The 101147-nt window shown below is 39.6% G+C and overlaps 4 protein-coding genes across 7 annotated transcripts; 2 read left to right on the forward strand and 2 right to left on the reverse strand.

The window, feature by feature from the left end:
• Positions 1–379: 379 nt before the first annotated feature.
• fbxw8 (F-box and WD repeat domain containing 8) lies at positions 380–19497 on the forward strand. The gene is made up of 11 exons (XM_010736848.3): positions 380–957; positions 1038–1142; positions 2038–2202; positions 2527–2615; positions 5090–5247; positions 5458–5654; positions 6251–6469; positions 13884–14011; positions 18018–18191; positions 18547–18663; positions 19155–19497. The coding sequence occupies exons 1-11, from the start codon at positions 523–525 to the stop codon at positions 19318–19320; spliced, it is 1953 nt and encodes a 650-aa protein (XP_010735150.2). The 5' UTR covers positions 380–522; the 3' UTR covers positions 19321–19497.
• A 212-nt stretch (positions 19498–19709) lies between these two features.
• Positions 19710–27504, reverse strand: tesca (tescalcin a). Its single transcript, XM_027276848.1, has 8 exons — positions 27255–27504; positions 25701–25770; positions 25149–25229; positions 24415–24554; positions 22098–22159; positions 20966–21073; positions 20824–20871; positions 19710–20507 (listed from the first exon to the last, which is right to left on the reverse strand). Exons 1-8 carry the CDS (start codon positions 27307–27309, stop codon positions 20415–20417), a joined length of 657 nt encoding a protein of 218 aa, XP_027132649.1. The 5' UTR covers positions 27310–27504; the 3' UTR covers positions 19710–20414.
• An 89-nt stretch (positions 27505–27593) lies between these two features.
• On the reverse strand, positions 27594–33731 carry fbxo21 (F-box protein 21). Of its 2 annotated transcripts, none has more exons than XM_019272002.2 (12): positions 33481–33731; positions 32771–32906; positions 32439–32533; positions 32125–32246; positions 31744–31890; positions 31394–31530; positions 31151–31287; positions 30471–30650; positions 30228–30360; positions 29940–30130; positions 29688–29845; positions 27594–28817 (listed from the first exon to the last, which is right to left on the reverse strand). In XM_019272002.2, exons 1-12 carry the CDS (start codon positions 33702–33704, stop codon positions 28576–28578), a joined length of 1902 nt encoding a protein of 633 aa, XP_019127547.1. In that variant the 5' UTR covers positions 33705–33731; the 3' UTR covers positions 27594–28575. The 2 variants fall into 2 exon arrangements, with proteins under 2 accessions (XP_019127547.1, XP_019127546.1); XM_019272001.2 differs by having other exon boundaries at positions 32439–32548.
• A 1067-nt stretch (positions 33732–34798) lies between these two features.
• Positions 34799–73788, forward strand: nf2a (NF2, moesin-ezrin-radixin like (MERLIN) tumor suppressor a). 3 transcript variants are annotated; one of them, XM_027277933.1, is made up of 17 exons: positions 34799–35484; positions 36506–36631; positions 36751–36873; positions 39730–39813; positions 45701–45769; positions 45918–46000; positions 48145–48220; positions 48839–48973; positions 49201–49275; positions 49418–49531; positions 50075–50197; positions 50581–50798; positions 52215–52320; positions 53702–53820; positions 55203–55362; positions 59945–60012; positions 73628–73788. In XM_027277933.1, the coding sequence occupies exons 1-16, from the start codon at positions 35371–35373 to the stop codon at positions 59993–59995; spliced, it is 1776 nt and encodes a 591-aa protein (XP_027133734.1). In that variant the 5' UTR covers positions 34799–35370; the 3' UTR covers positions 59996–60012; positions 73628–73788. The 3 variants fall into 3 exon arrangements, with proteins under 3 accessions (XP_027133734.1, XP_027133735.1, XP_010735149.1); XM_027277934.1 differs by lacking the exon at positions 73628–73788 and adding an exon at positions 66307–66325; XM_010736847.3 differs by lacking the exon at positions 73628–73788 and having other exon boundaries at positions 59945–61472.
• Positions 73789–101147: the final 27359 nt, after the last annotated feature.

The following is a 101147-nucleotide window of genomic DNA, read 5'->3' on the forward strand; positions in this document are numbered from 1 at the left end:
GCCTTAACTGTGTTTGCGTCCCCCCCTCCTTTCTCCCCCCTCTCTCTCTCTACTGTATTATTCATTACAATGTCACATGGTGTGGGGGTTTACATCATCTTTTCCCAAAAGAGACATGCAATGGTTAACTCTTGAATCTCTCCTGTCTGGTCTGATCTGGAGAGTCTTTTGTTACAGGTAGCTCTGGGACATTATGTTCTCCTGTCTGATGAGAAAGAAGATAGGATGCATTTTGTGTGTTCTTTTTTTTTTAAATACAACCATCCGGCTCATACATGAATTCATTCAGATCAACAAAGGCATATATCATCCCCCTTCTATAATAATAATGCGGAATTAAAAAACTGTCGGAACTCTTGTGCAGCAGCGTCTGTCCCTCTTCGGACTGTTTATAGAGGAGGACATGAGCTGATTTGCATGTCTTCCTTTTTCTGCTCTGCAAAACTAAAACATCCACAAGACAAACTTTTCTAACAGTGTGAAGGTGCAGAGTTATATTTTTGTCAACGATGATTGTGAAATATGGCCGAGGACGAACTTGATGCGTTCAGGAAGCGTTGGAAACAAGAGTTAACGAGTAAACAAGAGGAGCAGTGTTGTGTTTCATCCCCTTCCTGTGATTTCCCTGCTCGTTCAGGTCAGAAAGACTTTAAAAACAGGTATTTTGAAGACCCAAAACAAAATGTCAACAAGGCCAGTAGTGTCTCAAACCCAAAAGAGGATGCAGGAGGAGGGAAAGCTGCAGCAGAGTCAGAGGATCAGCCCCAGTATGTGTCCATTGCACGTAGTTTGTTGGATGGGAGGACCAGTCCTCTGCTGGACAGGATCCAGGAGGAGAGGACCAGGAGAAAGAGGCAGTATCATGACAGGAACAATGTGTGCAGTGCATCCCTGCAGCAGCCTCACAGGAAGGTCAAGAAAAATGAAGAGCTGCTGGATCAACTCATTCAGGATCTGGTATGAGGATGATGGTTGACGATGAGGATGAACAGAATCAGCTCAGTGTATAACATCTGTTGTGATTCTTTGTTTTGCAGAATGAAGTCAACGACATTCCCTTTTTTGATATCGAGTTGCCGTACGAGTTGGCCTTGAAGATTTTCCAATACCTCAACTGTACGGAGTTAGGCCGATGTGCACAGGTAAGCTGCTGGGGGTTAAAGAACATTGCATTATAAAATAAGACTTAAAGGCATGAGCCTCGTGTCAAATGAACAACCAAATATTTGCTTTATTTTGTGTGTAATGGCATCTTGATGTGAAAGGGTTGGACAAAAACAACAACCTGCCGACGTACAGAGTCCCCACCACAACATGTTAAACACAAATGAAATAGCTGAGGTGTAAAGATAAATATGAAGGCTGGAAATATGATAGACAATGTAGGAAAAACAAAACAAATAAACAATCCCCCAACATAGTGTAATTCACTAGTAAGATTCATTTTTTGATTCAACTAAAATTTTCGTTTTTTTTTTTTTGACAAGTTGGACAGTTTCGTCTCTTCAGTCCTCAAACAATTATTTCTGCAAAATTTGAGAAGACAAAATTCCAGTTTAATTTAATAGCTTACGGCTAATAGACTTGTACAAACTTTGAGAAAAGGTCTGAGCGGAGGGAAAGTTTCAGACTGCTCAAGTTAGTTCTAGTTAACAATCTGGGAAGAGACCAAGGTTGCAGTCTGGAGGTCAGAAACTAACAAGAAATCTTCTTCTGCAGATGAAATGACGATTTAAAATTCCTAAAAAGCAGCAAACTGACACTGTTACTATCTAACTCTTGTTCTTTTATATAAAGTGAAGAACCTTCCATGTCCCCTAACATGCAGAATTGCTTAGGGCAGCTTAAATATACCTTACGTGACTTAAATTGGTATAGATTAGTAAATTACATTTTGTGAGGCTGACCTACAGCACGTGGCGCACAGAGTCCATCTGGCAGTGAGCCGGCCTCATTAAGCACTAATAAACCAAGTGATGCAAGCCTGGTAATGTATGCTGACTCAATCCACCATCACACTATCCAATCTCCTCCCAGGTGAGCAGGGCATGGAGAGTCCTTGCAGAGGACGGCGTTCTGTGGTTCAAGATGTGCACGAGAGAGGGTTATCATCAGGATGCCAGCGTGTCTGACTCCCCCTGCTGGAAGAGCACACTGCGAGACTGCAGGAATTCAGCCAAAACTGTGTGCTCCAACTGGAAGGTTGGTTCGGGCTGTTCCGCAGTGGTGAATCTGATGCACCCAAATTCAACACTTCCACTGGAGCTCGTCTGGTGAAACTGGTGTGAACACGAGTGTAGAATCTGCAGTACAGCATGGAGTATATGTCAGTCATGTCCAGTTTTATTATTTTTTTAAATGTGTATTACAATACACACCATTTCAAAATGTGATTTTAATATGATGGCAGCAAACGTCTCCTGGTTTTAATTCTGCAGCCAAATTAGCCTTTTCCTTGCCAGTTGTAACATAATGTATTTGTATTATGGATGTATTATCTTCAGCCAAGAAATATTTTGTCTCTAGAACCGAGTGGGGTCCATCAGCCAGCTGCAGTACGAGCTGGGGAAAGTGCTGTGTGATGTCAGCTCCTGTGACAACTTTGTCTTGGCTGGGTGAGTCTCTCCCAACATGCAGGTCGCTTCTGACTTCTAATGTGTGTTAACATTAGCTCTAATTTCTCTGTCACTCTTTATCCCCTCATGTAAATCTCGGTATGACACAAATCTAGGTTATAAATCTTCTGATTCACGACTGGGTGTTTAATTAAAAACATGTCACATTTAGACACAAGACATTAAGTATAACTCACTGATTTGCAATCAAAACATTGTAACCAGTCTGCTGCTGTCAGCTACTGAGCAGTTAGGCGTTCACAGCATTGCCTAATGTCTGGGGTTGTGATGATACAGTGAGATCATGGCTTTTTATGATGCATTACAGCATTCAGTTTTACATACACAACAAAGATGGAAATGTCCTTTTTACATTTGTTCCTGCTGAGGCATAAAATATACAAAACCTTCAACATTCCTCTTTTTAAAATGACTTTTTCTTATTGAGTTTTGTGCAAATCGTAAGAAAAAATGTCTTAAATAAAAAGTGATGTTTGTTTTTCAAGTAGATTTTTATTTACGTATAAGCAAAGAGAAGAATAAGATCATCGGGCAAGGACAGAACAACATTTGTGAACGTGGTCAAAGTAACAATTTAATTCAATAATTTACTCGGGTGCAAACATTCACATTTTTGCATATTTCTATACTCCCACTAATGGCTCTACTAATGGGCAGTATCTGGTGAGAGAGGGCGATGTGAATTTCAGCTGAGCTAAACCAAAACTGCCCTGAAACAACTGGGCTGAGACAGTGATAGATTGTGAGGGGCCCACAGGAGCCTGATAGACTGCCCACGAGGAGATGTGCAGCGTCTCCAGGGACTGATGTGATTAGATTCTCTTCGGTCCTGCTGTGCCTCATTGGAGAATACGGTGTGTTTGTTTCTTTTCAGGTTCGCAGATGTAGGGCACGCAGTACAAAAAACAGTCTAGACGTGAAATAAAGCACTTAACAAAATGTGAACCTACACTCAAATCCTTCTTTATATAGCATTACTATCAACAAATTCACATCAATACTTTTGCCATTATTGGTACTTAAAGAGCAATTTAGCTAAGTGAAAGTACTTGAATTTGTTGAACTAAAGAATCAATAATATTTAGGCGTAATCAGGAATGATTCAATTGCATCCACGGAATCTTATTAGAAAACCAGTGAAATGAGATTTGGCACTGGAAAGGCAACAGGAGATTAACCCAACAACTCCTGGAGTCACACAGTGACATAAAGGCAAAGTCTGTTGAGGCTTCCTCGCATGAAGATTTCAATACTCTGCGTACAAAGTTTCCTGCGTATAGAAGTTTTGACTTGGATTAGATTCAACCTCATCATCCTGTTGACAGTTGGCATTGAGGTGACGTACCAATTAAGCGAAAGTGTGTATTCCTATTGTTCCTGCCAAAACCCTGCGATGCCAGTCGCGCGCACACACACACACACACACACATACGGACGCACACATGTACACCCTCTGTCACACTTGCTATCACTGTGTCACACACTCTGGCTGCGAGGCGGATACTTGCTCAGACATGATGGTATCCGTGGAGGTGGTAACGCTGGCAGTTTGGCGTCTCCCACGGTGAGAGCTCATTGACTTGGGTGAAGAGTGAAGGGAACAAGGAAACGGAACAGAAGCCTGTTGAGTGCGAGGTGGGGGGGGGGCTTTGTTGTAACTAGAGGATGGGGCATCAAGGCAGCGCTTTATCACTAAAGGGAATAAAAACACAGGTTAAGGTGAGATTGTAGAAAGTGAATCTGTTAAAAATGTAAAGTTTCCTACATGTAATATTTTAATATCCATAAATCATTAGCACAACAAGTTACAAGACATTTGTGTAATTCATGCTGTTAACCTCCACACTGCATACTGTGTGAGGCAGCTGATTTGCCTTCAGGCACAGAAAGGACCCTCTCTCTGGCACAGTGCTGTAAACAGTACTACCTTTACAAATGAAAATTAAGCAAAATATTTTAGTTTCTTGAAGAGTAAAAGTTAAAGGCCAGCGGAAGAATCGCCGTTTTATCTTTATTTTGAAGAGAGAAGTCTTGGGATGCAACTAATTATTATTTGATTGCTTTTATTCTTTGCAGACATATTTCTCCATTCATTGATTCATTATTTAACATACCAATAAACTCATGTAAATGCCTCACACAGTAGCTTTGTAAGGGAGTGAATATGGTCATACATTCAAAGTTTTCTAACTGTGCAGGAGTTCTTAATACCCAGAGACTTGTAGGACTTGCAAGTTCATGGGTGGGAAGATTGTGATGCAAAAAAGATTTTAGGGAACAAAATAACAAGTCAGAGTGAGTAAAGTGTGAGAGGGAAAATGATTCAGCGATGAAAGGGTGACGTCAGGTATTGTCAACTTGTCAGCCTGTGAGGAAACTGGGCAATAATTCTGCGTCAGCCTTTTTGTAGTTGTGTATATCGTGTAGCTTTATGTGCTTGTTTTGTATCTCAGGTACACGTCTGGTGATGTGAGGCTGTGGGATACGCTGCACTGGGACTCGACATCCTCTTACCTGAAAGCTAACAGCCTGTCAGTTAACTCTGACCCCAGACCTTACGCTAGTCATGTCCAGGTCAACAGCACAGTGGCTGCCGCTGCTTATGAAGATGGTGAGAGAGTGTGTGTTTGTGTGTGTGTGCATGTGTGTGTTTATGTGGTTTTATCCTGTGGTAAACTACAAGGAACTCTTGGTGATAGTCAGACTTTACAAACAGAAATATATTCATTATATCTTCAGGCAAGTCTAATGAGCAAGCTGGTTAAATGTCTTCTGCACTGCTGCAGTTACTAAGTCACCATGTTTCACTATCTCGGTAAAGGCTGCGTGGACATTTGGAGCACAGAGACAGGTGGAGAGCCGATCCATCACTTCCAGAACCCAGGGAGGATCCAGGTGCTGACCCTTAGCCCTGATAGCCCTGTCCTGGCCTCAGCTGCCGGGCCTGACATTCGCCTGGACCGTGCTGATGATCGAGGCTACTGGAGGACCCTCTGCCGTTCTCAGCTACCCAAGATTGTAAGTCAGGCAGTCTGTTTCCTCACGCTCCACACTGATGTGTTATTGTGTTAATTAATAGTTTGTGCTTCTCACATTTTCCTCTTGTGACTTTCATTTCAACATATAATTTTTTTTAAAAATGTGTCATGATCGTGGAAACACTTAACACTCTTGACATTTCGGTTTCTGACAAGAAATTTCATTAGTACTGAAATTATTAGTTGATTAATCAGTCAGCTGATCAGTTTTGAGAGCTGTTTAGTTGCTTAATTTAATTTTTTTTTTAATGAATTTATCAAGGAAAAATCTACATCTCACATATGATGATTTTCTGCTTTTCTCACGGTAATGCTCATTTTTGCAAATTAAAATGTTTTTATACATTTTATAAATGATAAAATTCATTAACATCATAATTTTCAGCTGCAACTGTATATTGTATAACATATGGCTTTAAAAGGAACTGAAAACATGTTTATAGAAGAATGAAAATAACAATAATGACATGTGACATTATTTACTTCTTAAGTAACTGCTGCATGTAATTAATTTGGAATTGTACATATTTACAACCGAATGAGTAAAGTGAGACTCTTATCTCATCTGTACGGCAGGTAGAAAACCTGGTTTTGGTGCCTGGCAGGGCGGAGCTGTGCCCACTGGCGGCTCTGACAGCTGGAGAGAGCGTGTACCTGTTGGACCCTCGGGAAGAGGAGCCACAGACGCTCCACTCAGTCTACGGTCATCCTGTGACCTGCCTCGATGCCTCTGACTCCCAAGTTGCACTTGGAGTGAAGAGCACGGGCTGGGCCATGCACGGTGGAGGAAACAAGGTGGGTTCAGTGCCTCTGCACATTTTCTGTTAAATATTAACATTGAACTGCAGACGATATTGAGACTGGTCCACATATTGCTAAAATTAACCTTTTCAGCCTTTCACCATATGTTTTGACTTACCTAGAAGAAGTGACTACTAAATATTTCACACCTCAGCATTAGTCTTAATAAAATTAATACTACTAGTATTAATAAATTGGATTTTAAGCACCATTTATGTAACCCAAGAACACAAAAATATGTTATTGAGTCTATTCTATGTATTCTGCTCTCCATGTTACTTCATTTGCACTTCGGGGTTGATAAACTCTGAATGTATCCAGTAGAAACCTTAAAAAATTGTATTCACCTTCTTGTTTTGAGCAGAGAGATCTTGACATTTTGAACTTTCATTGTGTTTTGCTTAGGAGGACACAGCCATGGTAAAACCGTAGCTTCACAAAGTCACCAACACGAGAAGCAGGTCCACATGCTAGATCACAAGTTAATGTTAACGCTGGACTAGTTCAGGAGACTGGTTCAAAGCAAAGCAAGAAAAGAAAAAAAAAGAAATATTGTTGAAGTAAAATGATCAGTTTTAATAATTCCAGTGTAACGTGTTAATGTGAAACACTGATATGTTTCTTTTGCAAAACAAAACAAAAAAAACTAGCACACACTTGCGGTGTTATTTGAATGTTAATTAGGCCATATATGCTGCCACCAATTATTGAGTAGTCTATTGTAAACAGCCATCTAGTGTGTATGATAATAATCTAGCGTTTGTATGTTAATGGGTTTGATGGAACTCTGTCAAGTCCTCTGTTTGTGCTTTCAAAAATTGAAAAGTCTCTAAAAAAAAAAAGCTAAACCTAAACACAATCTTTCAGAAATTTCTTATAAAAATACCAAAAAAGAGAAGAAAGGTTTTCCAATAGGGTTAACAAGGTCACTTGTGCTCTCAACAGGTGAAAAATAAAAAGGAATGGGGAAATTGTACAAGGTGAATAGTTTGGTTTGCTCAAGTCGAATGACGTACACTTTCTTTTAGGAACACAATTCATCAAGAGGAGTGCAGTGAGGTGACGTTTTGGCATTAGGCCATTATCAGCTGAATTAACCATCTTCCTGGCTCTTCCAGCTTAATTAAACTCTGCTTGCCTCATAAATGTGGCGCACACTTTATATTTTTTACATAAAGTCTGAATCACACTTTTAGCTGATTTGCATTTCAGATGCATTGCAAACAAAGTCTGTTCTCTAAATCCAGCTCATCTCTATCTGTGTAATGTTAACTGGGTCTCTTGACAGTGTGATCATTATTATGCTGTGTCCCTTTAGACCCCTTGAATGCCCTTTAAAAAAATGTAATGTACCTGTAGGGGATTTGTTTATAGTAGAAATAGCAAGCTTAAATAGCAACAAGCCCTCCTCGGGCCTTGCTCCTAATTACTCCAGCCTTTAAGGGTACTTTGATAAACTACTGTTCCCCATGCTGCATCTGTTTGCTTCTAATAATACTGTGTTTCTAAGGACCCCATGCCATCTAATTGACTCTTAAGTCTTTACTTAGAAGGTACAATGAACCATGAGACAGACTATTCTGTTGGGATCAGGGGGTAGTCATCATGCTTCTCTCCATCTTTATTATTATTATTATTATTTGTCAATTTGAATGCATGAAACAAATGCATCTTTTCATCATGCAAAGATCAGAAAAGGAGCTGAGGACAAGTGGCAGCTTTAAAACAGCAAGTACCGCCTGAGTACATTGCGTTTGTGTTTGTGTAGCAATCTGTGACTGACATGTTTTTGGCAAAGCTTCTCCACTGACATCACCCCGTGTTAGAAAAGCACAGCTGATATCCTGTAACAGTGATTCAGTTGCGGCACTAAAGCACCACATAGTGGACCAAGGAGAGAACAGCCTTACATTATCATCAAACAAAGCAAATAACCACAAACTGTTGAATATTTTTTTTGTTAACCAGTTTAATTTACCGTGTAATTAGGAAGAAACACAGAGTCGAGATGAAACAGGCTCTGGTTCAGGTTCATAGTTAGAAGTAAAAATACATGTAGCATGTGGAAAATTAGTGAAGTTTTCTCTTAATATACAAACAACATGTATCTATTTTGATAATCAATTAATTTGCTGTGAAATATGAATCATTCTCTGATTCTGTCTTCTCCTGTAAAAGATTTTTTTACTCTCTTTTATGTCATTTTGGGGTTTTGGACTGTTGGTCAAGAACAAAACATTTGAGACCTTGGACTCTGGAATAACTAGGATGGGCTTTTTTCTCTATTTACTGATATTTTATAAACAAAATGATAAATCAGTTCAATTGGGAAATATAACTACAGAACAATCAGTAATGAGAATACTCATTCATTGCCACACTAATTAAAGTTTTATCTCAAGGATCCCATTATTATAGTTTGTTTTTCTACTAAGCGTTGTGGTAATTTCATTAGTTTTTTTCCTACTTACGGTTGCTGTTAGACGCCCAGCTGTCAAAGGATAGTTTGTGTTTTTCTGCATCTGCTCAGAAAACTTGAGATGGCGTGGTAATTGTTGCTAATGCAACTCAGTAAAACTAAATGAAACAGATGTTAATTATTTTGTTATCATTTATGTAAATACATTTGTTTTGATTTGAGTTTATAAAGCCCACAGCTCATCTCCGACTCCTAATCCAACTGAAAATTCAGGAGTAAAATTTGCAGAGTTGAGGATTAAAAGCGGCACTTCCTTTCCTAGTAAGATTTGCATTTCAGATTTGTTTCATTTGCAGTACAAAAGCACAGAAAGTCTTTCAAACTTTCTTGTTTCCATAGTGAGCTTAGCCCAAACTTCCATGTAAATTATGCCAAATCATGATTAGCATACCTCTCTTACTAATTAAAGTATTTCACAAATTTAATTAACCTGTCTGTCACTCTTGTCACCATTCTAAGAGCGATTTCATACTGTGAAGAAGACAAAGCTTGAATCAGCTGCAACGGTTAATGATGCCAGACATTTTTAATCCTTTAGCAAGAAAACATATGCTTCATTAAAATCTGTCAAAATGCATGGTGGTGGTATCCAAGAAAGTCATCTCACACCTTTTTGCCTCGTAGGAGAGTGAAACATTTTCATTTACAGCATTTTGACTCGGATGAACTCAACCGCATTGTCATGTTTTTGTTGTCTTGATTCTGGCTCAGTGGTGATCATTGGGTTTGTGCAGTTTAGTTTTAAAATCTGCTTAAAGCACAAAAGCTGCTTTGTGTCGACGGTATAGAAGATTCTTTATCATATTTTGGCATGCGTTGTCCTTTTAGCTTGTGGCTTTGTCTTCTAGCCTTCCCCATCTCTGTTGGTGTTGTCGGTGGGCGTGTATAAGTGTGTGTGGTCGGAGCCAGTCTCCAGATCCTCATTACTACTGGCTACCTCCTTGCCAGTGGACTGGGGGCACCCAGGCATCCACCCAGCTCATGGCTGGGCATTCAACACAAGCTGGCATCTCCACTGGCAAAATATCCATCCACTGCAGTGAATCTACCACTGAGCACGGAGCACAAGTGCTGTCAGAAAACCTGTCATCCTCTCATTGCCTCAAGTTCAGAGTGCTTGGTTGGGTGCATGGAAAGCTGAACAATGGTTTGATATACACAGGATTTATAGATGTATGGATAGACATGTGTTGAATTGTTAGAAATATTGTCACCCATCATCATTACTGGGTGAATGTGAGGTTGTTGAGAATGGTACAGCTGCAGCACCAAGTTGTTGCTGTTACAACAGAGTTTCAGATCACCAGTGTGATAGCAGCATATCAGATATCAGGATGTCCGCTTCAGTACACTGCCTTATTGCTAAGTGTGAGTTCAATGTACTGAGAATACACATGTCGCATAGGTGCCAGGAATCAAAACAGTAGTCCTTGGGGTCTTGAGGTCTGATGTAAATGAACTTTTTTTCTGGGTTTTACTCAGCAGTGTTGTCCACAACTTCTTTTTGGCTGTCGCAGTGAGCAGAGTCTTGATGTGTGAGGGTAACAGCATGTTTAAGGTCACTGCCTGAACTATCTTGCAGGCTTTTCAACCACATTGGATTGCACTTAAGGTTGCTACGTTGCAACTGTGTCAGGAACATGACATCATGAGGGAATATTCTATCTGGAGAGGACCTTCAGTGTGAGGCTAAGGATTCAGCCACTATGGGACTATTCCCCTGTTAGGCACCTGAGGCCATCAGAGTAATACATATATACATATATACACTGCTCAAAAAAATTAAAAGAGCACTTTGAAAACACATCAGATCTCAGTGGGAAAAGAAATCATGCTGGATATCTTTCCTGATATGGACTTGGTAATGTGTTAGGAACGAAAGGATGCCACATCATTAATGGAAATGAAAATGATCAACCTACAGAGGGCTGAATTCAAAGACATCCCCAAAATCAAAGCAAAAAAAATAAAAAATGCAGCAGGCTTGAACGTGGCAATGTCGGGGCATGTTCCTAGTGAAATGAATGATGGTATCCTGGTGGATCTCCTCCTAGATCTGGACCAGGGCATCACTGAGCTCCTGGACAGTCTGAGGTGCAACCTGGCGGCGTCGGATGGACCAAAACATAATGAGCAAGAGGTGTTCTCTTGGATTTAGGTCAGTCGAGCGCAGGGGCCAGTCAGTGGTATCAATTCCTTTATCCTCCAGGAGCTGCCTGCATACTCTCGCCACATGAGGCCGGGCATTGTTGTGCACCAGGAGGAACCAAGGACCCACTGTACCAGCGTAGGGTCTGACAATGGGTCTAAGGATTTCATTCTGATACCTAATAGCAGTCAGGGTGCCGTTGTCTAACCTGTAGAGGTCTGTGCGTCCTTCCAGGGATATGCCTCCACAGACCATCACTGACCCACCACCAAACCGGTCATGCTGAATGATGTTGCAGGCAGCATAACGTTCTCCACAGCGTCTCCAGACCCGTTCAGGTTGAGCCTGCTCTCATCTGTGAAATCACAGGGCACCAGTGGCAGACCTGCCAATTCTGGTGTTCTGTGGCAAATGCCAGTCGAGCTCTAATCACAAACCACAAAGCACTAATGAGCTAAGAGTCATAATTAAATCAATGTTTGTGACTGTGATTTTTTTGGCTTTAAGTTTTCTTGTTTCTTTGTTACTAGCTTCTTGCATGTCCTGAGAGAAATCAAATTCAAGTGCACACAGGCGTCACTGCAAAACACCAAGATTGTATACTTACAAAAAAAACATGCAGGTATCCAAATGTAGCATCTGAAATTTGAATAAATAAGTTTGTTTGAGCCTCTGCTCCCAAATGACATCAAACCACAAACCTGTTATGATTGTGCAACTGGTCCAATGTGCTAATCTCTGTTTGTCCACATGGTGTCTAAACCAAATGTAGCTTTGAATCCATATTTGTTTCAGATGTGGCTGTTTGTGTAAGACAAAGCCAACAGTCTAGGGATTTTATTCAAATGTTTCACCTCAGCTGGTGATTTCACTACTTTTAGTCTGAGTGAAAACCTGCAGACAGTTCTCCCTTCATGCCACGTCCTGGTCTATGATGTTCCAGATTAAGATTAATTTAAAATCGTCCAAATGTGTTCAACAAAGGGTTTTCTCAAAGGTGCAGCCATAATTGTCAAATTTTTCAATGTTCAATTTCATTTATTTCTAAAAAGCAGAGAGAGTAATTTCATTAACGTCCCAGCACAAGCCACCATTAGAGTGTCCTTTGTCTGCAAGCCTCACAGCGGCTCCAGCGAGTGCATTAACCTAACAGCTCCTTTATAGTCGTGCTCATGATTATTCTTCCTCAAGACATACTGCTGCAGTCTCTGAACAGCCCCCAGTATTATCACAAAACAGCTCCTTTGCCTCCCTCAGCAACACTTCTTCATTTTTGTGGGCGGATATTTAATAAAAAAAAATCTTCCCGAAGCTTTAATGATTCATCGAGAACAGCAGGCTGAACCTCATTTCTGTGCCGCCGCCCCCCCTCTCTCCCTCTTTCTCAACTCATCCCCCTCTCCTCCGCTGTCCAAATCCTATCAAGCTGTCATTTCAAAGTCCGGTGTGATTTGGGCTTTGCCCTGGGGTGGTGCACAATTAAAGCTCTGCTTGGCCCAAATAAGGGACACAAAAAAAACTGCTGGCACCTCCTTAAGGCTTACATCATGCCCTCCCTTCCTTCAAACTTCTTTATCTTTGTCGCTGTCCCTCCATCCCTCTCTCTCTCTTCCTTTTCTGTCTCTCCTACCTTCTGTCTCTGTCTCTCTAGCCCACCCTCCCTCCCTCGGTTTAATTTCTTTATCGTTTTAATTATTCAAAGTCAATTTTGCCTGGCGGTTATCCTGTTTGTACTGTCTCATTTGGATGAGAAAACACCAGCCGCTAATTGACCAATTAGGCCAGCTCCAGATGACATCATTGCAACTTGTATTAAAAAAAAAAAAGTTTACTGCTGTCGTCGAGACAGAGGCAATGGTGTGCATCTCTGTCCATAATTGAAGTATGCCCCGAGGCAGATTTTCTTCTAATATCCCCCAGATTTAATACTTAAGTGCTGCTTTGCCTCTAATTAACTGGCAAAGCATCACTTCACTTAGCTGTGTGTGTCTTTTGTATGATATACTGTATATCATGTCCACATATCATCACTTATCTCAGTGTCACTGTGCATCTGTCTTGTCCACTGATGTGTTTTTATGTATCCTCACTTTGTGTATGTATGTAGGACTGTTTATTTATTGCTGCTTATTTAGGGAAATTAAGATAAAAATAAAATGTATTGAAAATATGACACTTTTTTTTTTAATGAACAAAAACATAAGTTAACATTTTATTTATTTACTTTTAATTTACTAGTTGTTATAAAACAAGTGTTCAAATCAAAATCAATCAATTAAAATGTTAGGATGACGATTTACTTGCTATTTTGCAGTTTTTTAAATAAGAACTTTAAGTATGTGTTTATTTTTTTTTATATAGTCACCCAATTTTAGATACAGAAAGTAATTTGACCATCGCTCGTGATGTTGGTTGCAAACCTTTTGCAATGACTGCAAGCCATACACATCAGCAGACACAGGCCTGTACTGCAGCCAACTTTGCCTTCAGTCTGGTCTTCAGCACACATGATAAATGATAAATTGGATTGAGTTCAGGCTGATGTGGCCAGTCTGTTTGGCATTGGTTGCGTTGGCTGTATATTTAAGATATTTGTCCTGCTGCGTTGTCTTAAAGTGAGTACTATGTATAAAAGGGGCTACACAGCTCAACAAAATATTAAGTAAACGTCCTCAAAAGCTCAGAGTTAGGTCCGTGCTTATACATTTAGATTGTGCATTTTGTGTTCGACTGAATTTAATATTTCAGATGAATTGATTATGTGTGTTATTTCTTTATAGATCCACGTCTACAGCCTACAGACGGGCAAACCTGTGGTTTGTGTCGGCAACTCGCCAGGAGATTTCACTTGCATCAACCTGAGAGACAGCCCTCCTCATCTGCTGGTGTGTGGAAACAAAGACAGGAGGTAGGACACAAAAATGCACACTTTGACACTGATGGAGATGGAGATCACGCACAAGGACAGTACCACCCAATACTCAAAGCCAACCGAACTGAAGCTGAAAAGAGTGATTGTTCAATAGTTTTCCCACAGTGACACCGGATGAAGGAGGAGGCTGAGGCTACAGTACATTGAAGAACAGGTGTTAGGAAAGTGTGTGTGAGAAGACAAGCCTCTATTCAATTTGTGCATTATTGACACTTCTCTGTTGCCTTGAAATACAAGGAATTTATTTTTTTTTAAAAGGCAGAGGCATTGAAATGCTTGGATGTGCAATGTTTTGTTCTTTTTGTTGAATACAGATGTCTGTCTGTCTCCTCCATTACCTGAGATACTATACAAAAAAAAAATAATTTGGCCGCCTTGATCCATGCATGGGTACACATTTGCCACATCGCTAACCTGGCTCTCCAGATGAAGAAAAGACGCATAAAAGAGCCATTCTCATCCATTCTGCACTTGTTAGTGGGTGCTGCGGTGCATGAGCTGGCAGGAAAACAAAAATCCCTGGCGCGTCTTGGTCCAAAGCTGCCCCCGCTGTTTCTATTCAGCACCAAATCCATCTGGCTGTTAAGTAGTTGGCTTAAAGCAAAAGACAGACCATATCATATTGTTTAGGTTCTGTGTTTTTTTGATTTTTTTCCCCCCTGTTCACAACAGTAGAACGAAATGCTCCGTTAAAGATGTTTTACCAAGCGGCAAAAGAAAATTGCATTGCATTGTTTTGAGTGAAACGGTTGTTTAATCCAATTCCTTTCTTTACTTTTGGTTGTTGTTTAGTTAGTTTTGTTCAGAGAGATTCACACACAAGCTTGGCTGTTCCACTCTGGCCCCAGCTGATGCAGTGCTTAGTGGAAGACAAATGAAAACGGTGGTGACTGAGGGACAGTCGGCGATCTTGGCCCTCTGACAGGGTGGCTGAAAGCCAAAGCCTAATGCATCCTTTCTTTTTGTCCAAATGATTTTTGTCCCTCTGTTTTTTTTTTTTTTTGCAAGATCAAGGGAGCAAATGAGAGGTTCTCATAAGGGCTATTTGGAAGATAGCCACATCTGTGCAGATGGGAGCGATGTGGGCAAAGAGCAAAACTGGATACAGTAAGAGAGGGAAGAAGTAGTGCGTGTCATACCTGTGGCTATTGGCTTATTATTATGCAGGACTGCACGTTATAGTCCAGACCACTTTGCTGAGGACTTGGGCTAGACTTAACCGAAGCCTGCCAATTTAAAAAATTTTAATTTCTTCAACATTATTATTGGTTATACCAGCAATATTCCCCCAGGGATGGAATCAAATCTATCAAAAACTATGGCATGTGCATTGCAGTGAAGTTTTGTATAGGCATTAGTGATCCTTAGAGGATGAGTCATGTTTTCTTCAGTTTCTTCAGGTCAAGAGATTATTAGATGGTTTAGCGTACAGACATTTTACCAGAAGATGATTTCTAAGGTTATTTGTGATTTTAGAAAACATCTTAGCATCTATTTTGTACAGAGAATCATGTCGCCCTAAGGATGAATTATACTTCCTTTACTTTTTACTTTACTTTACTGTAGCATCATCATTTCAAAATTTTAATTTGTCCAAAACCACCTGAGAAAAACAAATGACATTCCCATTAGCCTCAGCTGTATGCTATAATAATGAGCAAACTAAGATGATAAACATCATAAAGATTACACCTGCTAAACATCAACATGTTCACATTGTTGTATGTTAACATACTGATGTTCGCATTCAGCTCAAAGATGCAGACAAAGGGGCTGCAGACTCTTTTCAATATTTGGTTTTTAGCCATAAAAATATATAATATGTACAGTATGTAATGCACATATTTTATGTATTGTAAATCTTTTAGCACCAACATATTTGGTGCTAAAGGATGGAGTACAAACTTTTTCTGGTTTTGGTGTCGAAACGAATACAGGTGGTGTTAACTCACAGGTTGCAAGATCGGTAGAGCATGAAACCAGCAACAAAGTTTGTCATTAGCACAATTGTGCACTGTAACAATCAAAATGTGTTATAATCCTGAAGGTATCCATTCATATGAAATATTAAACAAGACCACCTGGGATCACCAAATCACAGGTTTTCATCGAACACAACCCTCGGTGTGTAATGATTAATGTCGCGTGTAGCTGTAGGAAACCAAACTGGAGTTATCCCAGCCTCTCCCACACTCCTCATATTAGGCAGATATTCTCCTGATTAATGAAGAGGAATCTGGCCACTGACAGCTCACTGAAGACAGAGCTGCCTCCAGCATTAGATTTATGGTTCCCTGCGGTCTGCCAGTAATGTTCAGTCCTCATTGTTTAAACGTGTGCTCCCATCACGTAATGCCACTAAGCAGGCAAAGCTAACTGCAGACAACAAGTCCACGGTGCCCATTTAACCATTTAACTCTGATTCTTTTACAAACATTTTGAAAGCGGAAATGAAATCTGCCTGAGTCCCCAGAGTGAATTTGATTATGGTAATGAAGTCTTGGAAGAAGGGTGAGTCTGGATGGAGTCATGTCCTGGATGCTTTCAGCTGCAATGAAGCCACAGTGACAACAGATGGAGCTGAAGGTCCCCTGGGCTTGTGTTTGTTCATGAAACAAAATCCTCTTCTTACCGTCAGTTATCCAAAATAGTAAAACAAATATTAGCACTTTAATAATAATAATAATGATAATAGTAATTATAATGTAATAAAAAAGCATGTAACATGTATCTTAAAGCAGAACCTATGAAGTGCTTAAGGATTGAAGAACAAATATCCAAATCAAAATAAATAAATCTAACAAAAAAGCTCAATACAAAAGGAATGAAAAAAAAGACAGAATAACATTTAAAGGAATAAATAATCCAGTCTAATGTATTCATAAAACACATTTTAAATACAACAACAGTTGACCAAGATGCGGTATAATCAAAAAGTACTGAAAGCCATAAAACAACACAATAAAAACAGTTTAAAAGGCAAAAGAAGAATAACATAATAAAAGGAAGACCAGAAGAAAGAGTGTAATGAGTTAAAAGCCGAGGAATACAGACGCGTTTTAAGGATTTAAGGATACAGAGGAAACTCGTGGCAGAGTTTGGGGGCAAAGGTGCGATCTCCTGTAAGAGTTGGGTGAAGTCAAAAGATTCTTTAGAGTAACATAACATAACCATAAATAGCATCATAAATAAAAGATACTAACTATACTAAACACACTGACCTGTGAACCCTCTAAATCAGACATCATAAACACTTGTTTGAACCTATTGTCATGCTTTCTTTTAACAACTTGCTTGTCTGGAGGAGTCATTGTTTATTCTCTGGTGTTTAGATGTCCATGTTAAATGATCTGCTCTTACCTAAAATCTCTTATATTTTTTTGCCTTTTCCTCTGATCTAATATCAGCTTCATGTTCATTTGGTTTGGTCTGTATGTCACACTTCCTTAATACCCTCTCTGTTTTTAAGTTACTGGTGTCATATTCAGTGAAAGTGGTGTTGAATGGCACAAGATTAAGTAATGTAATATTTGGACTAAGCCCCAGGAAAATAAGACTGGAACTCACACTAGCACATGTGCTTCAGTTTGTATTTGTCTTTGGTCACTTGACTGGATGATGAAAAGTTCCTTTAAAAGAGAGAATAGCGTCCTTTTGTCTGTAAATGAATGCACTCTTTCACAAACTGTGCTCTCTCTTGTTCAAGTCTTGGAGTCCTCCGCCTCTGTTAACAGGAAGTCAAATCCAAAATGACCATGCTTCTCTGGAAGCGACTGATACTATTGTACTCACTTTACTCACTAGTATTAGACAAATACCCAAAAAGACTTTCCTAGTGTCACATTACTATAGCATCAAAAATCAAAACAAATCATCAACTTCTGCCCTATGAACACATTATGCATCATGTTTTTCAACAGATATGGCAACACATTTCTCCGTAAAATAACAGCAGCATTTATTCATCTGTGCTGTCATGCAGGGTGAGGGTGTTTGACCTAAGAGCCGGCTCTTCTGTGGCATCCTTATACGCCCACCACCTGGGTGTCACCTCAGTGCAGGCGAATGACTGGAAGATTGTGAGCGGCGGAGAAGAAGGACTGGTGTGCGTGTGGGAGATGAGGATGGGAGCGAAGCTGTGGGAGATGCACAACAGGTGGGGTTTCTCTTTCCTCCGAGCCTCTGAGAGATGGACACGTGCGGTTAAACAGTTTTCAAAGATGTGACATCTGTTTTCAGAAATGAGCTTCTCTCTTTGTTTCTAACACATTACTGTTGTGTACAGTAGTATGCCTTTGAGATTAGAGTTAATTAAGACAAGAACCCAGGCAAAATGATTACAGCTTTTCCACTGTTCACTTGTTAGAAAATGTTGTCAAATATAAAGGATAAGGACAATTTAGTTCCAGATATCTTTTACATTTGCTTTGTACAAAAAGACAAGAAGAAATGTGTAAGAAATAATGTATATATTTCATACTGAATGTGTTGTTTTTCTGTCTTGGCTGCAGGCATCCTGTAAGGCATGTACGCTTCAACACCAGCACACTAGTAACAGCCAACATCCCTGATGACAAGTCACCGCGGGGGGCCTGCATCACAGACGATGACCTTACAGCTCACCGCAGGTCACTCATCACCATCCCACATTCTTCTACTTCTTTTTTTAAAAACTTTTACCTGTGATCTTGTCTCTAAATCCGGCTCCCCTTTCCTACAAGCTTACAGAGCCTCTGAGTCAGAAACACCCGTGTGACTGCAGGCTATATCTTCACATCAACTATACAGACGTTAAAGTGGAATTGATTTTTTTTTTCTTTTTTTTTTTCACCTCGCTCTTGACAAGATAACAAAAGTGTACTTCTCAAAATCGTAAACTAAATGATAATATATCACTGTTATTGTCAAAGTCATCACAATGCATTGATATTACAAATGGGATAGTGGTTAAGATGGCCGTTGTCATGCTCATGTCATGTCATGCGCCCCTCTGTTAAAAACAAATCTCCAACATATGAAGTATGTTACTCTTCAACAGATATGTTTGAACTAAACGATGATCTCATTTCTGTGAAATAAGTAATACCTGTTACTGACATAATCTGTTTTTATCCTTTAGACACCGGGGAGTGATCTGCCATTATGACTTCTCTGAGGACGCGTTGTCACAGGATCACATCCTGCCCATCTGCAGGTCCGACTACACCGAGTCATATGGCTACAACTACAACATTGGCCTGGCGGTGCCTTACGACAGGCTGTCTGGCTCCCATCCATCCCACTGATATGCAGTTCTCCAAACTACAGCTGGGATTAATGTGTAACTGAATGCACAATAGAATCAATTTAATTCTCCAAACTGTATTCTTTTATTGTATTATTTGCCTTTTATCATCCCAGTCAAATCATACTTTTTAATGTATATATGTGTAACTGTGTTGCATAGGTATGTGATGTACAATGTTGAATACAGCTTCAAAAGATAACAGCCTTGTAAACTGCTGTAAAATTAATGTATTTTTTAAGTGATGTCCCCTTAAATTCGATCTTGCCATGCTGTGAAGCATCACAGCAATAAAATCTCATATTTCTACCTCATTTATTAAATAAGAGTTTTCTTTTTACATTTGTTATAAATTTGTCTAAAAAAAAAAAAGAACATCTTGCACATGCATTTTATCATAATGTCTGAAATTTATTTTACAATTCAATGCAAAGTCTGTAATAATTCAAATTAGGGAAAGTGTTGGTGTTCACCAGCACCAGCTGTAGTTGGTTACACAACGTCTCGGAGAAACAGAAAGCTGTGACTATTCTGGAGCTGCAGAGGAATGGTATGTGATCCGATGATAGCCATAACATACCCATGAATGCCAGAGCAGCCACTGAGCATGACCGACTTCATCTGAATTGTGAAGTCAAAAGGACTTGAGTAAGATTACATCATGTTACTGTACATGCTGGTTACATGAAGATTTATAAAACAGCAGGAGAATGCAGAAGAGGTAGTGTGTTAGTTTAAAAGCTGATTAAATTAAATTAACAGGAGTTAGAATAGAACTAAATCTCTTTGAAATATGCGACACTTGCAACTTGTTCGATCACAATGCCTTCATATTAAACTGACTTTCCGAAACTGAATTCTTCAGGTTTAAAAAGTGAACAGTAGAAGTAAATGATAACCTTTTTCTGCATGAGCGGCAGGCAGACATTACAAATGTTATAAAAATGTACAATTACAGTGTTTCGTAGGTCTATAATCATTCCCCTCCATCTGAAAATATTTTAGTGCATATCTGAAGTGTTTGGCTTCATTCCATTTAAGGACAAGTTCTGCTAAAAACAGCAGCAACATAAACATTTCTTCACAGGAACTCCTTCAAGAGGTCGATTTCCCACAACGCATTGTTGTTGTGTCTACATCCAAAAAGCGAATGTGCATCCTGGACTCCATTTCAAGCCCTTTAAGAATCTGTGGGCAGAAAACAAAATGACACAAGTCAGTGACAAAAAAAGTGTCATATATGTTTTGATAAGGTGTCAGATATTGATGATAATCGTGACATTTAAATGTTAAATATTGATATTGTGTTAACACACATTTGATAATCCAGCACCTCTTAAATCATTTCCATTTCATTCACTTCCTGATTTGTGGTTAACAATCCAACATAGCAGGTGGCAGTAATGCACCTTAGATATTCTTGTCATGAATTCTTTCGCCCTCTATAATTGTGTAGTCAAGATCTGATATTGTGATAGCCCCGGGTGGAACATGAAGTACAGACCTGTTCAAAATGCTCAAACGTAATTCCTTCGTAGAAATCATCTGGCGCCTGAGATGACAAAGACACACACGTAGTTACTTTGCTGCAGATATTCAACTGTGACAATTCATTGTAACACTTTAGTTCTGCTAAGTTTCATTACCATGTGGGGCACATTTGTGCTTGCCACTTCCAACATGGCAGCATCTGCTATCGCCTTGGCAGCTTCCTGCCCGATGGCGCCGCTTTTTGACAGAAGCTCCTCTACAACCTTGGATGAGAAGAATGTTGTTAGTCCTTAAAACCTCACTGGGGTTTGAACAGTCATCAGTCTTCAAGTCACATGGGATAACTTCAGAGGCTGACAGCTCAACTCAACTGATTTTGATTACTTAGTTCTTCACTAGCATGATCATCAGTATAACCAATAAAATACATTTTTTTGATCTATCCCTTCACCTCTTCCATCTGAAAACTGAAATGCTGTCACTTTTGAATCATCCATAACTAAACTGTGCTCGATTGCAAAATTATCTTTAACCGGAAAAAACAAAACAAAAAAACAGATGCTCTTTCTTAACCAAGGCACTCCAAAATGCAACCTCATCAGAACTTTGAAGACTGAATCTCATGTTGAACCCTCACTTATTTTGTTTTGACTGTCTGGGTGTGTGCAGACTGCTTGATTCACCCTTGTGATACATAGCTTTGTCCGCACCTGTTAGGGTCGGTCTTGAACCTAGCAGTAATACATAGAGTTTTACATCATTACATCATGTAATTGCCAGAGAAGCTCAACCATATGTCATGCTGAGCTATATAATCAGAAAAACTGTAAATGAACAGGTGTACAAGGTGTTTTGCTACACCACACAGAGCATGTTATTGTTTTTAAAAATGATTTTAACAAAAACAATGTCTATCAAAAATAGAAGTGAATTCAATTTGCTTAATTCAACAAAACTTCCTGACTCGAGGTAGCTTATCAGCTTTTAACAGAGGAATTTAAGGGGTGATGAAAACCATAGGGTGTGGTTGCACTTCCTTAGACGTGCTTTAATTTGTTTATTTAAAATCTGCATACATTTTGAGCTGTCATTTTGTCTTCAGAACTGCACTAGACTGCCAAGGTTTATTTAAGCATAAAATACTATTGAAATATAAATTGAAAGCAGGGGATAGAACGCTCTTTATTATTGACTTTATAATTAACTTTGTTAATTTGTTAAGATAACTAAAAGAACATCACAGTGTAAAAAGGCACATAATAACAGAGGCTGGTTGTCTTTTCTTACCTTCCTGTACTCCTCTAGAGTGATGACGCCATCGTTGTCTGTGTCATGCATGTTAAACAGAACTAGAAAGACAGAACGGAAGATTTTAGTGGCTGGTCTGATTTCTAAGGAACCTCCCATCATCACAATTAAAGAAAACAGGATCTTACTGATTGGCTAATTGTTTTGAAGATGCAGAGATACGAGAGCAGAATAACTAAGCATGCCACCTTTAGGCCACATCAGACTCACCACTGCTGAATGTAAAGAATCACCCTAAGGTGATGCACCTCATTTTAAATGCTACTACTTTCATTTACAGTGACATTTACTAGATTCATTCCTATGGCAATACTTAATGGTTACCAGTCCTGTGGCACTAACAAGGAAAAATGTCCTTAGGCAATGTCCAACCACATTCTGACCGTGTTGCTGATGTTATTTATGTTTATTCGATAGAAGATGAGTTTTAACGTCAACTTGGCTCATCTTTTTTCATTATTGTTGTTTCATAAAGTTCTGTGGTAGAAATGCATCATTGTGACAGCAGCAGAACAGGATGGCTGTGGTGATTTATGTCATCCAGAAAAAAAAAGGATCTAATCAGAACACGACAGGTGACAATGGAGAAACACAATTCAGATAAATGTGTGAAGCCAAACAGGTCTAGCCATGATCAGTCTTCAGATGGTGTAGGAGACAAACACAGTTTGTATTGTCATCAGGTAATTATGAACCCCTGTGCTTTGGGGTTTTCTGACACAATATTTTGTTTTTCTCAGAAAAGAAAAATGTCTGTGCTGGCAGTGAGGTCTCCTTGCATTCAAACTCCTTGCAGTGATTATAGAAGTACTCACATCCTTTACTTACAGGAGGAGGTGGAGTGATTATAGAAGTACTCACATCCTTTACTTACAGGAGGAGGTGGAGCTTGTTTTAACTACTTGAAATTCTGTGAAATTAGTCCCCTCCAGTGGGTCATGAGCACTGGTCATGAGGTGAGATGATTAATGTGGGAAAACAATTACTACTAACTTGTATTCATTGTTTTGGACTTTTCTATCACAACCCAAAACGTTTGGAAACCACTGCTTTAACCTTTGACAATGCATTGTATTTTATATGATTTTTTCACATTAAATTTTAGAGTGACTAGTAAATATAGCCAACAAATAAATGTAGTGAAGTAAACAAGTGAAGTAACATATTTCCCTCTGAACAGTACAGTAGTGAAATAGAAGCATGAGGAAGCATAAAAGGAAACATTCGGGTTAAGAACAAGTTCCTCAAAAATGTATTTAGTAGTGCATGAGTGGAAGTGCTTTTCCTAACTGTTGTTTAGACATTTCAAATGTCTGCATAACAAATAATCCTTAAATCCAAAAAAATACAGAGGTTTGAATTTCTTGATATTTTCCATCTATATTTTTTGGTCTCATGCATTACTGACTGTACTGAAAAGTTTAAATGAAGTGATTTAAAAGTGATTTCATTCTCTGGTCTCATATCAATGAATTGCTTTTGTAATCGTGGGTGCTCGGTTCCAGAGGGTTAAAACATTAGCAGTAAATGGCAGGTTTGGTGACAGCCTATTTGTGACACGGCTACAATTAGAGACACACCCCAACTGCATAAACATGGAGCAACTTGAACTTGAATAGCACCTAAAGCCTTTTATAGACCAAGGGTCAGGTGAGGACATATTTAAATGATATCTTACTGAGAACAATAGAAAGAATGGTCTCATGCTGTGTCAATAAATTTGCTTAAATTTGAGTAAATACAAATGCGTTTAGGAATGCATGCAATATTAGGTTGGTATGGAGCCAAAAGGAAGCCCTTAAGCTTTTGACACGTAGCCTCTCTGCAAAAAAAATAATGCAGAGATCACTTTTTTAGGGGCCACAAAACAACTGACACTTTCTCTGGAGATTTTTTAAACTTATTCTTGGAAATGTAGGAAGTCATATATAAGCCAAAGCGGTTTGAGCGTAAGAAGATGCACCAAAAATGTAAATTACAACACTTCACCATGAAAAAAACTGAAACAGATCACTATAACAAACAGATTATTATCTAATTGCATAATAATATCTGAGGCTGAATTTGGGTCCCGACTCAGAGGCTACAAATAATTCTGTTCTACTTGCGACACTTAAGCTGCTGTTCTCTGGAATCTTGGTGGTGGTCAAAATGGGATACTCACATCATCGATTTATTATATACACTGGGTATTGCACTTTTTTGGTATTTTGTAATTGAGATGCAAGAGAGAAAGCTTCAGTCCTAAACCTAAATTGGTTTTCTTATTAAAAAATAATTAAGTGCAATGTCTTACACCGAAGCTTCTCTTTTCTCAAAGCCTCCTTCTCCTCCTCCGTCGTCTTCAAGGTTGGAGGTCGGAAGTGGGACATGACCATGAGGAACTGCTCGAAGCCGATCTCCTCAAAGGAGCCCACCTCTTCCTGATGCTGGTTCCTGGGTCACAGATGGAAAAAAAAAACAAAAAACAAAGTTTATGCATTATGAATAAAAAATGTAACCAATGTGGCTAGTAAAAAAAAAGTCCAAACCAAAAGGAAAAGTTGACTTTTTCTTGAATGAAGACTGAAAGTCCACATTATCAGCCATCTCAACGCTATAGACATTAACTAGTTAGACTGTCAGTCAAGTTCTGCTAACCTGCTGCTGTCGGTAGCTTCCTGCGTAATGTGCAGACATGAGGTTTGAATACATTTTCTTATGTAACCCTAGACAAGAAAGCAAATGAGAGTATATATTTCAATGTGTCAAACTATTTGCTTAAATTAATTCCAGTGTAATGTAAGAAACATAATTCAATACAATCATAGTAAAATTCATAGCTGCTGCTACAGCTTGTGTTCATGCAGCTATGGACAGGAAGAAACCTCTATCACGTCAACAACAGCAGATAAAGCAGATATATTTAACATTTACCACACATGCTTGAGAAATATATTCCTTAGACAAACTGACCTTTGATCAGTATAAATGTTAGAAGACTTTTACTTTTATAATAGGGATTTTGAATGGGTGGACAGATTTACTCACCTTTTATCAAAGAATGCATCAATAATTTGCTTTCTGATTGGATTATTGGCAAGGGCTGGTATGCTGTCCAAGTTTTCTTTACTGCAGTGCGACAAGAGAAAGTCCATTAGGATAAAACAGATACGACAGTACCAGCACATTTCAATAACACTACATGTTATCTATGGGAACTAACATTAGCAGTAACGCCATCTGAAGGTTAACTGTCAGAAGATATACCTGCTATGTGCAACATTTGTTCCCTGTTTCTTTTTAAAGGGAAGGAACTTGTGATCTATCACTACCAGCATGCCATTTAGGCAGCTTTGAGTGTGTGGGGGTGTGTGTATACTGTAAATATATATATATACCATCTCTGTGTGTCTGATGCATCGACATATTGTGTTTGACCAGTGTTCCTGCGTTTGCATTAGTTCAGCCTGCGTGTGTCACCATATGTTGCTTGTTTGTTTCTGTGCCAGAGATACCAGAGATATCCACAATTTATCACTCCAACCACCAGGCAGGTAGGTAGTATTTCATATTTTTCCATGGTGACTGCCATGTTTTTACCTTATTGTATCTTCATTTCCACTCAGCTGTTGGAATCTCTTGTGAAGGTTTTTAATCTGCTCAAGTGAAACTGAAATAAAGCAAACATTAAAAAAGAAAAATTAAAGAATGCCAATAATGACACCCATAATTACTCCACACCCATCAACGTGCGTCTTGCACTCCCTCAGTTGTTTTCAGAGACATGTGAGAACCTTGTTATTACTAACAACATGCAATCACTCCTTTTCTTGATTTTATTTGAATATCCAAGTGAGAGAGTGACCTTTTTTTTATTGAACTGTTCAGGTGCAGCTCCACTATCAGTTTAATGTTAAAACAAACACCCTTTGCACTGGACCATTGTCTTTTTATGTCATTTCAAAGTGTCCCTTAAATCATTAACTCACTGTGTGAACTAGTGTCCACGCACTAAAAGGCTTAAACGTTATTATCTGCTCTGCTTGCTCTCATATCAAGACGGGTTTGGCTTTTTCAATTGTTTCGGCACACACTTGTGTTTATTTTGACCTTTCTTTTTTCCGTCAACAGAAGCTGCTAAGTGGATGTTTGCAGTAGCGACTGTAGCTGCTGAGTGTGGGGTTGAAGAGCATGCACTTTGTGGTCAGTGTGGACAGTGAGCATCACTGTAAATGTGCAGGATCAACAGATGCAGATGCAGCACATAATTAACTATTATTACATGGTCCAATTAGCCAAATACAAAAGAAAACAACAACAACATATTCTGTGGGCTGTGCTCTACCAACATGTATCGGCTTGTTAGTGCCATCAAACATTTCAACAATAGGTCCAGAACAGATAAGTCCATAAAAATCTCTCACTGGGCTCAGAGAGAAAGAGGGTCAAAGCCCCACCTTGAGGAAACTAAAGCAATAAAACTGTTCAAAGTCCTTCCCATGTGGTATCACTAAAGTTGGGCTCAGTCTGGGATTATCCTTGTCTTTTAGACTCTGCATGCCACTGCATGCAAACACCAGGATCCTTCCCTTTCTAAAAATAGATCCACACACCTGCTGTGTTTCTGTCTGTTTTCATTTTGTTAAATTTTATTGTTGAACTTTTGAATCCATATGTAACAACAAATACAGTGTGTTAAAATGTTACAGCAGTTGGACCAACCCATAGAATCTATACTGTACTGTCTGCAGAGGAAATTAATACAAGTTAATACAATCATAGTTAAACGCTTAACAACTTAACTCATAGGATGGATTGCTTATTATTTAGTATTAAATATCTAGTCTCGAATAGTGTGTAGAGTGTATTAACAAGAACTACTCAGTATGGCATTTTTGTTGAGTTTGTTCAGGCGGTTGCGGATGTTATTTGATTTGAGCAACTTTACTTAACCGATATAAGCAACATTTGATTGTCTACACACATTTCGCGTCACACCTGCTATGACGATCAGACGTCAATTTGTCCAGATCTGTCTATGTCTAGATTTTATTTCCCTGACGAACCGACAACACTTTTTCATCTTGAAAACTGAATCAGCACTTATGTAGATTCTAATACAAGAAGGTTACTGATGGATTTTTTCTTACTTACATCCAGTTTTATCCGCCAGGTATTGGTACTCGGAGTGCGTCTGCGAGGCTCCCATCGCTGTTGTTGCTCCACCGGTGCGTCAGGACGCACAATCTGGTTCGACTGGCTCAACTTTTCTGCGCTGCTGCTGCTTTATCGCGCTTCTGTCGGCAGGTCTGTGCAACTGTAGTCTGCTGCTGGCGCCCTGGTAACATCTGGCATCCTCAAGGTCCTAAATCCACACAGCGTTTTCCTAAATGACCTGCTGTCTCCCGTTTTCTGCATATAATCGTGGTTATTAGTGTTATGCACTGCAATAGTTAAAGAGTTCAGTAAAATAAGCCAGAGAGAAGCTTGAAAAAAACTTGAAACTCTTTTATTCTTTTTGTAGTTTCTTCAAAGCTCAGAGTCATTTCTGTTTCAAGTCAGTGGTGCCATTATTGTTTTTTTTGTTTTTTTTCCATGAGTAGCTCAACATGTGATGAGCTATGACATCCTACGTGTTTCACTTGTAAATATACAGAAAAACAAAACAGGATAATCTAGAAATGTGAACGTTGAACTTCTGTAAGTGGATGGAATTAGATTAAAAGATGGAGAATTAAAAGTACAATGTACAAAGTCTCTCTTCTTTATAGTCTTTTGTGTGGCACTGTAACTCGGGGTTTGGATTATATGTTGAAGGCTTGTTTGACTGGTGCTGGGTGCAGGGAGGTGTTGTCAGGGGTTGATGTGGAGCTGTGGGTAAAGGAGCATTCCTTGGTTTTGGGTAAGGGAGATTTACAGCACCTGGCCACCCATCCTGAACATACTCATCCACTTAACTGGGTACCACAAGTCTTGAAAAGACTAGTTTTGGTTGTTAGTTGTTTTGGATTTCCATACTTCTTCCAAACTCAACTTTGTGAGTGAGATTTGAAAATCCTGGGTAATGACCATCAGCTAGGCTATAATACTAATAATACCATAGTTAGTTTGTTTTCACAACAAATACACAGTGATATTTAGATATTTAGACACTAACATGTGCAACATGTTTCTAGACTTTCTGGTCTTCTTCTACACTTTAAGACATTGTAATGTTAAAATAAATCTTTCCCAACCTGCAAAGGAAACAGACTGTGGTACAAAACCACATTTGTGAATCATTTCTTGATGATACAAAAAAAACCCCCCAAAAAATTTAAATTTATGGTAAATTTATACAAAGCCCCTCTCTCTTACACATGTCCCGATCTTGAGTATGTGCAATAAAGCAGCAGCTAAGTGGATTTTGAATTGAGAATGGGTGACTAGGAATTGGTTAGGCAGAGGCGGAAGGTTGTTGGAAACAGCTACTTTGCTATATGGGCATGGCTTCGTGGTTGTTTTGGTCAGTGGCAGGAGCCTGGTCCTGGTTTTCAGTGCCAGGCGTCAGTCTGTGGTAAAGCTCCTGCACGGTGCCCAAAGTTTCATCCATGTCCTCTGGGTATCGTGTCTGTAGTTCTTCGTTGGCAGAATAGTGGGTGTCGGCAAACTCTGAGAAATAGCGTCCCACTTCAGGGTGGCCGATCTCCAGGGGGGCCGAGTGGGGCTCCAGGTTCTCTGGGGAACAATAACGGAAATGTGTGACATGATTAGAGACATTAGGTACATAAGGTAACCTACTGAGGTGAAGAGAGACAAGGTTACATAGACAAGTCACATGTCAAATTATATTGTTCATAAAGATGTCAATCAGTTTCTGCAACACAGACTGAATAATACATTAGAGCACAGGAATTGTTCAACACAAATCCCCTCAGGGATTGTACAGAACAGAGCCTGCAGGCAAGTGTTGAGGGGTGGCGGAGTGAGCAAAGATAACAAGTACAAACAATGAAAGCTGAGTAGTATCAGCAGCATCAGCAGAGTGATGCAGCAGAGTGAACAGGTAAGCACAAGGGAAAATAGGAGTCAGCCTATAGCTTAAGAGCTCCCCTAAGTGGGAAAAATGTCACAAAAAAGGATGATGCAGCACCACTTAAGTCTTTACTTTGAAACAGCTTGCTGTTAGTCCTACTAGCTAATACATGGATAGTCAATACTCTTGGATCAATATATAAATATACAGTATGAACTGCACATAACACATACATGGCAATATTAAGCAACTCCAATAAAGATCATCTTTTAACAAAGTATTTTTGGTGCGTTACCCTCAGAAATACATTCTTGTTATGCCTTAGTGCCACGGTTAATACACACTACTATGAAACTTGTGGCTTTGACAAATCCTGATTTAATTTTCTGTCCATTTCATTTGATTCATTAGCATATGCTGCCTGGAGCGTGCAATGATACAGTCCCTCCTAGGAGCATTTATCAACGTTATACAGCATTTATGATGATTTATTTTTTTGTCACACAACCTGCAAATATTCGTCTATTATAAAGATATTTTTCATTATCATCATGCTCGTGTAAAATCCGTACCCTGTGCTGCGTAGCGACATGTTCCATCCTGTACGAGGACATTGTAGAAAGGCTGGTTGGCACCATTGGACAGCTGGTGCACCCTCATTGTGGTGATCCACTCCTGACTCATGGTGCACTTTGGGTCCCAGCCATAGATAACACAATTATAGCCAGACCTGGAAGAGATACAGGACAAGTACACTTAAGTATTAGTAAGAAAATATGTTAACAGAGAGGTGGATTGTTGTGCTACATATTAGCAGGACCTACCTCTTGTGTTTCATGATGAGGCCAACTGAATACTGGACCTCCAGGTGTTCTGGAGTGCTACGCTTCTTGACCTCAGGTGTAGCAGGATGTTTCTTGTGCTGGATGTGCTCCAGTGTGTGTTGCACCAAGTAACCCACTGCCCCATGTTGGGAGGGATCCAATGCCTGAATGTGCTGCAGGATGTCTAGCACCTGGGACAGAGGACAATGGGCTGAATAGTAAATGCTTTGTACTGAATAACAGTCAATACTTTGATTTAATTCTATTAGAGAAAAAAGAAAACCTGACCTTTTCTGGCCAAATGCCCAGATGGAAGTAGAGTCGTGCCTGCAGCAGCAGGTGCTGCACATTATCTGGGTTGATAGTGAGGTAGAGGTCCAGAGAGTCTCTTAGCAGCTGGTAGGATTTCTCATTGCCCTCCCTGAAAGAAACCAGTGCAGTGTAATTCAAGTAATTCAACCAGAACATTATACTCATTCATTGCATTCAGATGATTCACACCATTGTCTCAGGTGTCTCAGTTTCTCTTACCCTCTTTTACCAATGTTGAGCAGATTTCCCACCATCCTGAGCAGCACCTCATTGGTGCTGATGGCACTATAGTAATCTGCCGTCACCTGGTGGCCAATGAGGTACTCGCACTCCTTGGCTGTGAGCTGTTTGCCTTTACCAAAGGCATCAATGTAGACAAAGTCATAGATGTCCTCAGTCCTGCACAAACAAAGACAGACAATATCAATTACAAATTGTTGCAAAATGTAGACTTTCATTTATTATGAGCTATTTTAGTATCTCTGATATGTTGCACTGGAGCAAGTGTGGCAATGATTGCAGCATCATGATAGCAGTGTCATTTACTACAATAAAGCACTGTTTTTGATGTCCACAGCGTATCCATTTCATTAAGTTTCAAATGTAAAATGGTGATCAATTCATGTGCACATAGCAAAATAAAGTAAAATACAATTATCTATTCTATCTTTTACAAAACACACACAAAAAACCTCATCATTTATCACATGTGATTGTTTATGTCCAGCCAAAACTAAAAGCAAGACAGATTGTGCTTGAAACATTCTGGTTCCTTTTCAAAAACATGACAAGGTTTCCAAGTGTCAAATCAAATGAGTGGTTGGTTCAAGATAGTTAATTACGTGAATGACAGCTCAACTCCTAGTCGAAGTTTAGGGGAATTTCATTTCAAACCTTACCCCCTTGGTTTTTGGCACCAGCGCAGCAGGAAATGATTGGGAAAGTTGACAGGTTCCAGCTGAACACCAAGCTTGCTGGCTAATGTCATGTAGAGGACAGAGAGGCTAATGGGAATGCCTGTATGGCGTAGTAGCACCTAAAGGAAAAACAAGACGGCCTAGTCAGTTTTAACATTAAAATCTATAAGAAATGACTGAAAAGCGACTGTAGTTAAAATACAAATAATTTCACAGAAGACCTACCTGGTGGATGTAAGAGTTCAGAGGGTTGTAGTAGTCGAACTCGTTGCCTTTGTATTGAAGCTGCTCATATAGGACAGAGTTTAGGGCACACACCACCTGCCTCTGGAGCTCAAAGTCCTCTACGACAAAACAGTCACCTACATCATACACACACAAAAAAAAAGAAACTTCAGAAGAACTTTGGCTAAAAGGGGAAAGATCTTGTACAGTTGACACATTTGCCCGAGTATATTGGTATTGATTTCTTTTCAAACTGTGCTGGGAGTGGAAGCCCTTTCCTCTGGGCTTGAGCTGTCTAGAACTAATGCATCTTGAGGGGAAGGGCAGTTTTGCTCGTTTTGAAAGCCCACCTTGAGCGACGCGCAGACTGGGGTGAGAGGAATTCTTGATTCTCAGCATCTTCCTTACTTTCTCCGCGATCTCGTCCAGCTGGGCCGATATGCCGCTCAGTGTCACATCGGCCAGTGGGTTACAATACTGATCCACCAATACAGCACCTAGAGTGGCAGACAAAAGGAACAGAGGGAATGCATTATGTAAAGCTGCTGGAATCGACACAGAAGAAACACAAATTAAAACTTATCAAAAATATTGCTTCTATTATAACAAATACTACAGTAATAAACATTAACTAAAATATAGATACAAACTTTCTGAATACAGATGTCTATACTAAAAGGGGCGCAGTGCAACTTGTGCTGTTTGAGATGAAGTCTGTATTCATGCCTCACCCTCTAAAGCAGACTGTTGTTCTGCAGGCTGCTCAAGGAATGTCTTCAACCTCTTCAGGATGTTCTGCTGTCTCAGGAAGTAAAGGATTTTCTTTGCATAGTACTTCAGTGTCAAGCTTTTCCTAATGATGCGCACAAGAATGGAAGACAGAAAGCATTAACGGTCCAACAGTGCAACACAACACAAGAGCTTTCATAATCACAGAACTCCAAGAGAGGATTAAAGGGATTATCACCCAAACCCATTAATGATTGCAAAACGCAGTGTGTGGCAAGTATTGAGGTTTGACTTGTGGGCACAGTGCTGCTCTCACCTCTTGTCGGTATTGAGAATGAAGAGGAGCTCGTCTTCACAGAAGTGCTCCGGCATCCCAAGCGACTCAATCTCTGCAAAGCTGTCTCCCAGCACCTGGCCAACGCAAGGCTGAGTTACAGATCTCTGGGTTAGTTTGGAAAGCGCACAGTCTTTTGCACAAACATGCACCATCACGTACACACAGGAAAAAAAGCTAACTTACACAGAGAAATAACAGGGATTTGGACTTTAATGAGTCAACTAATGCAACTGAATCCCTTTAAAATCAAGTCTAATGTAGCGACACAGTAATAACGATAATGTACTGTTGATTACAAATGGATTACTTACGACTTCTGTGAAGAATCTCTTTGAGATAGATTCCACGGTCCTTCGTATTTGTATCCCAGCTCTGTGCCGTGTTTTGTATTCTCTGACCCAGTCACAGCACTCATTCTGACGGTAAAACCTCTGCAGTCTTGGCCATCTGTTGATGGAGGCGACAAATCTGTTATTTCATTAACACCTTTGGACATACTCGGGATTAGTTTAGCAGCCTATTGCCTGAAGCAGTGTGCGGCATGTCCACGAAACAATTCATCATCCTGCTGCAGATGTGATTTTCTCTTTGCACACAGAAGATATAGGAGAGTAACAAGCCAAGTCAGTCAGGAGGAGGGCTTAGCTTTTGGCAAGGGCTGCACTTCCCTGTAGTTCACAGGCTACATGCAACATTCAAGGTCACACTAAATTCATTTTAGGCCATTCTGGGAAAGATGGACTATGAATTGCAGCCTGCAAAGGTTTAAATGCTAAGATTTGCAATCTATGCATATGTGCGCAAAGCAGGAAGATTGCCACTGATCTGGCTTGATGATGAATTTGGTGCATCAGCAGAATGTCATCGGCTGACAGCTGACTGTGAGTTCGCAGTAAACGAGCCCACCTTTAAGGAGGCAATGAGCGAGTAAGGCATCTGAACATGACAGATGAAAAAGGACAGCAAGACTCATTTCTGCAGATACTGCTGAAAAGACACACACACAAACAAAACACAGCACCTGAGTTTGTACTGGTGTCCCCAGACCTTTCCTCTTCCATGGCAAACGTCGTGCAGCCGCTTGCAGCAGCAGGACACGTTACAAATGTCGACATGCTTGAGGACAGGGAAGCACAGGATGTGTTCGAGTAACTCGGTCGGCAGATCCGTCAGTCTTTTAGTCTGGGGGTCAGAAATAATCCCATTCAGACTGGGTTGCCCCTCTCCGGATACAGACGTCGCCATCTTTACTGTTTACCCCAATTACCTCATTGCTCAGACCCCGCCCCTTTATGGCGCAGGGGGCAGGGCTAGGGGCGGGGTATGGGATGTGTACTGCGACGTGATTGGCTGTTAGGTCATGAGGAAAAGGGAAGCTATGTTGCATTCAGGCTCCTCGGAATCTCCAGACTTATTGTTGGTTAATATGTTTTAGTTCAAGTTTATTGTCAATTTCTGCTATATGTACAGGACATACAGAGTGCAATCAGCATACACATGACATATAAAATATAAGTAAAAGATGTAAAAATATAAAATAAAATATACAAATCTAGAAATCTAAAAATATATACAAGCTAAAGACTGAATGTCATTGCTGTGGCAATGTAATGGCATGTAAGTTAAATAGAATTATCAGTATAAATATAAATATAAGTATATGTATGGCTATATGGTAGTATGGACAGAGATGGCAGAAATGGCAAAAAGAGGATTGTATTGCAAAATTTTCAGCAGTTAAAATAAAGTATTTGATTTGTTTAATAGGACAGCTCATAAGATGACCTCTAACACATGAAAAAAACTATAATGAATTTTAAGTGAGTTTACAAAGAATAGAAAACATCCAACATAGTAAGACCAAGTATATAATATACACTTCATTTATTTATTTATTTATTTTTTAAATCTTCCTTATCTTTTTACTTTATATTTGTTATGCACCAATAACACCAAGACAAATTCCTGGTATGTGAAAACCTACTGGGTAATAAATTCTGATAAGATAACATAAGATAAGAAAAGATAAGAGAAGATAAAGACTTTATTGATACCACACAGCGGGGATATTCAGGTGTTAAAGTAAATCACAATGTACAAGGTGGACAAGAAAAATACTATTACTGTCATTATTACTATACTATAGTCATTATTACTACGACTATTAAAAAACAAGTAGGTGTGAAACTAAGTATAATTTCAATATATATATATTATATATATATATATATAATAAATATATAGATATATATATATATATATTTATATATATATATATAGTATATATATTATATATTTATATAATTATATATAACGCCAACATCCTGTGTGGCCGTGAACGCAGCACAAGTTTTGGATGAGATAGCTAACACGGTTAGCCGCAGTGGGCTAGCACCTCTTTCTCCCAGCTCAGCAAAGTATTTTGAACTCTCCAGTGCGGACATATGAAACTTATATTTTTCTCCGACGCGAGGATGGATGTAAAACAGTAACGGATTTCACGGTAGAGAGACGGACGATGGATGTGTAATGTCATTTAACAGCCAGCTAACTTAGTTTGTATTTAACGCAGCTAACGTTAGCAGCAGGACTACAGGATACTTTAAAAACTACATTTATCAGCTTTTGCTAAATTGTTTTATACAGCGTGACTGACGTAGTATACGTAACGTGTATGACGCGTGTATTAACTGAGGAAAAATGTCAGTGAAAGCCTTTTTAAAACTTTGATAGAAGTTGAAGCATCCATCCTCACGGACGTGTGGACAGTCACATGCACAGCTGTGCTATGCCAACACACTCATCTGCTGTATACACCACAGAGTATAACAGTATTATGACTTGACAGTGCGGTCGTCTTGTATGAACTTTGAATACATTGAGTGGTTTTTAGTTTATTTTGCTATTCGCAATGGCAAGTGCCCTAGCAGCGAGGATGGGCTTTAACTCCCTGATGAGAAAACAAGCCAGGAGCTTCAACGTGAGGATCTGCACGATGGAGTCAGACATGGAGTTCAGCTGTGAGGTGTGTATGTTGAGAAGCTGAGCATCATTTCATTCACTTTGAGTTTTTTATTTTTTTATTTTGCAGAGGCCACAGCATCAAGTACATCTCCTGCTCACCAGTGATCATGCAGCTATAACTGCACTCAATGGCTTTGACCACAATCAGTACTGATAGAAGAGTTGGCTGCTCATCAGATGTGTGAGAGTGTCCACACTAGATGGCAGCAAGTAACTATGAACACACGCACTTGGTTTATTGGGTCTCTTCTACAGGAGACTGTATCTGTTGTAATTGATCTTAAGTCTTATGCAGCAATCAGTGACAAAGCTCAGTGCAGTACAGGACTTAAAATGCCGCATGCATCGTCCTGCAGCGTGAATACAGATTTTTAAAAAACACACTGATTTATGCTGGTGTCATGATATATTTGTAGCTTTCTTGCCCTGTTTTTTGGTTTACTGTATGATTAGGTTGATGATATACCAGAACTCAAAGGCGAAGACACCACCTCTGTATTTAAAGGGGAGGAACCCCACCAAAGTTTGCAGTGTGTAATTACACGGAGCAGCATAATGTTAGTTGCATGTTTCTATTTTCTGTGTTCTGGGATGATAATTGTATCAATTATGGGTTTTGTAAATAGCATTTAACGTGGATTGGTCCAAATAGGCAAAATGCTCTTTAAGCTTTGCGTTCTGCACGGGAATCTTTTTGATTTTCATCCCACTGCATGGTGCAGCCGATGTCTTCGTTTCTTGCAGTTTTTTCACGCCAACCTTGAATGCACTTGACAGAAGCTTGCACCCTGAGTTAGCTCAGAGGCTGGAGATGAAAGCTATTTAAATCGGATACGTGGGTCTGATATGCCTCCGTCGTAGCTCTCAGCTGGATGAGGAGAATATGCATGTTTCGAGACTGAGGTTATGATCGAAACTGCTTCTGTTATGAAAAGAAAACAGAAGCCAGTGCTTCTTTTCTCTTGCTAATTCATACAGTCAGTGAATTATGTGAATGAAAAAAAACTAATTGTGTGTTTCAGGTCAAGTGGAAAGGAAAAGACCTTTTTGACTTGGTGTGCCGAACTCTTGGACTGAGGGAGACGTGGTTTTTCGGGCTGCAGTACGACATCAAGGACACAGTCGCTTGGCTGAAGATGGAAAAGAAGGCAAGGCATTCTCATGTTATAATGCTCTTGTAACAGCCACGAGTCATGTAAATATTGTTAATAAAGATATAATGTCGCTCCATTGTGCACATGTTGATTTCTTTAGTTCATTGTCATAGGTTCTGGATCAGGAGGTGCCAAAGGAGGAACCAATCACCCTTCACTTCCTGGCCAAGTTTTACCCTGAGAATGCAGAGGAGGAGCTAGTGCAAGATATCACACAGCATCTCTTCTTCTTACAGGTGCTTATGTTAAGATTGTTTTCTCAATTTCAAGGTAAATCAGACTGATAACTGTCCAGTGTGAACACTGAAGTATCTTTTGGCTCTCCATATACTCTTGAGATACTTACTGTCTTGACTTCCTCTCCATTTCACTCGTGCCTATCGTGCCATAAAAGCTTCATGAGAAGCTTGTTTGTACACTTAGACTGACTGACACTTGCTCTTCTTCCTCTGCTGCTTTTCTCAGTTTTGCTGCAGGCTTACAAGTGAACCTGAAATTCTACATGCCTCTGAGAAGAGGCTGCGGATCACTGTCTGACTAGTGGGCAGACACTTTTTTTTTTTTTTGAAAAAGAAAACCTCTCTTTCCTTGATCATAATCTTCCCAGAGGGGTGGTGTTTTCAAGACTTTAGGAGCAAACATTCTTGGAAGTGTCTGTTATCTTTCTGATAAACTAGATTTAGTTCAAATGAATGCTGTGTGAGAAAGTGATCTTTAATCTGATGACACTTAAAAGGCTTCAAAATACTCTACAGATTTAGGATTATCCATTTCACCCTTGCACAGCAGGCATTTGGTTTATGCCCCATTTCTGCCGCAGCTTCCCTTCTATACTGATCCAGTGCCAACAGGGGGCCACGGGCCCACAGAGTTTCTGATGAGCTGTCGAGCAGAGCACTCTCCAATACGCTTTTTTCCATTGTCCCGGCCTTATTGTGTGCAGCCATGTGGAATCAATGCACAACATATTACCGCTGCCCTTTCTATCCACTTAATACTCTCAAGGGAATTTCTGCGGAGCCTGCCACACCATTCCCTTGCAAGAGATGAGATTTGTAACTGTGCTCCCATCCAATCCTACCAGCCACATTTATCAATTACCAATTAGGCTTTAAGGGCTCAGTTACGGGCCTAGTTAATGACATATTCTCCATGGGATGCTCATCCCCCATAGCACTCCTATCATATCCCGTCCACTGTGTTGGTTCAGTTCTGTGGCGTGAGACAGCAGTGTTCTTGTGTTGCTCAACATTTGGATAAAAGCACTTAAGACATATAAAAAGTCTCTCTCTGTCCATAATCCGTTTAGAGGTAGCTGAAGCAATTTATTTATTTCAGGGGGAAACCTCGCAGAAAAAAAAACGAAAAAAAAAACACACCTGACAAATGACTCAACACTTAAAGCAGCACAGCTACAAGGGTAGAAGAATACAAATGTGTAGTGCCTTGCACCGCCTGTCTCCTTATTACTTTGCTCTCATTAATTCCCATAATGTCGGGAGGAGGCCTCAGTTCAGATAGTGTCACAGGCATGACAGCTGGATTAGTGCTTATCAGAAATGATCACCGACCTGGATACAAACACACACACACACACACACAGCCGTCACACACTTTAGACCACTCACACAAACAGACACATGCACATCTTCGTCACCTCGGCCTGCAGTCTTAGTAACAACATAGTCTCATTTGTAAACTAGATTGCAGCCTCAACCTCTTAGCACTTGCCACGATTAGGGGCTGTCACCTCTGTCTCCACACCTTTGTTAGTTCAAAAACAAGAGAAGACAGCATGACTGGCTCTGCAAATGATAAGGTTTGAAGCGTCAAATTGTCCACTTATATAACTACCTCTGAGGCATGTTTTTTAAACCTCACAACCCGGCTTTGTGCTCTGTATGCCGTCATGTTTGTGATTTGATTAGTTTGACAGGTAAGGAAGCTTTGGTGGTGACACCTAGTGAGATGTGGCACTTTAATCTGGATGGAGCTTGTTAAAGGTGATCGCCACCCATTTTATGAATTTGTGTTATTACTGTGATCGGTGGTGGTTAAATCACCACTTGTAAACATAAACCACTCTTTCAAGATGCTATAAACCTAAGAACTAAACCTCAAATTTCTCATATTTACTGACTCGAATCAATTCACACACATAGTATCAGCCATCCTGGGGGCACAGTAGAAGCATGAATTATAAAAATGGGTGGCACTCACATTTTAATTATGATTTGGATGTTTTCTAGGACTCACATTTCTGTCATGTCATTATGCTCTGCCGACTAGCAAGCTGATATTCTTGGACCACTTTAATGACCATATGAAATAGTGTTGGCTTGGGTACATAGTTTCTGGCTCAGTATCTAATAGGTCCCCATGTGGTTATGATACTTAAGACTTACATTATTTATTTGGCACAGTTTGTTCTGCTTCCAAACCTCTCTAAAATGTGTAAGTCCCAGTGTACTGTAGCAGTGGTAGTTTGATATTTATTTACCCAATAAGTAGCATACAATAACCTGATTTTGTGGCTACTGAAAAGTGGTACCTGAACACTGGCAAATGCAGGAACAATATGCAGCTAAAGCACAAAGTGGAATTAAGGGAATAATGTTCTGGCTGTCAAAGTTGTCAGAAAGTTGTGCTTCACCCTTCACTGTTACACCTCTCTTTAAGGTAGCCAGTCTTTTTTTTTGTCATTGTGTTTGAGTCAAGTAAGATCAGTCAGTCTGTTTCAGGTTCTTCATCTCACAAAAACCATTTTATTACTTTCATGGAAATCAATATAAAGTAGATGTGATACTCAAACTCAAGACAAAGAACAGATGTCCTGTCCATTTATATTATAGATGATAGTTTCCTTACAAGACAAAACGTCAGTGCTGTTATAACATTCGCCATTGAAAAGTGTCTCTACAGTTATAACAAACAACCAAATGGCCTAAAATATAGATCAGCTGCATGGTTAATTTAGAACTGATTTAGTGTTAGAAAGGTTAGGTGGAATGAAGAGACTTTTGCTATCCAGATGGACATACATAATGAGATTAATTTTCCTTTATAGCTGATCATATTTGGTAATTCCTCAGGTGAAGAAGAAGATCCTCGAGGAGGAGATTCACTGTCCACCCGAGGCCTCTGTGCTACTCGCTTCCTACGCCGTCCACGCTAAGGTTAGTGCTCTTTTTGGAGATTTTGTTTTTAGGAAAGTCTGTATATTCATCCCTCCACCCATTCATATCTGTATCCTTTAATGGTTTATTTATCTTTACTTTAATATTTGCATGATCACATGGAATTTTCCTCTTCTTCTCAAGCACATTTTTTTAATTATTGGTCTGATGAGGTACTAACAGCTGTGAATAATTTACTACAAGAGCTTTCTGCTTTCTGTAACTGCACTGAAGTATGCCACGGTTTTAAAGGAAAGCAGTGTTCTGTAGAACCAGAAATCTTTTCTACGTTTTGGTCCAGTTTTCGGCCTCATACCGGCAGAGAGAAGCCATTAGAGAAAAGCGTCACATCATCATTTAAAGTTACTCAGGGATTGAGGGAATTCGTGTGTCTGGAACTGTACTCAACTGGTTCACCCTCCTCACATCTCTGGTTTTGGTTTCTTTGTGGCTGTAGATGACTATTCCAAAAACTTTGTTATACCCTTTGGTACCTCACATGGACATACTTTAATTTGTTTGTTTACTGTCTGAAGAATATTTGACCACAGTGCAACTCTTTTTTTCTTAGAACAGTGCAGAGAGACTGCATGTTTTATTTATCGCCAGTGGGCTTGATTATTTTCTTCTTCTCCCTCTTCTCTTTGGGCTGTACCCTGCAGCGTACAGGAACTGTTTGCAGCTGAGTTTAAGGAAGTATGTATGAGGGTCAGCACCTCCAAGTAGGAGGATGTGGTACTCGTGGATTGGTCTCTTTGGGGTTGGGAGCAATTGGCTGCCTCAGTAAGGAGGATGGATAAATTGGGGTCATCTTCAAAAGAAAAGTGAAGATGGCGTGTGAGATTGAACAGCACATTGTTGCAACATCTTCAGTTGTTTGTGTATGGTATCAAACTGTTTATTTATCAGTCAGCATATGATGCATTCCACTTCTCACTGGACTCTGGGCAGTGAACTGAATAAACAAAATTTCAGATAGAAGTGCCTGAAATTGGCTTCCTTTGCAGGTTGGCTAAGCTCATTCCTACACAGGGTGAGAAACCAAGACATCTGGAAGAAAAGAACATAAGTGAAGAGTAAAAAAAAAAAAAAAAGAAGTCTACTCTTTTGCACTGAAAGGTGGCGTTTTAGGTATTTCAGGATGACAGTGAATCCCTTTACACTCATGCAATGATTAATATATGAGGATTAGCCTGAAGGTGTCTATGAGATGTGAGCAAAGTAGAGGCAGAGAAGTATGAATCTTCAGTATGCTGATCGTCACAGGTAATGTTTGTTATGGAATTTTCTATCCTTAGGTTACACAAGGTCACGTGTGGGCCTTGAGGTTCTCGGCAGTGTTAGTTGTTGGGCATTGCTTGAGAACAGTAAGTGTCTATCTCAACACTGTGGTGGCCAGGGTCGAAGAGACCTATTGCTGCCTTCTTAGACATAATAGATACTGGCCGTTGACGCTCCAATCTGTGTAAACAGACATCTGTGTCTCCAGACTAGAATATGCTGATAAAAACACCTGCATGAGGAAAAACATTCTCTTTGACTAATTCTGGGCGTACAGTATTTGTGGTGTTATCTTTGGGTTTAAAGTCTATCCACCAGGATGGGTTGGGCAAAATGTGAGACAGGCTCAGACACTTCTGATGAACTTTGAGAGTGTCTCTAATTCTCCTTGGCCAAGTGTCAATAAATAATACAGCATAAGACATCAGAGGCTCCTGAACACTGTCTTCCCTCCTGACCTCACCATTGACCTTTGACTTCAGCAGTTTCTCCACAACAATGTTATAGTTTATTTTGATGTAGATTTTATGTGATCATACACCCCATCTCAAAAAAAAAAACTTTTGCCAAAAATTTATTTATAATTGTAATTTGTACTCATATACTTTATATATACTTTATTCCTTATTACTTCAGGTAATTTCTATATCTCTTATATATCTATTTCTTTATGAATTAGTTTCTTTTAGTTTGTGTGTTTACATTGTTTCACTGTTTGTGTGTTCATTATTAGCATTTTATTAAACATAATTTAAACACTATAAACTGCATTACCCTGTGGGAAAGGTACTCTATAAAAATCTCTCATTGATTTATTGGTCGAAGATCAAAAAAGTTACCTGAGGTCCATGGAAATCATCCAACAGGAAGAAGGTCCCTTAATAAACCACAAGCAATCTGAGTCGTTTTGGTTGAAGGATCCCATCTCTATGAAATTGCCAAGAAAAAGATAGGGAGAGTGAGGTGCAGCTTTTTGACAGACGGACAGAGTCTACTGAGACTGGAGCTCTACCTCAAAGATCTGGCCAGGAGCCCTCAGAGACTCTCCTTTCCGATGCCAATTTATTAGGCCTATGTTAAAAGAGACTGTGTGGATAAAGAAAAATCAGCAAATGAGCTTGAGACTTGTTCTCTCTGCTGTCAGCACCCTCGATCTGGAAACAGCAAGAAAGAAAAAAAAAATACGGGGTGCACAATCTGTTTTCATTTATTCAGCAGTCCACTTTGATTAGAGCCAGTGTGAGTAAATTGTCGCTATAAAAGGCAGACAGGTACTTGTTTAGCAGTGCAGCTGCTGAGAGGTTTTTGGCAGACTTTCCCCTTCTCCTTTTCTAATCATGGGTTGTTTTTGTGCAGAACCACAGTGCAGCCTGTGAAGCTGACTATATCACACAGTGGGATCTACTTTGGTACCTTCGCTCATCTTTAATCATGATTAGGCCAGCCTGAAGATAGCAATAAGGAGAAAATAAAGCCACATTCCAAGATGCAATGTGAATTATTGTTCTATAGTAACACTTGTACACAGAGTCTATGTGTATAATCCTTCCAGACGGAGGTACAAGTGGCATAAATTCACAAGAAACACAGTAGGAACCCATAAAAGCTACCATTACCTTGTATGAGTTGCAGAGTGTGCATGAATAGAAAGGATAACCGGAATAGTGGAGGAGGAAGAAGGAGGTCTGACTGACTTCTTTAGAATTATTCCACTTTTTTTTTTTCCTGGGACCATAAACACAGATACATACAGTGGCATGCCCACGTTTGACCTTAATCACTGTACTGCTGGAAATGTATGTAACATTTTAATCATCATTAGTCCTCTTTGAAATCCTTAAAACACGCATAAAAAGGCAACTGATTTAAGAACCGTACAAACTTTTCTGTGGGCGTTTGTATGGAACACTTCAGCCTCTGTAGGTCTGCAGAAGTTTCAGTACCTCCTGCTCTGTATTCTGAGTTGGTGCAGTGCTACAAGGAGGTGTTGACAGGGAATATCAAGAAACAGCCACTATGGGGAAAATGCAGAGGGAGTCACTCTGGCATGGAGGTTGAGTAGGGAGTGAGGTTGACTCCCTCAACCGCAATGCTACTGTGGGTTTGGAGATACGTGTCCGGCCAAATGGGGAGGAGTATGAAAAGCTAATAGGCATGAATGACACTATCGGGAATCACTGTGTTTTACAGGTAGCTTCAACAAGACTTAGTCATCAGTCTAGCCCAGTCTACTTTGCTTTGCAGCTATATCCCATCCTTTTTTTTCCCCATCCTCACAGCATGTGACACAGACATGAAGGTTTCCAATCTGTCTACACAGCAAAGAGCTAAATAGAGTTGCACATTTTAGTGTCAGTCTGAACCACAAAATATGTTATTTAATACTCACTGGTATTTGTCAGCTTTGCCTTGAGATTATGTAAATCCCACTTCACTCACCTGACTCAACTGTCATAATGTTGATGGCCACCTCAGCATGGGTGAGCCCTCATTAGCATGATGGACAACAAGACTTGGAGAAGGAGAGAAAATTATATTTTCTGCCACCTGGCGTGACGCTTCATGTCAGTCAGTCACAAATTGCAGGGATGTGTAATTTAAAAAATGAAATAATTCGAACAAGTGTAGGTTGTTTTTATACCTACACTTGTCCATATTATTTCACTCTTCTTTTTTTTGTCGCGTTATGTGTTGTTACATTCTCTTCAAATTCATATTGCACATGGGTTAAACTGTGAATACATACAGAAAGTATAAACATGAACAGTTATTAACTATTTCATGCAGGTGCTAAGAGCTATTATATTTACTACATTGACCTCTTTGTGTATTGTGTATTAACTGATGAATGCTATATGGTGGTGCACGGTGGTGAAAAGGAACAAACATGATACTGGCATTTGCCCATTTGCCCATTGCCCATTAGTTTTGGCTTATAGCCATATATGTAGTATGGTTAGTAGCTTAACCAATGCGAGCAATAAAAAGTCTAGTTTTGCCTATTACCCTATGACATGACAATAATACCTTTCATTAGTTGAAGTGTAATTCATAGTTAGATATCAGAAACCTGTCTCACTATACTGTGACTGGACTGTGTGAGAAGTACATTTCCTAAATTTAAAAAAAAGGGCTCTATTGAACACAATATATCCATTAGTCAGTGGCCACTGTCGTGCTGCTGGTGATAATTGTTAGGTGAAAATATTGACACATGGCTGTCCTTTGAGAATCCATAGTTGCCATAAGTGTGGGGTTATTGGAAATAATTGGAAGAAAAGTCTGTAATCAGAAAGCATCTGCGAGTACTGGCACTGTCAAAATGCCACCCTGTCTCTACCTGAGCTGAACCCTTAGTTGGTGCCAATACCTCTATGAGTATATATATCATCAATTATGTAGCAGTTACAAACAATCAGAGGGAGGAACTGAGGGACAAGAAGCTGCGAAGGCTGAAGGGAAAGGATCTAATTAAATGGCCCTTAGCTTCGCCACTCTGTTATCCACTACACTGGTGTTCCAGTCTGTGTGTTGAGCTTATTAAACTCAGGTCTGTTTAGTACTGTTTTCAGACTTATGCGCACAAAAGTCTCAGAATCAAAGAGGCAGTACATCTTTCTAAAATACCTATTTTTCACCAAGGTACAGCCAAAATGTTCAGTATTTATAGAAGGAGAAATCTGTGAGAAGAGGATAAGAGACCACTTTTTGGAGTCAAAGACTAAATTCTTATTATTTTGATCCAAAGTTTAACAGTCACTTTGGTGATTTCACTCTTGAGTTTAAGCACTTTTCAGTTTTTCCCAGAAAAAAATCAGCTAAAAAGTAGTTTTCTTACTAAAGATGTCTTGTGAATCTCATACATATAGCATGAGCTGATTAGGGGTAGGAAATTTGCAGTTAGACCTAAAATGTGATTTTTTTTTTTTTCAGCACAAAAATTGTCTCTTGAATGCCTCAGGGCTCCAGCAGTGCTGTTGAAAAATGCAAAAGAGGTATAAATAAAAATTGCCCATCTTAATTTCAACCAATAATTTACCAACAAAACAACGCTAATCACAATGCCAAGGAAAGACACAACTGACACTGACAAAATATTTTTTGTCAAACAGCACACAGCGTACATATAGGCAAAGATTCAGGGTAACCTACTTAGATAAATCTACAGTCATAGCCCACTTTTTAATCTGTAGCTACATGTATAATTCATATTTTTCCACCAGATTTACAGCAGCCCAAAGGAAATTCCCCACAAACAGTCAGACATGCCTAATCCATCCAGATCTCCCTTTTAAACATGCATGATATCATTTTTATCTCAGCTCTGTGATGATAGGTGATCAGTCTCAGTTTTCTCAGAGAAATCTCTAATAGCATCATTTTCACCGTCTCCCAACAACTGGGCCAACTGGATGTGCGGTGCACATTAATGACCCGATGGCAGACCAGCCTCCATTCATTCTCCAAGACACCCGATTCTTGTATGCGCTGTAGTTTCATCTTATGAACAGCTCCCAGGAGATGCATATTATTGGAGGGAAGGTGGATTGTGGCCATTAGTTTGGAGTGATTTTAATCCTTTTGGCACATTTGCTCTATTTTCCAGTACGGAGACTACGACCCCAACGTCCACAAACCTGGCTTCCTGGCTGAGGAGGAGCTGCTGCCAAAGAGGGTGAATGACAGCTTGGCTTACTCATTATCATTCATGAGTGAAGATGTTTACATACATGTCTTATTAATCTAGGCCTGTACCTGCATTATGATGTGGCACTCATGTAAAGTATTCATGGATACTTATGTTTTGCCTCTCTGCATTTCAGGTGATTAACTTGTATCAGATGACTGCGGAAATGTGGGAGGAGAGGATCACAGCGTGTTATGCAGAGCACAGGGGCAGGACGAGGTAAAAACTGCTGCAATGAGCTGTACTTTCTGAAGTTCCACAGTCATCAGCAAAATTAAATTTCAAGTTTACAAAGGATTACCCAAAAAACTGGCTTCCACAAGAAATGTTTTATGCAAAACTAAAGTCCATTTTGGCTAGAAGCAAAAAGCAGCCACATGAAAGTTGTTTCTCTGGTGAAGTTTTTGAAAGCAGCATTAATGAATCCCCAGTATGAACTTTTCTAACATTTATTGTTGGCAAGGAAAATGCAAAACGGCACAGTTTACCACATCTTGTAACTCACCATTTAATTGTAATTATACATATTTTCACAACTCATGTAGCTGTTTTTCAAACGAGAATCTTTTTAGGAGCAAGTATATCATAGTTAAAATGACTTTAAGAATTTTTTTATTGCTGTAATTGCTTTCATAAATCTAGAATGACGTGAGAATGAAAATCAGTTGTTCTGATGTTGCACTCTGCTCCACCGCTAAGCTGAGCTAAGTTGAAAATGGATAGGGTGTAACTGTGAAGGATGTAGTGTGTCTTAAAACCCCCGTGGGTGGGAAGTTCTGGACTGGAAAGTGAGTTCTAAAAGCCAGTAAACCTCAGCACTTGTAAAAGTGGTAATTGAGTCACTGGTGCTGATCCATCAAACCCTTTCAACCCCAGCAGAGAGATCAAAGTTGGTGGTTCTCACGCCTTTAGTATTTTAATTGTTTAGTAAGTAATGCAGGATGAGGGTACTGGTCTTCTGATGGCAAAATGGCTGGGTACCATTTAGAGTTTTTTGCTACTGTAGTACCAATAAAGTAGTAGTAGTAATACCTTTTGGTATCAAATTATCATGTTAATTCCACTTTTCAGATACTTTGCGTGAAGAAGTATAGATGTTTTTTAAGGCAATGTTTGTCTCACGCTCATGTCCCTCAAGGTGAATTGTAATCATTTTGGTGATCGCTGATTTTCAGTCCTTTATCATCATCAGGTCAAGATTTGTCCAATACTGGTGTATGAACAAATACCTTTAGTGTTAGTTTATCATGCTAATATGCTGAACTAACACAATGAACCTGATTTTTAGACCTGCTAAGCATCATCAGATGTGTGTTAGCAAGCAGCTCAAAGCACCAGTGTGCTTACTACAGCCTGACAGAGCCAATAGTGTGGCTCTAGACTCGTTCAGAAAGGTCAGTTGGTAATTGCTATTTCAACATAATTAGCTGTAAAATGTTTGCCTCAATAACACTGGCAACAGTATGATTCAGATTGGAAACTATTGAGTCAAACATAATTAAAATTACCATCCAGACCAGACATCCTGTGCTGATTTTTGATACTCGACAGTTATTCGATACTCCACACTGTGGACGCATTTCCTCCCCAAATAGTATTACGGTTTGATATCCAGCCCTGTGCAGTTAAAGGTTTATTTTGACTCATGTTCTTTTCACACTCGAGGGTGCATCTATATTTTCTTTTTCATAGAGTGCAACTCTAATGCTTTAAACTTCCACACAAGCAGAACCATCGACCCGCTCTGAAGTCAGAATGTACTTGGCACCTAACCTAGTCAATATTTTGTTTACTTGGCACAATTCTCTCTTGCCTGTAAACTTTGATGAAACTTAAATCATCAATTTCCCAACCATAGTCAAACAGCAAGTTATTAAAAGTTTAGGCAGAAGTATGCCCTGAATTTTCCTCTTTGCCATCAAAGTATGCTAATATTCTTTTTTTGCTGAGATGACCCTGAAATCACAACAGAACAGAAAGACAGGAAGAAAAGTGTTTGATGCATTATTTCTCTCTCTCTCTCTCTCTCTCTCTCTCTCTCTCTCTCTCTCTCTCTCTCTCAGCATTTAGAGTCTTGGAGGCATCAGAATAAGTCTTCTTTTCAAGCATGACCTCTAAAGCCTGTTAGCGAATTATACTTGTTTTTTGTGTCAGCACTGTGCTTATGTTTTCACCCTCGCAAGAGCTATGTGGCAGAGTTTTTATAGATCACACAACGTGACAGATGTTACACACAAAAGCGGAGGAAACAAGGTCTGATCTCCTGCTTTCTCTCCACTCCTGCACCTCCTCTCCTCCCACCCTTCTTCATTCCCTTGGATCCTCCTCAATCGCTTTCTCTCTCCCGTCTGTCTTTGAACCAGGGATGAAGCTGAGATGGAGTATTTAAAAATAGCTCAGGACCTGGACATGTATGGCGTCAATTACTTTTTAATCAGGGTGAGCCAATGCCTCTTTACAATATCTTTACAAAGTAAGCCAATATTAGAGATCAGGAGGTGTGTCAATTTCACTGTGGTGTTATGAAATGAAGTGGGGGAATGGCAGTCTGACTCTCCTGTTCTAAACTGTAACTAGTTATTCTATTATTTGAATGTTCAACATGTTTGTGCTTAGTTTCCTATGTCTAATGTATGGTTTGAGGTAAATAAACAGCTGCTATCTGGCATCTGTATCTTTTCTAGGTGAGTCATAATGAAAACAAAACCTGTAACAAACAGAAATTCACTTGAGGTGACTGTGGCCGTGATCAATGCGTTCTCTAAAAGGCCGAGACATTTAAAAATATCACCAGCAAGTCAACCTCAGCCTTAAGTAATTCACTGTAGCATTACTTTTCAAGTAAACAAACCCAGATCGCATACAACACGCCACAACTGACATTGTTTAATTCAGCTCTAACAAATAGTTTTGGCAAGCAGAGCCACCGAAGTGCCACCTGTCAGATGTAGGTATAAATGAATGTTGGCTGCCGGGGTGGTCCCACAGCTGCTCACTAGTGTCCCTTAACAGACAAGTAAAAGAAAAAGCTTTGTTTACTTTGCTGATGTGGTTTAGAATAAAAAGGGAACAGATCTTCTTCTGGGAGTGGACGCCCTTGGTCTGCACATCTACGAGCCGGACAACAAGCTGACACCCAAATGCTCCTTCCCTTGGAATGAGATCCGCAACATCTCCTACAGCGACAAGGAGGTGGGGGGAATCTCCTGTAGCACTTTGTGTTTACTGCTTTGACCATTAGTTTTGATTATTTTATGTGTAACTCTTCATACATTTGCCACATTGTATAGCAGTCAGTATCGGAAAGTATCAGAATCAAGATTATAGTTTTAATTTGCCTTAGCCTTACTTGTGAGAGGTGTCTTTTTCTTTTGTGGTTTCATCAAAATATCTTGTTTTCTTGTTATCTCAATGTTTAGTTTACCATCAAACCTCTGGACAAGAAAACAAATGTTTTCAAGTTCAACTCTTCTCGCCTCAGAGTCAACAAGTTGGTGAGTTCAGCTGAATATTACTTTTGGACTAGAAGAAAAATAGCAGAAATGGTTGGTGAAGTAGAAGAGTTTTGGGATGCACCAATATTTTTGATACATTCTTGTACATCGCACTCATTCTTGGTTTTGTTTCTCTTGGCAGATCCTCCAGCTGTGTATAGGGAACCATGACCTGTTTATGCGGCGGCGGCGTGTAGACTCTCTTGAAGTACAACAGATGAAAGCTCAGGCCAGAGAGGAGAGGGCCAGAAAACAGGTACTGATAATGGAGAAACAAAGAAGAAGGGATGGGGTTGAACTTGTCAATAGCTGAGTTAGTTTCCATCCAAATGCAAATTTTAACCAAATATCTGAAAAATTGGCAAAAGAAAACTACAATTTGAATATCAGGTGTTGGACACATCAGGATTTGCTGGTGCAAATTGTAGAATTTTAAATTTAGATTTTACATAATTTACCAGCAAATTTCTAGTTCCAGTCTTTGATGTGTTGACTGTAATTGTTCACATCCGTTTTCCAAGTCAAACAAGGGAGGGAATTGCAAGCACCCAAAACTTCAAGGACACTTTTAAAAGTTACTTTTGACACTTTATTTATTTACAGTCAACAGGGTGCTTTGATTTTCTTTCACTGACTTCTATGATGCTGACATCATGTGCACCTTCTTTGTGATTTTTCTTCTGTCGGATCCATTTGTGCGTCTTATTTTCTACCATATTCCATCCATGTTTGTGTCTTTCTTTATTTCCCATCATATCCTCTCTTCTTTGTCCACACTCCACCTGTCTGTGTTGTTCAGGTAGAAAGGCAGCATCTGCAGAGGGAGAAGCAGCTGCGGGAGGAGGCAGAGAGAGCCAGGGATGAGCTGGAGAGGAGGCTGATTCAGCTGCAGGATGAGGCTCACATGGCCAATGAGGCACTGGTGAGATTCACTTGGTTAGCTTAACCTTGAATCTACAGTTTTATTGGCTCTGTTACATAAACAGCAGGTTTAAAAATATAATATTTTGTCAAATTGAGCTCCTCTCACACCATATTCATCTCACCTCCTGTCATTTACTTATTCTCCCCTTTTATATTTTGCTACTGTCACCCACCTCCATCAATCTCCCTGGCTCTTTCTGCAAAATGAACATCCCTCCCTCTACACCTCTCTTCCCCCTTCCCTCCTCTCTTTCTCTGCACACATTCTCGTCTCTCTTTCTTCGCTCCATTGCCCCATAAACTCTCTCCCATTTTCAACTTTTCTTTTCCATTTTTCCCCTTCTCGTGTATGCCCTTCCTTCTCCTCCTCCTCTTCTCCAGCTGCGATCGGAGCAGACGGCGGACCTGCTGGCTGAAAAGGCCCAGATCGCCGAGGAGGAGGCCAAGCTGCTGGCCCAGAAAGCTGCCGAGGCTGAGACAGAGATGCAGCGCATCAAAGTGACTGCCATCCGCAGCCAGGAGGAGCGGCGGCTCATGGAGCAGAAGATGCTGGAGGCAGAGATGCTGGCCCTCAAGATGGCCGAAGAATCGGAAAGGAGGTGGGGAGAGAGGAGGAAGGCGGACTGCGTTAATGAACATAGTGAATTCTGATCCCAGTTTGCCACTATGTGGCTCTGTCTTTATCAACACAAACTCAAATTTAGTTTTTTATCTGTCTCAAACATATACACCCACATGCACATCATGTCTCATGTTTTAGATCCTTAAATAACTTATTCCCATATCTTACTTTCCCCTTTGTACTTTGAATACCTCGAACTGAGGAAGCTGTCTTACAGGAGCATCAAAATCCAGTTCCTAAATAACCTGAACCTAAATAACCACATGAGCCTGTCTTTGAGTTACTATACTGTTTAATGTCAAGTTGCACAAACACCCTGATGCACTTCAGTTTGCTCAGCGACAGAGAAGTCGGTCGATACGCTCTGAGCATAGTGCTAAATAACGCAGCTGCATTTAAATTGCCGGATCAAAGATTAAGAACATTGAATTAGTTTAAAATCATTAAATTTTAAAGGCTTTGTTACTGCTTTGCACCTGAAAAGCAGGAAATGAGGCTACACAGCTGCACTCAAAAGGAAAAGGGAGAAAGCTTTTGTTCAGCAGCCCTCCCCCTCTTAGGTGTGAGATGCAGCAGTTAATTTGTGCTAGTTAATTGTTAGCAGTAGTATTGATCGATGGTGGCAGTCCCTATCAATCTCTTACTGCACATTGAAGCTTCACGGTGCTGAAGCTGACTTTGTGATCTGTGTTTTGTTTTATGCATCCTAGTTCAAATCAAGTCCTTACGTATAATAGCTGCTGTTGACTTTTTTTATTTCTTTGGACGTCCCATGGATAAGGAGATGGGGACTTGATGAGTGATCCTTGATCAGCACTCTGTAAAACTCGATAGATGCCAATCCATTTTTGCCAAGAACTTAAGTCATTTTCATAATAAAACAGTATACATAGACACTAAGTATATCACTTCACAGCCTCTACTTCACAATTTATTAGGCAATCATTTCAAATGGACACCATTAACCACTTGCTAGTAACTACCATTTCTGGATGAGCACTTTCTGCACCAGAGAAATTTAAACCCGCGGTACTTGACATGTAAATGACTACGTCCACTCAAACCCTCGAGGCACATAGCTCCCCCACATCAACGGGGGAACTGCTGAGTGTTCAGGGACACAATCAACAGAAATGTAATCACCTGCATATAACGTTCTTACATCTCTGTGTGCAAACTCAATGCTGGAATAATGGAGTCAAAAATGATTGTCTGCTGGGGTGATACATTGATCACCTGGGTAATAACAAAGTGACATTCTTGGTTTGCCTAGCACCGACGTTCGGCTTACATAAGATAATTTTGGATTCAATTTAGATAATTGGGTTTTCTTATAAGGACTGGGAGGTGAGTTGAAGTATTAACTGCATCTGTCTGTCTGTTCGTCCCTCAGGGCCAAGGAGGCTGAGCAGCTGAAACAGGACCTGCAGGAAGCTAAGGAGTCTGAGCGCAGGGCAAAGCACAAGCTGCTGGAGATAACCAGCAGGGCTGTCTATGCGGTAACAATCCTTAACATGCTTACAGCGCACATGATTTACAACACACAGATAGTATGTACATATAGTACACAGTGATTAGTCTATGGCAGGAAGTAAATCAATAAAAATTCTTAAAATTGATGAATCATCTAAATGATTTATTAAGATATGAACCAAATCTTTGCTGTCTTCAGGTCCACAACTGTACTGAGTCACTCATTTGGTGGTTTATTGGATACAGACAGTACATATATCTCTATATTTTCATTATCAGTGACTCATTTGTTGTATAAAACATAAGAAAACAGTGAAATGTATCCTAGAGCGCAAGGGGATGTCTTGAAATGACAGAAACTCAGAAATATTTATTTATTATGTAAGCCCAAGAAGAGCAGCAAACCTAGAATCAGTCATGTAAACAGTTGAAAGTCACAGGCTCCATAAAGCCTTGAATGAAAAATATGCATCATACATATATTATGCTGAAAATGACTGTGGCTGTCCCTTCTGGGGGTAAGAACTGTTGGTATGGTAATAACCATGACCATCTTTTAGCTTGCCTGCTAATAACACACACATTCACTCACACATGAAACTTTAGCCTGGAAAAGCCACACACTGAACAGGAGCTACTTACATAACAGGCAGCACATAAGGCAGCCTACGCAAGAGCTTCCAACATGCTTAAAAAACCCACACACTACACATTCATTCTGCTTACACACATGTACACACACACACACACAGATGCATATTGAGATACTGGCCATCGATAGAGAACGACTTGCTTTGTAAGCTTATGAATGAAGAGCCAAAACACACCCACACAGACACACACACTGGTTTGCATGCATACAAAAGACATGCTGCCACCGGAAATCCACTATGTACATGTATCTGCTCATGACTAAAAAGTCTACACAAACATATACACAGCGCACAATATTTTTCATTCCTATTTCTGTCTGCCTCAGTCAAATTGCCCTCTGTGCTCTCCTAGGCTGTATTTATTTCGACTGTATCCACCATGTAGTTTGGATTCGCACGCCAACCAATGGATTTACATTTATATTGTGTATTATGTCGGTCCATCACATCCAGCAGATGCCTGAGGTAGCATGTGGCCAGTGCATTTCAGACATTCGATCAAGATCTAAAAGCATATATTTGTGTGTTCATGGTCTGTGGCCATAGAAGTGGTCATCTTTTTTTCCCCCTCCTTCCTCTTGTTCCCTCAGGAGTGTTCCCTCAATCATATTTGTGTTGTATCTTCACAGGTCTTTTCCGTGCACTCCTCCTCTCCCCTTTTATATATACTGTCACCTTCAACTTTACTCTCTTCCTGTCAGTTCATCGACATGGTTGTCTTTCCTCTAATCTCTCTCACCGTCTCCCCTCCTAGTCCCCTGGCCTGCCTCCTGACAGCATGCCTCCTGACCTGAGCTTCAGCAGGGAAAACCTAAGCTTTGACTTTAAAGATACAGACATGAAACGCCTCTCCATGGAGATCGAAAAGGAAAAGTAAGTGACTAACCTCACTCTGCTAATGCTGCCTAATATTTTGGGCCTTAGCAAGTGGACCTGATTGCAGTGGTTTGTTGATTCAATTGTTAATCATCCTTAGAGATTCATTAACTGATAAATATCTATTTTAGAGTCCTTGGAAATGCACTAACTTAGTGAAGGATTGTACTTGGAGTAACACCATCACTTTTTAATATGCACATTTTGATTCAGGAGTGCAGGTAAGCGATTGACCCTTAGCACGAGCTGTCACTAATGTCACTGCCAGCATTCAAGCATTTTGTTTCTCTAGCTCTTGGTGTCAGCGATTATTGATGAAAAAAATTGCGCTGAGACAAGTGTGACCCCGGAGGAACCCTGTGGAGTTGAATAAATTACCCGAGTCTTTGTTGTCATGTAATTAGGTAATTAGCTTTTTAAAATAAAAGTGAGCAGAGACACTAAAGGTTCAGAACTAGAGACAGACTAAGATGGAACATCCAAAAGTTAAATTAATTGTGGCACTACTAGAAAGTTGAATTTTTCCAAAAGATATGAAAAATGCCCACCACCTTCCATTATTTTGTAAAATTGGATTTATCTTCCACAACCTAATAATATAGCTCTCTACAATACATAGGATATTAACCAGACCATTCATCCATGTAATTGAGAACAATACATTGTATCATTTGCACCCTTCAGTACACTAATATTAATACACTAGTAAGAACAGACAGTTGTTCATTTAGCCTTAATTTTCCAAAGTTTATAAGTTTTGTAATTTTGAGTATTATATAATAGTACAACCTTTTTATCAATAATGGACATATATCTAAGTCTGTGCCCTAATAAAGAGGAGTATCTTAAGAGGAGCCATACCTATTCATTGAAGTTGGGGATATGGAAAAAATTCCAATGTATGCAGGGGAAAATTTGGTGAGAATTGGTAGTTGAACGATAGTTGGGAACTTGTGGACTTGTATTTTGCATTTGTTTTAAATGTAATGATATGACTGTATAAACAGAGGGTGAGGTCAGATGAATGTAGAGGACCAAGTAGTTCTCACAAAGCTTTGAAATGTTTTGGGGGTCATTAGCCTGCTGCAATATGCAAACCAGAGGATGTAATAGGTCTCTAACGAATGGAGTGCTTCTTCACCTTGGTCAGAGGGTTGTCAGTTCAGTGTAGGTGTTCACCTCTAGAGTAGGCAAACACCCCTAAACGTCAATATTCCTACCACCGTGTTTCAGTATGCGTTTGTTACACAATGTGGTTGAGACAGGTGTCAGAGCCCACTCTACATAATCATTTGGTGTACCTAAGTTAAGATGTGCCTTAGGAAAAAGTGATAAAAGAGAAATCTGCTAAACAACCAATGCAATTTCATCATGTTTAGGGTCGAGTACATGGAGAAGAGCAAGCACCTGCAGGAGCAGCTCAATGAGCTGAAGACGGAGATTGAAAGTCTGAAGCTGAAAGAGAGGGAGACTCCTCTGGACATCATACACAACCAGAACACCGAGCAGGGGACCAGCAAGCACAGCAACTTTAAAAAGGTAGCTATCAGCTCAGCTGCTTGTATGGTGGACACGTAACACACACTGTAACACATGCCACAAAACACTCCTCGTATGTTCCTCTAATATACACTGTACATGGTTCTCCCCATTTGTGCCTCATCTATTCACCCTTGTGGACACAAAGTGAGAGTTATTTTAGCTCCTTGTATACATGCGTGAAGTTCATCAATGTGTTTTGGGTGCTGAAAAGAAATCTGATTACATCTACCCCTTAAGGTCATTTGAGAAATCCAGGTCTAAAGATTAACTGCTACTGATCAGAAAACCAATACAAGAGCCAGAGATCTGACTTTTTCAACACACAAGCACAGATCAGACGAATTCTGCCGAAATCTGAAAACAAATTGATGCAGCTGTCAAAAAATGACCTTTACAAGTAACTCTTTGTCTTCTCTCTCTGTATTCTTGTGCTTGTAGTGTGTGTGTTTCTTTACATTGCATTTGCAGTCTTCAAAACGCACAATGGTATTATAAATTATTTGGTGGCTCCACAAATTGCAAAATAATCTAAGAAGATGACGTCGGCACTGAGAGTAAAGTTATGAACTGCTATCCAACCTGCCTCCTACTGTTTGAAGGGAAAACTGTTACTGACATTGACAGGGTCAATACCTCTTTATCACAAAATGAAATAAATACCAAATACTGAAAAAAAGTGAAAAGTTTATTTCACTCACTAAAACACAGTTTGTATCTGAGCTCTGAGTTTTTCAGTATTTCACATCAGCGTTGTTTACATCCACGTTTACTGCCAGCAGTCTACTTGTCTTCTTCTCTGCTTTGGTGACGCATTGCAGCATATCTTGCTACAAGAGGTCTAAAACTCCACAGGAGTGTTTTCATATCCCCTCCTGTGGGACTGACTAAAAAGTAGATCCATTGTAACAATGTTTGTATAGCACAAAACCTAATTTTCTATGGTATTTTTGATAGTATTGTATCTTCTTTTTATGCATGTAGTTGCATATTACACAGTCTAAGAGGGAGAAGTTCACACCGCTATCTAACCCTAATGCATCTTGGCTGCATTTACAAGTTGCTTTTTATCTATTCAACAGCTGTCCAATCGGCTGGAGACACATGAAGTGTAAATGTGTTCGTAATAATGATCCTACATCATCTTCCAAGGATAACTGTCTGTCAGAAAATTTATAGTCCTTCCTTGTACAACACCCACGGCTGACCATCATATTATTAAGGCGGGGTATTGATTCTCAGAGCATCAGTTAATAGCGACGGTCTCCACTTGACTCTGGGTTCATTTCTTCTTCAGTTTCTTCTCCTGGGGCGAGGTGCAGCAATCATTTATTGTCTTCAATCTCTAAAAGTGATTACCAGTCTTAAGTGTATTTAAAAAAAAAATCACGAACAAATAGATTTCGTATACATTTTATGTCAACTCTATTAGTAAAGCTAGATAGTTCATCTTACCCAAGTGCTGATATAATTTGACAGAATAAAGTGACAGACTCTTTCAGCTTGAGGGATCTTCTTTAATTGATTGGTCAGAGGCAAAGGAACTGTTCTATTTCCACTGCCGTCTGATGAACTGGCAGATTAGACTCATTCTCCTTTATCTTCCCACTCTAGTATCTCGCTATAATTTTAATAAAGTATCAAATGAAAATTATACTATGTTCTCAGCACATTGTATAACCAAAAAAAAAAAAAAAAGGCCACCTCTCCTCCCTTCTTGTCTCCCAGTGTAAAATCGACTTGTTAAGAGAGCGGTAATTGATTTCTGCTTGGTGATTAGTCATTTGGATAGATGGAGGCACCTCTGGTATGTATGGGGAGAAGGAGCTAAGTTAAAAGTGTTGGTTTAATTGAACCAGAGGTGGTCGGCATTCATCTTGTAAGTGAGGGATGGGGTGGTGGGTGCACGGCATTACAGGGAGAAAAGGAGTTAGGAGTGAGGAAAGCAAGTCAGCTTTGCTTAAAAGAGGCAGATAGGTTTAGGGGTGGCTGAGGTTCACCAAAAATGTTTAAAGCATAAGGAGTTTAAGGGAGGCTCAGCAACAGGGAAGTACTAAGAATGCATTATGAAGTTGGACACCAGAGAAGGACAGGATGAGGGGGGATACGGTGGGCATAAAAGAGCAGAGGGAATGTGGAATGAAGCACAATCTCTCAGCCAGGAGCATCAGGACTGGCTATGCCTCGGGGCAAGGTTTTCTCCCTCTCTGAATGATTAATGAATGGCTCCTTAACACGGCCCAGCGCCTTTGCACTCCTACCAGGCCACAGGTTCTGCTCTGTTAGTACCAGGCCTGCCAGGAGAGCTCATTCTCAACAACTGAATCACAACACAAATGCTGCAGTGATTCTATGTTTCTGAGTTCCACTAAGGAAATGTTTGTTTTTTTTCTATACGGCAGTCCACCCAAACTGTGTTAAGTGGTACACAAAGGAGGTCAACCATCAGGTGGTCACTCATTGTGCTCTCCTGCATGTTGAAGCAACAGACTTAACTTGCTGTGGTGCTGTTCTCCACATGAATACTACTGGTCTTTTCCTAACAGGGACTGTGGGCAGTGTGGAGTACAGTGCTGCAGAGTCACACACTGATAAACACACTCACGGACCAGGCCGCCTGTCTTTAGGGATAATGGAAGGTGATCTGTAAACATGATGCTGCAAATCCATCCCTCTCCCACACTATCTGTTTGGATTTGCTTAATACCCTCCATCTAGCCATTCCCCAGAAATAACCTGGATTGCCCAAACTGTCCTCCTCCTTCATCCCCGCTCTAATATTTACTTTGGCAGCCACTTTAATTCCCTTTACCCTACAGATGTTGGAGAAAGGAAAAAGTTTGTCTAACCAATTTGAAGCAGTGCTTACTTATTCGGTATTAGATTAGCTAATGGTGAGCTGTGCTTAAAGGGTTAAAGCATAGTCAGTGGTCTGGATTAATCCATCACCAGCTCATTTAAACCTGCAGAGAAAAACAATTAACAGTGCCTTCTCTAACTGGCATCGATCTTGTCATCCTGCTCTCCCCGTCCACTTGCTTGTCTCTGCAGTAGTAGTGAGTTTGGAAAACGTACAGCTTTCTTTGTCCATCAGGGCCAGTTGTAAACTGATGATAAAACCTATTTTTGTTTCATTATGAGATGTATCAACAATGCTGCGTGCCTCCAAATAGCATCGGAGAGATTCATTACGAACAGAATAACCTTGGGGATATGTTTTCAGTAAACACACAAAAGTGTACAGACTCTACAATTATCCTCCCCTTTTGATCATTTAGTTTTTTGATTAGTCGAGGGGAACAAGTCAAATCTCGCGTTTTGCTGGAACGTTCTGTGGGTTCTAGTGGCTTTTTAAAATTCACTCTGGTGGGTGTTCATCAGAGGGATGAATGGATTAAACATGCATGTTTTTGAGAGTGAAATTTAGCTGGGATTAATTGGAAAATAAACTCCAGTGGAGCTTCAGTGCTTAAATGTAAATGTCAACAATCAGCCTGACCAATTAATGTGCAAGTCACCAAGAATACTTGAAACAATGACTTTTGTTTATCAGTATTGTTTGAAGTGGAAACGGACGTTTTTTGCTTTAATTTATCATTATGAAGTAAACATTGATTGTACTATGTAATGGCTATAGAATAAAGACATATCCTATTTTGGATTGGTTCCCTATTAGCAATTCTGATTGCTACCGTGTTTCCTGGAAACTGTGGTGGCACCATGTTTCCTGGATGATTGTACAAACTGACGCTTTTCTCAAAATATTTTTTTTTGAACAACCTCCAACCTGCCAACGCCTGCTGTAGTTACTTCATTGTGCAAAGTAACGTTACTCAAATTGTTATTCCTATGCACTTCACATCATTACTAGCTTTTGCCTGTTCCCAAATTCAATATAATGTTGTTACAATTTCAGTTTACTTCAATGAACATGCTTCTTTCATTTCTCTTGATTTTCACTGGTGTTTATCATTTTCTTCATGGAGCTACTCTGATGAAAACAGAAAACTATCTTGTCTTTTGCGACACCAGCACAAACAACAATACCATATAGAAACGTCTTAAGTGTTTCTCTTCAACATTAAATATTCCTGACTAAACAAGCAGCAATCAAAGTTGAAAAACACATTTCGAATCGCTCGTTATACATTAAAAAAAAACTCATCAAAACTGTTCTAACCCATCATTCATAGTAAGAAGCTGATTGAGAAAATGTTACATATTGCTGTATGTGGACTACACATCATGATTCAAACACACTGCTTAATACTAGCACTCGAGAGTCCATGATTTTAGGAAGATTTGTAGTGCAGCCAACTCCCAAGAACCATCCACATATCAGCTACATTTTGCTGGTGTCTCAGTCAGATATTGTGTGTTGTGTGCTGATTTGGAGTTTGCATTTAAAAATACACAGAAGGATTGCATCTAGCAGAAATCTTGAGGGCAAGGGTTGGTTATGATTTCTGTGGCAGCAGTCTCCAGTGAGAATTTCCATTGAGTCACTTAGTTTGCTTGCTGCAGTATATTCTGTACTTGTTTACTTCCACCACAGATAAAACTTTTGTTATCTCCCTCACAGCTAACGCTACAGAGCACCAAGTCCAGAGTGGCCTTCTTTGAAGAACTCTAAACTACATACCTGTAAAGGTAAGGATGCACAGTTGCCAAGGACCTCATGATTCTACATTCCTGGCCAGTTTATATGATTGGCCGCACTACAAAGCCTTATGCTCCACCTCTTGGGAAACTTCCACGAAACACTACGAACAGAAAAATTGCCACTGCCTTGATCTGCACCAACTCCAGGGGCCTTGTGTACACACAAACAAGGATGCATGCATAATGTTCCTGCACTAAATCTAAGATTTATAAAACAAAAAAAAAGTGTGTGTGTTTACAGTAAGAGTGTGTGAAATACGGCACATTCTCCTTGAATATTTGAAGTGAACTTGGGTGTGGGTTTTATTAATGTCAAAGAACAAAGGTGTATTTTTGCGATGCAAAAAGAAAAAAACAAGAATGGATTGCTGTGGTTCCTCTGGCTCGAATGAGTCAGTATTTGTGGACCTATTATATCATGTCCAAATGGGGTGACCTACATAATTTGATTGCCTGACTGTTTTGAAATTCAAATAGAAACCACTAAGGGATAAAGTTAAACAAGACAATGACTTGATTCCATTATCTCATATGGCTGATATGCTGGCTTTTCCTAACCCAAATATTCGATATGTAGTAGTTTTAGGCATGAAGTACTGTATTTGATTTATAATGCCGACAAATTCCTCCATATCATATATTCTTTCTGTACATAATGACTTCATGCTGCCTTAGTTTTCTTGTTTCAGTGGAATGGTTAAATGAAAAGCCATCATACATGTAAACAGTTGTTTATTACTAATAGTGGGAGTTGATGGGCTGTGGTGGATATCTGTGATTTATAATAATTCATTTGTATCGTTTTTTTTTTTTTTAAGTCTCAGAATTTGTTCCCATGTTTGTATTTTTATGAAACTTGTATAGTGAATGTAGACAAAGTGTTACATGAGGCCGCAGGACCTGCGTTTACATCTCGTGCACGCAGAGAAGTCACGTTACATACTCTATCTCTGGCTGCCTCGAGCAGCTGAACACTTGATTAGGTTGCCCTCACATAAGGCACCGAGTGCTCAGTGCACTATGATCTGCTCTCAAGAGTGAAGAGACCATCATAGGTACAAGGTGCTCCTAAGAAATCAAACTGGATGAAGGAACTGTGATTCTCAGATGTGAGCTTGTGTCACATCTATCATGTGTCTGTCTTTTTTTTTTTTTTCTTTTTCTTTTGTGTGAAGACAACCACTTTTTTCGAAACATGAATTTGCATCTATTTTGAATTAATGCATCTTTTTGAATTAATGTGTTCTTCCCTCTGAAAGCAATTTATTTTGGGGAATTATAATGTGATGAAAATATAGTAGTTTTTCTTCCTGTCTGCGGATAGTAAGCAGTATTTAAATGAAACTTTGGGTGAAGTTACAGTACCTTTATTACTACACATAGAATTTCATAGAAACATTGAACATATAGAGTATGTATGTTTTTCATGTAAAATAAATGAAAATCAGTTCTGATTTTTTTGTGTTTGATTTTTTTTTTTTTACCCTCTAGAAATAACATTGTGTTAGTTATTTTGGCAGACTTTGATGATTGTCAGCTTTGATATTGCTGGCGCTGAGAGCCTCTTCCACCCGAACCAAACAGACATCCAATTACACCTTTGAAAAGAATCAAGTGTTACGTAAGCACCCTCCATCTTGTGTCAGATCCCATGCCCCGTTTGCTTGAGTGACAACGGCTTTGTGTGTGTGTGTGTCTGTGCGTGTGTGTGTGTTTACGGATGTGTGGGTGAGCTGGGTGTGTTGCATGCCCTGTGCACTCGTTTTTGTGCCACCACATTACCCCCATATAATGTGATTCTTCCTTCTTGTGGTGTTGGGTCCCTGATTGACAGCCCTCTAAAAAAAAGTGAGTGGCACTGAGGTCAGGGGCCTTCTCCATAGCTCTGTCACCTCTGGGCTCTGTTAGAGAGTTGCCACCCATGGCTTGTCAGCATTGTGACAGAGAGGTATCTCCAGAAGCCAACTCTCCCTGGGGGCCTGCAGCTCAGAGGCACAGGGGTTGAGGCTCTGCAGAGGTATCAGGCAAACCAACAGACATATTCTCCTCCATTTGCTGTTTCCCCCTTCAATGCCATCGTCTGAAACAGGGAAGAGGAAAGAGGGGAAGAACCACATCTTTTGTCATTTATCCATTCTCAAGGGATCGCAGTTGACGTCACAGCTGCACACACTCATCTTGCAGCAGATTGGAAAAGGTTCTCAGTTTACTGCAGGGTGAGCGGAGCTGATGGAGACTGCACAGCACCTGCCAGGGGCTTGAATAAAGAACAAACACACACAAAAGGAAGGAAAAACCCTTGTGTCATAATCCAGGGCGCGCCTCCGTTTGGAGATCTAGTTCATGCATCAAAATAATGATGAATATAGTAATGTTTTACTGGCTTAGTGCAGTAACCAATAAAATCTAATGACCTATATACATTTGACTGCACAGACATAAGAAGAAAATACCTTTAAACCTAGCTGATTAATAATGCTAATACACACATTCATCATAATTATACGCACCCAACATTGATTTTCTATTAAATGTACAATATCACATCATATGTATAATATATCATATTTGTATATAGTAAATGACTTTATTACTGTGAAAGAGGACATCAGGCATTATGATGGAACATCAGAGTTCAGTGGTAGCTCTTTTGTGACAGTCACCGATAAGCCAGGGGTATTAAATGGGAGGCTAGTTACTAGAATCCCTTAGCCGAACTCTGCCCTGTCACTTGCTTTTCTAATTTGACTTGTTGGCAACTTTATGTATTATACTGCCCTGAGTGTGATGATAGAAAGCTCTGTTGTGTCCTCTGTAGCTGTAAGTATGCCATTGTTTTAACTGCTGAACTGTGACGTGAACGTTATTCATGTTAAATAATGACCAAAATCTTGGAACTTGCTTAAATGTGGAACTGTCAGAACTACTACACGTGATAGTATAACATCAGTGCACACATTAACATTATCTTTAGCTGTGATCCGCATCCTGTCTTTAGATTATTCTTGGTAACAGTGCCGCTATGCTTGCTTCAAAACACCTACACAGCAATAAAACCACACAATTTATGCAAGGTCAAGATCAACTTTGCTAAAAACTCTTTGCAACCTAGTTCAACTTATCACACCTTGCCAACCCCAGCACTTCACCACCTTGTTTTTCATTTCATATGCCTCATCTGCCGTGTTCTGCCATGACATTTTGAGCTCCACAGACTAAACCATCCATTGTCTGTTTTATCTGCACCAGCTATGGTGGAGCTTGCTATTTCCCACGGGCTTATCAACTGCTTCCTCAAATCTACTCCCATGTACTAATCTCTTCCCACCCATACCTGTCCTTAAAATATGCACGCTCAGAAATCCTTTAGTCCTTTTCTTTTAAACACTCCGGTCAAATGCAACAATATATTCCCATCCGAATAATTTCTATTCATTTACTGCCTATTTCTGCTGCTAGATAATATATGTTACCTGGCTTATCGTGCTTCGACAAAGTGTAGAACTGAAGATAAAGGAAAGAAATGGATAGGACGTTTAAATGGACTTAATGTGAATGTGCTAATATCATAGCGAACACATCATGATTTTATCTCCCTCCTGCAGTTTCTTTCATACTTAAAACTAAAATTTATCCACTGGCTGTTTTGTCTGATGAACTACAGGAACCCACCTTCCTCCTTCATCCTTCCTCCTGTGGATGTATTTTCCCTGAGGGTCTGCTCATGGATACCCAGCCTTCTGAGTCTGCTCTTTAAAAGTTGCACTTTGTCCTATTCCTTGTCTCACTCTTGTTGCACCTGGCCTACAATATCTCTATACATGGGTGCCAACTCCACCTGTTGAACTATTTGAAACCTCACCTCCATGGATTATGGATTTTAAATACCTTTGGGATCAATATGTAGATTGTGTCCAGAATCGCTTCAATCCTTGATATCGGCAGAAGCCACACTGATCTTATCTATTGAAGTATGAGCATCAACAACTGTAAATCTTGTCTCAAGACCTTTCTCCACTCTCAGTCCCAGAACAGAAATGAAACACTGGCTGTAGATACAGATTTTTGCTTTTTTTTTTTTTCAAACATTATCAGCCACCGTAGTTTCTCCATGATAGGAAGGAGAGGGTGAGGTGAGGCGGTTGCAATCAGCATCTACACCACTAGATCCTTTACATTCTAGGTCATTTAAGTAGCTAAAGCAGAAGTTGTGGTTGACACTGGTTTGTTTTAACCATGTAGACGAGTAGTCATGTGAACCATATCTTTACCACTGAAGTGAACAGTCCGATGAATCTTTCACGGAGGCACTGACAGCCTGTCTGACAGCCTCGGTCTGCCTGACACTACTCCCAGAAATGACCAGCTTCTTTAATGCCATGTTCAGACTGCGGGCCTGCATGAAGAAATGTAATCCCCCGATTCATTTTAACCGTGTCAGTCCATCAGCATAGTGAGGCTGCCAACACATGGAGCTCTGACAAAACAATGATGGGTCGTCCAGCAAAAAAAGTTGAAACAGACTCAACCTTTGCTACCTTTTACTCAAACTCGACTCAACTGGTACCTTAAACAATAAGCCCCCATAAATGCAGTCTCTAAAAATGTTTTCATACAGTGATTATATATATTATATATAACAAACATTTCATTGTTAAAAGTGCGTCATTTCAATGTGATGGAAGTCTTAACAACTCATAAGAATACATAAGGAGACAAATATCCAGTTTTAATCTGGACGTCTTTTGAGTCAAGGTATTTATATATATAGATGATCATATATAGTGTTCCTTAATGGATAAACAGTACAGCCCTCTCTATTGCTTTTCTCCACCTACCACTTACCTTAATGTTTGAGTCATCACCTCCAGTATCAGGTAGAGGAAATATAGTCTTATGATCTATCTAAAACTTAAACGTTTTTGTGAGTCATCTCTCAATATATAGAAAATACTGAATGCCTAGAACTCTGCAAACCCAAAACCTTCCAACACAGTTGATATGGTATATATAGTTAGTACTTAGTACTCCACCTTCGCCAACTAAATTTTTGTTGCCAAGTCATGCATGTGTGCTCCAGGCGTCTGAAAATGCCTGATATTTCAGGTTTTTGCACTGGCGTGTCAATTAACTCACTCACTGAGTAGCATGTACATATTTTTTTCATTCATGGAATACTGCAGCTCAGCTTGTGTATGAATGAACTTTTTATTTTTAGGGTGAGTCTTTTTGCCTGGACAGAAATCTCACTAAAAAAGGTCGGGTTTTATAGCAGTCAGAACTGGAAGGCAGCATGTTGACACATTATCTAAATTTGCACTTGTACACTGTACCTGCATGCTCCGTGTGTAATAAACACATTTATCAGCAGAATTGTCCTGCCAGGAGGAACTATTGACTCCTTTGTTATGAAACACTTCCTCAAAGAAGTGAAATCCCCCACTTGCATAGATATATGGGGGTGAGCTGCAGCAACCTGCCTGCTGCTGGGGATGCGTTTTATTCACTCGATATTCAATACAAATCCTTGTGACATTATTCCTTTCTGCTTCTTTTCATGCTGGTATTTATTTCATAGTGTGTCACGTCACCTTACACATATGTTTAGAGTGATTAAATGTTTCCAATCCCTGGAGATTTGGTGTGGTGGCAGGGGGTGTATAGGATTTGAAAAACTTGGAAGCTTTGCCGTGCTGAATCAGGCTGGTGGTGTATGAGTATTTCACTCATATTCACTCACCCACACTCTTGACAGACATACACTTACCCCCACCCCACCAACACCACCCGATCCCAACACACACACACAATCACAAAATCCTTCTCGGTCCTTTGAGCCAAATTAGTATCTTTCATTCCATGATGCAGATGTCTCTGAGTGAAATACCTGTGGAAAATCACCATGATTGGGTTCATTATGTTGCCTGCAGTTAAGCTAAGATGAAAATGAGTTTGGTATTTTAGGCTGAAAAAATAAAAAAAAATCTCCCTTTTCAAAATATCAGCTTGTTAAACTCAAGCAAGTGCTGCTGCCTGCTTGTTTTGGTACAACTCTGCACTGCTTGATGAGGGGCTATGAATACATTTTCTTCTGACCCTGAGATAACGATGAGCTCTGTTTTAATTGTCTCACTCCATTAAAAATTACAATATGAATATCTACTTGTCTCTCCCATCATGATATGGATCAGTCCTCAGTAATAACCGTTCTTTCTCTGCTCGCCTGCGTCACTTATTTCCTCTTTTATCTGCTTTTACTTCTGCTCTCACTGTCTGTCTCAGGGACCAGTGCTGCTGTGGGAGTCAACGGCCATCATGATCATCCCTCCGTGTCTGTCCAAGAGCGTTGTATAGACCGTCAATACTCAAGACTATTAATGAGACTTTAACATTTCCGATATGACAAGAAGCTGTGAATTATTAATGAGCGGGCAGACTGTTATTGTGGATATTTAAGGCTGAGGAGACCATGAACCAGTAGTTGTTGTTTTTTTTTTTTTTGCAAAATCTCATTATGCATGCACATACCCCGAGGGGCTGTTCAGTGCACCTTTACCTTGCAATTTCTCTCTTGTTATTTCTAAATTAGTTTCTCTTTACATAGCCTCCATTCTAATCTCCTCATCTGGTGGCGTGACAGATGGGTCTCAGCCCTTTCTTTATAGCTCATACTAATGGCCTGACGGCTGGGCCACTGGTGGCTTGTTTGGTGGTGTCAGTGTGGTTTTAAACCCAAAAAGTAGCAGAAAGGGGGAAAAAATAGCCCAGGAAAAGTCTTGGAGGTATTAATTAGATCCTAAGCGTCCCTCGTTCATCCATCTTGACCTGTTTAACTGACCCATTTCTGCGGCTACCTACCTGTCTGCTGTGGTGTTGTAGATCTTGCATCAGAGGTGCTCAGGGAGAAGAGGTTTACATGAGGTATCTTTTTGTTTTCCTGCTGGAAGCCTTTCACTGTCTTCAGCAGCCTTACTGTGTAAAGAACCGTGCCTCACCTTGCAGTTTATTTCCATCAGAGACCCGTTTAAACCCCGGGAAAGTGCAGCTCACTTTAAGTATCCCTTGTTTGCACATTATTTTCAACACAGTGGAAGAAGAGGTCAATAAGTCATGAAACCAGTAGAACAATAAGGGACATGCAGACGTTGCAAATATAATATGGACACCCTGCAGACTGTTTCTACTTCTCTATACCTTAACTTTAGCCTTTTATTTTTCCACTAAGCTGCATTTGAACTGAACAACTCCAGGTTAAATCAATGGATGGCAGAACACTGAAGAGGTGGAGAAGCAGCAGCCCAGTGTCAGCTCTGTAATTGGCTGCTCTACTTATGATTTCTACACTAGTGCAGCAGCAACATAGAAGTGGAGGATGATGGTGCAACATGCTTATCGCTCTCCTTTCCACTTGATACCTCTGTATTGATTAAATCTCGAGACAAGACTGTACTGTGTTGTAGTAATGGCACACCAAGACTTTGAAGGCAGACTTCAAGAAAGTCAAGAAAGAAATAACAATATTTTTAGAATATGCCTGGTTTCATGGCCCCCACGTGGCCAAATTAAATTATAAAAAGACAAAAAAAAGAAATCCAGAACAGGAAACACTAGAAGCAGAAACACTGGGAGAATCACTAAGACAGAACTGAGGAACTAGATAGAAGACTGGCGGACATACAGAGACGACCTGACAACAACTGATCAACCAGACAAGACAAGACACAGAACATAGGTTAAACTAATTGGGGGCAGGTTAAACTAATCAGGCTGGAACAGATTATCAAACATGACAGAAAAAACAACAAAAGCAGGATGTAAAGTCACAGACATAAGATGAGGGGGGATTAAAAAATAAAATATGAAACACTAAACCATAAACCCAAAACAAGGACACATATAGATTATTCCTCTGTGCCATAGACTATCAAAATTTAATTGCATTGGGATATATGTTGATTCATTAACAAGAACATGGGAACTATAGTTTATTATGAAACAATAACTTTACTATAACACCACATAATGAATGAGCTATTTGGTGCTTTGTGCTAATGTTTGTTTAAAACAACAGTACCCAGCTATTTAGGACATTTTGAATGACATTTCTTTGACATGTTTTTGAAATCTTAAGTCAGGAGGGGAAGTTGGGAAGTGTTTTTCATGGGATATGTTAAGAATAATAATAAAAAAAGAACAACATTGCCTTATCCTTTGATACTGTGTGTTTTTTTTCTGTATATAAGGAATTGTTACTGAATTCAACTATGCCAGCTCGGTTTATTTGTACTCAAGGGACTTTGGATGTAATACAGAGTTATGTAACAGGCAGATATTGGGGCAGAATGCAGCACAGAAGGCTGTCTCGCTGCGAAGTGATGTCAGATGCATTGTTCATTCATGTGCCTCTTTCTCTCCAAGCTGCTATCCTTCTAACATCCTTGTGGCACGCATCCCAATATCCTTGGTTGAGCGTAAGGGATTCACATACACATTTGGCAGAGGTTTCTACTCGCTCTGTCCCTCTTTCTCTGTTTCTTAACAGCTAAAGGAACAAAACTCAAAACACTGTCAGGTCTGGAAGAGCTCCTGCCTAGTCTCTATTTTTAGGCTGGCATTGAAACGGCACATTTCTGTTCTGCTTTATGCATTTTCCCTTGCGTCTAAAATCTATACTCAAGCAAGGGATCTTTTTTCTTCTTCTTCTTCTTCCTCACTCATCTGTCTGTCTGTGATTTATCTTACTGCTGCTCCGTTTCTCTTTATCTCTGCCTGGTCCTCAGCAGAAAAAAAGAAGAAGAAATTTTAAGCAAAACCCAAAATGAAAAAGTCACTAAAACTTGTCACATAACTCACTTAGCCACAACAAAACATACAACTTTAACTAGCCATATTGTGAAGCATCATTAATCTGTCTACAGTGGTATAATTAGAATCTCTTTGTAGCCATTACTCGTCTCAGCAGTGGCTGTCAGTCTGTCCCAAATATTTTATGCTTTATTTTTCTCTTTGCCTGCCGTGAATAACATCATCCTACTTCCTCTGCTCCTTGTTGGGTTGTGGTTTGGTGACCTATTTCGTTGGCATTCTGGGAGAGTAACATTTTCTGGCTTGTCACCTCTTTGCTTCTCACAGACGTCATTGATTTGCATAGATGTCTATTTGCTGCCACCACTGACTCAGTACAAAGGACACCTTATTATTCAGTCTGTGTGGTTTCTATATAAAACTTCATCTAGTCTACACTGTTGGTGGGAGCGTAGAAGCAGTGATATTTGATCTGTTATAGAGAATGTATACACTGGTCCTAATATATATATATTCTACCACCTTAGTTACTGTTGCTACACCTTTCAAAATTACTGTTCTCGCTCTGAACAGAGGCAGTTCACAAACAGTGGCAGATTTACCCCTCAGTTTTCTTCTTTTTAAACAATGGATCTTTGATTTCAGACAGAGCCAAAGACAATTCTTTAGTTGGGGTAGGTACCGGATGGTTGGCCTGTCAGATCTTGCTTGAGCTCCTGCATTTACAGATGATGTAACATTATTAACACACTAACACTGTGATTGGCTCTACTGCTTGATTCTTGGCACTTCACTTGTTAGCTACTTCCATAATCAGCTCCTAAAAAAACAATGCATTTTTTCAGAATGTTATTTATTGAGACTGTTTTTTTATGGAGCTGATGCTGGAAGTAGCTAACGAGTGGTCCGCTATCTTCTTATCTTTGTTCAGGCGTACAGTAATATGTTAATGTGTTATGGCATCTGTAAACCCACTGACATAATTAATGGACAGAGCTCCAGGGTTCAAAAAGTGAAGCCAACACAGTAGCATCTTGCATCTGCATTTTTCAAATAACCACCAGGGGGCAGCACATAGGGGGCCACAAAAAAGAGTCAGATTGTATGTAAACTTCTGAGTAAATTACCCTACCCTACTAGATTTATTACTTCAGTAAACTGTTTTACTATGATATGTGTATTTTTATAATAGGCATGTCATATTTTTCCATCTCCATCTGCACGCTCTCGTCCAAATAGGGTCATCTCTCCCTGCGAAAAACGAAGATGCCAACATCCATAATGCCAGATTTGAGACTTCAAAGTGGTTGCCTGCAAACTAGTGGCTACTGCAGATAATGTGGCTGGTTAAAAATCAACATAGATAAATCTAACACATAATATATCTAAGTACATGACAGGAAAAAGTGCTGGGAGCACTATTTTCATGTTATCATTCTGGGGATGCAATATTATTGACAGGGTCATAGCAATCTTCCAGTACAGGTTTCGGTAAAATAAAGTGTTACTGTATATAATGATGAAAGTGTTCGCCATTGTGGTATGAATGTATTGTTCAGAAATTCATTAACCCCTCTGGCTTATATTCTTTTGAAGAAGTTAAAGAGAGAGCCGAGTGTCATTTCAGTTCTTAAGCTCTGGTGCAGCACATTTGTTTTATTGATAAGGAGGTCATTCATTTATCGAGGGCCCTCCAGCTATTAATATTGGATAGACATAAAAGACCAGAGAAATTAGATAAGCGACCAAAATTTGGAAGGCAAAATGGAGCATGAAGTGAAAGATTGACTGACAACTCTCAGCGAGGCATAAGAATGCTTTTCCGCTGATGTTTGGCAGAGGCTTTTTTCAGGCGTTAACTGGTGCTTACAAGAACATTTTAGGATATTGTTTGAAGTCATGGAACATTGTTTTACAATGACACCAAACATGAGAAACTGTAGGAAGTGTAAAATAATGAGAAAACATTTCACTTGGTGTAAACGTCTTGGTGATACGCGCTGATACAGAATATATTTGTGATACTGTGAAAAGTTAATTAAGGTGTTAAACCACCCACCACCCAGAGCTATTACCTGAGACAAACACTGGTCACATGTGGCACTATTTGCCCGAAATGTTCCCTTCTTTTCTCCTCACCACAACACTTAGGCTGATATTTGCTTACATGAAAAGTTTGACATTAGAATTTGCTTTCTTGTTGGGAGCACCACAGCATAGGTTAAAGCACAGACAATTGTTGTATGTTAATAAATAGTGGAACAGGCCGACGTCTGAAAGTGAAAGTCTAATTTTTGCAGAATGTAAACCATGAATTTGTTGATTTGTTGAAGAAATGCCTAGAAGCATAGGATACATTTGGCTAAATTGGGTTGAAGGGTGACATTATTTTAGATGTCAAGACCACTGAACATTTAGATTTCCGCATGTCTCACTCACATGTGTCTATCATAATCTTTTATATAACCTAGATGTTTAGAAACACCACTGACTTGCCATTTACCAAGTTTGCTGCAAAAGGACTAATAACATATTAAAATCCTGAAACAAAAAGAGCGCCTCATCTCGTTTTTGGCTTACGAATGTGGCTTGGTAGCCCTGTACTCTGACACCTGCTGCTGACTCGTACTGCTGTCCTCCATTGCTGAGTGGTTGAATGTACGAGCAGGTGGAAGAGACTGGGAGTCTGTTGAAATGCCAGTAGATAGGGAGTTTCAAAACAGAGTACAGGCCACAAAATGAGTTCTGAAAGCTAGAAACCTCAGCATCTGGTGAAATGAGTGTTGAATCATTTGTATCTATAACTATCAAAGCCTCAGAAGTATGGCTAATTAGCACTCTGGGACAATTCGTACTTTCTCCCCTTTAATTGTGCGTTTATTGCAAAGCACTAGTCTGCAGAGAAGTGCCCGCATTGCTGGCACATTGTCAAAGTGGAACTCTTTCACAGAGGCACTGCAGATGACACTTTTAAAAAAAATACCTCACCGATGCATGATGTTACCCTGCGTCACCACTGCTCTATTCAATTTCATGCCCACCGAGCACTGAAGCAGGTGCTCGCAAGTCCACCCGTGTATTTGATGCCATGGGCGACTCTCCAGGATTCTGTTTACCTCTTGGCCTGTCTGTGAGAGTTAAGCAACCCTGTTGGAGACCTCAGTCACCCCGAGTAGACAAAGACACCCCAGGGCGAAGAGCTGTCTGCTGACATACAGTCAGCTCCATCGCTTTTTAAAGATTCTTCTTTTTTTCTTCTTCTTCTTCTTTTGTCACAGTGCGTCTGTTATCTACATGTAGATGGATTTTTGGTGTCCAATTTTGTGTGTATATTTTTTCAGCAGATGCGCCACAGGCTAATTTTGCTGTCAGCTTGTTAATTTTTAGAAAGATTCATCTTAAACTAGAGGAGATCACAGTTTGGTTTAATATATATATATATTAAAAAAAGTATTTGTAAATGTTTTTGACAGTCTTTCATTAGATCCTGCCAGTATGGCAATATATTTGGGTATATAATAATAAGGCTTTTAATGGCTCTAGAAAAATCACTAATTATTCCTCACACTCACATTTGTGGTTGAGACAGTTCCCATTTGATATTTGTTTTAATTTTGTGTATTCATCAGCGCTGCTGATTGCTGCTGTGATTTATGACTGCACAAACAAAATTTGCTAATTTGATTAATGTCTCACTCTTATTTCAGGGCCACACATGTGAGAGAATCGCTGACTGCAACAAGTTATGTTTGGTAATTTCTGCCAATAGCATATTACCCGTGCAAAACACGGGTAATATGCTTGTATGTTTTTATATTTTGTCACCATGAGATATGTTGATGTCACGCTAGAAAACAATGAATATAATTTACAAATACATGAGATTTATTTTAGTAGATATTTTTCCCAAAACATTAGCACAGACAAAAACAGAAGATGTAAATAAGATGGAGCAAAAGGCCATCGTTCCATGATTTCATGAAAGATGGCTGCAAACATGATTACAAACTGCATTTATAAAAGGGCACATTTCTGCAACTTTAATTGCATCATTAATACACATTACACATTTTGTTTAATGTGTCCTTTGTTTCTGTCCCCCTGGAAATAGCTTCTTGTATTCATGCTCACAGATGCCAATAAGCCAATCATTTCAACAAGCCTTTCATTAAAAAAAAAGTCAAGAAAAGAAGAAAAAGTAAATTGGATGAAATTGCCATTTGCCACCCTCTGGTCTGTGTGAGGCTGCCGAAAGGAACAGTATTAGCTCGCATTTATTTATTTATTTTTAACGTGAGTGAATTTAATTGGGAAGCAATTTCATTTGGGGGCTATCAATACCGAGGGCTGGTCGGTTTGGGAGTTGATACACTGGCTTGTTCTGCAGGGGTCATTTCATTGGGATCTTCTACGATCGACTCTCCTGCCTGTTTCCATTACCCTCAGAACTAGTGGAAAAATAAACAAGGTGAGATGAATGAGAATGTGTGGTGAAAAAGAAAAAGCCTAAGGGGCGTAACAAGAGGTGTCCGGCTTTTACAGTTGGATGAACAGTGTTTTAACAGTGAGTGAAGTCAGATCTGGTGTGATAAATTTTACTCTCTTGACAGTGTGTGTGAATGTGCCTGTGCTTGTGGATTTGTGAGGATAAACATGATTATGCAGATGTCCTCTTTATAACCTTGTGAGGAGATTGAAGAAGACATCTAAATATTAAAATTATACATTAACAGTTCTTTTCACCGTGGCAATAAAAGACAACTCTCGTCATAAAACGCCTTGTCCACTTTGTTTCCAGAATCTTTCCTCTCTGCCATCGATCGAATGCAGCCATCGCCATCTGGGAGACTTACATAAGTTCTGTGAAACCCACCTCTTTCTGCAGCTTCCACTGAAACGTACAGCCTCTCGCTAACGAAGATCCCTCACTTCAAAAGACTTTTCTGTAATCAACTTCAGGCTTGAAATGTCCTTGTGTGTCCTTCTGTGCTTCCTTCTCAAAACAAGCGAAAAATACTGCATGTTTATTTTCCAAAAATATATAAATAAAGAAAATATACTGTATGTAGGGAGATACTGTATGGATTTGAATTTTTGGGGGGGAGATGTCAATCACTGTGTCTATTTCACACTCCGGAGTTGACCTGTGTTGAGGAGGCAAAGCACAATTCAACACAATCCTAACAAAGTTTTATTATCGTAATTTTCATGCAACACTATCACTTCACGACTGTCGCTCTGCAATGCAGAATATCTTTCTTATTAATATTTATTTCCCTTATACTGTACTCCCCCTTATACTTCTTTGGTATTTCATAGGTACACATTTAAAAGCAAAAATCACACAATATTTGGCTAAATGTGGAAATGTTTGTCTGATTTAAAAAGCAGAATTAGCATATGGGTAACTCAGAATTGCTAATTAGTCTCCTGGAAACATGAGACACCCTCTAAACTGGCATTTAAAAACCTCTCAGCAGTTGTTTCTGTTACCATCTGTTGGAATAATATTTTCCACAATGTGAGTGGCTTTCTTTACACTTGTAACAAGTAAGGAGGAGACTGCCAAATCCACTTAGATCATGAAAAAAACAAACATGTCAAGATTATTTTTGCACCCTAAGATGTGTGCAGAAAGCTCAATGATGCCATTAGAAGATGCTAAAGTGCAGCTATCAGCATGACAGATGCAGCTTTGAGGTGTATTTAACTTTTCATTGACTGCTTAAAGGCGGCACAGTGAATGTACAAGAGCTCATTCTTGTTTTAACGTTGACGCACTGTATGTGTCCGGTTAAGACAAGTCATATCTGCTGCCATTTAGTGAAGGACTCACGTCAGTCACGTATTGAGAATTTCATTTGTTCTGTCTGGTGCACACGAGGATGATTAATCATATGAGTAATTACGTTGAAGGTCACCCACTATACAACTGGTGTCCTTGAGAGGACGGTTATCTGCCTAAAAGCATAAGCTCCCGATTACCTGCTCAATGCACCAGTGACAGATCAAGATCAGTACTCAAGACTTGTGTTAAAGCATTACATTGTTTTACATCTAGCAGAGTGAGACTGCCCTCACTAGAAAAATGGCAGCACTCAACATGTGTTTAAACACTTGAATGAATGAATGTTTTGCCTACACTAAAACACTTTGGAGAGCCGAGGGTTACTGCAGAGTCGAGTGATAAGTCTGTGGGTTCATTCCTTCAAGCAAACCGTTTCACGTTACACATAGTCATTCCATCCATTGTTAATATAGCAATATTGATTAGTTCAGGACAGTTGGATCAGCAAACCCTCTGACTTTTACATAGAATGCTGCTGTTCACATCCAATTTCCTATCAACAGGCACTTATGGTCTTTTAAAGTCTGTGTAAAGGCAATTCTAAGTTTTATTTCAAAATAATCTTAAAGATAATTGCTGAAAACATTTGAAAAGACTTTGGATTTTTTGGGAGGCTCTAAAAGGGTGGCTCGATGACACACTGAGGCCACCCTGATTATACTCCTGCACTCCTAGCAGAGAGATAGAGATTCATTTATCTCGTTCAGAGTGTTTCAAAGTTAGTCATGTCATTTTTCTGAACTCATCTGACACGCTTCAATCACTTCAAAATCACTGCTTGACTGCTCCCACGAGTGGGCGTGGCTTCAGCCCGTTCACAGAGCTGAGAATCCAGCTCATTTTTACACAATTTTGACACCTAATTTCATAAACTTGTCGATTTTTTTAACCATTCAAATTTGACTGGGTGGTTAATTACACTTTCTTCTTTGGTCTGACAAACTCAGAACACATATTTATTCTCACTTTACACGCACTTTAAACCATGACCACAAACTTTCCACAACTGACAGAAAGCAGTTTTAGTTGCTTAACCAACCAAAACATATAAACTGTTTTGAGATTTAGTTGCTTAACCAACCAAAACATATAAACTGTTTTGAGAAAACACATAGGTGTTTTTTTGGAAGGCAATCAACTTATTTTGTCATTTAGGTTGGAAGACAAGTGGCCACTGGAGCCAAGAATTCTCATATTTTTCACAATTACTTTCCCCTCCCGAATGTATTTTTATTATAGCACCACATTAACTTACTTCCTGTTTATTTTCTAAAACACCAGACCTTTTTTTTTTTTTTATCCCTGTGGAAATCGTCTGACACTCCCAGGCCTGGCAATGGCGCCTCAGTGTACAGTGACAAAATTATCCTAAACGATTACCCACCAGTACCAATTACAGGCACCCTAGAGTGCTCTATCTGCCTTTTTAATGCCATAAATATTTCCCTTCATAAAACTTCAGGCAACAAGGGGATAGGCCTCACTTCAAAAATGCATATCAAAGAAATGTGTCCCTGAGAATGATGAGGCCCCATTACTCTGGGAGGTAATATATCCTCTGATCGTGAATTTGCTTCACACGTCTGTGTGAGATGTGTGTGAGAAGCAGTCGACAAGAGACTGAGATTTGACATCCAGCATCATGGAAGAGCAGGGAGTGATGTTTGTTTGATCAGGTCACATTAGTGCAGCAAAAGTTGCTTAACATTTAACTCACTAATGCATGACATTAAATAAATGATTTATGGATCTGATCAAAAGCTGTATCAATAAAATAATTTTCACAATGCTGTGATGGGTATTTCTCTGTGAAATGCAGATTTGTTCATTAGGAGTGTCTTGCAGCAGGATGAGGAGAGTGTGTGATTGATGGCTATTGAGCGATGAAATAATAAGACGCAATAAGAGTTCCTTTTGAAGAATATACACCCATTATTATTGTCAACATTTTCATGCTGTGACACACACACACACACACACACACACACACTTAAAACCAACTGTAGTATACTGAGCCTATAATCCACATAAAAGATTGTGGACCACAGCATCAAATCTATACACACATAAAATCTATAAAACCTGCAATTAGAATAATTACCTGAATAACATTTGCAGAAGGTGTAAGATCTGTGATCCATCAATCCGATTTCCATAACCATTCATCCTTAACATGGCTGCAGAAGACCGGAGGCATTCTCAGTTGACACTGAGCGAGAGGTGGGGTACACCCTGGACAAGTCGCCACTTCTTCACAAGTCAGGGTGGTAACCCACCACCGTTCTGTGACTATTTAAGGGAATTGTTAAATCAATTCTCCTCTTTTGTGCTTATCTTGAATTCAGTAGTCTGTTCACACATGGCATGACCTGTAGCACAGTACAAAGGTGTACACTGGGTTTAGGTCACCAACATGCACACATGTTCCTCATTCCTCAGTTAACTAAATATACTGGTCCCCAAGTGGTCCAGATTCTCTGCTTATTCCTCCCAAATTTAATAAAGAGACCAGTGGAAAACATCACTCTCACTCCTCCAACTGTTACTGTTGTGACTGAACTGCTAAAGCGAATAAGTTATCCTTCATTTGTCTTGTTTCAACCTGTTTCAGGTATACTATTGTCCCCCTCTGGACTAAAGTAATGGTGACCCCAATTTGCGTACACTACGCCAGGTAAAACCAAGTCTGGAATCCAGTCAGATTTAAGGGGGACTAAGCTATCATAGCCCAGCCATCATTCAGCCTACCTGCTTATGATTCCAGCCTGTTTTTGCCTTTGCACAGCCGCCTGCTCCACTTTTGGATATGTTCGCTCTTGTTGGCTGTCTAGCTGTTGCCACTGTGTCTAGCTGTGTGTTTGAACAAAGATCTAGTAAAGTGCTACCTGCCCTGCATCTGCATCTTGTTTTGATTTGTCACAGTCTTCTTGTCAAGCCACTTCCAGGCCACTTCCACTATAAACCACTTCCAGGCAATATCACGAGCAGTTGTCATATTGTTGGTTGCACATTTAAAGGTCACCGGCAAACAAAGTCAAAGTTGAAACCAATTAAGCTTTGTAGAATGTAAAATATAGGCAGCATGGGTTACCTATGGTAGAGCTAGAGATAAATAAATGACATTTTTATCATGAAGATGGAAAAACTGAAATCTTCACACACATTTTAATACTAGCCTCTTTATAATTACAAAAGCCCTGCATCCTCATCTATTCTTTTCTATTGCATTCTAGTGTATTCCACTGTAGCATCTCCTCTATTCTTCCTCTTCAGTGCTGACATGTCAGAGGTTTCTATTTTTTTTCTACGTAATACACTCCTCTCTAGGTGAAGACTTTTTCTAAGTGGACTCTGCCGCAGTACCATTGCAGCTCAACAGACAGTCTGGAAACAAGTATGTTGCAGAGAGAGGGATAGAGAGAGAGAGAGAGAGAGAGAGAGAGAGAGAGAGAGAAAGAAGGCTGGGGTGTTGCATGGTGTGAAAGGTGTTGAAGAGAGATGAAAAGATGACTGGTGTGTGTGTGTGTGTGTGTGTGTGTGTGTGTGTGTGTGTGTGTGTGTGTGTGTGTGTGTGTGTGTGTGTGTGTGTGTGTGTGTGTGTGTGTGTGACTGAAAGTGTGTCTCATTCGAGGGAGAGGGGAGAGAAGCAAGGGGGAGAGTCGAGAAAGGGAGAGAGTGTAAAGCAAGAGAATACCCCCTCCACCCTCGAGTGAAACCTCAACCGACATGTTGTGCAGAATCTTAATGGACTCTACCGTCAGATATGGGGATTTTCCATCCAAATCCCCAGACATAAAGGACACACACACACACACAAACACACACACACACACACACCTACACACAAATGAGTGAGTCAGAGAGGGAAAGCACCCCAAAGCAGATGAAGCAGATACTTTCACAAACTGTGAATTTATGTGCACAGAAAATATGTGGTGATAACCATTTTTATCAATCAATACCTGATTATTCTCTACTAATGGTCCATTATCTTTAACTGTGTGGCCACTGATTCTTGCATTCCTTGCACATGCATTTGTGAGTGAGTCAGTGTGGGAATTGTAAGCATCCGCAAACTGAGATTTAACTCAAACAGTTGCTTTCTGAGGCACCCTTTCAATATTTGCAGGAGCCAAAAGGGTGGTACAGTGGGGAAATATTCTGTGGTTCACACAAACACACTGTCTTCATTCTAAACATTCATCACAGCTGGTGTTTGTGTCTTAAGTTTGTTAAAATCACCGCAAGGCTACAGAGCGACTGAATGTAAATTATTAGGGTTTAGCTCAACAAATATAGTTGTTTTCCTTTTGGTGGCACACTTTAATTAAGACAGTTATGTAAGAAAAAATATCTATTAATAGAGGTTCCCACACTATTAATTAATAATTAGAAGACTCGCTTGTTTCTTGTTATTTTTTAGATTTTCCCCTATGCAAGTGTTGTTATTTAGAGTGACTATTGCTTATGGTTTACTCAACAGTCTGCTAATTTTAAGTACAGTATACTCAATATAAAAGAATCTTGCATCCTCACTAAATGATTTCATTATGTAGAAGTCAAGACAGACTCATGGGCCATTAGAGGTAGTGATGACCAAAGGAGAGCACCCTTTTATGGTAAATCCCAGGCCTCTTCTCCTCAATTATCAAGGGCCCCAAAATAGGCCATACCTCTCCTCATCATCACAGCATGGCGTGGTTTCCACCTCTTGACAAGGAGTCTGACACGAGAGACTAGACCATTGCTCGCCTTCAGCGACAGCATTAACACATCAACAACGACAAACACGAGCCTCCCGCGCTTCTGGCTTCCTCACCAGGGCCTATCGCTGTGTGGAGTAACAGGCCCTCCGTTGCCTTCAAAACCATCAGATTTCCATCCAGATATCTCTATGCGATATGCAACCATCAACCTTTTCCATTCGGCAGGTCATTGAGCTTTCTAAAGCAGCATTCTTGTCCATGCATGCAGACTTCTGTCATTTCTTTGCTTTTATCCAAAGTGACTAGCAATTTGGGGTTCAGTATCTTGCCCTGGAGTAGCTGGGATCGAACTACCGATCATCTGATTAGTGGACGACCCACTCTACTTCCTGAGCTACAGCTGCCCACTTCTCACAAAACAATCAATAAATGCATTCAGAAACAATATTTTGATGTTAATAGTTGCCAAACTGCCCTACCATGCCCTCATTAAAACTACAGCCAGAGAGGGATTTAGTCTCCTGTAAAAAAAGGTAGAACTGTGACAGTAATACGGAGATCACCGTTTTCCCTTCCTCTGAAGTTGCACACTAGTTCTGCATGTTGATGAATTTGCTGGCATTTCCTTCTTGACTGCTGAAATTCAGGGCAAGGCAAAGGCATTCATAAGTGCACATTTGCATAATGACATATTATGTTGTTTACATCGAAAAGGGAAACGACAATTAGCAACGGCTGCAGAGCCTGAGAAGAGAGGGACACATGTTGAGATGATATTAGAGACAAAAATACAGATTGCACAGGTATGGCAATGCATAGACGTCAGAACTAAATCATCCATGTCAAAATGTTATGTATCTTTTCCTGAAAGGCCTCGAGTATGAATGCACAAAAATCCTGAGAGCTTTCTGTTGCTTTAGTGAATGGATTCCACTTTTGCTCATACAGACAGAGAATCTGTGAGTAAGCAACAGCAAAGTAACTAAGCTAAGTTGTTAACTAAGCTTGTTCAATTTAGAGTTTACTCTTGTTTTCTGAATACAGAGTAGAAATACTGTAAAAAAAACAACAACAAACAAAAAACATAGTACAAATTTACATTTTGTCATCATAATCATAAGTTATGCTGCTCCCTGTATGTACCTGTACGTGTAGGTGCATGGTTCCATTTGAATTGTGTGCAGTAGCAAAGGCAGAACAGGCAAGTCTGTATTTTCCAGTATGACTTGTGAACTGCTTTTAGTGGTGACTCTCATAATACATTGTTTTGATGAGTTAACACAACTACCCAGCAAGCACCGATTATGTGGTAATTGAAAATCAACACAAAAATGAATAAAATTGCTTCTGAGCTCACTATCCTCAGTGGTCGTCTCTGTGTATTATTTTTTAGTGGTGCTTTTTTCCCCCCTCTTGTTTCTCTGTTCTCTTTCAAATTAAAGCTGCACAGCCCTGGAAGCATTGGACAGAACTGCTGTTAATATAATTAAATCCACGTGGCAGGTAATGAGTCTGATTGGCTGCATGTTGAGTCACTCTGTATGTTTCTTAGCTGACGATCTTGCAGAGTCCACAGATCATCTGTGGTTCTCCATTTGTGTAGCTCCATTTTATATGCTGTATATATTAAACATTGCTGAATTATTAATTAGCTCAGAATTCTTCTACATATCCTCTGTATATGCAGACACTGTACAAATATAGAACAACAAACACATACATACACAAATCAGTGTGCAAACTTGAGCTCATTAACACATAAAACGCTGCATCATGGCTGCGAGTCATGCCAGTTCTGGAGTAAGGGTGTCTGCCCTAACATCCAAATCCTCTTCCTCCCTGTTGACTGGGCTGTAAATCAACACAAACTGGAGCTTGGCATCTGTGCACACACTTGCCTACATGTGTGTTCACAAGCACCGGTCATGCCACCTGGGCATTGCCCATAAGGCTGTGTTGTGGTTGGCTTGGACAACTGAGATGATGAACATCTGCTGGAAGGAAACTTCCTCTGCCCCTCTCTTTCTCATCCCTCTCCAGCCTGCCAGACTGTGCGCACATACACATACTCTCTTTTTCACACATACACACACACACACAAACAAATATACCCCTAATGAGATTTACTTGTCAAGGACTGGTAGTTGATTCATGACATGCCATAGCAACACGATAGAATAAACATGAGCCTGCTAACTCTCGGAATATAACATGCGCCATTTGGTGGATTGGTGGTCATGTGCATTAATTTCAGCACAGGTGGCCCCAGGGAAGCAAACTCTAACAGTGCTCTAGTTTCTAGGACCACAAATTGAGAACCTCGTCAGTTCAAATTTCCTGGAAGGACTCCCCCCCCCCCCCTCTCACTGTGGAACCGCCATTAAACATTAACTACCAACTCTGCACATCCAGTTATAGCAGTCAGATACCACAGCAGTGTGCCAAATTGAGATGTGTTAAGAATCTGGAGTGGCAGCGCCAGAGTGTCTCCTATACCATCACAAGACCCAGCAGTGGCTGTCAGCGGCTGTCCAGGAAGTGATTGTTGAATTTGGAAATTCCCCAACGGAACAGCTGTCCAATCATAATGAGTTTGGAAAGAGGTGTCTTTCTCGTTTGCCTGACTCAAAGTAGACATGTTCCAGCTGGCAAATACTCCTGAAAGGGACAGAGTTGTGCTAATGTAATGAAGAGTTGCATCCAAGTTTGCATGTGTGGTTAGCTGAAAATATTGTAACAAAATCAAAGAAAGTAAGAGATTATTTTTAGTATTATTGAAGCTGGGATCCTTTGGCTTTTAAATGCCAAAGATTATTTGTAGCAGGAGGAATATTTGTTTCCAAAGGGTTGCATCTTGCTTTGGTGTCTATCCATCAAATGTGATGTCTTCAAAGGTTTCTTAGTCATCCAGGTCATAGCATCCATTGAAGGTTATTGTAGGTAATTGGACTAGCTTCTTCATGAGGCTTCTTCATTTCTAAGTGACTGGTAGGGAGTCCCAGGTATTTATTTCTGTAGGGTCACTGACACTTTGTGGGGCACTCATCAGATGTGGTATAACCTGATAACTCTCTCACATCCAGCGAAGGTCATCGCTGCCTTTATTTCATCTTGTTTAGACTTCTGCTTTTGCCTCTGTAGTCCTCGCACATTCATTGAAGCTGAGCAGAAATTTCTGGCATAATTTCACATACTTCCAAGGTGCGGGGCTGAGATAAATACTTAATTATTAAGTATTGCACTAAAAGGATTTTTTTTTTGTATGATGAATTATAAGTGAATAAAGGAAATAGCAAACATTGACAGCCACACAATGGAAAATTCCTTCAAAACCCACCTATCTAACATTTACCGGTAGTTATACAAATGACCTAGTGAAGTGCAGTGGGTCATAAAGGAAATGTCTCTAAATATCCCCAACTTAAAGACTAAAGGAGACCAAAGGCAAGTTCACATACTGTTTAAAACTGAAGGGCTTGACTTGTGTGAGGGAACATGCAACACATTTTAGTGATAATCTAAAATATAGATATAGTTTACAATGGCTCTTGTCAAATGTATCATGATAAAGCCTTGAGATTTGAGATCATCCTACTTTCAAGGGGGTTTCTTGTGAACATCAGAACATATTTATTGTCCAGTATTAATGGAGGCATTAAAATAGCTGCCAATCAATTATGGAATGAAAACAGCATAGTGGACAGTGCTTTCAGGTCTGAAAAGTAAAGCCACTGTGGAAATGTCCCTGTGGAAGTGGACAGCAAAGGGTAGCTCCATTGGCTGCAACAATTCCGATTGTATGGAGACTTATGGAGAAATTACCCATTGATTTATTACATTAGTTTCCTAATGAGTTTATGGCCTTAGTCCCTAGTTTCAAGTCTTGTTCTGTACAGTTTGATGTTCATTTGGTAAACATTCCTATTTATGCTTTAGGATGTGACTACCTTTTGATTAAGAGTCCATGCAGCACAACACATGAAGCTCATATTAAACTGTAAAACTAGGCAGTGCAGAACAAATATGAATCAAGATTCTGTCATTGCCTATTCATCACCTCAAATATTTTCAGAAATAGATTAGATTGGATATATTGTCCCTGCAGGGAAATTTGGCTTTTCCACTACACGCAATATCCAAAATATGGCAACAGAACAAGGATCTTTGAATAATATTGCACATTCCCTGTGCGATAAAAGATATCAGTACATGGGTATTGAAAACGAGAAATTTATTCATAAATTCATTTATATATTAGAGGACTGTTTAGTTGTAATACAAGAATAGCAGGCAGGTTTTTTCTGACAGCAAAACATTTCATACTTGCAGGATGTCACCCACAAGATCAATGGTCTCGCCCAAAAATATTTTCATTTCTGGCCCAGAAAAACCAAGAAAGCAACGTCGATAATGACAAACTCCAGGCTTTAAAACAGTTCATACAGCCCACAAGCCAATAGGTGACATCACTTGGTTCAAAACAAGCATTTTGTATATTCACAGAACCTGTGCAGTTTTCTTTTTACTTCATTTCCTTGGTGTATTTGTCTCTCTTCTAATGTTTTGTTTGTTTGTTTCCGGTTTTTGTGAGTCTTATTTTATATCCTCTTAAGGTATTTTTAAAAACTTTAATTTGTTTGTGTCTCCTTGCAAAAGGACTCTCTGTAAACTCTTAGGTGCTCATGAATTGATGATGCATCTTGTTCTCACTCCTGCGTGATTTGTGTGGGAAGACACATTTACTTGATTTTGAATGAAATATATAGAAGCAGTTGCATGGACAGAAAATTGATCATGAACAGTACAGTACAGTAAGTTATTTGCAAAAATGATTTGATTTCAGACCATTGACTCTTCAGACCAGACCTTGAACACCTTTTCTTTTTTTTATCACTATAAGCAGTTCATTTATTTTTTAAATAACCACACTGCCATTCATTGTGCTAGTCAATGCACAAGGTTCCAGATCAATGAAAATACATGAGAATGAGCACAAGCATATTGCAAACATATTGCTCCTTCTGTACCTTTCACATAGTACGTGCAGTGTGTACCAGAAGGGAAAATATGGCATATTTCTAAAGAAATGCTTATGGCACTTTTATAAGCTTCATATATCTGTATGATGTATGTTAGGGCTTTTTTTTCATATCCTCTTTCTTTTAGTTTTGAATAATTTCCTCTTCAAGTCAAACGCTGGCTCATCCCCCAACTCTTCTGCATCCCCAGAAGCATTCTCTGATATCAAAAAGTGTATTTGCCTCCTCCAACATGTCAACATCATCACTGTCAACCCTACACTGAAGATATCACATCAATGATTTCCCCCTCGTCTCATTCACTTCCTTACAAGAGCATAATTTACCCTATGATAGCAGTCAGTGATGTTATATTGATTTGCGGCACCAAACTTAGCAAGCACCTTGTCTCAGGCTTTGATTGACAGCGCTGCCTCATACAGGCACTGACGACGGAACTGAAACATTGACTGTAGGCTAGAACCAAGATCAATCAACATCACTTAAGCATGACCAGCTCAGTTTGTCTTTCCATAACCATAGCTGTCAGGTGACTTGTCAGAAAGAAAAATGACTTGACTTCATGATTAAGGCCGTATGTCAACATTGCTGGGGTCCAATATGTATTTCCTATCTAGCTATATAGAATATTGACATGACATCTCCCACACGACTTCACCAAAAACACCCACAGGGTTGTTGAAAACTTGAGCTTAAAATGTGTGTTTTGTTGCTGTTGGGCTAAACAAACTTAATAAAAGGTAAGTAGACTGATGTATATTCCAACTTACTTTTTAAACCGATCGTTGCCTGTGGTTTGAGATAAGAAGATTATAAACTATGTGAATTCCATTCATGAGGAAGCAACTATAGCTATTTTTTGTAAGATTTCTGCCATGATGATGTTATTGTGCTCTGCAGACAACAAAATACACTCAGGATATGACTCATCAGCATGTAACATTTCATCATCCGCCATCCCATTTTGATGAATTCATCCAATTAAACACAGCTGCTTCTTAGAGTTGCATAAATTAACTACAAGCTAGCAAATCCATATGTTAGTAAACCCACTTGTTCGTTTAGAAGACACAGAACAACATTAGCATTTATTTGAAGGTGCTGTTATCTATTTGCAAATTTTTTTAGTTGCCACCATGTTCTGATATCTTTGCAGCCTAATGTTAAACTATCTTCACCAGCTATTTGCAACTTTGTGAGCATGCTGCTGGTGCTGAACAGGTAGGGTACAAAAAAAAAAAAACTCGAGACGAGGTTGATGAAAGTGGTAAGCCTGCACAGTTGTGGAATAATTCTCTGTTGGTTCATGCCAGCAAGCAACCCTTTTCGGGATGCAGACAATCATGTGTTTGAAAAAAATACTGATTAATGGAGCTCTATCAATGTTTCATTTGACAATAAAGTGATCATACGTCTATAAAATAACCTTTTCTAACCTGAGGCTTTACAAGTTAAATGGATTATGTTTTTCTAAAATCCTCTCACAGTTCTTGGATGCTATTTGAAATATCATTGTAATCCTGTTGTGCACACACATAATCCGCCACCGCCACTATCTGTTTGAATCATGTCCTCTCTCCTATCTTCACGAACCTATGCGCTTCATGATCAAATCGATGGCGTCTAATCGTCAGTCCTACTCTGTTGTTAACCTCAGTAAATATTGTTACAGTTCCAACTAATGTTTCTTTATTGAAATGCTATTAAGGGGAAAGTATCAACAGAGATACTGTACATGGGGCAATACCCCCTGTGTATACAGGTACATCCCTTCCTCTCTTTTTCTGGTACAAAGCTGTCTATAAAACTTCAGAGATGTTGGCCTTTAATGGTCAGGCTTATCAGCTACCTGCGATGGAATCCCTAATCTCTGCTCAGGGATGGAGAGGACAGCACTTTCCAGAGGCTGGTGTAGGGAGGGAAAGCACTTTTTACACTCTAATGAAGGATCCTCACCCTCCCGTAAGGCACTCGGTTTGATATTCCCCAACAGGCAGAAATACATTAGCCTCTGACTGTCCATTTCCCATTTGACAGCATTACACAGTCAGGCAGAGGTAAGGGGAGGATGCAGGGGGGGTCAGGAAAAGCACTGAAACTCTTAAACACTTAGCCTTTTTCCTGTAAAGCTCTGCCTGATGCCTAAAGCTATCGTTTTCAGTAATGCAAAAAACAAATCACATGCTGATCAACATTAAAATGTTAGGAATACATAAATATCAAAATATCAGAATACAAATGACCCATTCTTGGCGTAAAGCAGCCACTGATTTATTCGATCAGCGGTGGATAAGGGATGATTTATTATTCATTGTATACCCACTGCTCAACAGCTAGCACAACATATTTGTATGCTGACCAAGTAATGTTTTTGGTTCACTGGTTACAATCAACGCTGAGTTATTATAGTGGTGCATCTCCAGCAACAGAGCACCAGAAGAGAGAGGAGAGAGAGAATGTGTGTGCAGGAGTGTGTATGTATCTGGTCTATATTTGTGTGTTTGTGCTGGAGCTCTGGTGCTAATGCATCTACAAGAGCAGGTCCCTCTTCTACCACGTTATTATACATGTGACCTGTTCTCTCTCACAGTTTATAACTCCCTGCTGTTAGGAGAATACAATTGTATTAAATTAGAAATGTTGTCCACAACTACAAGTATATAAGGTACACATCATTTAAATGCTTTACTGACATTTTAGGAGAAAGCTATTAAGTGCAACTTGAGTTAGGATTGTTTGGTCAAAATATGGTGGCAGATTTCTGAAGAAGAAGAACAACAACAGTAATAATGAGCACAATCTGCAGAATCAGAATCAAGCTATTTTATCTGGACAGACACTTCAAAGACAAAACGTTGTCTCCCAATGGGAGATTTGTTTTTCTCTGATCTCCAGCTTGTCTGTGGAAGATGTGACTGTCAGTCAGTCTTTTGCTGACCTTGCTCACTGTTCCTGCTCTGTTATCTTTCTCACTCATCAAGGCTGCTGTAAAGCTGCTCTAGATAAGTCTGACAGTCTCTTAATCCATCCAAAAAGACACGCTTGTGTACTGATACACACCGTATTCAGTGTGTAGGGCACATTTTTACAAACTGTATGTAAAGCATTTTTTGCATTTCTAAATAAATACCTTAAAGACAGTTCCCACTGATCCAACTGAAGTCAACGAATACTTCAAATATGATACCAATCTAATTTTCTGTCACTGTTATTATTAATACCCAATAAATATCTAAGATGTCTAGTGTAAGAAGTCTTTAATGGAAGTCTGTGCTTCTGAAAGTGTCCATTATAGACATGTCAAATGACTGCCTCCTCTCCTTCCTAGCAAAAGGGAGAAACTATGGCGGTGACAAAATGCACAATAATTGTGAAAGGCTCTATCAAGAGGCAGTGTTTAGTTTGTCCGTTCTGGGCTACTGTAGGTGGTTCAACATGGCGGACTCTGTGGAACATAACAAGTCTTATTTTCAGGTGATTACACACAAATTAAAACATATAAATATTATATTTTTACCATGTTTGATTAAATAGATTCTCTTAAATCTTACACATTGGACTGTAAGCTCATATTGAAGCTCAGTTGTATTGTAGTATTGTAGCAGATGGATTTGATCATTTAATGGTGGAGAAAAAACTGTTTAAAGCAATTACATTGGTATTATTGCTTAAAGGTATAACAGATGCATAAAGATGTTCCTTCTCTATATCATCAATCACAATTTGAGCACTAAAATAACTGCACTAACAATAAAGTTTGAGAGTCTGAGACAAATGGGAAACAAAAGGAAAAATGACAAATCTGAATACATAAAAAATAACAAATGCAGATGATTCCATCATTACTTGAGAATATTAAATGAGTGTTCCTCTTACATGATGTTTGTAGGCTCTCTGACCAGTGATTCATTTTCACTGTTAGTATGAGATCTTTGTCATAGTTTAACAAGTGGTCGTGAATGTGAATGAAGAAAAGTAAAAATACAAAATGAAAACGAAGCAAAAAAGTTGACCTGGAATTTTTAGGTGCTGCTGATTGGTTGCCAGGCCTTTCTCTTTGTGTAATGATATTCCTCCGGAGAATTTAACTTGTCTTGTATGAAAACAACTTAGAATTCTTTGTACTGTGAATATTTTTATTACCAAGTCATGGCCATAAAACCAATTCAGCAAAGAAAATATTTTATTTTTGTTAATGCGATGAATGAATTCAGGAACATCGAAAACACATTCTTCACCTTCACCTCACAGAACAAGCAGAGAAAAATCTTTTTATTTGAAGTCATGACATTGATGTAGTGAATGACTTGCTTCTACAGAGCCAAATGTGTCACAGTTATACAACATGTTACTATCCAGCACAGATTGAGTGGACTGCAAGCAGTGGAAGAGGAAATAACACCGGGTCCATCTGTGTCAATACTTTGCTGTGAACACACAGTCATAGTGTCACAGGGAAATGGAGTCTTTCACAATGGGGGAGTATCGACCACAGGCTACCTGGTAGAAATGCTGTTGTGAAAGGGAGGATTTGAGAGAGAGGAGGACGAGATTGATAGACAGGACCTATTGAGTGGCTTCATTGAACTCCTGCTTTGTTAGAAGGCCAATTCGTCAACAGTGGATCTGCACAGGGGATGTTTGAAGGGCTCCCTGAAAAACAAGCAGAAATTAGTGGTGATGCACCCATCCATCTGTCACACCTGTGAGCATACTGTAAAAATGAAAAATGACAAGATGAAAACATCAGATGTGTGTGGAATGATGGAAAGACCACACATATGCATTTTCTTTTGCTGATTTTCTGAAAATTTGGTTTAAATTGCATTATATCTGGATGAAAATCTGGCTCCAGTTTGCCTGTTATCAATACGTCCTCTCACAACCAGGACACCAGGGTGCCCTTCATTGGGAAAAACAGACTGGCACCAGCTGTTTTCCTTTGACAAGCTTGTGACTGTTGGAAACCTTTGAGATTGATTTCATCTTTGCACTTTTCAGTCATTGCAAGTTGGATTAAACAAAGCCAATTCGAGAGGCTAAAGACAGAATACTGCAGTGTGAGTATGCTTGTGACAAAAAAAAATAAAACAAAAGGTGTGGAACATTACTCATACCATTTTGAATTTGGAAGGCATCTAATGAGGCATGTTTCTCATTTTAATGCATTGTTTTTATAATGTATGCATGCAGTAATGCAGGATTAATCTAATCAGCTTTCTATATGTATTGCAGAATTACGAATCAGCATATCATTACTGCATGTTATATAAAATATTTAACCATGTTCAGGTAAATTTATTCCAACATTTACATCCCTTACAGCTGAAAGCAGGATAAAATTGACATTTAAATTGCTCAGATGTTTAAAACTAAATGAATGCATTACGTCTATCATGAATATCATTAAGCAAGAAGTGAGTGGAAAATTATATTTAATCAGAAAAAAACATATATTTCAAAATGAATGATGCAATTATGTCATTGCTGTTTCATGACAGGATGAGCTGTAATGAAATGTGGACTGCATGTGTATGTACTATTAACCAGAACCACCAGCTCTATAAACTTCTTTTCCATTTCTTTTATCACGGTCTGATGATTCTACCTTACAGAGCAAACACATGTAGGCAGACGCGCCAAAAAAGGTTAAAAGGAGAATGCATAGCAGGTCAGCATTCAGGTCCTCTGATTCCTTACTGGGTCACAAAGCAATGTAGTAAAGTACTGTTAAGGTACTAATACAGGAAGCTGTGGTAGAGGATCACTTGTTTTGTATTCAGGGGGAGACCCAGTGCAGTGAAGTGGAGAGGAGCTGTTGACAGCAAACAAACATTAATGAAAGCGTGTGGCTATCAGACCTTATTGACTGCTGTGATCAGTCCCAGGTTTATACAGTAAGTACCCGCATAATGAGAGTGTAGCAAAGAGGCAGCTGATTAAAAGAATCGTACGGACAATTTAAACAGACTTAGTGAATGAAATACCCCCAGCTTGCTACAATAACCAGACCACTTATTCATATTACAGTAAGTTGAAAGGATACCACACTATAATATTAGTTTACAGTATTTTTGTCCTTGTCACCTTGCCTTTGTCTTGTCACGGAAATTTTGTGCTTTCCTATCTGTGTGACTTCAGCAGTACCAATTAAATTAGCTGGTTCTGCTAGTTACCAACTATACACAGTCACTTTGTTTTGGAAATTAATTTTAGATGAAGCTGTAGAAGGTGTACTTAGCATAGACATTAAAGCATGCTGCTTACAAGCTGTCGTAACCTCCGTTTCATTAGGCATTTGCACAGTCAAAAGACAACTATTATCTTATTAACCTAGGAGCTAACATAAACTTGACTTTATGTGGAGTAAGTATAGTCAAAAGAAACGCTATAATAATGATAAGCACAACACAGAGACAATCATATTAGAGGGAAAATTTAAGTTTTAATCAAAAACCAAGGAAGAGTCAAAACCTTTGGAGCAGGAGATAAAATGATCAAACCAGAAAAAGGACCAGGCAGGCAGGGTAGACTGGTTAAATACTAGTGGGAATGAGCCATCAAAATACGATCATGGGAGGCAGGCGTGTGGAGTGGATTGGGAAGTCTGTTGCATTAAAAAGGGTTACAGCAGGGCAGGAAGTAGTTGCTGGATCTGGAATGACATGAGAGTTAGTAAAGCAGCACGGCAATAAACAGAATGAATGTTATGATCTAGCTGGAGTTGTGACAGAATGCTCGAAGAACCCTCGATTTGATTTGGAGTCTGCGGAGTCAAGACAACTCACAGCTTTCTCAGTTTGGTATTTCTCAAACTTTTTGTGTTTTTTTTTCTTCTCCATTCTCTTTTTGATTTGAAGTAGCTGAGGAGTCCAACAAGGTCTTCGAACTAGAGTTTAAGAGATTTATTTACTGCAAATCTCCAAGGCCTGTGGTATCTTTAAATATGCACTTAACTCAGCCTTTAGTTAGTTCCTCTTTCGAGGTAGACAGCTCATCAAAGTGGATGACAAATGTGAGGGTGGAAAATGAACTGACTTATAGGGAGAGGGGCATGACTGACAAACACTTGGCTGACTCATGCTGGAAAGTGACATTGCAACTTTAAATGAAGCCTGAATGTTCTTTGTCTCTCTAAGTGACGCCAACAAAATGTATAAAAAAGCCCATTACACTTGATGATCAAATGATCAGCACGTTTCTCTTCTCTATTAGATTGTACTGTAAAATTTGATAAATATATATTATATATGATATTTATTCGTCTGAATCAGGAGCTTCTCAGTTTAAGGAGAGCAAACTTCTAAGAAAAAAAAGGGGGACTGGAGCATTCTGATTGATTTGCAGCCTTTAAATGTTCAAACAGCCTAATGTTTCGACACTTCAGTGTCTTCACAAACGTATTAAGATGAGTCACTGTGTGCCAGCCTTTTACTTATGTATTCATGGTATAATGTTTCATTCACAATATTAATATTAATTAATTTACAAGCCATAATCTATATAATAATAATAATAATTATAGACATATCTCTTAATTATGTATTCTGGCAAATTGGTATGTGATTAATTGAAGGATTTTTTGGAATCTCGGAACATTCTAGATCCCCGTCAGTCAGGTTTTAGAAAACATCACAGCACCACTACTGCTGCCCTAAAAGTCCTTAATGACGTGTTTATGGCTTTGGACTTGAGAAAGTTCTGTGTGGCTCTGTTTATTGATCTGTCTAAGGCATTTGACACAGTGGATCACAATCTTCTGCAAAAAATTCTTGGCAGGAATGGTGTCTCCGAACAAGCTGCCTCTTGGTTTGCCGATTATTTGGTCAATAGGATACAGTGTGTTCAGATGGCTGGAGTTGGCTCCACCTTTCTTGAGGTCACAAAAGGCGTACCTCAAGGATCAGTATTGGGACCCATTCTATTCACAATTTACATTAAAGATTTGTGTGCAAATATGTCAAATGCCTCATACCACCATTATGCGGATGATACTGTCATTTATTGTTGCTCACAATCAATTGCTCAGGCTTTTCAACTTTTACAGTCCGCTTTTGATGCAGTGCAGATCCGTTTGGAGAAAATAAAACTGGTTTTAAATGCTGATAAATCTAAATTAATGTTTTTTTTCAAATTCATCTGTTCCCAAGGAAAATATCCCTTCAATCAGAACTGCCCGGGGTGAAACTCTAGAGCTAGTCACCAGCTATAAGTACCTGGGTTTCACTATTGATGAGGAGCTCTCATTTAAATTGCATATCAAAAATTTGATATCAAAATTAAGGGTGAAGCTCGGTTTCTATTACAGAAATAAATCATGTTTTTCTCTCAGAGCTCGGAATCTTCTAATATCAGCCACTTTCCTACCTGTACTTGATTATGTTGTACATATGTCTGCGTCAACCAGCTGCCTTCTTCCCCTGACTCCTGTGTATCACTGTGCTCTACGGTTCATCACTGGTTGTCGCCGCCTCACCCATCACTGTGAACTATATACAAAAGCTGGCATGCCTTCCTTGGAGATGAGACGCTACACACACTGGATAACTCTGGTGTATAAGGCTCTTCTTGGCTTAACTCCCACTTTTTTATGCACTTTCCTTCGGAGAACCGAAAGCCGTTATGCACTACGCTCAAGTGACATTCTGCATCTTGCTGCGCCTCGAGTCAGAACTGAAACAGGTAAAAAAGCTTTCAGTTTCTCTGCCCCGTCTGCTTGGAATGCCCTCCAATGTGAACTTAAAATTGCAGAACTTCTTCCTCTGAAAGCATTTCGCTCCATCTCAAAAAACAGTGCCTATGCTTTTAAATTGGTAATGTATCTATAACTGTGTGTTACTGTTGTTTGTCTGTTTTTTTACCACTATGACGTGTGCTGCTGCCTTTCTTGGCCAGGTCACCCTTGTGAAAGAGGTCTTGATCTCAATGGGTTTTTTATCTGGTTAAATAAAGGTTATAAATAAATAAAATATTGCAGCTAATTCATCTGGAATTTACCACAAGGACATGTTTAACCAATTAAGACATGGAAACGTGTTCAAAAACAGTTTCCCCAGTATCTGTAAACACATAATATCATAACATTCATAATAATTATCTTATAATATAGTGCGTTTTTTTCCTAAATATATCTGCTGACCTTTTGTTTTTAATTAGGCAATTAGCTTTGTGAATAATGTAAAAAAAAATGGATTTTTCTTTAGAATAGGCTCACAAAGTTGGATGTATTTAGTTGTAATAGTAATATTATAGTGCTAGAAATAAATCTTGTCCTAAAAAGCCTTAAAGCACTGATTATTTTGTTTGAAAATACTGAACAGGTGCTTTGAACACCTCACATTACCCAAACAGAAACGCGCGTGCACCCATATTGAACAATATATAATGATTAGTGCAGTGGACATAATCTCCTCTTCATCTGGCAGGCTACATGTATAGGGGGGAAAAAGGAAAAAAAAAGAACAGGGGAAAAGATATAGAACAGGCGAGCAGGCGCACACACAATGGTTTCAGTCACAAAAGGCTGTAGAGGAACAGTGCGCTCCCTTTATAAAACATTCACAACTTCTCCGCAGTGGGATAGCCAGTAAGACTTGACACTAAAGAGACAGTGTAACCTTTTCCTATCTGCTCTTGCAGACCTGTCTGAGAGGCCCATTTTCTCAGTGGGGTTCAGTCATGGAGGAGACAGGGGTGGCAGGGAGGGTTTGCCCGGACACAGTCCTCATACTGAATGTTACTTACATTATGCTAAAGGGTTTAGCTTGAACCTCCGCATATTCAAACTTACACACTTCGAATCATCTTAGGAAACTGCCAGGGCCTGCATATCCCTAGAGATGACTGTGAATAATTGATTTTAACCAGGAAGACGTTTGCATCCGCACCCCCCACCTCCCCATTTCCATATAGAGGAGAGTCTTGAGATTCAATAGTTGACTTATAGTTGCAACACTTCGGAAAGGTTAGAGAAAGGATGTGGATTTCTAGGATGTGTCCCTAAGGATGTTAGAAAACTGCTTCAAAATGTATAATTTTTATATCTACAGGTTGACAGTTTGGATGTAATATTCAAAATAACATGGAGCTACAACTATGCATGCAATATACTAAGCACATGACATATGTTTTTCATGTTTGAAGACTTCCACCGGGATATCTTCTGCCCTCAGGAATGCTCTTGCAAAACAGACAACAAAGAACATTTTCGCCACTGTCACAGTTATTTAATCAGTTTTCACCTCACTCTTTGTGAACTTGGAGTTTGCTTAACTTTTTTTTTCAAAAGGCTAAATTCCCTTGTGGTTCATCTTTCCACTGCCTTCAGTGTTGTCTTTCATTTCTGGGTCATGAAAGGGAAAACAGACTCGGGCGTTTTTGATGTGTCGAAACCGTTCTGTAGAAAAGGTGTGTAAACACTCGGCAGCTCACTCAGGAGGTAAACATGACGGGGCTTTCTTACCCTAGTTTCCACAACTTTGATGTTTGGGAGATGATATTAACATTCCTGAGAGAGAGTGAGCTTGGCGCTTGTGTTCATGTGATACCCCTCAAACCTGGAGCTTAAGGCAAAAAAGGCTACTGAGAAGTTTTCCGTCCTAAGTCCTGAGTGGTTTCCAGATTTTTTCATCTGCTGCTCAGACTCCTATGGCTGTTAGTAACACAGTCAGTCTGACCTCACAGTGGTTTGTGGGAGAAGCTGGGGGCAAATGTGTGATAGCTTTTTAAAAGATGATGTCTCCTGCGTCTGTTCAATATCATTACACTGGGAGTGGTCTCAGAACTGTGGCTCAGCAAGGACTAATGGGCATCCAAATCATTTAAAATCTGATTGATGCAATCTTAATGGAACATTATGTGTCATAAAATCGCTGGGGGATAATCCTGGGCTGGCCAGCAGCACAGGGTTTCTGTTTTTAATGAGTGGCCTGGGTGATATATGCACGGCGTTATCTTTGCATTTAAAACTCACATAGCATGGGCGCAGTTAGTTTAGGCTCATTTGCCCTCAACACCCACGTGTGTCCCATTTTTCCAATAACCAATAATTAATAAAAGGTTGATCAAATACAGATATTTATTTTAAGGCCAAGGAGACTTCAGTTAAACCATTTCAGGGAAGTGAAATGATTTGACCTTCTTGGATCACACTATATATAATAGCACAGATAATTATTGCATGCCTGTTTCACGTCCCAAACCTACTGCCAAGAACAAGAACAGTAATACTAAATGACTAAAGTGGATGATGTTCAACTGCAACACTTTTCCTACATCCAATGCATATGCTTCTCATTTCGCATAGCAAACATAATGTACATGGGTTCAGGAGGTAGAGCGGGTTGTCCACAGATGATCGGCGGGTCAATCCGCGGCTCCTCCAGTCTGCATGTCGAAGTGTCCTTGGGCAAGACTCTGAACTCCAAATTGCTCCTGAAGGCCTTGCCATAAGTGTGTGAATGTCAATGAATGGCTAGCTCCTCACTGATGAACATTTGTGAATGAGATATATAGTGTAAAAGCACTTTGAGAGGTCGTAAGACTAGGAAGGTACTCAATAAGTACAATCCAGCAACGGATAAGCAATGGATAGGGTATGCTTACGGTTAGGCATCTAAAACACTGTTTAAACACTGATTAAAGAGTCCTACAGTTCTCGTTGTGCTGGAGTTGAGAGCATTGTCCGAAAAAGTCAGACTCTTTTATGAAAGTCAGACCTCAGAAACATCTGTCTGCCATCCAAACCTTCATGAGGGACAAGAAGGGCACAGTACTTCTTGAACAGGCACTAAATGCTGGCAGTGGATGTAAATTGTGACGTACAGAGTTGTCCAATATTAATGTAATCCCTGGTACCACCAGGGTTATTATTTCCTCATGCCGTTTTTTTACCTTTTCATTCATTATTTGTGGGATGCATGATTCATGATTTTATGATGCTCATTTAGTTATTGTATATATGAGATTTGGATGTGCTTTGTTGAATCCCTGTGAGGACTTTTATTGTCCTCAATCACAAGCATCATAAGTGTGCCCAGGAGCTCTACTTGAACAAGGCATACTCTTAGTAAATGTAACATACTGCTAAAAATAATGAACATTTATTTTTCATAAGGGGTTGTTGATCTTCTCAGCATTAGACATAGTTCAGGTGTTACATGGGCTTAATACACTTTGCCAGACAAATCAAGGCATAATAGGAGGCATAAAAAATTCTAAATTATGCCATTCTGTTAAACCCCGAATACTGCAGTCTCTTTTTCCTTTCCACACAACAGTACCTTGTATACCCTCAAAGTGTCAGCCTCCTTCAAAGCTTGCATGTTTTTTATGTGGAAGATCAAGGGCTTGTTACATCAGGGAGAAACCAGCGTGCATCTGTTTGCCACCAGGGGTTGCTGTTTCATTTCTTCCACAAATAAAGAGTTTTTTTTTTTTTTTTTTTTTTTTTTTTTTTTGGTTTGCAAATCCAATCTTTTTTCCTCCTACACCTCCTCCCGGCGGAAGCTCCCCAAATAGCAAAGCAGCACTTCAAACAGGCACCGGCATCCTCTGAAAACCATCGATGGGGTCCAGCTTGGGGCTGCCCAGCAAGGAAAGGAGGAAAGAAAAAGAAGAAGAAGGCGTATTGTGGTAGCAAACACAAGCCAAAACACTGAGGGAATACATGTTTGGGCCTGCGGTGCAGCTTATGTTGATCCTGCAGCTTCATTCAGAAGCAGATTCAGTGCAGGCAGCCATTGGCATATCCATAATTCCCTGACAGACTGGAACTCCTATTTCCACAGGCAGAAACTTTTAAGAATGGCAGCACCAGGCCAGCCATGTTTTGTGGAGGAAAGGCATAATCTGAAAAGAAGGATGATGCCAGTTCTCTCAACAGAGGATGACTGGATGTGTAATGGGACTGTGGGATGGTGGAGTGATCCAAGGTAGAGCTTAGCCAGTAGTGGCTGACTTTTGTCAGCATTTTCAGACTCCCAAAAAAAACCATGCAGACATTCTGTAAATGCACCTAACTATATTAACTAGCTTTAATGACATAAGTGTGTTCAGGGGGTTGTGAAATGACCACATCTGTCTTTCCTGTTTCTCTCAAACAGAGAGGAAAAGCTTTTTCCTGCATCTGTCCCCTTCAGTCTCCAGCTCTCTCTGGCTCCATGCTTATAATCATGGAGCAGCTCAATGGGTTCACAGTATGGCCCATTATTCACTCCAATACTTTTTTCTGCTTTTGGTCAATAGCCAAGGACCTATTCAGAATTGAAAAGGTTTATATGTCCCATGGGGGCAGACGAATCTGACCACAGCAGCAGCATCACAACAAGCTCTCATCGTATGGATTCTATAGCTAAGGAAAAGTGCCCACATGTTTTTCACATACGATCCTGCTTATTTATTTTTTGTCATCCTGGAAATTTGGAGTTTTTTATTTTTGAAAGATGGGAAATGCTTGGGAGTAACAACTTCTGGCAGGTAGTCTCACATGAAATTGCAGTCTTTTTCTTCCTTCTCCCTTTCATCCGCAACAATTCAATCAGGCCGCTTGTGTGGGTACCTGGCTCTTCTCTGTGCTTTGTCATTGTTACAATCTCATCAAGACTTTCTCTTTGTTTATCTGAGGATGAGATGTGGGGTAAGGATGAAGCAATAGGGTGAGGATTTTTAGGTTTTTTTTCCGATTACTGTCAATTGAGCTGGGAATGACGGTTTTAAAATCTGCCAAACCGAATCGTCATTAGAAATCAGACAAGCATGAAGGTACAATCCTGTCACATACCCCTTGTTTAATTCAGACTAATATTACATCATTTATAATATCAGTTATAAATTACATAGCATTTTTAACACTTTTCCTCTTGATTTTAGGTTTTGGCTGAATAACAAAAACATGTGGATGTCATCTATCCCCTCTGAGATCCCAGGTTTTTAATATGCACAATAGTTTTCCTGTTAAGTTATAATAAAAACAGCTATAGTGGAACACCAGTTTGAAAATTCACTATAGTAACATACACCTAAAAAAATTCTACTCGAAACCTAACATACATCAACTCTGCAGTTAACCTCAACACTATGGAGAGTTTTAGTGTCCTTCAGCTTATTGTTTTGGTTTTACAGCCTGTAACACCCTCTCAACCTTGTATTCTCGCACCGTTATCAGGAGTTGATGGAGATAAAAGGTTCAAATAGAGTCACATGAATGCTTGATGTGTAAAGACACAGCAACATTATAAAATGATAACTATTCCATTTACAGCAGGTTCAAGGTAAAGGTAATGAAATCTCACAGTCCCGGCATACATACCTTATGCACTCACTAATTATCTTTATACTTTAAGTTTGTTGAAGGTAAAAACACAAAGAAGCTAACAGCTTTATTTAGTCATGTTCTTCATTAAGAAGTGGGAAGACTAGATGACGGGTCCTTTAGTCAGGCTAGACGGTCTTAGTCTTAGTGTCTTGCTTGTGCAAAAATGCAGTTTTAATTGAAATAACTGACAAATTGATTCAAATGATTTATTCTGCAGCACAGGTACGCTTGCACTCATCAGTCAATAATAAATGCAGAAGTAGCTTTTTAGTGATTATTCACAGAGTATAAGCACTTGAATACAAAATGAGTGCTAGCCTCAAATTTACAACTATAAGTATTGGAAAGAGGAACTCATGAGCAGATGAAGGCAGACCACTGTAGGGTGATGCATGGTGAGTGAGGAAAATCTAGGACGTAATGAGGGAAATATTGGAATCCTCAGTGTAATCATTTGGCTTCAGAACACTTGGAACGTACTGCTGAACTGTTTGGAGTAATTTGCTGGTCATTTTTGCACTTTAGGAACTCAAACAGAATAATGTTCTTGTCCTCATTCAGAGTTGCACCTGCTGAGTTAATGTGGACATGAAAAACTTGGGTTTTCAATTTACTTGGGGGGAAGTAGGAAATGACAAAATATTATAATTTTTTATATATATATATATGAAGATTCTGTTATTCTTGCCTTTTCTCCACTGATACCGTTTCAGATTCAAACATCATTCAGCATTTAATGACCAAACAACAGAGTAAGGAGGCACTGGGGTGTCAACAACACAAGCTCACCTCTTACAGACAGAATGCGAGAAACCTTAACCTGGCTGGGGTAATCATTAAACATTTTCAGTGACAAAAGAGCCTTGTGACGCATTGGAGTCTGAACACTACTGCTATTGGATTTTAAAAGTGGTTTGACCTTCAAAGTTTCCTCCTGTTGAGAGGGCTTTAGGTAGACTGTTTTTGTGGAAATAAAAGGTGCCACATGTCACCCAAGGATACAAAGTTGGTGGTGCCCTTTTGTATCTAGCCAGCGGTTGTTGTACACTGCTGACACTGTCAGACTGACCAATGGTCTGTTGAGCATTAGGAAATGCCAGCCACCGCAGTGGATGTTTTCATGTGTGGAGAACGTTGCAACTCAGTGACCCAGTAAAGTTTAAATGTTTTTTTTCAAGGGTTATATAACCAATTCAGACACTGTAGATTATAACTGATCAGGACCAGCCTGTGGTATATATAATTTTGCCAAATTCCTGCAGTAAGGCACACATCTTTCCTGGCTATTCCTGTATACTAAGCTTTTTGTCCTCAGATGTATTTTCACAGACTGCCTGATTGTGTTTCTGGGATGGCATCCATAATGTAGTCTTTGAGATCATGGAGATCCCAGGTCCTTTTCAACAGCTAAAAACACATACTTAAATCTGTTAGAACATGTTGTGAACATATCATCAATTGTTAAGCTCATATGGGGATATCTTTTAGCTCTGCTTTGGTATCTAACAAGTCCTGAGGGAATTTTCTGGCTCTAAATGTCCCACTACGTTCTCCAGCTAGTTCCTAAATGTGTCTCTCTGCTGTTTGGTGCCTTTTCTCTGAAAACAGCTGCCTGTTGCTGCTAACAATGAAGATATGAGTGTGGTGAGAGTGAACCAAAACATAAAGCTTGAGGGCCGGACATCTAGCGAACTGAGACTCAGCTGCAGACTCAGGTGAGAATTCTCTCTAGGTTCCCCAAATTATGATGAAGTAAAGCCCAATATAAATACAACAAAGGTTACTGTGGAGCCAGTAAACTGACTTATGAATTTTTCCATAAACACTTTGCATCATAGTAAATCACTTTTATTGCTGTGTTTCCTAAACCATTCCCCATAAGCCAATCAAATAACATTATATACCAAGATATAGACAGGACAAGGGGTGACCCAGGTTGTGTGGGTCATCTAGTAAATACGCACATTGTGTCCTTGGCTAAGACATTGAACTGAAGACTGAGGACATTGCTCCCATGGGTTTTACTGTCTGTGTATGTGTATGGGTGAACTTTTTATCATTGCGAAAGGTTTGGATAGGATAAGCTACATCACTACTGATGAGCATCAGCCCCTGTCATCAGTCCATGAATTTTGTGTGAATGGGTGACATGTGCGAAAAGTGCTTTGAGTGGCTTTGAATCATTTACATTAGTAGCAGTTCTTGGTCATGTATTGTTTTGTCCATGAAGCAAGAACATCACAGAAATCACGAAAGAAACACCCCCTGAAACAAAAGGGCCTCCACAGGGCCCCAAAATGTCCCTGGTTGGCTTTGTAGTTGACAGTTTTTCTATTTTTGCTTTCATTTCAGACATTATTGGCCTACCGGACATCTAGAGTCCCACCAAAAAAAGGATCTATCAAGAAGAC

Source organism: Larimichthys crocea, chromosome III (assembly GCF_000972845.2).
Source record: "Larimichthys crocea isolate SSNF chromosome III, L_crocea_2.0, whole genome shotgun sequence".
Taxonomy (NCBI): domain Eukaryota; kingdom Metazoa; phylum Chordata; class Actinopteri; family Sciaenidae; genus Larimichthys; species Larimichthys crocea.

Coding starts and splice junctions, on each gene's coding strand:
- fbxo21 (XM_019272001.2), bottom strand. CDS start 33,704: ATGGCGACGTCTGTATCCGGAGAGGGGCAACCCAGTCTGAATGGGATT. Junction 30,361..30,470: donor CTCAACATTGGTAAAAGAGG/GTAAGAGAAACT, acceptor GGTTTCTTTCAG/GGAGGGCAATGAGAAATCCT. Junction 29,846..29,939: donor CTCATCATGAAACACAAGAG/GTAGGTCCTGCT, acceptor TATCTCTTCCAG/GTCTGGCTATAATTGTGTTA.
- fbxw8 (XM_010736848.3), top strand. CDS start 523: ATGGCCGAGGACGAACTTGATGCGTTCAGGAAGCGTTGGAAACAAGAG. Junction 2,203..2,526: donor CTGTGTGCTCCAACTGGAAG/GTTGGTTCGGGC, acceptor TTTTGTCTCTAG/AACCGAGTGGGGTCCATCAG. Junction 14,012..18,017: donor TGTGGAAACAAAGACAGGAG/GTAGGACACAAA, acceptor GCTGTCATGCAG/GGTGAGGGTGTTTGACCTAA.
- nf2a (XM_027277933.1), top strand. CDS start 35,371: ATGGCAAGTGCCCTAGCAGCGAGGATGGGCTTTAACTCCCTGATGAGA. Junction 35,485..36,505: donor ACATGGAGTTCAGCTGTGAG/GTGTGTATGTTG, acceptor TGTGTGTTTCAG/GTCAAGTGGAAAGGAAAAGA. Junction 36,632..36,750: donor GGCTGAAGATGGAAAAGAAG/GCAAGGCATTCT, acceptor TCATTGTCATAG/GTTCTGGATCAGGAGGTGCC.
- tesca (XM_027276848.1), bottom strand. CDS start 27,309: ATGGGAGCCTCGCAGACGCACTCCGAGTACCAATACCTGGCGGATAAA. Junction 25,771..27,254: donor CCTGGCGGATAAAACTGGAT/GTAAGTAAGAAA, acceptor GCTTTATTTCAG/TTTCACTTGAGCAGATTAAA. Junction 24,555..25,148: donor GATGCATTCTTTGATAAAAG/GTGAGTAAATCT, acceptor TCTGTGACCCAG/GAACCAGCATCAGGAAGAGG.